Source organism: Melospiza melodia, chromosome 2 (genome assembly GCF_035770615.1).
Source record: "Melospiza melodia melodia isolate bMelMel2 chromosome 2, bMelMel2.pri, whole genome shotgun sequence".
Classification (NCBI taxonomy): domain Eukaryota; kingdom Metazoa; phylum Chordata; class Aves; order Passeriformes; family Passerellidae; genus Melospiza; species Melospiza melodia.
Window position 1 is genome coordinate 71,698,743 of NC_086195.1, and position 144,179 is coordinate 71,842,921.

At 39.0% G+C, this 144,179-nt stretch overlaps 3 protein-coding genes across 5 annotated transcripts; 2 read left to right on the forward strand and 1 right to left on the reverse strand.

Moving 5' to 3' along the window:
- Positions 1 to 7,026: 7,026 nt before the first annotated feature.
- On the forward strand, positions 7,027 to 32,699 carry LOC134414353 (glutamate carboxypeptidase 2-like). Of its 2 annotated transcripts, none has more exons than XM_063148833.1 (19): positions 7,027 to 7,138; positions 8,466 to 8,574; positions 11,521 to 11,707; positions 12,503 to 12,604; positions 14,148 to 14,273; positions 16,212 to 16,398; positions 17,549 to 17,642; positions 18,968 to 19,066; positions 20,798 to 20,883; positions 21,833 to 21,952; positions 23,341 to 23,423; positions 23,701 to 23,764; positions 24,287 to 24,354; positions 26,325 to 26,416; positions 27,234 to 27,324; positions 28,105 to 28,369; positions 29,209 to 29,290; positions 30,557 to 30,649; positions 31,347 to 32,699. In XM_063148833.1, exons 2-19 carry the CDS (start codon positions 8,519 to 8,521, stop codon positions 31,534 to 31,536), a joined length of 2,085 nt encoding a protein of 694 aa, XP_063004903.1. In that variant the 5' UTR covers positions 7,027 to 7,138; positions 8,466 to 8,518; the 3' UTR covers positions 31,537 to 32,699. The 2 variants fall into 2 exon arrangements, with proteins under 2 accessions (XP_063004903.1, XP_063004902.1); XM_063148832.1 differs by lacking the exon at positions 7,027 to 7,138 and adding an exon at positions 7,189 to 7,207.
- Positions 32,700 to 36,361: 3,662 nt separating this feature from the next.
- Positions 36,362 to 67,797, forward strand: LOC134414354 (N-acetylated-alpha-linked acidic dipeptidase 2-like). 2 transcript variants are annotated; one of them, XM_063148835.1, is made up of 19 exons: positions 36,362 to 36,389; positions 38,715 to 38,826; positions 41,744 to 41,930; positions 43,507 to 43,608; positions 44,410 to 44,535; positions 45,205 to 45,391; positions 46,441 to 46,534; positions 46,864 to 46,962; positions 48,636 to 48,721; positions 49,362 to 49,481; positions 49,886 to 49,968; positions 52,814 to 52,877; positions 54,806 to 54,873; positions 57,852 to 57,943; positions 59,364 to 59,454; positions 60,110 to 60,374; positions 63,567 to 63,648; positions 64,899 to 64,991; positions 66,562 to 67,797. In XM_063148835.1, the coding sequence occupies exons 1-19, from the start codon at positions 36,377 to 36,379 to the stop codon at positions 66,749 to 66,751; spliced, it is 2,154 nt and encodes a 717-aa protein (XP_063004905.1). In that variant the 5' UTR covers positions 36,362 to 36,376; the 3' UTR covers positions 66,752 to 67,797. The 2 variants fall into 2 exon arrangements, with proteins under 2 accessions (XP_063004905.1, XP_063004904.1); XM_063148834.1 differs by lacking the exon at positions 36,362 to 36,389 and adding an exon at positions 37,119 to 37,236.
- Positions 67,798 to 74,400: 6,603 nt separating this feature from the next.
- Positions 74,401 to 90,669, reverse strand: CHORDC1 (cysteine and histidine rich domain containing 1). The gene is made up of 11 exons (XM_063148836.1): positions 90,500 to 90,669; positions 87,067 to 87,116; positions 84,993 to 85,049; positions 84,355 to 84,515; positions 83,686 to 83,786; positions 82,716 to 82,774; positions 81,645 to 81,715; positions 81,268 to 81,373; positions 80,107 to 80,226; positions 79,419 to 79,481; positions 74,401 to 78,896 (listed from the first exon to the last, which is right to left on the reverse strand). The coding sequence occupies exons 1-11, from the start codon at positions 90,561 to 90,563 to the stop codon at positions 78,753 to 78,755; spliced, it is 996 nt and encodes a 331-aa protein (XP_063004906.1). The 5' UTR covers positions 90,564 to 90,669; the 3' UTR covers positions 74,401 to 78,752.
- Positions 90,670 to 144,179: the final 53,510 nt, after the last annotated feature.

Here is a 144,179-nt window from a genome sequence, read left to right on the forward strand (position 1 = left end):
GTACTAAGGCCAAGAATTCTAATTTCTCTGTATAATAAAAGGAATAAAAAGAAATAAAGGAGCATGAAACCTTAAACCGCAGAATTATCCCAAATAGGACAAAAATTGAAATAGACTCTGTAAACTTCTTGAGCAAGTACTTATTTCTTACATCTGGCCACAAAAATCCCACTGAGAATTATTAGCCTCTCATTTCTGAGAAAATAAAATTCACAACAGGAAACTGTTAAAAAAATAAGCTTCATATTTTGCATTACGATGTAATCACACAACAAACACAAATGTCCAAAACAGCAGTGCCTATTTTTAACTTGTTTTTAAAAGTTAAAGTCACTATGTCTTGTTCATCAACAGAACTGAAATGGTTTCCTGCTTCTGTCTACATATAGTAAATCTCTTCCAGCTGCAACAGAAAATCTTAAAGAATAAGCAGCTAGAAGCAGACAAATAGCTAAAATGCATACAACAGTGATAACCACAGCAACAAAACTCTTCTGTAAAATTCCAAGAATTCATGCTGGCTAACCAGGGCTCACCATAAGGAAGGAGGGTTATTTAATAGGCACTACAATTTAAGTCTGTGCAAATAAGCAGAAACAGGAAGAAAAAAAAAAAAACCAAAACAGGAAAAAGCCCTCTTTTCTTTTGCTCCTGTATCATGAAAAAGCTGGAGTATTTGTAGGCTTCAGAGCATTCCGGTGCAGTTTTGAGGAAAACAAAAATGGTCAGGATGCTCATCTTAAGGCAGCTGCAACATGACTAAACTGCAGTTTATTGATTTCTCAGAGAGGCACTTATTTTGATATTAGCAATGCTCTAACATCTGAGAGAATTTCCATACACCCATTATTCTGCTTCATTTTCCTTGTTTTCCACATTGGCACCCTAGTCTTCAGCACAAGAACAACAAGAAAATGTATTTGCCATTCTTCCAATATGGGAAAGATCAGTGTCTTGGGAAGACAAAAACTGAACACAGACACAGAAGAATTTCTGTATGTTTCTGCAAAAACTTGTTCTGAAGCTTTCAAATGATTCAAGGCAATTCAGCCATGGTGGAGTTAACTCTGCAGTAACAACAGGCCATTTCTCTTCTCATTATGCCATTAACACAGGGCTCCTTGAGCTGATTTAACATTCTGATGCCAGAAAAGGGGCAGATACTCCCTGCTTCACATTTGGTCACATATGAAACTTGTCTGACAACACCAAAATCCAGCAGTAAAGTGAAGTTGATAGCAATAAATACTCTTCTGTGCCATAGTGATGAAACCTAAAGAATTCATTCAAAAGCAGTCTAGTGAGTACAACAATCGGAAGAGAGCTAAGTTGTGAAGCCAAGAGCAGTAGTAACAGCAAAAGCTCTCCATTCAATATGAAAAGCTTTTAAATCAGCACAGCACCTTCCCTTGGCTTTATATTCCTGCATCTTGCAACACTGGGGTTCCTCTTACAACTGGTTACAATTGTGAATTTCATCGCCTCTTTCCATGTGTGGCACAGATCCTTATGGACCTTTACTCTAGCTCACAATACCTTCATAATCTTCCTTTCACAGTGTACTACCTCAAAATGTTGTACTATTTGAAAAACCACATTCCCTTCTGCAAATAGATGGATATTTACTTCCATGACCTCTGTAGAAGTTAGTGTTCCAGCATTTCATTAGGAAGCCCCAGAAGATGGAGCACAATTATTTCAGACACAGTAACAAGTATCACCATTCAAGACAGAAAGGAGCCAACAAAAGAGTGCACCTGGACAGGTAGTTACTATTGCAAATTAATTACCCTTTCCCTTAGGTTGTAAAAACTGATTCCCTTGGAGACCTTTAAGAGCTGGGAGAGGAGAAAAACAGGATACAAAAGGAACCCAGAAGAGGAAAGGAGGACAAAATCAGTGAGCCATTACAGTAGAAAAGCAGCCCTGCTCTGCTGCTTTTTTTGACAGTCACCAGAGTCACCGCAGAAGGAATCTTATCACAGCAAATACTTCACAGATCTCCAAGTTCATGGCATAGGGTCAAGGTACAAATCCAACACATCAGGTAATAAAGGTGACTACTACTACTTGAATTCAAATCAAGGAGGTAAGAGAAATAAGGACAGGCTTTTTAGTAGGGTCTGTTTTGATAGGACAAAAGGAAATTATTTTAAACTAAATGAGGGTAGATTCAGACTAGATATAAGGAAGAATTTCCTTATGATGAGGATGGTAAAACAGTGGAAGAGGTTGCTTAAGAAACATTGTGGATCTCCCATGCCTGAATAGATTAAATACAGGTTGGAAAGTGCTCTGAGCAACCTGGTCTAGTTGAAGATGTCACTGCCCATGGCAAGGGGGGTTGGATAAGGTGCACTTCAAAGGTCTCCTCCAGTCCAAACTACTCTGTGAACCTATGATTCTAGGATTACTTCATGCTTTAAGTAGGCACAGAAGCAGCATTCTGACTTCTTCATAAAAGGACCTGTCGGGAGAAAAATACTACACAAGCTTACATTTTCCTTCTAGAACACAGCCATATGTGACACCTTGCAGAATGGGATGTTTCAGAAGCACTGTAGTGACTTGTGAAAATCAAAAGCAGCATGGTTTCTAGGCACCCTCAAAGTTTTATCTATGTACTTTCTAATGCAAGTACAATGAGAAGAGTATATAGTATGGGAAAGGAAAACATGAGTTATAAACCTACTTATTATTTGCATGCCCTATGTGAATAAAAAGTGTGAAACTAATATTTTGAATTGTTTGAAAATACGAAGCTAGAATAAAGTTTAAGAAAAGGTTTCTATGTGAAAAGTCTTCTAGGTTTCATTTCATGCTCTTCTATTGACATTTTACAACAATATATGCAATTTCTTTCACTCATGAAGTATATAACAATAACTTCTATCCAAACCACTTGAAATTTAATTAGTGATTGTTCCTATAGAGACTTGAAACTCATAAATTCAGGTTTTTTGCTTTTCTTTCTTTTTTTTTTTTAAGGAAATTATTTAATCTTATAGAGCCCCTGGGAAAGAGGCAAGTGTTTTACTATCTGTTCCTCAAATTTTTAACAGAGAAACAAACAGAGGAACACAGAATTTAACATTTACAAAGCAGACCACATATTAATTTACAAGCAACTCTGTATTAGAATTACAGAGTCATAGGAAAATATTAGAAGGGCCCCAGAAAGTCGATTCAGACCAACTCCTGGTCAAAAGAGAGCTATGATCTAAGTTAGATCAGGTGGCACAGGGCTTTGTTCAGGTGTTTGGAGAAGTTCCAAGATTTTTTTATGCCACATTTTTGGGCAGCCTGTCTGAGAGCTCCCATGCTGAAGGCTCTGCAATCATGAAACTTCTTCTAGCTGTTTAAAAAAGTCTTGACCCATTTCTCAGCTTTATAGAGCAGTCAGTAGCAGGTGATCCCCACAATGTCTCCTTGCTAGCCTCCTCTTGAGCCCCAACATAATTCCACAGAAGAACTCCATGCATTTAAGCATCTTCTTTTCATCCACTCTCTCACAGTTAAAACTGTAACAAAGACTGGCAGCTACAAGCAAACACACCTTTATTTGGCAAGTTATAAAGGCTGGCCTCAGACACCATGGTAGTGTTACCACCACACTAAACTGGCTCTTTCTCCAGTGGGTTGTAAATGACACTGCCACTTCCACCTTTTTTGTTTTCTGCCCTAAACAAAAGAATTTGGAGCCTCCTAACTCAATCATCTGTCAAAATATCTTTGTAACTCAAAGTAATGAAAGGCTACTGCAAAACCCATCACAGGGACATCTTGTCCCCATCCTTTCCTATGTCCCAAATCTGAGTGTACTCAGAGAGTACATTTAGTAGGTATATGAAGAACCCTCCCCACAAATATTTCCAAGTGTTATGTGCAGTAAATTACTGTGACAACATTTTCACGTGCTGAAGGGCTAGCAAAGAATAGTTATTTGGTAGGAATATAAAAGGAAAGTAACACAGAAGTTGAACTTCCTGTATCTGTGTTTGAACAACACCTCTCATTCAAGCAGGCTCCTTAACACTTTCAAGTAAAGGTTCTACCATTGGTTGCAACTGGTCCTAACGAAAACTGTGTCAATATAAAAAAGTGGATAATCCTAACCAAAACATTGCCTAAAATTTGCATCACAAAACCCAGTTTGTTTCTTCAGGCAGATATATTGAAACACAAAAAATTTCATACATTCCTTGAATCTCAGAGATAAGAAAAATTATTTCTAGTACTTTCATTAGTAGAAGATTTTTCACAGAAACAGGAGAAACATTAACTTTTCCTAAATTTGGTTAAGTGAAATCTCTTTGCCTAAAAAGTGACCTATATGATCTTACAGAACAAGTATAACATTTATCACAATTGCCATTTACTCTTGAATAATTTTTTTCTATGACCTTTGGCTGCTGCTATTGTCTATTCAAAGTCCATAATGTGCTGCCCAAGCTGCAGGCACACTGAAAAAAAATATATAAAACATGTCAAAGCTGTAATTCAGAACTTCTAAGTGGTGTGGGTAGGTCAGTTATTTTTAGAGTACTAAACAACACCAAACTTTCAACAATATTCTCATGTCAAATTTCCTCACTGCTTCTTTCTATCTTGTTTCACTTGAAAAAGTGTGGCCATAAACCACTGGGATTGATTAAATCCCTCTAGAATATTAATCAAGAGTTAAGGTATGGTTTTGTTCAGTGCCTAGTCCCATGGTGCTTCATTAACCTAATTTTCAAGTGCTTCAAAAACCAATTAACTGATCCAAGGGCTCTCCCAAAGATGCCTTATGCCCAAAGGTGCCTTGGCCAAATTAATCTTTCTAAGAATACCAGAAGACATGTTCATTCTTCAGCTTAATTAACACTGCCTTGGTTTCATCATCCACAGGTGACCAGTGGAGGAGTAACAAATACAGGCACAATGCACAGGGACAGGATGAGGAAGGGAAGTAAACTGCAGGGCAGAAGTAAAACCTTCCACCCTGAGCATTTCCAAATTCATGTTCCCTATATACTATAGAGGAAATCTGGGGTTTCCAGAATGGTTTATACAACTGTCAATAAGCTGATGGCAACTTGTTATAAATCTGAGTTTGACTTGACAATGTGATGGAGTCACATTGCTCAGAGTATCATAAGCAGGGCTTCTGCACAGCAGGGTCAGACTGCATACAGTAATAAAAAGTAGGAGACAGGACCAGTATCACAAATATAGGCTTTTTTACTTTTTTTTTTCTTCTGGCTGGTAATTTCCAGGGGGTTTTTTTGTCTCTTAGAAAGTGTCAAAGTTGTATTATTGGTATATTGCTTTTTGAAGGCAACACTTCTCCTTTCCACAGTAGCCCTCTAGTGTTCTTGTATCAAGATTTCCTGGCAGGATAGGTTCTACAGATGAGGCAAGAGAAAGTCCAAAGTCTGGAATTCATCCTAGGTTCAGGTTTTATCTGCATCAGCAAGTAGCATGGCTCAATAGGAGCAGTCCTGTCGAGTGCACAGTCTTGTGCTGCTGCTGAGTACAGACTGCCTGTACTGTATGTGGACATGGGTGCAACACAACTTCAGACTTCTTGTGTTAAACACCAGCTGTGTCCCTAGCAGGCACACGAGTAAGGGTGCTGAGGATGAAAATCCATGCAGAGCTGGTGAAGTCACCTCTGCAGGCAAAGTTCCACTCTGTTCACATCCCTAAAGGTACAGTCTGATCCCAAATGCAATGATTGAACTGAATGAAAGAGGTTTATGAAAGAGGTTTTCCCAACATCATACAGTGGTAATTTTAAGAGGTGGAAAAAAAGACACCAGCAAAATCAAAAGTAGACAAAGTTTCAGCCCTGTCCTCAAAGTGGCAGCTGGGTGCACCCACTCTCTTTGGGGTTGTGCCTCCCTAAAATGGAAGGAAACACAGGGCATGGAGATACACGGTAATCAACCCACCTTCACAGGGGCACACATCTCTGAAGAGTCTTTATAGCCTGTCAGAGTGTGTTAGGTATTGGAGAAAAATGTTTCTTAAAATGTATCTTTCAAAACATTGGCTTTTACATTTCTTGCCCCTCAGCTTTGCCCTGCTGGTGTTCCCAGCTCTGGTGTGTGGGTTGTGGAGGATGGCATGGCACGGCACAGTGTGAGAAATCCATGGCAAACTGAGCGTGGAAGCCATCGCTCTGCGTTCTCACTGCCCTTTGTAGTAAATTAAAAGAACTGTGTGTCCAGGTGGCTAAAAAAGCCAATGGCACCCTGGCCTGTATCAGTAATAGCGTGGCCAGCAGGAGAGGGAAGTGATCATCTCCCTGTACTCAAACCTGGAAGATCAAACCTTGAATCCTTTGTCCACCTCTGTGCCACTCAATTCAAGAAGGACATTCCAGTATCCAGAGCAGGGCAATGAAGTTAGTGAAGACTCTGGAGTGCATGTCCTATGAGGAACAGCTGAGGGAGCTGGGGGTTCAGCCTGGAGAAAAGGAGGCTCAGGGGTGACCTTATCACTCTTTACAACTCCCTGAAAGGAGGCTGAAGCTAGGTGGGGATCAGCCTCTTCTCCCAGGCTACCAAGAACAGAACAAGAGGACATAACCTCAAGCTGTGTCTGAGGAGGTTCAGTGAGGACATTAAAATAAGTTTCTTTACAGAAAGGGTGATTAGACACTGGAATGGGCCCAAGGAGGTGGTGCAGTCACCATCCTTGGAAGTGTTAAAGGAAGGACTGGATGCGGCACTTGGTGCCATGGTCTTGTTCATGTGTTGCTGTTTGACCGTAGGTTGGACTCGATGACTCAGAGGTCTTTTCCAGCCTATTTGATTCTGTGGTTCTATGAAACACGGGGGACAGGACGCCCGGCAGAGGGGAGGTGGGCAGCCCGGAGCGGCCGCCTGCGCTCAGGAACAGCTCACCCCGGGCCTGCCGGCGGGAGGGCCTCACCCCGGGCGGGACGGGGCGGGACGGGGCGGGGAGAGCGGGGCCGGGCGGCCGGGCCCAGGCCTGGGCACTACGGGCGGCGAGGCGGCCGGGCCGGCAGCCATGTGGACGTCGCTCGGTGCCCGCTCGGAGTCGGCCGGCCCCAGGGCAGCCAGCGGCCGCCTCTGGGCTGTCGTCCTGGGAGCCGCGGCGGGTTTCTTCCTCCTCGGGTTCCTCATCGGTACAGTGCGGACTAACCCTCCTTCGCATCGGGGGCTCGTCCAGCCGGCGAACGCGGCTCGGAGCTGGGGTAGGGGGGGAGCGGGCGGGTTTGCAGCGCCCGGGAGTGTGTGACAAGGGTGGCCGAGGTGAGTCCGTGCTCAGCCGGGCGATGCCACCTGCCCTTCACAGCGGGCCGGTGCTGTCACTGAGCCTCTCTGGGATGTCCAACTCCTCCGCAGAAGGGGTTTTGTGTCTTTGGCTTGTTTTTCTATTTACTTTTTGTTCAAGTAAATAGGAGTAAAATAGTGGGCAAGAAAAAGGGGCGCTGGGTTTGTGACGGGGGGACAAAAGACGTACCCCTCGACCTTTCTGCTTTGAAACAGCACCAGCTGCAGGCAGAGAGGCAGGAAGGTAAACAGGGGGCTGGAGGGGCACGGACACGAAGGGAAAATAGTCTCAGTGTCTCACCTGCTCCTGGTCCCAAGCTGGCAGGACTGAGGGTTACTGCTGCAAGAGATTCCCCATCCCTACCTTCCTTTTGGTTCACATCTGAATCATGATGAGCTTACAAAAGGAAAGAAAACAAAGGAGCCACTTGTATTTTGCAATGCCATTTGGTATGTACTTGGGATTGCTGCCATTGGGAAGCCCCGACTGAATTCCTCTCTCATGTGGAGCCTTTCACTGTGCCAGTAACCAGTGCCTCACTGGTGCCAACTTGTTACCCTCTTGAACCCACAGGTTTGTCATTCACAGTACCTGTGTGGCTGCTGCTGCACATACACTGAATGTGTCCAGTCTGACTTTAAAACAGATGTCAGGAACACTTCTCTCTCTAGCCAGGTGTTCCTCTCATCACTTACTCTGGTAGTGCTTGCTCAGAAAAGGAAGGATTCCAGAAAGAAGCCAGACAGACCAGAGAGTGAGAAAGGAGTTACAAGACATCTGTTCCTTACAAAGTGTGCCTGTGTTTTTGTGCATTTTATGTAAAGCTGCTGCCTTATTATTGAGGTAACTGTATGACTGACAGCATGACGTTCTGGTGCTCAAGGATGATAGATAAATCTTCTTAGCATCTACAGGAGAATAACTGATGAATAAATGTAAGGTAGTATTTTATATCACTCAACATCTACCCAGACAAATATTCTCTTACCATTTATGGGACTAACACCACCATCACTTTGCAGCCTGCATTAGGTTGTAGCTACTTGTATGTGCTGAAAGGAAAACACTTCTGAAATGTAAAACAGTGAAAATCTTGTGGTGACACCAAAGAGAAGCAGTGTGTGTCATGAGAATATTGCTCTGATGTTTTTACTTTGGTATTTTCATGTGTTGTACAGGCTGGTTTGCAAAACCTACAGATAAGAAGACATCTCTGAGTACTCATGAGGACATGAAGACAGCATTTATGGCGGAAATGAAAGCGGAAAACATCAAGCAGTTTCTTTAGTAAGCAGTGTGTAGACTAATCAGTTCAGACAAGAAAAAAAAAATTAAGTGGGAGCCAGCCCAGTGACCACAGAATCATAGAATTGGTTGGAAGGGACATTAAAGCTCCTCTGGTTCTAAACACCTTTCACTAGACCAGGTTGCTCAGAGCTCTGTCCAACCTGGCATTGAGCACTTCCAGGGATGGGGCATCCACAGCTTCTCTGGACAACCTGTGTCAGTGCCTCATCACTCTCAAAGTAAAGAATTACTTTCTAATATCCAATCTAAAGCTGACCTCTTTCAGTTTAAAGCCATTGTCCTTTCTTATGTCACTACATGACCTTGAAAAAGGTCCTTCTCTGGCCTTCTTGTTAGCCCCCTTCAGATACTGGAAAATGCTATAGGGTCTCAGAGCCTGCTCCCGGCTGAATGGCCCCAAATCTCTCAGCCTTTTTTCTCAGGAGAGATGCTCCAGCCCTCTGATCATTTTCATGGCCTCCTCTGGGACTTGTTCATCAAGTTCTTGTCCTTTGTGTGTTGAGTCTCAGAGCTGAGCACAGCACTGCAGCTGGGGTCTCATGAAGCAGAGTAGAGGGACAGAATCACCTCTCCGACTTGTTGGTCACGCTTAAAACAATTCAAAACAATGGAACAGTACAATATCAATATTTTAAAGTTACTAAAATTTAATCTATGTTATAAATACTCCTGTTTTAGTAACTTAGAAACTTTAACTACAAGTACTTGTTACCTGATTTGTTTTAGGGATCTTGTAAATTGATTATTTTTCTCTTTGGAGAGTGTAGTATTTGTTAAAATCTTATATTTATTCCAGTCAATAATAGGCCACAAGTCATAGTTTATTGATGGGAATTTACTTTCAGTGTAAAGAAAGAGCATCAGCTATTGTAGGAATAATCAACAAATTTGGATTTGTCTCATACTCCCAGTCTGATTACATAGCATGGAGTTGTGCAAAACTAAATTACTAAAACGCTATTTTCAGTTTATAGGAAGTTTGTAGCAATCCCACTGCTTCCATTTTAGGTGTATTTGCCATGAATAAATAATTGTACATAAATTAGCTCAAAAGTATGGTCTCTACTAGGTCATGTACTGGGATATAATATACACATTCAAAACCAAAGATTTAGGAGTTTTTAGAGTCTTAACCTGTATTTTGGCTTTTGCAAAGTCACCTGTTGTTAAACAGCTCTGTGAAAGGACCTTCCTGCCCTTTGAGCTCCCTGTCTCCGTGTAAGCAGAAAGCATTGTACCTCATTTACTGTCATGTGGCCAGTCCTGCATTGAAATACAGCAGATGCTTAGTCACTGCTCAGATCTACCAGTACAGGCAGTCAGCTGAGAAGAGAAAATGAAGAAAACCACAATGTTCAGTTAAATGGGAGTGTAATACAGGAAAATGTTATTGCCTAAATCAACTTCTAATGAAAATGTGATACCTAAACATTTGTAACTCCTTTAGAAAACAACTATTCTCACAAATAGCATGTAAGTGTGCTCTTGGTTCAGTATATGTCATCCAGAAGATGATACTGTCACTGCAACAGTGACTTTTAGTACAGTATTAGATTTAAGCATGATCAGAGGAACATGGTTTTATCCAGCAGCACTTGGCTGCTAAGGATTTTGTCTAGTTTGGAGAAAAGGAGGTTGAGGGGCAGCCTCATTGCTTCCTACAGCTTCCTAAGCGGGGGGACATGGCAAAAGAGGTGAGCGTATTTTCTCCCTAGTATCCAGTGATAGGATGCAGAGGAATAGTTCAAAGCTGCACCAGAGAAAGTTCAGACTGGACATGAGGAAGAATTTCTTTACCAAGAGGATGTTCAGACTTGAAACAGACATTCTAGAGAGGTGGTCAGTGACCCAAGCTTGTCAGTGTTCAAGAGACATTTGGACAGTGCCCTTAATAACATGCTTTAACTTGGTCAGCCCTGAATTGGTCAGGCAGTGGGGCTAGATGATTTTTGTAGATCCCTTACAAGCAAACATATTTCTATCTATGTCTATTTCTATTCTATATGTATAGTTCTTTCAAAGTAGATTTCTTTGATGGATTTAGTCTTACTTGAACTCCAGAATTTAAGTTTTTCCTAATCTCACACCCCTTCATAATCAAAGATACAATTTCCTTCATTAACATTAGCTGGTGCCACACATGTTTCTTTGGCATGTTAATGGCATGGTCATATGATAGAATGAGGACATCATGATGACAGCCTCATTCAACTGAGGGTTTTTTCAGCTGGCTTCACAACTGGGCTTTCACAATGGTCTGGACTGGACAATTTTTTTTTTTTCCCAGACAATGGGCTGTTCATCATTTATGTTCTCTTTCACTGTTTGTTATTCATGCTGGCATGACTTTTAAGTCACAAATCGTTGAGTTTTTCTGTTCCTTGTTTAAACAGTACTCAAAACTCACTCTCTTTTACTTGCCAGCAAGACACACTAGGAGTGAACTTTCAGATAAACCAGTATTCGTGCCGAAATTAATTAAAATTGTGTGATTCAAGGAGAACATCTAGTTAATTACAAGTAAGGACCAGAGAAATTATGCATGTTTCTAAATTGAATACACAAAAATAATTGTACTCAGTTCTTTTATCACTTCACAATGATAAGGTCTTACTGTGCATAGGAGTGCATGACCTACTATAGCTTAGAAGACAAGGAGTAAAGAAAGGACAAGATCCCATAGCTGGTGTCATCACACCATTCTTGCTAAACCATGCTGCAAGCTGTGCTAAATCAGGACAGCCTGAAACCCTTAATCTCAGTTATGTGTACAACATAACAATACATAGATGCAGAGAAGTCTTGGTCCTAATTTAGCCTGAGTATATCTGATTATCCCTATGAGGTTGATTTCCTGCTAGGCTAAGAGGAGTTCTGATTATGACCTTCAGTGCCTGACCCTGCTTATTTCTCCCTTTTCTCTAGCAATTTTACACGGCTTCCTCACCTAGCAGGAACAAAGGAAAATATGCATCTGGCACAGCAAATCCAAGCTGAGTGGAAGAAATTTGGTTTGGATTCGGTTCAGTTGGTTCATTATGATGTCTTACTCTCTTACCCCAACGACACTAAGCCCAACTACATCTCAATAATCGATGAGCATGGCAATGAGGTACATGAACAACCAGTTTTTCCAACCAGGGAACAAAATCACTTTCATACACCTGGGAAGGCTGTGAGGGAAAGCTGTCCTCTGTTCACTTAATGGTACTGGGCCTGGTACAAAGCCCATGGGAATCAGGGATTCCAGTTTGCTTTTATATTTTGCATCTTTGTTTCATAATAAGTGAATTTCATGTGTTAGGAATACTAATATTTCCCCTGATTCATACAGCATCCTGACATATGAATTAAAAAAAAATTAGGTAAGAAAATTACTTGATGTTAGTCAATTGTTTGAAAATTACTGTATTATTTAAAAAGAGGAAAGAAATCCTGGTCAGCACCATTCTTTGCATTGATTCATTATACAGTACCAATGATTCAGCTAAATTCAGTTTCTAGAACATTAGAATTTAGGTCTCAAGATGTGCTATCACAAAGGGAATGTGTTCATTCTCTTTGTGATAGCACATAGAAGCTTCAGGGATGAACAGAATGCAAGCATTTTTACCACTGTGATCTAACCTGTTCTTATCTGCTGTACCCAGACCACTTCAGGGAACCCTGTATTCATTTATGCAGGATTCTCTGTGAAGAGTGGAGATGGGATTTGTAAATTCACACCTTGAGCATGCCTACTGAAAAGGATGCCCAGTGCCTGCTAAAATTTTGGCCACTTCTTAGGTAGAATTCTAAAACCAGAGTCTTCTAGATTGCAAATGCTTGTGAAATGTTCTTGTGAATAGAAAGTATTCCTTTTTCACATTGCCTTGTTTACCTTATTCCTTTTTTCTTTTCCTATTAGGTTTTCAACACATCATTGTCTGAGCCTCCTCCTCCAGGATATGAGGCTGTTGCAGATGTGGTGCCACCCTACAATGCCTTTTCAGCCCAAGGAGTGCCTGAGGTAAGATAGTAGAATGCTACATAGTAAAAGAAATAGAGGTATGAAAAGAAGCAGAGACAGAAATAGAAATAATAGAAATGGATAAGATGGAATACCACAGTGTACTGTACCATAGCAGAGAATATCAGAGAGCAATACAGAATAATTTGAACTTCCTTAGGCTTTAGTTCAAAACTCACCTTATCACTAGTAGGAAAGGTGACCTAGCTCCAGTGTTCTTGGGATTATTGTGACGGAGCAGCGTTCAAATTGAGCAGTCATATATATGTTTAATATTTTCCTCTAGTGTGAGTCTGAGCTGGATTTTTTTTTCTTTACCTTAAAAACTGTAGTAATAAATCTTTAATATCAGTTGCTGCTGTAAACCCCCCAGACATTTCTGTAACTATGCACCGTTGTCTCCCATCTTGGTGAACAAATAGACTGTTACATTTACCCCGCCAAATGAACAATCTCACTTTTCAAAATGCTGCTTGTCCAAGGCTCACACTGACAGGTATAGCTGCTCAGTGTTGACTATGCTTGAAAAGCTTTTACTGACATTTCTAGCTGGTGATAAAGGTGTTGCTGTGATCTGAATTTAACACTAACCCTTCCTGTCTTGTTATACAGATGGTATCAGCTGATGGGCTTTCTTTGATAAAGCTGGCCTGTGTAGCAGGAGTTTTCTGTTCTGTGATCATTAGGGTTTCAATTAATAGTTTGTAAGATTAGAATTTCTTGGTGTTGTTCTCAATATCTTTCCTTTCTATATGTAGAATAATTTAGGTTGACAGAACCCAGGTCCAGGCTCTGCTTTAAAGTTCCATCTAGAAAGATGCTAATGCTTCTACTCACACAGCTCAGTATTATATCAGTCATGTACTTTGTGATGTTTGTTAATAAGCTGTTCAAATCCAGAAAACAAAAGGAATACTGTGTGTATTTGCCTCAGACACTCAAAGAAAGCTGGAGAACCAGGCAGATAATCTGCACCCTAGGACATAAGAGCTTTGAGTGTTCCAAGAATTGCAGTGGGAATTTTGGAACATAGTGTAAGATAAAATTAATGGGTTTTGACCTTTTATCATAGCATATCACCCCAGAAAGATAGAACAACATTACTGCTTTGTTTGGTTTGATGAGATGTGAGAAATGATGAAAAGTTTAAAAAGCTTCTTCCTTCTTTAGGAAATTGTTTTATTTTAATTAAATATAAAACTTTGTTTCCAATGAAAACAATACCTAAAGACAAGATTGTAATTTCAAAATCTGATGCTTATTTTCACCTTATAACATAAGAGTTTGACAAGACTTCCAGGTACTTATCTAGTGCTTTTAGCAATAACATTCTCCAGCGAACTGTTTGCATCTGTACTGCGAACAGCACAGGAAGGAAGCATGTATAAAGCTCCTCAGTGGGCATACTCAGTAGGGCCAAAGCTCTTCTGGGTTCTTGATGGTCAAGAATTCTATGTTGAAAGCCATTATTATCTTATTAGATCACGCACTCCTTTCAGCATGCTCTTTGACATTATTGTTTCAAATCCTGCCTCTCTCTCAGGGTGAGTTGGTGTATGTGAATTATGGCCGCACCGAGGACTTCTTTACGTTAGAACGTGACATGGGAATTAACTGCACAGGAAAGATTGTTATTGCCAGATATGGGAAGATCTTCAGAGGAAACAAGGTAATCCTGTGCCCGTCTCAGTGTTACTCCAACTCTTCTGCCCTTCAGTGTTTTCAAGAGACTGAAACACTTCCCCAAGGTGTTCTGGAGATTTTAGAGTAACAGAGTTTCCATAGACCTGTGTTCAAAGATGATTCTTTAATATTTCTAGGATAAAAGTAAATCAGTTGGAAAATGTTCCATATTTTAAAAATTGTTCCAAAATATTACTAATAGAGTGTCACGCACTCCAGTTCTAAACTAGATTGTTCTTCCCTGTTGGATCAGTTGTTCTTTACTATGTGTATATTGTGTTTCTTTTTAATAGTTTCTGTATACCAGAAAGAGTATATCTCTATATGTAAGTTATTTTAAATTCTGTATTTGGTTATTCAATGTCTCTGTCATATCTATCGTATAAATTTATTTTTAAACTAGTTTTCACAGGCTTCCACAACATAACAGGAAAGGACATAATCCTGTACATACTTCAGGCATACACTCAAGTAATTTTCTTAGAAAAGATGTAAGAGCGTTTGGTTCTTGTTCAACAACTATTTTGACCCTAATTTGAGCAGGACTATAATTTGTATTTGTCAGTTACCTAAGGGTGTCAAGTACTGAATTCACTGGATGCCAGTTTTTATTATATGCTGTTGATTAATCTTGTTTAAAAGCTTGTTTAAAAGTTAAAATTAAAAGTAAAATTAAAAGCTTTAAAACTTTAAAGTTTTAAAGCTTGTTTAAAAGTTAAAATTTAAAAGCTTCTTGTGTGAAGCTTTTAAATAGATAACTCACTGGTTTACACACATATAATTTTCACCAGTGAGAAGTGGTATATAACTCATATTCTGGGTCAGATAATATTTTCACTAAATTGTTTACCACTCCTCAAGATACTATCTGAATGGAAAAAACTTAAAAATTGAAGAAAGTATTACTGTCTGTGAATCTTTCCTTAGAATGAAACACAAATATCTTAGAGTTACTAATATCTAGAGAGGCAGTTTTCCTGTGGTTTGGAAATTATATGCCCTCCCCTCATTTACACGAAGGGATATGCTCAGTCTTGCAATATTATTTCTAATGACTGCTTATATACTGAAGAATTTGGTAGCCTATATAAAATCTGGAGAAATGTACTGAAACTTTTTAAACTTCCTAATGGTGTGCAAAAATAGGGTAGAAGATGAAGGGAAGTACTGTATTTCCTAAAAAAAAAAAAAAAATGGAAAAAAAAGCTATGATATTTCTGAGTTAAAATGCCCAAATTTGAAACTGTTGAGGATTAGTTGTCACTCTGTCACTATCCATCACTGTCATATCTAGTAGCAAACCAGATTGGGATGTCAGAATGATATGTATTATGCAATAATAAAGTCACACAAGAACACTTTTAAAACAGCATGCGGGTCAGTCCTTCTGCCGTAATGAGCCTAAAATGTAGGCTCCCTGGAGTTAGTGTTGTTCACAGCCAAAGGCAGTTTCAAGCTCTCCAATTATAATTTTTCTGTATGGACCAGACCCTGATATCCATTCAGAGATCATTTAGGTAAATAAGGTAAATACAGGACTACCTGAAAGATACTGTTGCATTAATGTGATACAGTTTTTTATGTTCATGCTGTGTACATTTCAATAGTCAGCTGATTGTTCTGATCTGGATGACAGAATGCAAACTCAGGTTATGTAGCAGTAATGTGGAGAATGTTTTCCATGTTACTGGTGTTATCTGCTAACAAAAAGTCCAAGCAAGAGCAAACTTTTTACTTTCAAATGAAACCTGATATCTGTATATATGTTTCAGAAAATTAGGAGACAGTTATGGGCCCTTGACTTATCCCAAGCACTGTAAAAGATCCTGAGGAAAAATCGCTGTAATTTATACTTTGTTTTGCCCCTTGAACTCTGGAGTCAAGCTATAAATGATTGGATAGGGACTGGAGATGTGCTTTGCAGGTGAAGAATGCTGAATTGGCAGGTGCCAAGGGAATTATTCTGTACTCTGACCCTGCTGACTACTGTGCACCTGGAGTAGATCCTTATCCAAACGGCTGGGACCTTCCAGGTGGAGGAGCCCAGCGTGGGAATGTATTAAACCTGAATGGAGCAGGGGATCCTCTGACTCCAGGTTATCCTGCAAAAGGTGAGTGACTCTAGAGAAGGCATTCTCTGAGCGTCTGGTACCAAGAAAGGGCAGAGGATGTTTTCTCCCTTATAACAGCACACTTCCTTTCTTAGTCTTTGTTGCTAAAAGGCAGCTTTGGGTTTCACTGCAGTAGGCCACTTCTGTAAATGGCGCATGAGAGAAAGTGAGAGGATATTAGGGGAGCCCTAGAGTACTGATATGTATTAATCACCTTCACCTTATGCTTCTTCAGCTGCTTGAGTTGTGCCTGTTTCATTTAGCACTAAACCAGATCATTTTGATGGAAACTGATTAAGAACTATTTATGCCAGCACTTGGGCCAGCATATCTGAGAGAGGCAATCACCTCAAGAAAGGTAGTCCTTAAGTGATAGGCAGTGTTGTCTCTAGGCAGCAGAACTTGAGCTGGAAGGGGATACATGTTCAAAACAGCAGCATGGCAGAGCAGACCAGGAAGAAAATTTCTGGTTCCTCATGCCTAGATCACAGTGATCACACAGATGAATCCCTGGCTCCCTCAATCACAAAGGGTTCCCGTGAATATTGTATTAAGGAGGAAACTATTGTGTATATGCTTTTGTCCATGAAGATTAAGATTTGCAAAAAAAAATAATTATTTATATTTGAGCTTTGTCAGAACAAAACCTAGATTTTGATTTGTACACATAAACAGCAATCCAGAATATTCAGTAGTCCAGTGTATAAGCTTTTATCTGCATCTCTTTATCAACTGGCAAAGTTTTTTAGTTCCCAGCTGAATGTTCCAAGCATGACACTGTGGGCTCCTTCTTTGCTGTTGTTCTTCATGTGTAGCTTAGTCTGAACTTCTTTCCCATGAAGAGAAATATTTCTATGTGAAAGTATTTCAACTCAAAAAAAAGTTAAAAAAAAAAGAACAAATAATTTTAAAATTTCCAGCCATCTTCATATGCATGCCTGCAGACACTATGGGGGGAACCTTGATTAGTGTCTCTGAAAGTATGTTGGTAAAGCACAAAGAATGAAATTACTGGGAATATGTCAGCTCAGCTTCTGGGAAAGTGAAATGATTATTCCTGACTCCAGTGTTAAGACTGTGCTAAGAATTGTACAGCTTCCTTCTGAGACTTGTAAATATGAAAATATCTGTATTTGTCTTTTGCTTTCAGAATACATGTACCGATTAGACAAAAGCAGTGGTGTAGGTCTCCCAAAAATTCCAGTTCATCCTATTGGCTATCATGATGCAGAATCATTACTGCGGTAAGTGCATGGGAGACATGAGGTATTTTTAGAAGATTGTTTTTTGGAAGTTATGAGAGCATTTGAAAAGAGAGTAAAATTACTTTTGCGCTCTGCTTCTCCTGTAGCTGTTGAATTAATATGTTTGTTTCTTATTAGGACCTCTGTAGGAGGTAAGTGTGGTATCTGTTTTTACATATGAGGTATGTGCAGAGTTGTCTGGAAATGGTCATTTGTAATATGGACTAATATGTCTCCAAGTTTTCTTTTCTTTTAAACTTCATAGTTATCTCTGTTATCAGAATTACTGCTCATAATGATAAAAATATAGATAAAAAAAACTCTTTTATCCACTGCCAACTAGTAGTGATAGAGCAGATTACTATGTATAAATTTGATGTAGCCAGATATTTCTGTTCATTAAGTATTAAATAATACTAGAACTTGGTTTTAATAATTATGAATAAAACCTAAATCCTTTAAAAATACTGGGTCCTTGTTTTCACTTTTGTCTTGAGAAGTCATAGCATCTTGTTATTCCTGCTATCATATTTTTATATGATTTACAATTTACTCAGTGCCCGAACACATGTTGAAGTTGTTCTGTGGACTGAAGTATGTATTTACAGTAAAAGACATGCTTGCATTTACAAGAAATATATTTTGCTTCCCAAGAACCAGAACATTCAGCATACTTGCTTTGTATCTCAGAAGTTCATGTCAAAAATAAAAGTCCTTCAAGGGAATCAGTCTGGGTGATTGTGATCCACTGAATTACTGCATTTCCAGTTGTGTTAAGAGGAGAAGCATGACACTTCTGACAATGGAACAAGAATGGGTGACTTGGACTGATCATATTTCTCTACTTTAGCCATCTTTGAGATGCATCAACTGCCTATGCTATAAGATTAAGTAGTGTGCAGGGACATGCACCATAAAACTACTGCCTGTGCTGTTAAGTTAAGGAATGGCCCAAGTTGCCTTTTGCTAATTCAAATGCAAATGCAGTTCAAGGTATGAGAATGTTCCAGGGACTTTTTACAAGAGGCAGTTTATATGCAAAGCCTTTTGGCCAACACTTCCTTCCAGGATAGCTGTAGACCATTCCAAGCTGATCTCTATGCGGAGGATTATTGTTCTGTATTAATTTACTAGTATTCGTGTAGCTGTAGCTAAAACTCCAGATTGTTCTCCTGCCAAAGCTTGTAGTATAGATTGTCTAAAACAATGACCAACACTGGCTTACATGCATATGAGACCTAGCATAGTATGGTTTCTGGGTCCTCATTTGTTTGGTGCTGTTGTAAGAGCTCTGTAACTGATAATGATTTTTTTTTCCATAACAGTAATATGGGAGGACCTGCACCACCTCACAGCAGCTGGAAAGGAAATTTGAATGTATCTTACAACGTTGGTCCTGGATTTACAGAAGATCATTCTTCAAGGTCAGTTTTGTTTTCTAAGGAGAGTGTTCTTGGGATCAGGGGAAAAAACAGGTAGAGCAATAGAGTTTGACCAAAGATAGAGTAGCTGGGTTTATTTATATCATTCCTTTGATTTTGGCTGTTTCCATGGCTGAAATGTGCTCAGTGCAAAGCATTAGTACATTCTGTCTTGATTGGATGGATATGACTACCTTGCTTTAGTTTCTAGCTAGTCCTGAACCAGTTCCATTTGAAAAGCATCTAGTCTTTGATAAACTGTTTGTTGAGAGGTTTTGGGGTTTTTTTTTGGAGGTTTTTTTTTTTTGTTTGTTTGTTTGGGTTTTTTTGGGTTTTTTTGTTTTTTTTTTTTCCTGAGTACTTTTGTTTCCTTTTAAGTTCATGTGAGTCCAGCTTCTGGTCTTAGCTTTTTACTTATATAAAGCAGTAATTAACTGCTTCTTATAAGCAGTTTTTCTGCTCAGCTTTTCCAGAAAAAGAGGAGCTTAATCTCTCATATCAGTCAATTTTATTGCTTCAGATTGTTTTTAGCTGAATTAGTAATTACAGTTTAGGACTTAGGTCTATGTGTTTTAATGTTGTCAGAGTACAATGTATTGACTTCATATGAACTGTTTAACGTGGGGCTGAGTTTGTTGCACCTTCAGCTGTGGTACAGATAACTTTTGATGTTGTAGACAAAAAATCTCTTGATGCAACTCAGGTTGTCTTGTTTTCTGCTGCCTGAGATGCTGCAGTAATATGGACTGTGCTGGAATGTTCTTGTTTTGGCTAGGGTAGAGTTCATTTTCTTCGCAGTGGCTGGTATGAGGCTGTTTTTCATTTCTCATGAACACAGGGTTGATAATATAGAGATGTTTTTGTTATTGCCGACCAGGGCTCACACAGAGCCAAGGCCTTTTCTGCTCTTTGTGCTGCCACACTGATGAGAGAGAGGGGGGTACATGGGAGGCTGGGAGGAGGCAACCAGGACAGGTGAGCCCAGCTGAGCAAAGGGATACTCCAGACCATCTGGCATCATGCTCAGTACATAAAGGGGGGTACATGCTCAGTACATAAAGGGATGAAGAAGGAAAGGGGAGACATCTGGAGTGATGGTGTTTGTTTTCCTAAGTCACCATTACTTGTGATAGAGCTCTGCTCTTTTGGAGATTGTTGAACAGTTTTGCTTTGCTTGTTTCCATGGATTTTGCTTTGTGTATAAAATTTTCTTTATCTCAGCCCATGAGTTTTCTACCTTTTACCCTATAGATTCTCTCGCTGCTAGTGGGGGAGTGGGTGAGTGGCTGTGTGGGGCGTGGCTGCTGGCTGGGATTAAACTGTGACATGGAGTCAGTTCTGATTTGTAACAAACTGCAGAACATTAGAACTATTTACCTTTTGAACATTAGATGCTTTCCATTTTTCTTTCAATATTTCAAATTAAAAAAACTCGCTGCTAGCTAGTTTTTTAATTTGGTCTTTGGCGTTCTGATCCCATTATCTGTATAAATATTATTGACATCAGAAATGTTATATAGCTGTCAAGGGCTAAATGCTGTTCTCATTTGTGCAAGTATAAATCCAGAAAAAAATACACTGTAATATTTTCAGATTTACTTTGGTTTAATAGGAGATAAATTTGATCAAAATGCTTTCTTCGTCATTTATATTGTACACTTTTGAAAGATGTCAAGATGTTTGTTTATCTAATCTGGTGGATTTTCTCTTTGTGTTTTCTTCCTAATACACTAGAAAGGTGAAAATGCACATTCATAGCAACAATGAAGTAAGAAGGATTTACAATGTGATTGGTACCATCAGAGGCACAGTGGAACCAGGTAAAATCATTGTCTTCAGCACAATCTGAGAGAGCAGTGACCTCTGCATGTACTTGATGGTTACAAGGGGGAGATGAGGAATATACTTTTCTCTGAAATATTGTATTGCATTATCTTTGAAATGGTGTTTGCACTAGCTTTCATATGGTTCGGGGTATGTCAACACTTTCACTGTAAATGCTGATTTTCAAGGGGGAGTCATAACCAGGATGGAAATATTTGTCTTCAGGCAAATAATTTTGCAATTGAAAGAATATTTTGAAGCGGATGTTCTCCCCTAAGAAACATGGGAATGGATTTTGCGTTCCGTTGGAAGACACTATATCCACCATTATTGACTTTTTGTCTCTCTTACAGTCTCTTCCTAGAATGATGATAACATCATTTATCTTCTGACTGCAGCACTTTCCTTATGCCTAAAACACAACTGTTAACCATGTTATAGTAGCACAGAGACCTAGTCTGAATTTTATCTCAGCAATCATATCTCTGTCATGATTTAGACAACCCTTTTTGTGATTGGTTATATATATCCAGAGAAATACTGCATTCAGCACATGAATTCACAATGTTGTGAATTTCTGTGCTCTACAGATAAAACTACAGCATCTTCACCATGAAGCACACTATTGTGAAGTATGGAAAAACGCTTCTATCTTTAGAGGAAACCTGTAGTATATTCAGTAATAAAACTAATAACATGGAGTTTGAAGTTTTAAGTCTTGTGGATCCAGTTACTGGGTTTGACAAATTCTTCCACACTGACTGAAAATACAGAAAAATGTCTTCAGAAATTTAAAACACTTTTTTCCTTTCTATCATTTGTATTATAAACTATTAATCTCTATTGCTTGGTACGTACATGGAAAATTAGAAATTACTTCAAGTTAATGTCTCTATGTCAGGAAAAAAATATTCCTAAGTAAACCTCCAAAATGAATTTCTCTAGACAGATATGTCATCCTGGGAGGCCACCGTGACTCATGGGTATTTGGTGGCATTGATCCTCAGAGTGGGGCAGCTGTGGTTCACGAGATTGTGAGGAGCTTTGGAAAACTGAAAAATGAAGGTAATGTAATAAAAGAATAAGGCACATCAAAGTAGCTGCTCTCAGCAGTGCCCATTGATTTCGGTGAGATTTAAACATATGCTTGAAATTAAAAACCTGTATCTCTGATGCAAGAGATGTTGATTCAAGATGTTTATTCAAGACTGATGTTCTGAATAAACACGCTGTTGTTGAATAAACACCTTGGTGTATGTGAAGTACTTCTGCTCAAGAGAAAGTACACCTAGAGGGAAACAAAACAAATGGGGGATGGTGAAATAAACACTACATTTAGGTACAATTGACTATTCTGTATTTGAGGTTTGTCAGACTGGATATGTCAGTGGTGTTATAATACTGACACAGTGGTGAACTCATACAGGCTTCTTCAGGGCCACACTGAGAGCCCTCTCAGCACTTGACTGTGGCCTGGAGGCATATTCAGGAATAAGTGAAGGATGTCCGTGTAATGCTGAGAATGAGCTGTGCAAGCATAGTAGGAGGTAATGGTTAAAAATACCTCATGCCTGCTTGCATTAGAATAGGAACAAATGTCAGCTGCACCAGGTTTCTGTTGCTGTCAGAGCAAATGCTGTCTCCCTGTCTGACATCCCATGGAGAGAAGCTGTGACATAAATACCGTGCTAGAGAAATGTTCTTTGCCTGCTATTACACATAAAACCTATTGACATTTAGTTTTATTTCCATTTCTTCCCAGTAATATGAGGGGAATATCAGGGGAAGCTGTCTCTGGAATGCAAATGGGGAAAAATTAAGTTAAAAAAAAAGGAGTAAAAGATGAAAAGGTTCCAGTAGCTTCACAGAAAACTTTGGGCTGAGGTACAGCATCAGGGCAATAGATCCTGTTCTATTTAGTATGCTTTTAAATTGAATGGAGCACTTCAAGTGAAAGATTTTTCTTTTGAAGGTGATTTGTCAAAGTTATGGGGAATTGCTTAAGTTTTGAAATCATTGGAAAGACAGGTCAAAGAAGTTCTGTAATAGATATGAAAATATGTCTCTTTTCTCTCAGAGTAGACACTGATATACAATGTATACTAGACTGAACAGAGCAAGAGGATTAGAAAAGCTTTCTTTCAAGACTTTGTGCACAGCACATTTATTTCCTTAATCAGAGTTTTAGATTCTAGAAAATTTTCTTGCATTTAAAGGTGAGAGACGAAATACATTATTTGGCCCGATATTGAAGTAGAGGACAGATTGCTACAATAGCAAATCATTATTAGATAAGGTTACTGAAATTGGTGTTAAAGTTCCTTATGGATATCTCTTTCCCCACAGATCATGGTAAAAGCTCAGCCCCCCCAAAAATGCCATATGTTTTCACATTAGTCATGTAACAAGCAGCTTTTATTTTTGTAATAAATTTTCATTGTCTTTCATTTTAGGATGGAGACCAAGGAGAACAGTGATATTTGCAAGCTGGGATGCAGAGGAATTTGGCTTGTTAGGATCAACAGAGTGGGCTGAGGTAAACCAAGAGTGTTCAAAAAGAGATTTGCATGGTGGCTGCTCTTTGAGAAATCTGCACTAGAAAGAAGCACTTCTTCCCTCCCCCCGCTCTTTTCCTTACACACACAATCTCTCTCTCCCTTGAATTTCCTTTTGAACTACCAAAAATCTCTAGCTCCTTGCACTTTATGATACCCTTCTATGAAACAGCTGCTTCTTTTGTGAATGGGAAGATAGTTCTGAGGGACAAAAAGTTTATCAGCATTTTCTTCCATTTTTAATTTTCTTTCTTGTAGGAAAATGCCAAAGTATTGCAAGCACGGGGAGTGGCTTATATCAATGCAGATTCTTCTGTTGAAGGTATATGGATATGACTTGTGTTTTGCAGGAATAGTGGTGGTATGACTGGGAGGGATTTTGTCTTGATGATCCATGAGACCTTCAATGTGATAATTTTTGTTGTATTAATTCAAAAACCAATATGGGGAGAAACTGTGGCTTAGAATCATAAAGTATCCTTCAGATATTAATGTTTTTTCAGGGAAAAAGTCCTTTACAGTAGTGACCCACTGTTTGGGAGGTCATAAGAGAGACAAGAAGTGTTGTGCTCTGCATTCCATGGCAACTCTTTAGAGTCAGCTTCTTCTCTTATAATGTGCATATTAGTCATGGGGACATAAGAGAAGCTTTTAAGACTTGCTTCAAGAGCTGGGCTCTAATTCAACCTAACCAATACAGTGCACCTGGAGGATCATAAGAAAACTCTTCTCAGCTTGCTCCTCATAAAGAGTGTAGCTCCCTAGTCTCCTTCCTAATAAATAACAGCATGAAATTTCAGCTGAGGGAACTTCCTTCTTCAAATAGTTTGTCATGTTTTTTCAGGAAACTACACACTGCGAGTGGATTGCACACCACTGATGTACAGCCTGGTTTATAGTCTGACTAAAAAGGTAATATCACTTGAAATTTTTAGCTGGTATGTTCAGTGCTCACTTACTTGATGGGGCTCTGTCTGTAAAAACATGGTGTCAGATCTTTCTTTTCTGATTGCAGTACCCCTTCTAGGTCAATAGCTAAGGAACTGGAGTTTTTCCTAGGATAGATAAGGGGCTTCCAAGCTCATACTATTAAATTACTAACTATTTGGAATTAGGGGATTTTTTTACACTCCTCCTGTGAAAGTATTCCTTCTAAGAACAAAAGCATAAAATCATGCTGTGAACCAGAGGACAGAAACAAGCATATGCTTGGCTGCACAGATCAACTTCTGGAATGCCCATGGTAGTAGGAGACTCTGATCCCTCCTTGCAGGGGTAGAAATTAGCGTGGCTACCATGTTGTTTTTGTGTGATGTGACAGGTTTGGCCAATGTGCTCAGCTTCTGTGTACCCTGTTAGTTATTCTTTGTCTCTGACCATGATGCTGTCACACATTTGTGTGGCACACAAAACTGAAAGATAGGGACCTTTCTCAGGAAATAGCCACACCATCTTGAATGTAAGATGTTCCTTGCTTTGGGAGGTGGTTTTAGAGCCTGGCATTTTATTTCTGCATTTTTTTTCTGTTAACTGTATCAATCAGTGAACATTTAATTAGTTTTTGTATATATTTTAGATGCTGATGTGATGTATATTCAACTACTGTGTATATTCTGTGAATTTACTCTATCTGCCTTTATCTACTTTACGTATTCAGTCATTTGATAATTTATTATCTCTTGGAAGCTGGCATTAGACTGGTGCAAAAGTAAAGGAAAAGTTGTAAATCAGTATAATAATTTTCTGGCAATTAAAAGACAGCAAATAAAATGTAGCTCTGTTAAAAGTGGCTACCCAGATAAAGAGACTTCTGTCCCAAATTCAGAAAGGGTTGATCACCTGCAGTTCCCATGGTAACTTTTGCTAAATGAAGGTGTTCAGAAATGTCAGAAAACCAGGTCAGCAGAGTCTCAGTTTGGACACCAAGAGCCATCATTAAAATCTTGACCTAAATACCAGTAAAAATGCTTGTGTAACTATTCCTCAAGTTGAGAAGCAAAGGCTGATGAATGCATGTAACCACAGTTTGTTGGTAGCTGATGTCTGAAGAGAATGCTGATGAGGAAGCATGTCCCATGTGATCCCATCCGTAGTTAATCTGTGGTAAAAAGTTTTCATGCTGATAGTTCTGTTCTATGGGCAATTTCCTTCACAGGAATTAGTTTTAATTTGATTCCTATTGTGGAGTAATTCTTAGATAGAAAATAGTTAGATTAATAATAGAATATATATTAATAATCTTTAATGGATTCAAAATAATAAAACCTCAGCAGTCCACCAATATAAAGGAAAGATGAAGAAACATCCAGAGTGTTTCAGCTCCTCAGTTACCTGCAAATAAGTCAGTAGTAGGAATGAACTTTAGAATTATTGCAATTTGTATTACTCTCTAGCAGCTATGATCTCATAAGCACCAGGTACTGTTCACTTTTGCCTTCTAAGGTTTCTTTTGCATCCATAAACATATTTTTTGTGAACTGAAAGAAGGTAGAAACAGGTTTAAATTAAACTAAGAAGAAATTTAAATTTTCTGCCAAAGTAAAGTGAAATATTTTGGTTTTGTGAGGGATTTATCTTTTGAATATTTAAATTAAATGGCTGAAAATTTCATAAAGAAATATCATAATTTAAATATTGGCTTGAAGTGTTTTGCTTTCTTTGTTTTTTCTCCCATCTAAATTTACCTACTTTTTTGCAAATAAACTATTATTCTGGAAAATGCTATGCATTTGAAGTGTTAAAATGGAAATGCAAAAAGGTTGAGGGACTTAAGATGACTCACTCATAACCCTAAGCCATAGGCTTGATGTGATGACAGGTTGTTGACTTTTTGTTTGGTAACATTTAAACATTTAAAATTGAACCCTTTGTCTTTTTTCTAGATACCAAGTCCTGATAAGGGATTTGAAGGAAAATCTCTTTATGAGAGCTGGTATAAAAAAAATCCATCAAGTGAATATAAAGAGGTCCCCAGGTCAGTGACAAAAGAAAATTAATTACATACCAAACATTACATCACAAACACAAACTTGTAGAGAGTGGGTTTTAAAGAAATACTCATGAAAAGCTGAGTCCTGAAGAGAAATGGTGTGATTCTCAGCTGATATAAATTCCAGAATTTTAATGATTGCAGCTGATACACTACTGTACAACAGGTTTGTGAACCTGTCTTTGTAGGTAAGCAATAGATAAAACATGTTCTTTTAGCTTATAGAGGTTTAGGCAAATAAGGATAGTATGCACAAGCCAGTGGCAATTACACAAGATGTTAACTCAACAGCTTTCCCTTGGATTTTTTCCAGTCTTCTGAAGCCTCTGAGTTTGGGTGGCTGCAGAGCACACCCGGCAGGATTTTACAACATTTTACCAGGAGATTTCTACAGGATCTCAAAAACTGATTTTATTCCATGAAGCCATGCTTCATGTACTGCTGATTTCTTCTCTGAGTTGAGAGCTTGAGGTAGTGGAAGTTCATTGGAAGGAGGAAGGTCCCTGGTTCTTGTCAGTGATGAAAAGACAGTGAGGTACATTCTCCTCTTGAGAACTGGATATCTCTCACCCTAAAAAGGGTGACTTTGATCCTCAGAGAATGGAATTTATGAGGTGCAGGTAATTCAGGGGTCAGAGGCAGTTCATGGTATGTTGACAAAGAGCACACTGGGGAAAGACTATGTGGTGTGTAGTGACTGACTGCTGAATAAATAAATACCTGCCATGGTATACTTGGAAGCAAACTAAAATTATACCTTAAGTATTGTCACTCAAGGCATTTCCCTCTTTCTTGTTTAAAGAATAAATAAACTGGGTTCTGGCAATGACTTTGAAGCATTTTTTCAACGTCTTGGCATTGCTTCAGGCAGAGCACGTTACAGTAAAAATTGGGTAAGTCTGTGTCTTTGTAGTTTGGTCTTCCTTGTAAGTGCCTGAATAACATCATGTATAAAGGAGCCATTTAGACTTCCAGCTTTTTAGAATAGGACAGTTCAATCTGTCAGAGTGGTGTCTAATTCCTACAGCTCTATGTGCTCCCTCAAAACAAATACATAATAAATAAGAATGATCAACTTGTCACTTAGACAAAAGGACTCTTGCTCAGGGTAAATGGATGTGCTCAAAATTACCTATGGCTTATGAGGGCTTCTGAGTAGCTTATGGTGACTTTCCAATTATTTTTAACACTTTATGAAGCTTTGAATTCAAAATGGTTTGTGTTTTATTGAAAATATGGATTGGGCTCTGGATTATACTGTGAGAGAAGATGAACTGAGAAATGTTCAAGGAGCAAACTATTCAATGTGGTCATTTCCTCTGAAAAGGAAGGAATATCCATGGACACAAACAAATTATTATTGTATCCAAGCAAGAGAAGAAGTCCAATCTCACCTGGATTTAGCCAACTGAAAGTCATGTGTCTGTGCTTAGGTACCTTCTTTGGGCTGTGTACATGGTCAGTGGAGAGAGATTTCTCCAAATGACCATTCATCTCAGCATAGGTTAACGGCTCTCTCTAAGAGAGCTGCTGCTGACCAGATGTTCTCCTTAGACTGTTTATAGTGGCTGCATAGGATTAGCATGACCTGAACTCTTAAACTTTACCAAGCCACACCGAAATAGACATTGCTGAATAATGCTTTTGTTTTGGATTGGTTTCCTTTGTTTCAGAACGTGGAAAAATACAGCAGCTATCCAGTTTACCACAGTGTCTATGAAACCTATGAAATTGTGGAACAGTTTTATGATCCCACTTTCAAGAATCATCTGACAGTAGCTCAGGTACGGGGAGGGCTGGTGTTCGAATTGGCCAACTCTGTTGTGCTTCCCTTTGACTGTAGAGATTATGCATCAGCTGTGAGCAACTATGCTCGCATCATCTATAATTTGTCAAGGAATCATGAAGAGGAGCTGGCAACATACAGTGTATCCTTTGGTACGTACAGTCTTTCTTCACATTCCTCCTCTGTTAATGCTAACAGTGCTTTAGATTAATGGATGTCTTAGTCATGAGCTGGTATTTACCTTGTGCTGTATGAACAGTAAATAAAACAAGAGCAATACCCTCCTTTATTTGAAATGGGACTATTTTGTCCCTAGCATGCCTGTGTGGGGAGTATGCCACTTCCAAATAGAGCTAAGACTTACAGCTGCATTGCTTTGACCTATGTATGATTCGCCACTATTGACAACAATGTACCATTGTCTTGTTTCCTTAAATAAAATATCACACGGTTTTGCAGCTTATTGTGTTGGATAATGCTGTGCCTCAGAAACTTTTTTTAATTAGCAACATTATAGAATACTCAGTTTAGGATTTGGCTTCTAATGGCCAGTATCAGGTACACATGTATGTGTGTGTACACACACACACACACACACACACACACAGACATTGTCAGTCTTTCTCAAAACTCTGTGTGGAGGGATGTAACAGTAAAATGCAGGTTGCTGGGATTTATAAAATCTCAGACCTACCTGAACAGTCTGATTCTGGTTCCATGATCCAGTTTTTGATATTTCTGTACATTCTTCAAGCAGAAAATACTAAACAATATTCACAACAATACTTACAGCTATTGTGTCTAAGAGAGGTTTGCGCACAGAATTACTTACTTTTTAATGTAGGAATATGGGGTCATCTTCCTTCAGTGAGACTTATAATAATTCAGGATCATGATCACAGTGGAAGATAAAGCTTTAATTGAAGAATTTGATTTGGTAAATGACATCTGCAGAATATGAAGTTAAATAATTTGTTCCTGCTCCCTCCAGATGCTCTGTTTTCAGCTGTGAAGAATTTTACAGAAGTTGCTGCTAGCTTTCATGATAGACTGCAACAAATAGATTTCAATAAGTAAGTTCAGCTCTTTTTTTCTTTCTGTCATGTTCTCCGTGTAGTGCTCTGAGCTCAAGAGGACTTAGTCTTCATTTGCTGCCACTTAATGGAAAAAAATAAATAAACAAGATGTATTTGTGGCGTGCTTTATGATGAACTTTCAAGAAATTCTATGCACCACCTATGCCAAAAAGCCTAGGTTGCACTTGACTTAATTCTTAATTTATTCTTTTTAGGCCATGCCCAGAATGACAAGCCAGACTTCCTTTTGTATATACATATATGTATGTTCCATTTCTTGGGAAGAATCTAATTTAGCCATATGCTTACCCTTATGGAACACTAACTGAGAATAAAAGCCATCTTTTTAATGGCAGCAACTTTCAGATAAAGGAGCTAACAGTAATCTCTTATGCAAAAGATGACATTTATGACATATGACATGTATCTGACATTTTCAAAATGGCTTTATTGATGGATGGCCCAAATCTATGCTTTATCTCAACTAACCAGTTTCAGTTTCTGTTTACAAAACTGTAAAATTGAAAAAAATTCCTTAATGGTAGTAGAGTACTCCAGTTTTACTGTGATATAAATTTTAACATTTTTATTGGTGAATTGCCTTTGAAGGTCTACAAGTTTCTTTGGATGTAAACCACCAACCCCTCATATATTCTATATAACTTCATCACAGTTCTTTTATTTATTAAGCATCAATAGTATGTGCAGGGCTATTAAAAGCACACAGACACAGATGGTCTCTGCTCTAGGGAATTTAAAATCTACCATCAGAAATTCTCAGAAGGCTTAAAAGAGGATTTTAACATCACAGGGTTCCTTTTTCTGATATGTTGTGATTTTACATAAAAACAAATGCAATTTTATCGAAATAATTTGTTGGCTTTCTGGAAAAGAGGGTCCTTAGAAAACCTTTGTACAAAAGAAGAAAATGGTCTAAGCATCCTCATGAAAAGGAAATACGGGAATGAGAGAAAATGTGAGAGAAAGCACCTGAAACACTGTATTTTGATGTTATCATTTGGACTTTAAAAACAGCTTTAAGAGACTTTCCAGTTATGAACAAGACTCTGTCACAGCACAGATCAGCATAATTCTGTTATGCAGGTTAGCTGATAGCGTGGGCTATCTTTTGTGGCCTACACTTAAACTTCAACATCCCAGATTTACTGTCCTTTATAAATCCAGATGTGTATGCTGGTTTAAAAGTAGGTCAAATACACTGCTAACATATTTAACATATTCCCTTTTTTGCTTTTTCTTTAGTCTGCTTGCTGTCAGATCACTAAATGATCAGCTCATGTTTCTAGAAAGGGCTTTCATCGACCCTCTTGGATTACCTGGCAGGCCATTCTATAGGTGAGAAAGGCTTACTTTTCACTTTCCTCATGGAGTACCTATGAAAATTCCTTTAAGATTTACAAGTCTCTAAATGGAGTTATAATGATTTTATTCAACGCAGCAAAAGTACTTGGGACAGGAAGAATAAGATTAAAAGGAGAAACGACATTGGGGAAATCTTCAGTGTGATACACTATACAGAATGAGGAAGATTCTTGTTGGAAGCCTAAGATTCTTGTTGGAGGCCTATTCAGATAATTTCTCTTGGTTTGATTTGGCTTCTAAACAGATGTAAAAGTTTAGCCCTGGAGTAATTTTAAATAATTTTAATTGTAGGAAATTCAGGAAGCTGTTCCTATTAGTGGAAAGTGAAATAGTGTGAAGAACCTACAATTTGATCGATTTTAAGAGCACAGCCATGCAGGCAAATGTAGTGTGGAGGGCAGTACTGAAACAGCAGGGAAGGAATTCAGTGGTCCTCTCATCCAGGTAAAGAAGTAAGTCTTACTTAAGAGGCAGTGAATCAAGTCTAGTCTAGTTTTATATTGTAGCTTATGTTATTTTCTTGCTTCATGGACTTTAGCTACTATTGCTGCAATATTCCTATTTTTTTACATTTCAGTGTCAAGTGATTACAGCTGGTTTATAAAACATTAAAAGTATGTTTTATTTTCCTAATGCATAATAGTTATTTTTTCCCTCAACTTCCCTACAGACATGTTATCTTTGCTCCAAGCAGCCACAACAAATATGCAGGAGAATCCTTCCCAGGAATCTATGATGCCATGTTTGATATTGAAAGCAAAGCTGATCAACATGAAGCCTGGGAAGAAGTGAAGAGGCAGATTTCCATTGCAGCATTCACTGTGCAGGCAGCAGCAGACACACTGAAGGAAGTAGCATAAATATGAGCAATACAGTCATCAGCGAAGACTAAACGTGACAGTTTGCAGAAGTCTGAAAAATTGAGCACTTGAAAACACTAGGACGATTATGATAAAGAACAAAAAATCAAAAAAACTGGGTCTTTGCAAATAATATAACCAAGCTGAATACATTTAGTAATGTTAACAAGATAATGTCCTCCATTCTGAGAGGTCAGGATTTAGATGTCTTCTGAATTGAGACTGATAATGTTTCAGGTTTTCTCCCGGCTTTGTATTGTAAGAATTGCTAACCAGTCAATTTATTTTCGGAGTTTTGAATTTTTCTAGCTTGATTATTATAGTGATCTCCATAGTTCTTCAGGAAAACAGAATTCATTTCATGTTTCTATCAGTTACTAATGTTGTTGTTGCCTTTTTGTTACTTACTCTGGGATTGCATAATTATACCTCAAGACAGACCTCTCAGCTCTCCTTTTCCACAAAGATTGAGATGGACATGGAGATGGGAAAGCTGTCACATACCATGTGCAGGATCTATAATAATCATAAGAAGTTTTGGGCAGCCAGCCCAGAATACTCATCCATGACATTCTTTTCCTCACATGCTGAACCTTGCAGCTGTTTGCAAATAAATTTAAGCTAGAAGATTTTAGTTACTTGAATAAAAACAAGGCAGTACATCTTGTCAGACATGTAGTCATCTCACAAAATGTCTTTCAAGATGAAGACCCTATTGTTATTCTTTTAACCAAAATCTACCCTTGCTATGCCTTGTCTCTATAGAGGTGTTTTTAATGTGACGACAGAATCAAAGAAAACTCATCATGTCCTTAGTTTAAAAGGATACCAAATTATTTCCATTTTTGTAGCATCTGTATATCTGATGGTCATGTGCTGCTTACTCTTATGACAGACCACGAGACGACCAAGATCAGACAGAGAAGACTCAGAAAATCAGATCCCTTGATCTGAAATTTTGCCACTGGACTTTTACTAACCTCTTATACAGCTAATACTTTGTGTGATTTCATGTGTCATATTAGCTGAGACCTCTACCATGTCTAAAACTACTGGCCTGTGATCTGATGGTTTTCAGTACTATGGCATATTGATTTCTTTTCCATGAGGCTTCATTTAATCCTAAATATTTCTGCACTTCACATTAAAACCTTTTAGACAAATTGCTGTAATTAAGTCATTATTTTGCTTAACTGTTGGTCTTTCTGATAAAATAATCTAGTTTATCAGATAATGGGAAATGCACTTATACCCATAGTTATTGCCCAGTTATTTTCACATTTTTTATGAAACTGATTGGAATAAAATGATGGAGATGTCTTCCCACAAATCAGCGCTGATGGGAAACATTGCTGACTCTGTTTTTTCACTTCTGGCTGCTCCACTCCCCCACTTTTACCAGTGGGGAATTCATTATGACAGTCTATAATCCACCTCTGAAAAAAATTAGCCAGGTTAGTTTAGTTATCTTACCCTAGACGATTTTGTCTGCAGCAGTCAGGACAATGATAAGCCAAATCCACCATGCAGAGAGGAGCAGGAATAAACAGCTCCTGTTGAGCAGGAGTGGATGCAGTAACAGTATTTTTCTATTGCAGAGGAGGATGAACTGAAGTGCCAAACTCCAAAATTGTGGAGATCTTTCCGTATGTGACCTGTATGCTACTTCAGCAACTTTTTCTTTCAGTCCAGAAGACATAATTTTTTAATCTCTGGCCATAGCATTATTTCATTTAAGTTTAATTACAGCCCTTTTTAGAAATAGTTAGCAAATAATATACAATGTCCTGGCCCCAGATCACACAAAGGACAGAAGTAGTTACACTCTTTAACTACAGCAACGTCCATTAAAAAAAAAACCTGTTGCCTGTTCCCTAATCACTGCAGGGAACAGGATACAGGAAAAGAAATTTTCTCTCTCCTAATGACTAGAAGCTGGAGACACAGGCTTCTGTGAACCTCATGAAGTTCAACAGGGCTGAGTGCCAGGTGCTGCCCCTGGGTCAGGGAAATTGCAAGCACAAATCCAGGCTGGGCAGAGAATAGATGGAGACTAGCCCTAAGGAGAAAGACTTGGAGGTGTTTGTGGATGAGAAGCTCATCGTGACCTGGCAAAGCGCACTTGTGGTCCAGAAAGCCAGCTGCATCCTGGGCTTCGCCAAGAGAAGTGTGGCCATCAGCTTGAGGGAGGGGATTCTGGTCTGCCCCACCTGCAGTGCTGTGTCCAGCTCAGGGCCCCAGTGTAAGGAAGGCCTCTGCAAGGAATCTAGAGAAGGACCATTAAATCCAGGCCTGGAGCACCTCTGCTGTGGAGACAGGCTGAGAGAGCTGGGGCTGTTCAGCCTGGAGAAAAGAAAGCTCCGTGGAGACTTCACAGCACCTTCCAGTACCTAAAGCACCTAAAGAAGGCTGGAGGGGACTTTTTATAAGGACATGTGCAACAGGACAAGGAGGAATGGCCTTAAGGTGAAGTGCACAGTCCTTGTGTTCAGTGCACAATCCTTTACACTGTCAGCCTCACTGGGTACATTCTCTTGTGGAAGAAAGGGTCAAAGTTTGCAAGCTGCACTTGTCAGCTGCCAGAAATGTAAGCTTTTATTTGGAATCTGATAATGGTCCCCTGAAGCTCCAGATAAGAAAGACTCAGTCTCAAAGAATCAACATCTACTACCGTTGTAATCTGATAGAAAGACTGCAGAGGCCGTGAGAGAGTTCAGGGGACTGTGCAACTGGCAGAGTCAGAAGGAAACTACTGATGTGAAGTTTCAGTGAGCATTCCCCTGTTGCCATTTTTCCTGCCAGAGCTGTCTTTCCCACAGATCAGGGTCCCTTGATCTCTCAAGCCACAAGTTCAACCTTTAGCCAGGCAGTAGGTCAAACAAAACAACAGCAGTGTATCTTTGTTGCTGCAGATATTAACCTTTAGAGCCCAGTTACTGAGCAGCTACAACCTACAGTTTACAAGCCCTGGCATTCATTCTGTGTTTCATGTACCATGACTGGCTTTACTAATTGGCTGAATAGCAGAATTATGCATTCAATACACAAATGCATGCTAGTTTTGCATTTGGCATGTGTGTACTTGCCAAATATTTTTGAGCTTTTGTGTTTACCAGGGATTTATGTGTTTTTAGTGAGTAGAGTCTGTGTAGCTACCTGCAAGTGGTCCTAGCTTCAGCTGAACCTCACTCTTGTTTTCACTGTCAGAATGAACAATTCTCACTACTCCTGAACTCAGCATGAGGCATATGCAGTAACTAATAATTTTCATGATAATTCTAAAAGTGATACTAATTAAAAGAAGTACTGTGTGTTCAGTTTATGGTTTGGAACCTTTTCCTTACCTGCGCTAAGAAAATTAGTTCTTTTACCTTGTAATCTTTTCACAGTTTGTTTTGCATAATTTCTCTGACTTCTTTGGGTTGGTCTTATCTCCTTTTAGCCTCAAACTTTTGATTAAACTTACACTGAAGTGGGTGTTTTCAAATCAGCTATTATCAGCAATGCACTTGTAGAGGTATCTCACACTGGTAATATCTTAGTTCTAGCTGGAGAAGCCCCATGTGAAATAACAGGGCAATGAATGTGGCTTTGATATTGCCAGGAAACGACTCAAAGGAAGATGAGTATTTTGGGCTGCTGATCATCTCAAGAGCTCTAGGGTCTCTCCTTGGGTATGAAATGCTATGATCAGTAACAAGTAAGAGTGAGATGGTTGCAGTGTGGGAGGTGTCTTAATTTTTGGCTTTGTTTTTCACTAGCCAAGTCTCTTTTAATTTGTAATAAATTTCTTTTCCCTGAGTGGAATGTGTTTTGCTAATGATGTTAATCAGCAAGTGATTTGTGTTCATTTCAACACATGAGCTTTTTAATCTTATTTCCTGCCTCAGTCTTATTGAGGAGGGCATGTGATTGAAGGCAGATTTACACTGGATGTTATGCTTGCATTTAGTTGTAACATAATATACTCCACCTGTGGCTAATCCATGGCATGTAAGAACATGTCACAACTAATAACTAACAGCAATAGGGCTGTATTTTAAGTGGTAGAAGCCATTTAGCTGCTGTTTGTTGTTCAACCTCAGCATTGCTAATGCCCTTGTCACTTTAAAAAGACGTTCACATAGAAATAAATGCATTTCATACATTCTCACTGTTGCTATTCTTGCCTTCTTCCTCCACTGATGTTATTATCATGTGAGGTCTAATTTTGATAGCAATCTCCAAAAGCCCTTGTCACTTTACTGTCTATTATGTGCCAGTCCTACACCTGTGGTGCTATATAAATGCTAATAATACATCAATATGCTCATTCTTTGTGAGTTCTGTAGGTGGAGTTCCATCTGGTTTGTATATGTCAATTCAGATGCTGGTGTGAAATGTCATTGCTGTTCAGAATTTGTGATGGTTTATGAGCAGTTGGGAAATGACAGGAAAAAAATCACAGGACTGGACCTGCTTATGATTTGAAGACATCCAGCCCTGTGCTTAAGACAGTGGCTGTGACTGGTGTGGAATACCCAAGTGGAGTAATTTTCCTCTGAAAAGCCCTAGTTTAAGTAATTGACACATTAACCGGTCTTTCCTGCTTTTTCTGAATATTTTCAGCTCATCATAATGTATTTAGGAAAGTTTTGGTACTCAGAGTACGGACATTTCCTTCACAAACAGTACTTTGGGCTTTGGGAGTGTGTGGTAGGAATTTGGAGCATGCCCAGGCTCCCAAAAAAGCTTTCCTGCCTTCAGCCATACAACTGGTCTCAAATGGGCAGGTCCTCAGCTCCTGAAAGATCAGTCTTAGCTTCCACGTAGCCATGAAGGAACTCGGCAGCAGGGAGTGATGCAAGGCCAGAGTAAGTTTATGCAAAATGTGATGATTCTGTGAACATATCTTTTGACTATTCCCTGGGCTGCAGTTGTTTCCTTCCCCATGAGATACGGATGGATTTGACTAAATTAGATGAGGAAAACTTGATTTTAGGAACCTTGTAATCTTAAGTGCAAGTAGCTAAAGAATATAGGAAATAAATTTGCAACTTTTCCTAGTTGCAAATTGAATTATGTCTGGCCAATCTAAATTATATCCTCAGCTGCTCTAAGTATACACTCCTTGCGAAGGATTAATGTTACCATGGATTAAAAAGGGAAGCAACTCAGCGTTTTGTTGGTAAAGAGGAAATAAATTTTCCCTTAATTTCATCTCTTGGCCACTTCCACTGGAACAGGTTATGAACAAGCCTAAATCAGGAACTTTCAAAACCAGAAAGTCCTGATAAATAGTAGAAATTAAGATCTTAAATACGACATTGCTCGGCGCACAGCCGGGATACATATTTGTTACAGAGATACACACCCAGCTGCACAGGGGCTGTCTGGTGGGGTGAGACTAAGAAATGGAAGAGTTTAATTGCATTTGGAAAACCATTTCATCGCCATCACCCAGGGATTAAGGCTCCTTAGGCAGCACGAGAACAGAGAAGCAAAGAAGGCAGGGACAGCCCTGGGGCTGCGGCTGGGGGGGAGGAGGAAGAGGAGGAGGAGGAGGAAGAGGAGGAGGAAGGCAGCTGCTTGCCAGCCCCCAGAGCCTGCCAAGTGCCGGGCAGTGTGTCGGCATGGCCGGGAGCCGGAGCAAGGCCTCCCTCCGTGCGTGGCTGCTGTGCCCTGCGCTGCTCGGCTGTTTGCTGCTGGGCTTTCTTACAGGTGAGTGCAGAGAGCCAGGGCTGAGCCCCAGCTCCCCTCCCCTGCACGCACTTGTGTGTGCAACCCCTGGTGTGATTAACGCACCGGCAGGGAGCTTATGCTGCTCTTCAGAGGCGTGATAAAGTATTTGTCCCACTGCTTTTCTAAGCTTTTCTGTCCAGCAGTTTCAGTTTTCAGGGAGTGAGGAACAGAACAACTCTGTGCTTCAGCTCAGGACAAGCACTGGGGAGCTGACAGCTTCCCAAAAGAGGCAGCCAGGCATTCAAAGAGAAAAAATTAGTACAAGAGTTTGAGACTTCAGCGATTGCAAAATCTCCCAGATTTATTTTGTTTTAGTTTCCTGTTTTTTACTGAAGATATTTTAAATGCTCCTATTCTGTTGCTATTTTAGAAATTAAGGGTAGAATGTAGAGGAGGAGTTTGACTGACAGCCAAGTTACTGAAGTTTTCATTATGCGCAATGAACTTTACTAGAGATTATTCTCTGAAGTCACTTGCAGCATTTGATTTCAAATTAAAATTGAATGTCCTTTTTAAATTTGTGTTGTAACACAAACCTAACTCTAAAGCATGAAAGAAAAATCCATGAGGGCTATTAAATATATAAAATATTATTTTAATTTTGGAGATCCCTGAGCTGCTAATTTCTGCCACTTCGGCAATGTTTATACATTTCCCTGAACATCATCTTTTGGCCCAGCTCCAAAACAGGATACTGGGAAACATGGACTGTTAGTCTGATCAAGCATCCCTGTTCAGCTCAGAGCGTTACTACAATTGTATTTAAGTGTAACAGTTCACATATACTGTGCATGTGACAGCACATGTATTTATCTTCCTTATGAAAATGTTTCCACTTTGGGGTTGTCTAGCTACAATAATAAAACGATTTTTTTGTTGTTGTTTTTTTTTTCTTAAGAAAAACTCATACATTTATATACCTCTCCTACTACTGTTTATGGCTACTGAATAAACATTTTAAAACTGGCTTGGGTGACAGTTAACTTTATTCTTTCAATTATTAAATAGAATAACCCAAGTCTGTAACTATTACAATGCTGGCAGGGTGGCTGTTGTGTCCTAGACCTTCACTTTAAATGTACTTACACATCTATTTCAATATACATGCATAAACTAAATAAAGTAATTTCATCATGAGTATCGGGAGTTCGAACCTCACACTACAAACAGTTAATTGAGAATTTCAACTATATTTTAAAATTAATGAGAGATGAGTCTACCTTGAAAAGGGGATTTACCAGGGATTTAGGGTTTGCTCTTTTCATTATGTCACTTATAGGCATTTCAGTCAATGAAATATATTTTACTTTTCTGCTTAAGCCCTCAGACACTGGCAGAGGGTGCTCTAAGCCCTGTTCGTCCTTGTTGTTTTAACTGATTAATACCACAGGTTGCACCTGTGCTCAAACACGTGAGGAAATTCTTGCTATGTGGGAAACTTTTCAAATGTGTTTCAGGATGGTTTACAAAACTGACGGAAAAAAACCCCAACTCCTCAGATGTGCATCAAAACGTGAGACAGAAACTTGTGGCTGAAATGAAAGCAGAGAACATCAAGAAATTTCTTCGGTAAGCCTTGTGCATTGTTTTTTGAACAATTTTATCAGTCAAAACCACCAAAAAAGTGATAACATCAGCTCCGAGGAAGGGCCTCTGAAAGCAGAGCTTTTAAGATGCTTTAGAATTGTTTAGTTTATACAAAATGTCTTACAACTCTCCTGTTTCCCCCCTCCCCATTTTTGAAGTTCTGTTTTTGAAGTGGTTGTGCAGTCAAGTGTGCTTCCCTCAGCTGCATTACTGCCAGTGCTTGCCAGTCTTCATGATTTCCCTTCATCATGATTTAATGAATGAATTTTTTTTTCTTCACAAATATCTCAGATATCTCAGATAACTGCTTTCTTTCAGACTGAGATGATTTTACTCTGTTTGGGATACAATGACTGACATGAATTTCATCTGACTGATCATCTGCTCAGTGTCTCTTTAAACTTTCAGTTTGAGTAGCTAGTCTAAGTAGAAAATTAATCTATTAAAAACCAATGCTACAAATTTGCATGGCACTGAGTTGCATGTGTACTTACAATTTATAATTTCTTTAGTGTGGCCATACTGGATAATGTGCTGTTGATTGGGAGCTCTGACATCCCATTATACCATGTCTTCTCTTTCTCAGATAAAGTGCTGTGTCCGTGGTCAGTTGCATGTATGGTTGGTTAAAGCTTGCATGACGTTAGTAAATATAATTTTTTGCATCGTAGTGCATCCATGCAGTTCTTTAAAAACATCTAAAGTACTGGGGATATAAAAATACCCTTTTTTTTTTCTTCATTCCACGAAAATTTAAAAAACCCACATTATTTGATATATTTATATTTTCTATAGAGGAACTAATATATTCACATGAAAAAATAAATAAATACTCTGGCTAGTAAAATGTTTGTGTTCAGCATGTAAGTTCAGCAGCTGCATCAAGAACATCAGAGGATTACTGACAAATTTGATTTCTATACATTTATTCTAAACCGAAAAGGTTTCTTACCTAACATCAATAATTTTTTTAAGTCTACAGGCTTAATCTTATTTTGTATTCATTACTTTCTGTAGATTGGAGTGTTCCTGAAAATTATGTTTGAGTAAGAATCTAGGCAACATAGCATGGCATAGCTCTGTAATTAGGCCAATGTCTCTTGGATATTAATGGTTTCTCATTTGTCTGCTTGCTTTGGTGATGGGCCAAATGCTTCATGCTGGTTGGGGTTTTTTTTTTTGCTTGAATTCAAATAAAAATCAGGAAATGCAGAGAAATTGTATTAATATACTATCCAAAAAGTTTGTCAAAGACATAAGAAAATGTGAACTTGAGAATTTTGATCTATATTCTTCATTTTTCAGACTACTACATCTGCTTTTATCACCTGGGGAAAAAAAACTATGAGACTCAGAAAATGCAGATGTTTTGGTCTTAGTATTTTATCAGAGCTCTGGAAAGGATTAAACTGTTTAGAAGGGAAAATTTGGAAAAAAATCACACGTGTTTTTCCTGATGGCATATATTTAGTATATTTAAAGAATTAAAAGTACTTAGAATACTAGTGGGAATTAAAGTGCAAGAGGCAAACAAGCAACGGGTTTGGCAAAGGTTGCTGCCAGACTTTGGTGCATACCTTCACAGTTTAAAGAGAGGGACTGACAACAGCAGAGAGCAAAAGGTTGTTGTCTACTTAGAGAATCTGGATGCATTCCAATCCTGGGGCCAGGGGGGACTCATGTGAAAGACCTTTATGTTATGATTGCAATGTTGCTGTAGATGAGAAATTCTGATGATTGCAAGAGGCCCCAGGTGGCTGAAAAAGGCTGGTGTTGTGCCCCTCTTTTAATAAGGACAACCTGGAGGACTCTGAGCTGGTCAGATTCAGGTCTGGAGGGGTGACAAAACATCCTTCTGGAATCTGTTTTCAAACACACGAAGGACAGAAATATAGTTTGGAGGAGTCAGCAATAATTTACTATTTGTTTGTATGGTCAGCATATTGCCTCCTGTAAGGAAATGACAGGCTACGTGCATGAGGGGAGACATTATAGTGGCTGTAACAATCTTGACTTTAACAAGGCTTTGGACATTATTCTTTTGAAGCTGAGGGAGTGCACACTGCAGAACAAGGGTTGAAAACAGTCTGAAGTGACAGGCTGAAGTGATATTAATCATGGTATTTGCTACCACTAATTAATGGTAATTGCTGGTATCTGCCATCTGTGGGGCAGCCATTGATAAGTAGCCTGTTGGGAATTGGAAGCTGATGCAGAGTACCTGGCTGACTGATGAGCTTTCACCATTCCTTACTTGTTCACTGGGCCAAACAAATTGTACACAGATTGCTGTAGGACAGCCCAGAGGGATGGATTCTGTTTGTTTGTAACTGTTTATCAACCTTGTGTGTTGTATCTGATATGGAAGTAAATATTGTTAAGAAGGTTTTGTTATTCAGGCTTTTGATTAAGAAAAAATATCAAATCTGTGCAGATAATTTAATGTAATGATTTTCAGGTTAAACTTCTTAGGGCATTAGGACACACTGTGACAATGGTACAAATCCAGGATCAGATACCAGAATTATCTGGAAGGCTTCTTTCTGAATACATAGCTTTCCTATATTTATTCCTGCTTTTTGCATACTGCTAATATTCTTTTGCTGAATCTTTGGCATTGATTTTCATTGCTTGTGTATAGATGTGGCTATTCCTGTTATGCAAAGAAGAAATTCAGTTGACTTATCTTAAGCCCTCAGGAAAGATCCTCTGCTCTGAGTATATTTTTTACATGTTCTGATGCAGATTCTGATAAGCAGTCATGTTTTACTGCTCACACTCTAAGACCTTACTGTCCATGCAATGTGTCTCAAAGATTAGCTTTATAAACACTGATCCTATTTCACTTTTGTGTATCTCTGCCTTTGCTGCTTACCAGTGGTTTTCTGTTTTGTTCTAGTTCATTTACCAAGTTGCCTCACCTCGCAGGAACTGAAGAGAATCTTCTTCTTGCCAAAAAAATTCAAGGCCAGTGGAAGGAATTTGGATTGGATTCAGCAGAACTTGTTAATTATGATGTGCTTCTTTCATACCCAAATGAAGAGCAGCCAAACTACATTTCACTAATTGATGAGCAAGGGAATGAGGTGATCTTTTCAATGACAAAACTTTGTTAATGTAAAACCTAAAAATCCTCCAGTGATTTCGTGTTAAAAAAGTGTCATCCTCTTCATTCTCACATACTCAGCTCAGCATGTGCTTTATATTATTAAAAAATAGTCCAGTGCAAAGGGAGTTCATATTTAGAAATGGTTTTCCAGGCTATGCAGAAAACACAGCAAAGGGCCTGAGATCTCAGTGCCTCCTATGGAAGAGTGAGGATGTGTGGAGAAGCTGCAGCTAACACCTGTAGACCATAAGGTGTTAGAAGGGTCTAGCTCGAGGATACATCTAGGCTAATATCCTGTTTCCATAAACAGCTTTAAGTGGATGCACAGGGATGTTTAAGAACAAAGAAATGTATTTCAGACATGCAGTTCTTCCAGTGTCTAGCTGTTTTCAGCTCAGGGCTTCTCTGAATGTGCTGAAATTAGTCTCTTGAAAAATCCTCATTAGACCTTTTCCAAGTATTTATCCAGTCAGTGACCCTCATTACATCTCTGTTCCAAGTACCTATCCAAACCCTGCTTGAACATCTGTACAATATTTGCTCCCACTACATGCTGAGGTAAGGAATTGTGGAGATACTATCAATTTTATGCAGTATTGCCTTGTTTCCCTTGCTCTGAACCTGATCTCACTGGCTTCCTATGGTGTCTCCTAAGTTAGTGTTAGAAGTACTAATGAACTAGTCAGCCTAGAGACATCTTCTCTCTTTTGAAAACCTGGGGAAATGAAGAAGTAGGTGTAAATTCTGACAAGGATCCTGAGCAAGGAGAGGAGGTGGGACTGCTAGAGAAGCATCATAGCACATAAATAAGGATGAAGAGCCAGGGGAGAAAGTAAGGAATGCGTGCTCAGGGACGACGCAAGCTTAGAGGTGAAAGAATGAAGAAGTTCTTCCAGAAACCCTGTGACAGTGTCTCAGCTGTAGTCTCACAAGGTGACAGAAGGTGGATGTGCACCTTAAAGCAACATGAGTGTTACAATGCATAGTGATGAAAGGCAGCACTGGAGTTTAACTGGAGCATCACTAGATAAGAGATAAAGATAACAATAATGCAGGTAGGAGAAACCACAAAAAGACACCTGGGATGGCATGGATGAACCAGATGTCTTTTTTGGTCACCACCGCTTGGCAATTTTAAGCTACTTCTTTCCTTAAGTTCAGGGAGTGACAGATGAGCATCTTCTGGCACGTGATCTGTCTCTTTGTATTCATATCTGCATTCTGTTACAAAGTTTCACCTCTGGATCCCTACCTGTGTCTTTGTTTGAACTTATGTGTACTAGTTAGAACTGTATTTTTTGCTATCAATTCATGGAAACTATAATTTAAACTGATGACAAAGCTAACTAACTTGGCAAAAGCCAAGGCTTTTGATACTTTTCATCCGTAGGACTGCAATATTTTGAAATAGTAATTATTTGACAAGGAGCCTGATGCACAGAAACTGAATAACTGTCTTCTGACTTTAGTTTAAACTATAATTAATGTTTTTTTAATGTGTGAATTTGTGCCTAGAATGTTTGACCAAAAACTACTGTTATTTTATTTTATAGGTTTTCAATACATCATTGTTTGAACCACCTCCACAGGGGTATGAGAACGTTACTGATATACTACCACCATATAATGCATTTTCAGCACAGGGAGTGCCAGAGGTAAGGAAAGAAATTATGTAATGGTACTATTACCTATTTTTTGAAACACTTTCTGGGACAGATTGCTCCAACTTCTCAATAATTTGTTGCAGTAGTTTTAATTACCATTTGTCTTAATTAAAGAACACTTAGGCACAGATAGACATCATATTATACAAAGGTTGAGCTTTCTCAAATCGTTCAAACTCTGAATCACATAATAAGTGAAAAATTTTTATCTTGATGGAAAATTTTGGATACATCTCAGATTGTTCCATATTATTCAGTCATATGTAGAGGACTTGCTTAAGGCACAGGTAGAAGTAGCCTTTAGTAGAATAACACTAGAATATTTATATCAAGTTGAAAGACATTTTAGATTAAATTAATGCCTTCAAAGGCCACAAAAGGTCCTCACTTAATCTGCTAATTCATTATGGAACAGGTCAGGGACAACATTGCATTGCATGAATGAATGAAATTTTATAATAGTGAGTGTTTGTGTGTGTAAGTCATATCACTGCTTTGTCACAGTCAGAGAAGTTTGTCAGTTTACCAAAGTACTCTGGTTTATTTTCCAGCCTGTTTTTAGGCCTGTTAAGTGCAGGATAATAGCCAATCAGAATTTTGAGCCAAAGCTTCCTATCGAATATTGTGGATCTTTTGCTGTTGTTTTTATGGGCACTGGGTCTCAGTTTTAGAAATGAAAAAATAGTTAAAAATTCTCTGTCATAGATAGTGACTGAAACTTTATTTCTGATAATGAGTATTTTGTTTGTTGACTGACCAGTGGCCACGACACTGCTTTTCTTTTCTGCCCAGGCAGATCTGGTGTATGTGAATTATGGCCGTACAGAAGATTTTTTTAAGCTGGAACGTGAAATGGGAATTAACTGTACAGGAAAGATTGTCATTGCCAGATATGGGAAGATCTTCAGAGGAAACAAAGTAAGGGTTGAGTTTTAATTTTTTTTCTGTGGGTCAGACACGGTTGATGGTAGAGCTTGAGGGAATTAATAAGGGCTGCTCATTGGAACGTACAAGCAGAAGGAAGCCTGCAGTGTATCCATTGTGACTGCAGTCTACGAAAAACTTCCAAAACAATAAAAACAGATGAATGTATTAAAGTCTTGAGACAGAGATGACTGCAAACTCCCCAGGCAGTTCTTGCAAGAGAATCATTCAGGGAACTGAGTAGTTTGTAGAGCCAAGTCTGTTGATACATGCCATCCATAGAACTGCAGTACTTTGAAATAATAGCAATTTGACAAGGAGTCTGATGCACAGAAACTGAGTAACTATCTCTCCTGATTTTAGACAAGAAATCTGGCAAAACTGGTGATAGTGGGGCAGTGGGGATGGTAGTCAGGTTTTGTGCCTCATTTTTATGTTCTGTTCTTCATTTCATAGCCTTGAGCAATGAAAAAAGGTTTGACATAAATAATGAACATACTGTGTTCCACTATGCTTGATTCTTCTGCTAAATCTGGGGTAATTTTCAACTCTTTCACGTATTTGTCTTCTAAAAACATGCCTGCATGGAAGCAAATCTCAATGTTCATACTTACCACTGCATTAAAAAAAAAAGCTGCATCTTAAAGCCAAATAATTTCACAGGTTAAAAATGCCATATTAGCAGGAGCCCAAGGGATCATACTTTACTCTGACCCTGCTGACTACTGTGCACCTGGAGTAGATCCTTATCCAAATGGATGGAACCTGCCAGGTGGAGGAGTCCAGCGTGGGAATGTATTAAACCTGAATGGAGCAGGGGATCCTCTGACTCCAGGTTATCCTGCAAAAGGTGAGTGCAGGTTCTGTAGCCTGGACCATCAAGTACTTCATAAACTGCTGCTGAAAGTGTGGCACTATAAGTTAATTAATTTTCAGTACAGATGCACAGAAGAGAGCTGCTTGAAATTCTTATTGACAATAGTTAATTTTCTATTGCACACTAAGTTCTGTCTCTGTCATTCTGACTGCTTTCAGTTAGGCAGCGGAATAAAGTTTCTAGGAAACTCTTTATATGGTCCCACCCTTGTGACACTTAGAAAAGCAGGATGTGTAAGTTTACAGACTCTGAAGCAGCAGAAAATGACTGAGAATTTATAGCCATTTTAAAATATTTGTGTTTCTCAAGAGGACCACTTTAGGTTATACTTTGCCATCAAAGAGGACTAATAGCTTTACTTGGAGGTGTGTTTCCTTGCTAATGATAAGTTCCAGGAAAAAACAGTTTAAAATCCTTTTTAAGGGGAATAAAATTTCCTGTAGCAAAAATAAGAGCAGTCTGGAGTCTTTCAAAAGTTGGCACCATGTACTTCTCTTGTCCTTCTTGGCATCCTAAACTTGATCTGGACTAAGATGCCTGCCAGTGCTGGGTGCTGGTGGGATGGCTGTACAGGGATGCTTCTGGAAAGCTCATGGGCTTGTGTGGCCCCTGCTGGGGACGTAGGACAGTCTAAACCAGGAGAGGTTGTGTATGCCAGGCCCAGCAGACTAAGAGAGACACTGGCGGTCTTCGACCCAGGTAAATGCATCTGTGCGTGTCCTCTGCAGCTTGTCAAGCAGCTGCACAGGTGCCATTTTCACCTCACATGCCAGCTTGGAGGAAGTGTTATGACATGGTTGGACAGCAAATCTAGCCTTGCATCAAGCATGGGGACATCTTTTGCATGGCTGTGCAGATGGTTCTCTCATTACAGTTTGGTTTTCTAGAAGCAGTATGTGAGAAATGATGTAAGAATTAAAAGGAATCATGCACGCTGGTGGCTGCTCTGCTCAAAAGTGTTTCCAGTTTGGTTAAAGTTGCTAAGAATGCCATAAACTTTACATTTTGTTCTGTTTTCTCAGAGTACACTTTCAGGTACAAGGTTAATGAAGGTGTAGGGATTCCCAAAATCCCAGTTCATCCTATTGGATATCATGATGCAGAAGTGTTACTGCGGTGAGTATACATCAGCCCTCCTCTCCAGAAGTCAGGGTTGACAAATGTGCAGACAAATTTTTCTTATTAAGATGGCAAAGTCTATGTTGTTACTTGCATTTGCTACTCTTTTGTAGTAATTGAAGTAATTCAGAAGTAATAATGTAGTAATTAATGTAGTAGTAATGTAGTTATTCCAGAAAATGTGGAAAATTCGAAGCATTCTGTTTTTGCAATAATGCTTTTAAGAATTTTGTAAAACCACCTAGGTTTTGCTGCAATAATTATTAAGAGAATTTAGGGTTTCATCCAAACGGTCAACTGCATTTGTCTTGGTTTTCGCTTCACAGTGCAATGGGAGGACCTGCAGCTCCAGACAGCAGCTGGAAGGGAAGTCTCAATGTGCCTTATAATATAGGGCCAGGATTCGCAGGCAACTCTTCTGCAAGGTCTGTTTTAATACTTTCCTGTTCATACAATTTTGCAAAAAAAAAAAATCTTTCTGAGGAAAAGTCTCTGAATCAACACATCTAGGGATACTCAGGAGATACTTACTTCCTTCTGCTAGGGAATATTTGGAGATAATTATTAGAATTTGAAAATAAATTCCATTACAAAAAGATAATAAATTAGCAGATCAAGCCACATGACAATGACATTTGTCAATAAATTGCAATAAAGCTAAAGCTCACTTTTCTCTGACTTTTCCACATACATATAGTTTCAGTTTACAGAAGGTATTATTCAGTAGGACTGTTATAGGACCCCAATGAACAGTGTGTAAAAATGGTATATCATTATCACTACTCTGTCTCCTGGATAACAAGAGTATGTCTGAATATATATATATAATTTTATAAAGACTTCATTTATCATTATTCTTTTCTGTTCTGCTTTAACACTAGCTAGCTGAAAATAAATAAAGTAGGAATAACTACATAAGAAAGCATAGTTGACATAATTACAGTGCTGTTTGGAGTATCTAGAAGAGCAACAGTGAGAAAACAGTATGATTCATCCACAAAACTTGTATTTTTGAGTAGAATTTTTAATATCTTCCTACTTGATAGAGTAACATTTTTGTTGTAAATATGAATTAATTCTACACATCTTTCTCGGAGCAGTTCCATATCAAAATGAACCTTTTGATTCTAGGTAGAAAGTCACTTGCACACGGGAAGTGTGCACATACATGCACGTTCAAGGCCCTGGTGTCTGTTACTTTCTGGGCAAAGATCCAGTGGCTGTCCTGAAGTGGGTTTTGATTTTGACAGCTATGCAGATTTGCTGCTGAAAAGATAACTTCAAATGTGGATCTCCTGAGGTTTTTGCCAGGCACACAACCCCCCATTGTTTGGTGCTTTGTTTCTCCCACAGCTTAAGCGGGCCGAACACGTGTTAGTTTTATCTCTCTGAATACCTGGATTCCCTTGGTTGTTATAACATTTCATAAGTGGATTTTACTGGTGAGGGACAGGGAAGAAAAATCTGTGCTTCTAGCAGAAGGTTTTCTGCCTCTAATGGAGGATTCCCTGCCCATGACAGGGAGGTCGGAACTAGATGACCTTTAAGGTCCCTGCCAACCCAAACCATTCTGTGATTCTGTGACTGACAAATCTTAATCGCTTAGATCCACTGTCCTAAACACAGATTTCAGTTTATTCCTGGATGAATATTCCTAATCTTTTTGTCTTCCAAGTTCTGTATTATTGTAAGGCCTAAGCTAGGAAACCAAGGTTTATTCTCTATAAACATCTGCACATCCACAATTATAATTTTGGTAATAATTTTTTATGACTGTGCATGTTTTTCAGTTTATTCGTTTAGCACACAATTATCTGATTGGTTGCCATTAAAAAAAGTTCTATAAATTCTATAAATCTTTGCAAATGTATAGACTAGCCCAGCACATAGGCTTTTTTCTAAGGCATCAGCAGCAGGCTTAACTGAAATAAAAAATGGGTCTCTGAGACAGCATGACAGTGCTGAACACACATTGGATCAGTGCTGAAAACTCAAAGCAGGACAGAAGCACAAACTCTCTGGTTTATGTGTTATTGGCATTGGCTTTTTATTGTCTTATTAATCAGAAATGGTTACTACACACTCCCTTTCATTTCAGAAAAGTCAGAATGCATGTTCATACAAGCAACAAAATCACACGAATTTACAATGTCATTGGCATCCTCAGAGGAGCTCTGGAACCAGGTGAGCATCAGTTGCTTGATGATTTTTTTCCTTCTTTCTTTTGTATTTGTGTTGTACTTGTTTTGTATTTCTATTGTACTTGTGTTGTAGGAAAATTAGTGTTTTAGATAACCGTACAATACAGAGTCTTGAGAAATTCTTAGTAGTTTTTCTGTCTTTCCCATCATACTGTATGTCATTGGCATTCCCAAGAATAGCATTCCCTATAAAATACAGTGATAGACATCAGAGAATGTTTTTTTATAATGCCTGTCACTTTACAGTAGGCTTCACCTTACATCAGTCATACATTTTGCCTTTGCAAAAATTAACATAATTCAAATTACAGAAACCTAGTGATGATTTGGAACATTAACATTATACTATTGATATAATATATATTGATACATTATACTATTGTAGCAGGTCATACAGAACAAAGACTTTTAGATGGAAAAATATTTATTAAATATTTATTGTCTTTAGTTGCAGACCTTAGTAGAATAAGTGAATGATTGCAGATTCCCTTAAGAAATAAACTTGTAGCACTGGTATTGAACTTCATATTTGATTTCATACAAGTAAAGATGCAATCAAAGGAAATCACAGGTAATCCTAGTGCATTTTTAATTATTAATTGATATTGTGTGTTTGTTTCCAGACAGATATATTATTTTAGGTGGTCATAGAGACTCTTGGGTGTTTGGTGGTATTGATCCAACCACTGGTGCTGCAGTTCTGCAAGAAATTGTACGGAGTTTTGGTAAAATGAAGATGGAAGGTAACTTACTGCAGATGTAAAATGATGGATATGGAAAACAGCAGCTTTGAGGATCAGTGCTTCCCTAAGCTGTTGTATTGATTTAACTTTTCACCTCTACAGAAAGTTTTATCTCTCATTATGAAAGTTGTAGATTCATTGAGGAGATACATATGTGGCATTGCGTGGTAGTTGGCTGAATTTATCCCCTTGTGATTGTAATAGTACCCTCTTAGCTGTGCAGATTGAAAATATTGCATTAAGAAGAAATGCCTCTGCAGTAATATGTTCCTCTAAGGATTTTAGAGAGGATTTTTTTACTGTTACATCAGTTAAGTGCTGTTTTTAAAGCAATTGCAATTAACTGTGGTCAGTAGACTTTTAAAGTATAAGTTGAACTTTCAAATTTAATAATGTAATTACAGGTTGGAGACCTAGGCGAACTGTTCTTTTTGCTAGCTGGGATGCAGAAGAATTTGGATTATTGGGTTCCACAGAGTGGGCTGAGGTAAATAAAAAAACCTGTGTAAAGTAAAGCAGAACTTGAAAGTGTGTTGCAGGTGACTGCAGTGCCCAGGATCTATTCCTAAACTGCAATCAAAACTCTGTGCTAAAATTGGAGTACAACAGGCTCCTTCAGGTGTTGTGAGGCACTCATGTATTTATATAAATTACCTACCTACCTAGCTTCTTACAACATTAGTGCACTAACTCTTCTAAGATTCAAAAATCTACTTTGATTCAAAGATAATATCCCACAGTGGTCTCTAAGTGGATATCTGTCTCATAATTTAACAGAATTATAGCATTTTATTTAATCCAGATTGGTCTAACTTTCTATTTGAGAAATTCCTTAGTTTCTATAAATTCAAGTCCAGATCCTGAACTTCTGATGTGTAAGCATGCCAAGCCTTTGGTACAAAAATCAGTCCTACTGTGCAAATGAAAGAATAGATAATTTATGAGTGAATAGAGTCAAAATTCATGTGAATTCCAGCATTGTAGATTCTCAGGGGCAGGACAGCCAATTAGTTCTGCAGGAGGATCCCTGACTATATACCTGCCTGAAACAAGAATGTTGGCAAATTCAGAAATGAGGTTATGGGTATTTCTATCTTCCTTTTCCTATTGGACATGCTATTTTTATCTTCCTTTTCCTGCCTGAGGGAGGAATGTTGGGAAATTCAGAAGTGAGGTTCTGAATACTTATATATTCCTTTTCCTATTGGGCATATTCAGTTCTTATTAGATTTGTTCAACTCCAATAAGAAATATAGGTCTTACAAGAGTTTTCATTGCTTTGTCTGTAAAATCCAAATTAGAAATGGAGCAGGAAGAAAACTGCCTAATAAAACACATTTCTGCTGAACTATGTCAATTTATTAGTACTGAATAGCTTAACAGAAATGTGTTGTCTTATTCTTCTATTAGAATTTTATTTACAAGTTAATATTTAGCTGTGTGGATAGAGCTTTCAGAATCTATAAAATAAAAAATCTTTTAGTTTAGATTATTGGCATGTATTTCAGCAAATCACAAAATTACATAGCAAAACGGCACATGTCAGAGGAGATAACAAACCCAGAAATATGCTTCCAAACACCAAGGGGATTCCATCACTCTTCTGTTAACAAAGCTGAGATTTCTGTTCCTTCAGATTTGCACTATTTTTTTCACTCAAAAACTGTTTGGCTTCCAGCTTTAACAATGTCTTCATCTTACTGCTGATTTATGAAACATGAGGAAAAAGTAATTTAAATTATTTTAAATAATTTACTGAGATATTTTAAATAGTTGGCATTAAATTTTCATCTCACCTGAACTCCTGAACTCCACTGGTGGCAAAAATATCTGTATGTAAAACTTTATTTGTGATTTCTTTGTCTGTGTACCTTTGCATACATATAGGTGCTGTCAAGAAAAAAAGCCACACAATTATTTTCATTATGAGGAATATGAAACAATGATGTTTAAGAAACCAATTTCTCTTGAACAAGTCATTAATAAATTAGGGAGTTTTCCTATGTTCTATTTGTTAAATATTGCTACTCCTGTTCTGTAATGGGTTTTGTGTAATAATTTGGCATCTAGTAGTCTATCATTAATTATTTCATGAAATGGCAGCTGTAAAAGGTTAGAAAACTGTAGGCACAGTTTGTATTTGAACGTGTCTTTTATTTTTCCTTACTTCATCTTGGTGGTGTGCATTACTACTTTTTTAGACCTAAATTAGATTCAGTTTCTCTAGAGACATTCCTCACAGCTTACATTCCTCTTCTCTGCAGCTGCCAGATCTGTCACGTATTAAATCTCGAGGAAAATTAACCCATGATGTTCACCATCTTCTGTGTAACAGAAAGAATTCAGCTGTGGCAACACTCTTTTCATACACAGATGATCTCCATAGCTCATAAACAAAGATATTTATTTATACTGCAAATATGATTTTGAGTATATGCAAGGCCCCATATAGGCAAGCACAATCTTGCTCCCTCCCATCACATTCTTTTCATGATCTCCTCTCCTTGTTTTTTTTTTTTGGTTTTTTTTTTTTTTTACATTATGTATTTATTAATTACCAATTAAATTTTTAGTTCATGTGACTTACGAATTATTAGTTGGGTTATAAATTGAATTACTCAAGTAACAATTGCTAACCTAATTAAAATATCTGTCACAAAGCCAAAATCTCATGAAATACCACTTGCTAATTAGAATATCAATTTCAAATATAATTACCAGTTTGAAAAAAAATAAACAAGATGTCAGCATATATTTAGCATGAAAGCAATGCTTAGTGAACTCAAAATAGTCAGTCAACTGCATTTAAGAAGAAAATTTCAGTGCTTTGACTTTCCCTTTTGAAAAGGAAGATTATAGATGTGTCAGGAGTGCTTGGTTTATCAGTGTTAAAATTGAGTTCAGTGCTGGGAGCACATATGGAAAATGATGGGATGAAAAGCATGGAGGAATTCTGGCTGAGCTCACAGTCACATGTTGCATGTTCAGAAAGTCCAGAAGTGCAGAGCTGAAATGCATGTAATAACCTAATTTTACTGTGCTACAATTCTCTCCAGTAATTTTTTTCTGCTCCATTTTGCTCTTGTGTGATGCAGCAGGCAGCACCTACACTTTATGGATGTTTTCCACAGCAAATTAAGTCCCAGAAAGGAGTAATGAATTTCATATGCCCAGAACCTTTACCCATCCTCAAACAATATAATTAGTAAGGTACACAGTAGTAATTATCCTGACTGAGATCTTAATGGTAATGCTCTAAAAAACAATGCATTGACCTGCTCTTGACTAAATGCCACTAATTGGAAGTAAGAATTGTACATTTACAACCCTAGGAAAATGCCAAAGTCCTTCAGGAACGGGCAGTTGCTTACATCAACGCAGATTCTTCTATAGAAGGTGGGTCTTTTCTTTTAAACTTTACCTGCCTTTACAGCTGTAATTTTTATTAGTTCTCTGTCAATTATTTACTGCATGAGATAACTATTGTGGTATACAGAGTAAGTGTAGCAAATATGGAGTTAAGAGGAGAGAGAGGACAATTTAAGTTTTCACATTGCTTTCTTTTGCAAGTAGTGCCATCCATGAGCTGCAGTCCACGTGTCTGAGTCCAGAATATCTCCTCTGGAGGAGTTTATTATTCTGTGCTAAGGAACTGAGCATTCTGTATGGTAAACTGTCTCTTAGCTGCATTAACTTTAATTTACAATTGCAGTTTTAATATATGACAGTCTGCTCCTTGTTCTGGTCACAGCTCCAGCTCCTTTCCCTCTGGAATTATAATGTTTTGAGACAATAAATTATCATGATGGTAAGACCTCAGGCTTACACTTTGTCGGGGTGGGAGATGCTTTGGTGCTTTGAGCTAGTGCACTCACCTTTGTTGATTGCCAGGAGCAGGGAGTATGTATTTATTACAGCAGGACTTTTTTAAAATATAGACCCTGAAAAGTGTTTCACAAAAAAACCTTATCCACCATTATCCAATTTACTGTGTCCTTCAGATTATGAGAAGAATATGCCATTTAGGAATGCTCTTAGAAACTGGCCTTTGTTTTTTTGAGAGGGTCCAACACTATGATCTATGTTATGAAGTCTTTCTGAAATTGTGCTGTACTTTATTACAGAAAGACCTTTTTTACTGTTTTCTGTGCTGAAATAATAGTCAGAAGGGTCCTGTGAAGCTGCTCTGAATCATAACCTCTGTTACTTAGGGCATTACTCTTCCCATGTCAAATCCAACTTATTTGGGCTTCCTGTGTGTGAATAAAATTGATATCTACAGGCATATTTGGGAACTCTTTTTATTCCTGAAAGCTAAAAATTTTGTCTATCACAAGATGATTGGAAAGAAAGAAAAGCCAAACCCAGTTTCTAAATGCTCAGTTGGAGTTGGGAAATAAGGAGGGTTAGAGCTGTTCCTTCATTTATGCTGCCTAGATGCTGTGTTAAAAGTAGAGCAGAATTTCACACCTAGGAAATCTCACAAATGAAATAATAGTTTACAACTTCTTCATATTCTCACCATGGATTGTAACGCATATTTTTTAGTTGGTTTGCAGCCAACATGCTGCTGCCTTAACAATTTTCTTCTGAATCTTGATTATTCAAACATGTCTCTTGCTTTACGCATTAAAGGAAATGCGAAAGCAAAACAACTGGAAAAGAAGTGTGTAATAAGGAAAAGAACACCATGTTCAGTGCACTGGCTTAAATACCTTGGACATCTCTCACCTGAGCAGTGAAATCCCCTGGGGACTCATAGCATTCATCTGCTCTGAAAATTATTTTGTTTATCATCATGTATTCTCCTCAACACTTCTTATACCATTTTTTGGACAGTGAATTATTTCTATTTATTGTCCTGTAGCAATGAAAAGAAGCAAAGCAAGTCATTGCTTTAAGCAGTTTTGTGGCTTGAATTTCCAGTTTTCACATACAGACTCTCCTTAGAAACATCATTAACATTATCTGGTATTTTTTCCATCATCTCACTGTCTGCCTTCTGTTCAACAAAAGCTTTGGGAAGTGTATGAGTGACAAGGGATTGTAGCTAATGAGGGATAATTAGGCCTACTTCAGAGCTGTGGGAAGGTTTAATTACATTACTGTGGATGTACTATAACCAATACTTTATTGCCTTGTAGTGGCAGTAGCTTACAAAGTGAGACCATTAAGTTTATTGCTGTATATATCTGAGGCAAGATCGAAATTTTTGCCTTAGTCAAAAAGTTTTTCTAAGAAAGGACTGCAGGGTTTAATCCATTAAGAAGATAAAGCCACTAGTACATGAAGGGAAAAATTCCATGTTTTTGTTTTATTTTCAGGTAACTACACATTAAGAGTTGACTGTACCCCTCTTCTCTACAAACTGGTGTATAATTTGACAAAAGAGGTATAGAATCAATCTACTTTTCTGCCTTTTTAACAATAAGTAAGACTCTAAGTTTATTTGATAAAATTGGGCTATCGAATAATACCAGACTCTTTTTATTGCTGTGCTAGAATATTCCACCAAAATCAATAGCAAAATATCCCATCAGCAGTACACACAGTTCCTCAGTATTCTTAGAAGGATGGAAATGTGTCACTGACGTAAGTGGAATCTTATTTGCAATATACAGTAAAAAAAAATAATAAAAGCAAAATGCTTGAGCAAGATCAATTCTCTAAATTTATAAACATTGAAGGGAAATATTTTTGACATTGACTGGTGACCATTTTCTCTCTGTCTGTTCCCCTGAATCTCCTCCATATCTCACTCAGCCTCTGAAATATGTGATAAATATTGAAGGATTAAGAAGGTGTTTTAGCAGGTCTGATGTGTGGATTTGCTTTGTTTCAAGTGGTCTAACCATGACTCCTTTACTTTCACCTCCGGGATATGTTATCATAATGCTGAAAGATTGTGATTCATTAAAGCATGGAACTTTATTTTCCATATGAGTTAACCAGATTAGACTTCTGAGCTATTGCCACGACCCTACCTCAGATGTGGATTCATCTCAGCTAACAAAAGACAGAACAACAGCAACACAGGCTCCCTGTAAAGGCATTGGGTAGAAATTGGTGCCTTTAGGATGAGATTTGTTTGACCAAATGTGGTTGCCTACCTTTGTATGTACTGAACTCAAACTATTCCCCCCCTAATCTTAAGGGACCTCAGGTCACTTGGTCCAGTGTTAAAATCTGCCCTGCAATGGCACTTAGCAGGGGGACTCCAGCTACCAATCTCCCATTGTGCTAGATGCATTCATCCCAAGTTATTTTCAAACACAGCACACTTCTACCACCTGAAATGCCATGGTTTAGATCTGGGAAAGTTTATCTGTGCTATTCCCATGATTTTCTTTTCTTTTCTATGTTTTATTTTCCTGTCAATTCTGTCTTAATCTTTCATCCTTGCAGAGGGAAGAAGCTGTGCTGTTCAAATATTAGCTCTGACACTTGGCACACTGAAGAGCATTCTCTTTTGTCTAAAAAAATTGTCGTGTCCTTAGTGCTGCAGGGCCCTTGATAAAATAATTTACTTTCTGTCTGCACTAAGCCACTAACTCAGGAAGACATTTCACTGTAAAAGATAAACAAAGTTACAAAAAAGTGCTCAATGCTAAAATTAGCACCTAGATCTGATCTTAAGTCAACTATTCAGCTATTGCCGGTTTGAGTAGAATACTTCCATTAAAGTACCGTGCAAAGTACTTCAGACTGACTTGTAAAAATAAATGTCACATTCACTGTTATTTTAGCTTTTAACAGTAGAAGTATGATGTTAACAATAGAAAACCTTTAAGCCTGATTGTGCCTGTCCAAAGAAAAGTTATTTCTGTTCATGTTAAGGTGTCCAACATCCAGTTATCCAACATCCAAAGATCTCTTTGCTCTTCTTGTTTTTTAGTGGGCCAGTCCTCACCAGAAATAAGTCTAGTGTACACATGAAGTGTTTTCTTTCAGGGAGTTCTGCATTTAATTGTGGTCCAGCTACAGTTGGGACATTGAGCTGTTGACTGTCTTCTGGGCCCTGCTTTACTGCCAGGGTTTAGACATTTGGTCACCACCAAATAGTGTCTGCAATAGTTCAACTCCAATCCTCCTGTGATTATCGCTGCTTCTTTTGCATTTACACTTAGAGAACTCTTCATCTTCTCTTGAGTTAGCAGGAAGCTTATGCTGATCCTAGATTGGGATCTAAGTCAGGGCAAATATGTTTTACTGTGCTCTCAGTGTTTTATGAAAAAGCTGACTGATGTTTTTACATGACCAAAGCTGTTAGAATAACATCTTTGCCAGAGCATAGAGTGCTTTTCCTCCCACATGTCAGAGTTCAGCTTGCTCTTATTAATGTGCAGTTTTCACTTTAGCCCTAGGACTTGACCAGAGTACCCAGAAAATGACAGCAGCCAAGCAGTTATTTCACAAAGTTGTTATTTTCCTGCTAGCTGCTGACAGAATCTCAGCGGTCAGAACTCTATGCAATTTCAGTTTGGAGTCTGAATGTTTTTCAAGGTCGAATTTAAGTCTCAACAACATGGTGGGACCATGTAAGTGTCCATGAACATTTATGCTTTGTATTTTGGAAAAAAAAATTCCAATCCTCTGCCCATAATAGCCAATCTTACACTTAAAGAACCATGTCTATTAAAGGTTGTTTAAGTGTAGGTGGAGACCAGGGTTGGAGTCTTGACTTATTTCTACTCTGCCACAGATTTTCTAAGAGCTTTCGTCAACTTATTTTATACCCTTTCATAGTTCTGCTGGCAGCATGATGACAACACTAATACTTACCTTTTACATCCTGGTTACAGAGTTTTTGGGGGTTTTTTTGAGGTGCAGGTGTGAGACCTACATTTGTACATACAGTGTCTTGCACAGTGATTCTCCAGGCTTGGTTGAGTTCCCTTGGAACTGCTATAATTATTTTGTACCTTTCCTGCAGAACAAGCAGTCGAATTTTAGGTTTAGCCTTGTTGAGAGAATATTGCTGCTGTGCAGGGGAAACCTCAGCACAAACAGGTTGTGATTTTCATCTCCCCATGCCTGCTGAAAGGAAAACAGGTTCCAGTATACTGAGGAGTCCCACAGGATTACATTTGCTGTTGTGTGTGTCCATGCACATTTCCCCTGTAGTAGATGAGCTCCAGGTCACATCCTTTTACCCTGTTCTTTCCTACTGTCTGTGGTTGGTTCCAAGTGCCTGTGAGATGCTTTCCTTGTTTGGGAATGCATAAATGTGAGTAACAAATGTCAATATTCACTTCCCTGCAAGCAGCAGCACTGCTGGTTAAGAATAAAGTTGGGAGCTGCAAAGATCTCCTTTGATAATGAATCGAGTTAGAGGTATTTCCAATGAGATTATCATATTTCCCTCTCCAGATTTTAAGCCCTGATGAGGGTTATGAAAATAAATCTCTTTATGAGAGCTGGCTGGAGAAAGATCCCTCATCTGAAAATAATAACTTTCCCAGGTAAGTTAATATGTTTCGGGGTTTAATACCCCAATATTTTAATCATATCATGGCATGGCTACTCACTAGAATTTTTTGAGATGTGCTATTTATGGCAGCAATAAAAAACCTTTTAGTGCAAGGTGACCCTCTAGCAATAATATTTTTAATAGTAAAATAAAATAGTATTATTTTTATTTAATGATGGTGACATTATTCCTGTGATGAAATGAAGCCTCACACTTTCTAAAGTCCTTTATATTAGTAGAAAAGCAATTTGAAAAGCATTCAAAAAAAAGCAGGGTGGGGAAAGGGTTCAAAACATAGTTTAGTCACCTACTAGATAAGATAAAATCAAAATTGTTAGGATAAGCTAACAGTTGAAAGAAGCTGACTAGAGCAGTAGTTAAAAAGCAGTAATTAAAAATCTTGAAATAATTATTTCTTGTTTATTCAATGAATGTAAATGTATTACATTACAAATCTATATATGAGTGTGGTAGCATTTCATATTTCAAGGTGTTGCAACTCCAGAACACTCTTTCCACCTGTGACTGAGAAAGGCTCAATCTTATTCCCAGTGTGGCGTTACTGACGTAAGGCAGACAGATCTGCCCCCTTTTGTGATGTGACAAAATCTGCGTGTTTCTGGCTCTGCTAAGATGAGTTTCTGGGTTCATTAGACCCACTGAGATTTCTTCCTTTTGAAAAAGCAGCCACATTTGATCTTTCTTAGTTGATGCACATCATTCCTTATGTACACTAACTTCAGCTGGAAACAGAGGAAACTTTTTTTTTCTTTTTTTGGCTGATAAACACTAATTATTCATCCGGCCAGACACATAGACCTGAAAGTTAACTTCAGATGTAAATATTTGCAAATGCTTGTGGTGCTGTGTCTGCCTTGTGCCGCCTGCTCGCCCCTGCCACGCCGCAGCTCCCCATCAGATGGCAGCGGCGGCCCGCGGGTGCCGAGTGCGGGAATGCCGAAATTCCAGCGGGAATTATTTATCGGCCTCGGGTTCTGCTGCGGAATGTGCCAAGCACACAAACACATCTGTCTTTACACATACTGCTGCCCGATTCGTATTAGTTTGGAAATAGATGATTGATGTTTTAAGACGGCAGGGACGTGGCTGATACAGTTTTATGGCTCCTGTGCATAAATTGTTTGTATTTTTAATGTCAGCGCTGCCATAATTAGGATTGCTGCAATTAAAAGATCTTCCTAGCAATATTGGATACTGAATCAGAGTGCTGGACTAAAATCAGTTAAGTGATTAAGCTTGCCATTCATCTGGCCTTTGATTTTGCTAGTGTCCCTGATGTGCCCTTCAGAAGAACTGACCTCAATTTCTCTGAAAAATCTGCATTTTGCATAAATTACTACCACACTGTTCAGCAAGTGCCCTTACTAAGATGTTGTCTTTTCTGCTTGCAGAATAAATAAACTGGGGTCAGGCAGTGATTTTGAAGCTTACTTCCAGCGACTGGGAATTGCATCAGGCAGAGCTCGTTACACCAAGAACAGGGTGAGTCCGACAGACTGTGTGAACAAGTTTGATAGTGCTGAGCAGTCATCCTGTTAAAAGCATTTATTCATAATTAATAAAAAAGCTTCAAAGCATCTTTGACTGGTTTGTATACAGTGATGTTTCTTAATTTAGCAAGAAACCTAAATGTTTGGAGAATAAAACATGTTACAGCGGTGTGTATATTCTATGGGATGTCAAGTTCACAGAGAGGTATTTATAGAGTCTGATTGAAGGTGGACAGTTTGTTCCACCATGCTATTAATAGTCCCCTTAATATACAAATCTGCCATAGCTGTGTTCAGAAACAGCTACAGAAGGTAAAAAGGGGCTGTGATTGAAGACTTTTGCTATCCAAACTCCAAACTGTTTTCACTCTTGGAGAAGGCATCCTCCATGCAGTGGAACTGAAGGCAGGTCTGTGTGGGTAGAGAGAAGGAAGCCTGCTCACTTAATCCTGTGCAACAATCCATGAAATCAGATTGGTTTAATTTTTTAATACAAACACAAATGAAGGATATTAAATTCTGTTTTGTAACAAATAGCTTTTTTTATTTGGAAACCAAACAAAGCATCAGAGTCATAAAGGGATCAATATATCTTTTAACTCCAGTCAGAATGCAGGGCATTGACAAATTTGCTTGCTCTTTTCCAGAAAGCAGACAAATTCAGCAATTATCCTGTTTATCACACTGTGTATGAGACATTTGAGCTAGTGGAAAAATTTTATGACCCCACCTTCAAGAAACAGCTAACAATTGCCCAGTTACGAGGAAAACTGGTTTATGACCTGGCAGATTCCCAGGTCATTCCATTTGACTCTAGAGACTATGGAGAAGCCTTAAAAGGATACAGCAACAGAATTTATAAATTAGCCAAGAAGCATGAGGAACAGCTGAAACTTTACAAAGTATCATTTGGTGAGTAACAGCCACAAGTCTGGGCATTAATTAGAATCGTGCAGGGACATGTTACATCTGTCACAGCTCTGCAAATTAATTCCTTTCTTTCCTGTTTGAAATTTGTCCTCATGGTAAAGAGCCTCAATTTTTTTTTTTTTTTTTTCCCTAAACACAACACAGGTTTAGCTCATTATTGTCTTGATAAGAGGGTGTGGTGGGTTCACTGCTGGTTAATTACTAAGGGTTATAAGAATTTTCATGCATATTATTAATTACAGGCCTTATTACAGAGCTGACAGGCAGTCAAGGACCTCAAATGTAGGACAAAGAGGTATCTCAGCCTGGTCCTCACTTCCTTGCTTAAAAAAGAAGTCAGGTGTTTATGGCAACTGCTTGAAATTGAGGGACATAGGTGTCCATTCCTCTTCATCCAAAACTTCATCTGACCCCAGGGAGCTCCACCATCTCCCTCAGTGCCTGGCTGCCATTTTTAAGCCACAGGAGCACCTTTCCAGCTCTCCTGCATGAATACATCTGTTTGCTGAGCACATTGTTCTGGAGCCCATAAAACAGGTCTAAAGCAGCACACTGCTCAGGATCCCAGGCTGGGATAGCTTCCACAGTCATTTTCAGTCTCCTCTTTTTTTCTTCTTTTTTCCTTCTTGCCTTGATCTCTCCTTGTGGTTCTGCACCAAGGAGATATTTCAGTCAGTCCGAATTCACTTGCTATCTGATGAACCCATGATTTAGAGACACAAATCACCTTTTGAAGATGCAGTCCTCATTTGAGGCATGTGAAACATTGTAAGAAACTCAAATTGAACCCCCATTTGGGGGAAATTAAAAATTATGCTTGAAATGTCATTAATGGTTTAGGTGAAAAATTGTTGACTGTTTTGAGAAGACACCCTTTTTTGTAAAAAGGCCTCTTGAGACAGAGGAAGCATCTTGTTCGATGGATCATCTGGTCTGAGATTCTGTAAAACACCAAGAGTTACTTCAATATATTCTAATGTTCACTGCAGCATGTCTTGTAAGATCAAATATTTTCCTTTTTTTTTGTAGTAGTAGTACATCTATCAAAATATCTGCAAAATAATTTATTTTCATTGTTTTTTATCTATTTTCAGATTAAAAGTTACACAGAGTACCTCCTGACCAATACATCTATTCTCGTTCCCAGAATTTAGAAGCAATCTTCTACTTTTAGCTTTTTTTTTCACCCAAATAACACTGAGACCTCTCCATAACAACTTTATAAATCTGTTATTTTGACTGTTTTTACAAGGCATGTTTTTCAGTCTCATCATTATTTTCATGGTTCTTCTCTGATGCCTGATGAATTTTAAATTATTTCTTGAATGAAGCTAAATTTTCTAATTTTCTATTTATTGTATTGCACCAGAGTACATTAAATAACATAGGTAGGTTTTACAATACTGTGAAAATTAAAGTTTGTTTCACTCAGCATTTTCATAGAATTGCTTATTGTCAGCACTGAATGTCAGAAAATTGTTGATTATGCCTAACTAAATCATATAATTGTCCTTTAAAATAATAGATTAAGGTTCTTATTTGCATTTGGATTCACATTTTAGCTGTTCATCTGCAACAATGAAGGCTGGAATGTTTTTTTCATAAAATTTGTGCATGTAGTCATATGCTATCAGAAAATAATGTTTTCAAGCGGGGAATAAAGAAATGTGATGTTTTCTAAAATAACCAACATTGACAACACTGAAGAGCTAGTGAACATGAGCACCAAGTTTCTTACATTATTTTTCAGATGGTCTTTTTTTTTTCTCTCTCTTAAATCCCCTCCTACTGCTTCTGAAATATAATCTGTTGTTGTGATATGGCCATGATGTCAGCAGGGCAGGACTCTGCCCCTGGCAAACTGAGAGCTCTTGCCACAGGGTTGTGGACAAGTGTGAATTCTCACCCTCACAAGGTGACATGTCCCTCTGGGCTGCAGTCTGTAAACAGCTCGCATACATAAGATCTGTGCCTCCAATTGCACCAACTAAACAACAGCAGTAAGACAAAAATGAAGCGAGTGTAGGCTTGTGATGAACAAATAAGTTTGCTAGAAATAGAGCAAATGAGTCTGAGGAACAGCTTTCAATAGCAGCCCTTGGAACAGAAAGCCTGTCACGTGAAATTGGATGATAAAGCTATAAACAGTGAAGGGATAATAGTTGGCCAGCAGAGGACTGGATTTAGGGGATGATCTAATCCTATGTCCCATCTTCCTGCACAGTTGAAGAGAGGATACTCTGGTTTAGCCAAAGTCTTCTGAAACTTGTGGGCAAAATTTACAAGTTTTAAACTGTCTTCCTTTCTAGTTGAGTTGATTGTTGATGGGGCCAGAATTTGGTGTCATAACCTCCACCTGTGATTTATTCTGATAACTTGCATAAATCAATACTTTTTCCAGGTCTGTATTAAATAGAGCCTTCCACATCACAGCTGCTACTGCTGTTAAAAGGAAGGCCTGCTGCTTCTCTAAGTTGTTCCACATGTGTTGGATGTACTGGGCAGGGAAAAGCAGCAGCCATTCCTGCCCACCTGCCTGCACACAGTCAGGCAATCCCCTGGGGGCTGAGTGGCACTGCTGGGGACAGCACGGGGGAACCTGGCACAGGCACCTCCTGTGCTGCAACTCCAGCGTGCAGCCAGCACAGCACTTGTAACCTGCTGTGCCTGTCCCTGTGTGCCACGACAGCTGTGCCTCACCTCACGCTGCCCGGAGCACGAATCACACTCTCCTGTTGTGCTGTGAATGGCACATCGTTCTCCTCAGCAACATCCTGCTGCTCTTCCACAGCCTTCTGGAACAGCTGGGGTTTCTGATGGAAGTCAGGCTTTTTATACCTGAACACGGCAGTGCATTTGTTTAACAGGAAACTGCAGAGCTCTCAGTTTGCAACGACAGCCAGTTTTTTGCTTGCAGGGCAAAGGGAAGATGTATGGTTGTGAAAGCTTTCCCAAGCACTCTGCTTTACTGCTGCTCTCATTGCACAAGGTATTTGCTAGTAGTGCAGCTCTTTAAAGTCTGCACTAGGGAAAGTAATCAATTATGTAGAAATTACAAAATTATTGCTATTATATCAGCAAGACAAATATAGTTCTTCTCCCACTGGGCAACTGAAAGGTGTATTTGACTTAGTGAATACCATGAAGTTGTTCACGTAGTCCTTCCATTTCTAGATCCTCTTATTTCTGCTGTGGTGAACTTCTCAAAGGCTGCTTCTGAATTTCACAGGAGACTTGAACAAGTTGACAAGAAGGAGTAAGTCAGAAAAAAAATATTATTTACATATATGTATATATGAATATATTTATGTCCTGGTTTGCCTTAGGGAGCCAGAGTGGCAGTTCTTTATTTCTTCTGCTACACAAGGATTCTCTCTGATGAGTGTAGAGCAGAGCTCTGAGCCCTGAGACAGGCAGTATCTCTTAAGATGAATTAGCAGATACAGGAATGTTTGCTGTGATTGATAGTGTGAGATGTAGAGCTTATTACTAGTATCAGGTTGTCATTAAAATTACTGTAATACGTGGAAAGGCAGGTAGCAATGAAAGTTAGAGTTGGACTGAGAGCTGTTTAGACTATACATGAGTGTTGTAGGTGATGCCATTTGCAGGGATAGAATGTAAGAGAATAGTGCAGAAGGTAGTCTCACCCCTGAGGAGTTGCAGCTGTACTAATCACCAAAGATTAGGAACAGGCCTGCCCTTAATAGGCCACGGCTGTGTCCGATAAGAAGAAGAGTGCCACAAAAGAGTGGGTTAGCTGGGTGAGGAGAGAGTTGGAGTTTGTTGGTTGTGCTGTGAAGAGAGCTGCAGTTTGTTGTCTGTGTTGTGAAGAAGGAGTCAGTGCTGCAAGGAGATGCCCTTGAGAAATCACTGAGAAGGTGTGGGACTTTTGCAATATGATGACAACAATGCCAGAATTTTTCCTTTCAGCACACTTCAAAGACAGAGGATGATGACTCAGAATATCTGAGATATCCATATGATGCTTGACAGCCTAAGGCCCCTTGCAGGACTCCTATGCTCTCTGAGTGCAGTCACTGCAAGCCACATATGATACCAGTTGTGTTTAGGCAGCTGAATCCCATCCCTACTATGTTACTGTATAGACTGGAACAGGACTATGGACATTTGGTTTATGGGTAGACACTAAACTTTAGCTATCTTCATCTGTGTAAATCTTAGTCTTCTCCATTCTCTTAAGTGCCATCTTTCCAGTGCCATTTAATAATAAACAAGTATCTGACACTCTCAGAAAGTTTCCCATTTTATTTTTGCATAGTGTAAAATGCTGTTTTCTAACACAGAAATATCAATTCATTAATATAACATGGATTTAGAATCTCCATTTGCAAAACCTCATATTTTTTTGTAAACTGTAAACCACGCTTGTCTTTTTTTCTTTTTCTGTCAAAAAAAAAAAAAAGAGAAGGAAAGTGTTTTAAATTAAACTGGGAGATCATGTTTCCCTGATGTGTGATGTTTCTCTGTCTCCCTCTCCTGCAGTTCAATTGCAGTGCGCATCATGAATGATCAGCTGATGTTGGTAGAAAGAGCTTTCACTGATCCTCTGGGCTTGCCAGGAAGGAAGTTTTACAGGTGAGGCTGAAAGTTTCTTGACCTGCTGTCTAAGGCACCCTATTTTTGCAGCTGACCGGTCAGTTGAATTGCTGTATGGGTCTCACAGCAATTACAGCTCAACACATTGCTTTAAGTACAATTCAGCAAGTAGTGGGCTTTTTTTATAATCCTTAAGGAGAACTCCTTGGCTACACCAGTCTTGTGGAGCCAAATTCCTCATTTGGTTCTTTTTATTAGCTGTGGTTAAACCACAACAGCATTGTACTCTGACTTTTACTTGTAGGTGTGCAGTACTACTGCTGTTACAACTTGCTCATGTGATTGTCTGCAAAGTGAGGATTGAGTGAAGAATGAATGAACTGTATTGAAAAATAAAGTGAAAAGAGTTTAGAGTAAATGAGAACAGATGTGTAATGAGGGTCAATTGAAGAGAGAAGCCAAGAAAGGCGAGCTTGGAGGGTTTGGAGAGAGAGGGACCCTTCAGCACAGGATAAAGGCCTGTGAGCTGTGCTGCACAGCCTCATCTGTCCCAGTTTTGGCTGCTTCTGTAGGTGCTCCAAAAGGTTAAACCACTAACTACTATATCCTTTGTAGAAACCCAGGGGTTTTGTTAGGAATACCTGTCAAGATGCCAGCTTTCAGTGTCAGGGGTGTAAGTACCTCACTTTGCTTTCAGTATCCCCCTTTTCCTAACAATTGGATATGTCTGACTCACTGATGGATGGCTTTCATGCCATGCCAGAAGTCTTTCAGGCAGCTAGAACTGGAATCACACTTCCATCCTCCTAGGATAAACTGTCATTAACACTTCGAGAAGAATGAAGTAATTTCTTTCTAGAAATTTTCTGTTGGGTGTTGGGTATCATTTGGAGCTGTATGAGTTTTGTTTTTATTATTAGTTCTTACTTGCTTGCATTTATTAATGAAATTTTAATGTTTCTTTTCATTTGGGAGGACTTTTTCGCATGGTGTAAATGTGCTTCGATACTTCATAGTTATAATAAATTTAAATGCAGATCTACAGCTATTAATTATTTAGGAAAAAAAAACTATACCAAAAAATAAGATTGATATTTTGTGCAATTCTGATTCATTATGATCACATCTCTTCTCAAAAATTCATGCTTTTCTCAAGAATTCGCCCACAGATTTTTTTTCTCCCTCCTTTTAAATTCCTTTCCCAGGTAAGTAATCTGCTGACCATCATGCAGCTACTTAGTTGTTTTTGAGGTTTCTACTCCATTTCTCACAATACACCTGTAACTAGTTTTACTCCCTGTTCTCGACTGGCAAAATTCTTAGACAGGTTTGTTGAGCTCCCATTTTCAAAAAGCGTAACATGATTTTGTTCCTAATTAGACAAATGCGTCATCTCTTCCCAAGGAGAAGGTCTAAATCTATGCCCTTTCCAACAGATTTTAAACTTGGGATTGTTCCTGTCCTTTGAAAGATCAATTTCCTATGTGTTTAGTGAGTTCTGATCTTCCTGGGATTCATAGCTGTTTATATAGTACACATACAATGAACCCACACCCTATTAATAGTTTATTTTATGCAGGATAATTGCCTTTTTCTTCTTTTCCCACAGACACGTTATCTTTGCTCCAAGCAGCCACAACAAATATGCAGGAGAATCCTTCCCAGGAATCTATGATGCCATGTTTGATATCGAAAGCAAAGCTGATCAACGTGAAGCCTGGGAAGAAGTGAAGAGGCAGATTTCCATTGCAGCATTCACTGTGCAGGCAGCAGCAGACACACTGAAGGAAGTAGCATAGGATGAGGGCTTTGAAAACTCCCACAGCAGAGTGTGGCACACAGAGCTGTCGGGCTGCTGCAGTGTCCCAGTGTCCCTGACTGCCTGAGTCTCCAGCCTCCCAAACCACATGGCAGGCGAGCAGAGCTCTGTGTGCCAGAGAGCTCCTGAGCTAGGAATTGCTGCATCTCTGCTACTGACAGAACGGCAGCTTCGTGAACAACCCTGGGTGGAAGCAAATTGGATGTGGGGAGAAGTGAAAAGGGGGGGAAGCAGGATCTTCCAGCTTTGAGGACCCAATGTTTTGGATGTATAGTTATGAAAACAATTATTTGCCAACCTACATGCAAATTTTGTCCACAGCAGTGATCAACATCACACATTTTGATGGAAAAAATGCAATACTCACCCTCTACATTTTTCTTGTTCTGATAACTACTTTTATAACAGAAGACACCAAAGGCATCTCTGCCTTTCAGAATCTATTTTGCAGGACTGGTGAATGCTCTTTACACTGATTTGCTTTCTTTTCCTTGAAAAAAATAAGTGACTCTCCTACTGGTTGCCAAAGCAGTACTGGCCATTCTTGATAATCAAGGAAAACAGCTGCCTATGTGCAGAAACCCAAAAGCACACTTTCAGTGGAGTGCACATTCATCCCTCTGATAGTCTCCATGCATCTCCCTCCTTTGAAAAAGTGCAAATCTCTCTCCCTGCTCTTCTTGGCACCTTTTCTAGTTCTGAACCCATGGCAGCTTTTGTTCCTATTTTCTCCCAGGCAATCTCTTTCATATTTTTTCATCTGAAGGAGCTGGAGGACACTTACTATCAGCATGGAGCTTGAGATAATTCTGTCTTCAAGTAAGACCTGAACAACATTTCCCAGTAGGAGCTGATTTGACATTCAAAGAGGAACTGAAATGCTTGAGAAGGCCAGTTGTACAAAACTGTTTAGTTTGTATAAAAAGAAAAAAAAATTAAAATTTCTTGCTTCATTTGCCCTTTAGGCATAATTCTCATCTACTTGCTTTAAAACTAATCAAATTGCTAGAATTTTACTGAATCATATTCCAGCTTGTGGAAACTGACATTAGCCAATTTCATCTCTTAGGTAAAATATACTGCACTTTTTCTCACTACCATAAATTGCACCACGTTGTAGGAATAAAATCTTAGTTTTATGGGGAATAGAACAGATGTGGCCTTAAAAAGGAGAGAGTTAGAAAAGCAGGACAGGGTTAATGTTCTCATCTCAGATGCCTTGAATTCAAACACGGGAACCAGAAATAATTTGTGGGAAGCTGTTTTGGGGGATATATGCCAGCAAGAAGAGAGGGTTTCACTGGCATTGCCTCCAATACACCTCCATGAAGGATGAAGGATTGTGTGCTTGTGGATGTTTTTCTCATACCTTACTAGTAGCTCAGTTGCTTTTTGCAGATCAAACCTTAGGCACATGACGAGGAAATTACACTTCTACAGTCCATTCTGTTGGGAAATGGAGTGCAAAACTGACTTTGCTAGCACGCACATAAGAGACAGGAGTAGCTGATGCTGGGGCACAGAACAGGTGATTCTTTTCCTCTGCTCTGGCAAGGCTCCACCTGGAGTGCTGCTTCCAGCCCTCAGGCCCCAACATAACAGCCATGTGGGACTATTGGAGCAAGTCCAGAGGAGGCTGTGAAGATGATCAAAGGGCTGGAGAATCTCTCATGAGCACAAGACTGAGATGGCTACGGTTGTTCAGCCATCTGGAAAGGGCAGGCTCTGGAAAGACATTATTCACAGCCTTTGAGTAGCTAAAGAAGGCTGAAGAGGGATTATTTACATGTGTGTAGTGATAGGACAAGGAGGGGATGGCTTCAAACTGGAAGAAGGTGGGTTTAGAGAAGAAAAAATTCTTTACTGTGAGGGTGATGAGGCACTGGGACAGGTTGCCCAAAGAAGTTGATGCCCCATCCCTGGAGGTGTTCAAGACCAGGCTGGAAGGAGCTCTGAGCAACCTGAGGTCTAGTGGAAGGCATCCCTGCCCATGGCTGGAACTAGAGGATCTTTAGGGTCCCTTCCAACCTCAAGCATTCTATGATCCTATGAACAGTGGATACATTTTTGTTGTTTTCTTTACTTTTACCTAACTGGGGACACTCACACTTTTCATCTCATCTGTAGCTGAACTTACTGCTTAAGAATATCTTGCAAAGATGTGACTGGTACATAACTGCACTGGGTTTTTCTTCCCTTTCTCTGAATCGTGTGCCCTTCCTGCTCCATCATAACTTTACATTAACTGCAGTGGGCATTTCTGAATGTGCCACCAAGGGAGGGTTAGGATATCTGGATGGTGGAAAAAAGCCATTAGTACCTCTTCCTCACGAGCAGCAGCCAACTTGGGATCTGTCAGTGGTTGCTGCTGAAGGATCGTCAGAGTATAAGGCAAACAAGGAGCTTCCACATTGTAAGGAAATATTTGTTGAAGTTTTCTTCTTCTTTCATTTACAGAAATGTATAAACCAGTGAACAAATGTTTCACCAGTAAACACAACTCTTTCAGTGGCAGCTAGCCTTAGAGGTTCTGTACTATTACCTTGCTGCTGCAAAAGAGCATACAATCTCTCCTTGCTTCCCTGTGCAGTTTGAAGCTGTAAGAATAAATTACAGCTCACAGCAGGCTGAATGCACAGCTGGCATTGATTGCTTTGTTCCTCTTGTCAACTTAATTGATAACTGTGTGAATGTGAGATTCATCATGACCAGCTACATCCTGAGAAGTACACAAAATATATTAAATCTATTTCCATTCCTGTCTATAAAGTTCTACTGAGGCAGTGATATACAAACTCTTATAAATAAGGAAACCAAACCACTTATAAATTGCTTATACTAACTAAATTCCACAAAATCCCTTATTCTTGGTATTTTAAGGATCAGTTACTCAGACCTCCAATTGTCTTTCCTTCCTCAATGAGTAGAATCTTAAGTTTTATAGATAAGCAAATAAGACTCTTATCTTGTTGCTCTTCCCCAGTGCAAAGTGTAGCTCTGCCTTCCCATAATTTTAAAGTATGGGAAGAGAATTTTTCATAATAATCTTTACAGATGAGTAACACTGTCCTTCCCCAATTCCAGTTGCCCAGTTATTTCACTCAGCCTGGCTGAAACAATCAGTGAATCCTACAAAGGGGAGAAACTGACCCTTCATCCTAGTAGACTGGAGCTGCGAAACAATCTGGCAAAATTAAACTTGGATGGATCAAGTATCACTTGGATATCTGGGTTGTCAGTTGCCTCTTTAGAAAATCAGTTCTAAAGGGACAGTGCCTGGAAGTTTATTTCAGCTTGGAAATAAACTTTTTAGTAGGACCTGTTGCGTTAGTACATAAGGTAATAGTTTTGAACTAGAGAAGGGTCAATTTAGATTGGATACAAGTAGGATTTTTACAATGCAGGTGAGGAAACACCAGAACAAGTTGCCCAGATTGATGGTAGACACCCCATCCCTGGAAACATCCAGGATCAGAGCTCTGACTAACCTGATCTAGCTGAAAATGGCAATGGGATTGGACTGGATAGCCTTTAAAGATCCCTTTCAACCCAAACCTTTGATGCGATGATTGAGCTTCTCTTACGGTTGAAATACCTTTGCCTTGACTTTGGAAAGAAATCTATAACCCTAGGTGCTTCAGACTCACCTGGGGACCCCTCTCGGCAGCTGGTAGAAATTGGACATGCATGACCTGTTTTTTCCTCTCTAAATTCCCCTAGTTTTATTCATAGGATTTCAGTGTACAGTTAATAGTGCTACTGAAAAAGCTGACTGATGATGAACATCAGGAACTTCCCTGTGGCAGAGCAGAGAAGACAACACTAATTAAATGAAATACAGAAATCTTGCTTCTGCTCTTCAGAGCAGAACCAAAGTGTTCTGTTCCTCAAAGACTACCACCTGCCCATATAAAGTGTCCTTAAGAGAAACCAGCAGGAGCTGAATTTAGCAAGCAGTCTTTGTTAAGGTAAAAGATTGTTCCCATTACACCACTGAGACTTGTGCCAGTTAGAATCTATAAGGTCAAGGATGCTTCTGTCAGCATCAACAGTGCTTCTCCTGATGGATGCTGCACCCTTAAACATCTTCAGCTCGGGGAATCTAGGAGGAGGATAAGAGTGCTTTGTTAGGCACCTCATGCAGGAGGGGCTGGACCTGGTTCAATTGAACTCCAAACATGTTCCAACCTTTCATTAAGGGAAAGAACAGGAGAGGCAATAATAGAAAAGCATTTCACAGCAGGGATCGGATAAGAATAGACTTGCTAAGTTTACATGGCACCTTCCCCAGATGTGCTTTGCTAGCCTGCTGACAGTGCAGCTGACATGTTCCTGATGCTGCCATCCACACTACTTCCAAACTTGGCTGTACTTTTAGAAGGAAACCCAAGTCACAGTTGCTGGACACAGTGACGGTTGTGACAATGCACCCTTATGTAACCCTAAGAAGCAGGAGTCCAGGCAGAGGAACATGGCCGGCTGTGAACACTGAGCACTGAAAGATTTAGATCTGAGGTCGCTCATCCCTTCAGATATTTCTGCAACCACCACCCCCCTACTGAAGCATTGCTTTTGTTTTCTCAGCTCTGTCTCCTAAGCCATATTTCCATACTCTCCACCAGAACCTGCATGCCTAGACACCACCTGCCTGCACTAAAACTCTCTTCAGTCTGCAGCACACACCATATTATCCTGGCACTACCCTTACAGGAGTGTGGGTACTGACAGCAGTGATAGTGCTGTCCACTGCCACGGCAGAGGAGTCACATATAAGCACCCTGCCAGTCTTATTACAGGCAGAAAAGAAATACACTTTGTAACTAAAGACAGGTTCATTGTTGGAATGCTCAAAATCTTAACTGTGTGTTTGAAGAATGATTAGTCTCTACTATTAAAGAAAAAAAAGAGAAGAAATTATAGTCCAAACCTTTCAATGGAAAAGAAGTTATAATATTTATGAGCTGTTTCTCTTCCTGGGATCTCTGTTATCCAGCAATGCCCCTTCTCCAATCATCCCATATCAGTAGTCCTCTACACCACATCCCATGCCTCAGTTTTCAAGGCCTCTGCATGCATCCCTCTGCAACAGGGCACTAGAGTCAGCAGTAGGTTGCTCTACATAGTAAACCTGCTTTAGTTTTAGTAGTTATGTAAAAAATAATGTCTATAACAAGCAACTACAGAATGAGAAACAAGCTAAACCAAGTAAGGCAAGAGCCACCCGGACATGGGAAAAGTTTTAACAGCCAAACAAGCCAGAACAAAGCTGCAGGCAGGTTAAAAGATTAGACAAAGCAAGCCTGGCAGGTTCTGGGACCCTGCAGAGCTGGAACGAAGCTTCTGCCACACTACCAGCCACAGGAATCCTGTGTTCATTGGACTGTCAGCAGAGATCGGCATCTGGGTACTACGTGGGGGAGGGTCCCAAGTTTTCTGAAGAAAAATCATTAAGCACAGCTATTTATCCATAGTCATATGCACACTTAAGTGTCCAGTCCTGGTAACCTGAGAAATGGATGAAATTAACCCAGCTTTTCTTTCTGTATTTTCAAACCACCTCTGCTCACCCAATTCAGCCAGACAGGATTTTGGTTTTGCAAACACCATTCTTGTCATCTGCATTCTGATGAAAGACAACCTGCCTGAGGACCAGATACTTGTATAGGATTCAGAATGCGACTGCAGGACTTGGCACTTGCCTCTCAGGCAGCATTACACTGTTTTGTACTAAAACACAATTACCAGAATATGGAGAACCTCTAGCAAAATCTATCAGCTCTCTAACAGTTACTGCTCAGTCTGCACAAAACTATACTTCAAACTTCAGTGAAGAACACCTGCAATGCATGGAGTAAAAGGGAGGACGTACAATGCCACAGGTTGCAATACACTCCTGAATAGTTATGCTTACTGAAATACCCTTATGGGGCAGTTTAAGGTAAAACATATGTGCATTATATAATGCAATTGTGAAAAGCAAAAACTCATTAAAATTACACATGGTTTAGCTTAAGAATTATGTGCTCAGCATTTGGGTATTATCACTAAACCACACTGAACTTTTGGCCACTTTTCACTGTACAACTCCCAACTGTACTCAGGCAATGTGAGTCAATACAGCTGTTTAATTATAAATGCACATGTTGAGCTTGTTATTGAGCAAAACAAGCACTGACTCTGTGCTCACACAGCAAGGAGGTAAACCCTTACAAAGGTATGTGAGAAAAGTATAAAACACTGTTAAGTTCAGCTGTTGGGAGTTTTCATTTGCATCACCCTTAGCACATCTTCTCTGAATTATTTTTCAACAACAAGCATGTGACAATCTTTTTCTTAAAAGCTTATTTTCAACTACTTATTTCACCATCCTCCATTCATCTTACCAACCTTCTCTTTACAGCTGTTAATTGCTCATGGAAAGCACAAGCATCCCACTTAAGTTATCCAGTAAAGTAAAATTCTGGTAACAGAAGAGCCAACAAGCTTCCAGTTCACAAAGCTGCAGTTAAAGAACTTAAACTACCTCTTTACTGTAGGTTTTGAACGTGAGTTGACACTCCAAATGTTAACTGCTTTCACTATGAGCAGAACGTTTAAAATTTGGGTTGTTTATATACATAATGATATAACCTGATTACAAGGCATTCCCTTAAAAAAACCCCTAAATTAAGTCCCTTGGGGTATAGAAGCACACTGCATCAACTCTGCCTTGTTATACACAAGCCTGATTTCCAATTAAGGAGGAACAAATTAGGTTAAGCACATTAGCCTAGAAGTGTATTAGGTTAGTTTTTTTCCCAATCATGGAATTCAGCAATAATATTGCAGTATCAGTATTTCTCATAGGTTTAAATCACATTTCTGAGAACAAGGTTTCTGGACTACAAATATTTCACAGATCATTGTAATGTAAAAGATCTGCCTCTAGGTAGCTTTAAATGAATTTTGTTGCAATGCAGCTTTAAAATTTAACAATTAACTAATTCTTCAAATACTTGTTTCTAGCAGGTAACAAAAATATTTTATTCAAAAGGATGCTTCATTTTCTGATTAACACTCATTTGACTGTGGATTAGTTTGTAATGTCTGTGACAATACATTGGTTACCCTCTGGTCAAAACATCTACACAAACTTTGGGAAAAGCCCAAGTATTTATTACCATAGAAGATATCAGGCTTCAAGAGGTGAACCTTTTTCTACACTGAGTGAATGCCAGAGGTCTTGGAAAGTTATCTTCTTCTTCTAAGAAACCAGGAAAAAAAATTAAAGCAACAGTACCATCAGCAACTTTAGAAACAGCCACTGTATCTGGAATTATTCCACTTCTGTTCCGTTAAGTTTGTGACAGCTCAAAAGTCTTGGACTGAACTATTTCTGTGAATGTGACAGGCCTCCATCTCAGCAACTACACTCAGATTTCTGCAAAACTCATATCCTGACTGGGCTGTAGCTTTAGAAAGCAACAAGCAAAGAAATGAACAACAGGTGGGAAAAACCCCTTGGCGATGCAGTTTCACTCCTATATAGACCTACATGTGGAAAATGTCCACTGACATTTTACTTCAACAACCATGCTGCAAACTAACAGGGAAGTTCACACCCATAACAAAAGGAGTCAAACACAAACCTCAAATGCAACCAGCACGTAATAAGAATTTTATTGGATACATTTAGAAAAAAACTAGAGCATGAAGACACGAGATTAATTTCTGTGTGTACGTTTTGTGAATGTGCAGAATCAAACAGCCATGCGAAAAGTCATCTCCTCTTCAACTGTAATTCAAGACTCTTATAATGCCAAAATGATTACCACCCTTAAACAGTGTTCCAGACATGTAACTCATTACTTTAAAAAGGATCTCCTTCCTGAACAGAAGTAAAAAAAATTTAGTAGCAAATTGGGAAAGACCAATCATTAACAGATATAGTATTTAATCAATACTCATGCCATGTTTAAAGAATGCAAGCCAAAAATGCATCATTATGTAGAATAGGTATATTTTTTTCTGAAGGCAAAATTCCTAGTAAAACTAATTCCTAAACTACTGAAATGGTGACTTGATAATGTACACAATCCAGAATATACCATCCAATGGAAGATTATTCTGTCAAGTTGTATCAGCACCTTAGAGTCAATATAGCTGATCAGCCCTGTGCTTAGCAATGTATTAACATTTCACATAAATTCCAATTCCTCCAAGAAATGTTCTTACAGATACAAGAACACAGAATTGTTAAGACTGGAAAAGCCTCTAAGGTCACCAGCCACCAAGGCAGCACCACCACCATGTTCACCATTAACCCATGTCCTCAAGTGCCGTACCCGTATTTTTTTTAAACACCTCCAGGCACGGTGACTGCACTCTCCCCTGGGCAGCTTGTTCTAATCCCTGACAACCCCTTCCATAAAAACTGTTTTTCCTAACAATCTAAACCTCCCCTGGTGCAACTTGAGGCCCTTTCCTCTCATCCTCTATCACTTTTTACCTGAGATGTAATGTTAGGTGTGAAATCTGTTAGACAGGAAAATGGGCTTATACATGAGGGAAAATATTAAGATTTCTGTCATAAACTTGTATACCCATGCAATTTTTTGTATTATAAAGGGATCATGAAGGTGAAGTTTTATATGCACCTGGACAGCCAGCTCTAACTCACGTGACATGCTTGTCTACATGTGTAACACATAAACCCATACTGAAACACACTACAGCTCTTAAACACTCATTTATAAAAATATAGTCAGACTGTATCAACTTATTTTGATAAGTACAGCACAAGATCTGAGAGCATGAAAAAAGGATGAATTCAACACTGAATACTCCTGCCCATACTGGTTTGCAATATAGTGTCATATTATTAGACAGGTGAATGCCTGTGATCACATATCACTTTGCTTCCTTGACAGATCTTGCTTTTGGGAAAGTAGCCATCATGATTGGTTTAGTACACCACAGTTGGCCTCCCTTCTCTCCATACTTACTAATAAAAGTTACAGCCAAGCCAATATTCCATCAAAGTGTTTGCTACCACTACGCATGTCAGGATGTCATTGCATGAAACACCACGAACAACCCTTGGTGTGTTGAAGCCTGTTGTGAGCAACTGCTCAAATACAGTGAGTGATACAGCTCTTGGAGTTTCAGGATAGATGCAGACATACGGTTACAAAAAACTGCTAAGAATTGCTGCAGTTAAACAGACAGCTTATGGCAGTCAAGGCCATCTGAAGGGTTTTATACTTTTATTTTGAAAAGCATCCCAGGGCACAGAAACTACGCTGTTATTGTACGATCTATACTTTCTTGCCTGACCAAAGCTGGTGGGGTTTTCATGGGTTCTTTAATTTGTTTCCTTGCTTTTTTAACAGGTAAGCTTTAAAAGTGGTTGTTTTGCCACTGATGGGGGGGGAGTCATTTTAGAACACCTGAAGTATCTTTAGCTTTGTTCTGAAAGTATGAACAATAAGAGAAGAACAGGAGGAAAAAAAAGCAAAAGCAAAACTGGGGACTGTGTTCACAGGAGCTTTCTCCCACTTATGGCCAAGGTGACTAAGCTACCAACAGAACATAGTTTGGAAGAGTGTAACAAGTAGTTAAAGGATCCCAAAGTCTGCAGCATTCACATGAGACGGCCCATTCATCCACATTTCTCTCTATTTGTTAATGCACTAAGGCAGAATACAACTTACTGAAAAACAGAAATTGTTTTCCCAAGGAATTCCATTTTCCATGTAGTTCTTTAAAATAGGTTTTACATTACACAAACCTAATGCACATGAGGATGCAAATTAAGAGAAAATATGTTTTCCATATTTTTTAACATATTTAGGATATTTATATATCCATATGCATAGACACATTTGAACTTGCTTGTTAAACAAGAACTTTATCCTGGCATTTAAGCACTACTAATTTTGCTGTCCAAGTTCAGATTTCTGCACCCACCAACACAGATGGCATGCTAGTAGCTACAGCTATCTAGAATTTTTCATCCACTGATGTTCTCAGTGTCACACTAACTAATAAGTACTCTACTTGTTGGTTCAGAACACATCAAGGAACATCTGTTCAATTTTCAGAGGACCACCTGGCAGGCACGTATTTTATAAGCTTGTACCCCATCACTTTGCAGTACCTGACATTTTCAGATTTAAAAAAAAAAAGAGGAAAAAAAGGCATTATTAGAGGTTAACAGAATCTATACAGCAGAACTTAGAGCTGAAATTTTTTAAAAGGGCCCAAAGGAGCATACAGCCATGGTCAAACTAAGTAGTTGAAGACAAAGGATCTTGAGATTAAGGTAGAGAAAAGCACCAAAACAATTTTACGCATGTGTACATATATATTTGTATCACCAGTGTCACCTTCTTGGTGTTCAGGGATGGTTTCTTTGGTAATGTATTTCCTACTACTTTAAGCATGAAGTAGGATTTCAAGTACTGTTAGAGACAGAAATCTGAGTCAAATCATACCTAATGGAAAACAGCAAGATTCTCAGAAATCTGCATTTCACTTCAGAATGCCTTTACTACACCTTCTGTTTCTCCTGACACTATTCCAGGTCTGCCAAGGCTGATAGATGAGCATCCACGCATTTAACAATCCACAAACCCTCTTGTTTACGTATACAGGATTAGGCACAATAAACGGTGTGCATTTTTTATTACTTTAATAGGAAAACATCTTTATTTCAGCTGCAAGCCAAATTTAAGAAACTATTCCAACCAGAAATAGAAAGTAATGTTACTGAGTATGTTGCTGCCTGAATTAAAAAAAAAATCAAAAAAAATCACATCTTTACAGCTATCCTGTTTTCAGCCATACACCTTTACTGATGAACTGAAAACAAAACTAAGGTCTTGATTTCTAATTACAGTCTGCTCAAAAGATACAGTATTCTTCTGAAGTGTTGAGTCAAAGGTACAATTACAATATGAGACAGATTGTAAAGCATGTTGTTTTCCTAAGTTTTGCCCTGTATAGAACTGCAGTTCTTAGATGACCATCCTCAGAGTCACGAGATACACATATCTATTTGGAAATTGTTTTACCAAGACACCTACAGCGTGTCCTGGCTTCTCCTACTACACATATCCATCTACTTTGAGAAGAATCTTGAGATTTTCAATGCTGTAAAATAGGACAGACTATACATTCTAAAGGCTGCCAAATATATACAGCACTTTGGTAATTTTACAATAGTTTGCTGTTTGCATACTCTTCACAGCTGAAATGCTAAGTTATACAGCCATTTCACTGTCCATTTGCTTTTATATTTAACTACTGAAATAGCAAATGTAAAAGAGTAAAAATAATCCCTTCTTGCCACCTTTTTTAAAATTTTAACCTGATCTGCTTTGATACATGAAAGACAGCAGGAGTCAGCAGTACTGAAATCCTTGGAATAACACCATTCATTTTATTCCTACATAAGCCAACAGGTACTGAAAGAAAACTTCGTTTCAGAACACGAAAGTCTACAAGTGTACAACTTCCTATTTCTGTTTATGTAACCTTGTACTCTAGATGTAGAATTACATGCCAATCAGTTCAGTCTCAGATTTTTGTATCTGAATTACTGTAAGCTTCATAACAGTGTTGAATTTAACACAGGCTACCAAATGCATTCAGACTAAACAGAACAGCTGAAAAACAAAGACACTCACTGCGAACAGAGAGCACATCTACTGGGATAGTCAGTGCATGGAAGGGAAGGCTGCAAGCAAAGGGCAATAGCTGTTTTACTCCAAATTCCCATGGAGACATCACATCTAGCATAAACATACCCATGGGAGCAAGAGCAGAAATAACTGTTACCCTTTCAAGTTTACACCCCCATTTGCTGTGCGTCAAATTTCTTTCTAGAAGGGAACAGATGAACTAGCATTAAAAAAAAAAAATCTATATAAAAGTTAAATATTTGATTACAGTAGCAAGTCACCACTTCATTATGGAAAATAACTTGTCTTTTGGAATTGTTATTGATCCGAACTCTCCTGTTTTGGTTGTGTGTTGGAGACTGGTAACTCCAGACTTGCCCATAGCAGGGGCTCTGCTTTTCTCATGGTGAGCTCAATCTTTGTAGCGGTCATGTTCACGTAACTCCTCTTTACATCGATCACCTAGAACAGTAAAGGTGTTTCATGCTTTAATTTAACAGATACTGGGGATTTAAGTTAGGGAGTACCTCATCACTAAATTTCAGTAGATGTTTAGGTAGATGAAGAACCCTCTAGTATCTTGAAAAATCAAGACTTTTTCCCATTCCCAAGCTATGGAATGCTTATGGCATAAACATATGCCGATGCATATCTAACATACATTGGCTAACATACATAACCAAGGGTTTTCTGCAATACCACTACCATGGTGCTGGATCAGAAAGGACCTTGGAGGGCCACCTTCTGTACAAAGCAATGCCCATTATGATGTCACACTTTATCTCCAGGGTCATTTTATTCAGATTTAAATGTAATTACTCAATGTCATGCAACAGAAATTATTTCAAAAAACAGAGTAATGAGGAAAACCACACCATTTTGAAAGAGAAAAAGCTAATGGCTTATGCTTCGGTTTCCTTTTGGGGTTTTTTGTTAGATTTTTTGTTTGTTTCTTTTTAATAGAAAACATATTTTTATACTTACTCCCCATAACTTCACAGTACGGTGAAACTCCTTTTCTCCTTCAAATACAATATGGATATTTACCTTAACAGGAAAAAAACCAAAAAAAATAGAGAAGTTTATCATGTTAATAAAACATCTGACACCCCGAGCATGTTTAAACAGAATAGAACTTTAGGACTTGGATCCTACAATGCCCAAAGTGATAAAATTATCCCTCTGAAATAGAGATGAGTATCTATTTTAATAGATTATGATACAGTTGCAATCAACAGTGACCACTGGTATCTTATAATTTTAGATTAAGAAATAAGAGAGGCATTTAAACAGCTGTTTAATATTAGTAGCTGTGAAACAGCATACAATGAAGAATGGTATCAAATTACATTAAGTCAAATACAAGTAAATGATGACTCTATAATTATTTATACATATGGTGATGCAAACCCATCATGCTTGAGTTTTAATTATGGAAGTCAAATCAAAGATTTTTTTTTTTGCATACTTCATTGCAGCTTTAAAAAAACCCCACACATTAAAGTGCAGATGTCCAAACAGAAGGGAGAAAAAAGCTATACATACTTGAACAAACACAAATGCCAAGAAAAAGCAGTTACTCAAAAAAGAGTCTTATGCTATCTCTGCCTTGTAAATAAAACTGAGCAGATTTTCCTAGGTTCAAGTTGCTGAACTTAAAGTAGAGGCTCACCATTGTGCTATTAGCTTCCACGTAGCTCAGATCAGGGACAGAGTTTTTAGCATATACAGAAACAGTCACTTCTCCTCCAGTCTGGTGCCAATCATGCCTGCATGGAACTACTTTAGTACCCTATATAAGGAAAAAAGACTTAGAATTACATTTGAATATGTTTTTACAAGCTTAACAGCATAAATGCCCAGGACTTTTTTTAATAGCTAATTAGCACAGCTAATAAAGGACTGTATTTCATCTTCACAGAAGACTCAAGACTCCACTTCCAATTCTTTTTACTAAGAATTTCAGTATCTCCCTCTCAAACAAACTACAACAAAAAAAAATGTTGTACTTGGTGGATCAACTTCCTTTCCAAGAGTTAGCCAGCAGGTTATAAAAAAGAATTGAACACAGAGAAAGAATGCTGTGACTCCAACAATGCTTCATAGTCCTGCAAAAAAAAAGTATTACTCTCTGTTCTCCGATGCAGAAAAAGCAAGTAAACTGTGAAAAAAACCCTCAAAATAAAAGCAAAAAGCTAAGGTAAAAAACCCCTTGCTGGATAGAAGCAGATTATCTCAATACACATACAATTAATATTCTCATGGTTTCTTTAAATGTGGATAAACTCTTTAGTCTTTTTCTACACTCTCCTGCTTTAGACTCACCACTTCAACTTTTTTTTAATCCCTACTTTTTGCACTTGCAAATAGTTCTTGAACAAAAATATAAATATTCAAAGCAAGCAGCAATTATAAAATTTAAAAGAAGTAAAGGATTTATGAAGTAATTGCTCTGGAATGAAGTAATGAAACTACACTTTTTATAACTTATTTTTCTTTTCTTTTGTTAAATATTCATGATGTTTGCAGTGTCAAACCCTTTTTGCCTCAGCAACAGACAACACATTCATAACAAGAACTTTTTGTTCACCTGTATCCATCGTGTGACCAAATACAATATTCTTAAAGAATCAGTTACTCCTGTACCCCACACTACTTCACACTCCATTTCTCAGTTTTCCTGCTATGTACATTATGTAGCTTCCACATTATGTCAAAGGTGGTGATCTGTAATAGGTCAGCTACAATAATAACTCAATCAAGCTACAAACTACATTTCAGTATTCAAAATTCAGAATAGCCAGTTACAGAATGCAATCTTAATGCTACTTACTGCATCCTTTTTAGTCCACACGTGTGTTCCTCTTGTGCAGCCTTCTTGAGCTAAAAATGTATTGAAGTCAGAAGTTTTTCTTTTACAACAGCTCCAATACTTCATCCTTGAAAGTTTGCAAAGTAATTAACAAACAATATTTAGGACACTGTTTACAGTGAACATTTAAGCTCTTTTATGCAGGATTACTGTTACTTCCGTATACTCTTTTCAAGCATTGTCATTTTTGATAGAAGAGGGAATAGACAATAAATCAAGGCAACATTTACAAAGAAAGTAAGAATACACAATAAACTAGTTATAAAGACCTGAAGTTAACTGAATACTAACCCTTCACAGAACAGAGGTACAAAAATGGAAGTTAGCTGAATACTAACCCTTCATGGAAAATAGGTACACCAGAATGGTATATACATACTTCTTCTGTGCTGTGCGGTCCTTCGTATGTCTGGTGGGACAAAACATTTAAAGAGTATTACTGCTAAGGATGTGGAGCAAGGAATAAATTAAAACACAACAAAACCCAGAAATAATGACCAAAGTACGACAAAGCTTTTGGGTAAATACTCTAGATTTAATGGCTTGTTCTAGCTTTTCAAAGTCAGTGTTCAACCTTCCTTCACAGAAGGTTCTCTGGCACTGCTAAGAAGCTGTACTTTATATTAGTTCAATGGCATACATCAATGGTGACACCACCTATGCTCATAAAGGTTACTGCAGATCCTCATAGAGATTTTTGTCTTTAGAATACTCTGAGTATTCAGAGAAAACAAGAACTTAACTTGAAAATAAATCTGTCATTCATAAAACACATGGATTCTCTACAGAAAGTAAAAATAAACAATATACAACTTAGCCACTGAATATCAGGTCAGTTCTTCCCAACACAAAGACTGCCAAAGTTCTCCTCCCACCAGAGCTTCAGTAGATAATGCAAAATCTGCCAGGTAAAATAGCTATTTAAATTTTACTGTCCCATTTTGTACAAAACAAGCCTGTCAGTGTAATTTTCACTTAAAATGACTACATAATATAATGACTAATTTTGGTACCAGATGTGTTAAAACACTGACTTTTTAATTCTTCTTGAAGGAAGCATTAACTGTTAAGATCTGTAGATACTTCTGATCTATACACATTATCAAGAGCAACTCAAGTGTTATCAGTAAGCCACCTCTCACCAACACTATATGTTAAGTTGAAACACCTCAGTACCATGGATTTGACAAGCTTACTAATTAGAAGTTCATGACAGGCTTAGGAAAAAAAATCTTCAACTTTCTGCAAACAACTCACATTTGTTCATACTAAAGCATGTTATCAAATATGCATAAGTTAAACCCAATGGACTTTGTGCCTTTTCCAAATTAACTTGTAGCACATAAAAACCCAAAACTGCTCACTTAATAGCTGAGCAGCTGCATTTAGAGTACAACTAAACCACTTACTTTTGAACAGCCTGCATTTTTACATGCCGTCCCAATCTTGATTTCATCACTATCTTCCTCTGTAAACAGATTATTACAGAAAATAGCAAATGAATTATGTAATCGACTGAACACTTTGCTTTATTAACAACTAAAATGAGCTGAGGAGGAGATTAGAAAAACCTTCCTCTTCAAGATTCTATTTTTTGCCTGACAGTGAAATCTGCTAGAGAGGTAGAGAGAAACATTCCAAAAGCTGTGTTACCTATGCATCAAATTCTAGGCTCCGTATCTTTACACATTTTAAGTGGGGTAAATAAAAAAAGATGAAGAGGATCATTACAATCACAGGGGAAGTGAACACTCATTCACCTAGTTCAGTTTTGTAAAACCAAGAATGTAAAAGGCTTCAACTGCTGTCTATAAATGCACACAAGGAAATAATTTGGATACCATGGAGAAAGAAGAGCTAAATTAGCTTGGCACAAGAACAAAAGAGCATAAAATAGCCACAAGCGTAGGCTGAAATTATAAAGTTACTTAAGGAGCAGTGTGGTTCTGAAACCAAATTCCAAATGAAATGTGGGAAGAAGGAAGAGGAAAAACAGACAAGGGAGAACCGACTAGTCTTCCAAGGAATTCCACCAATTTATGAAGGCTTTATATGATACTGTCTCTGCAATAATAGGAAGTAAAGCTCATTTCTTGGTAACTCTGTCAGTCACATATTCAGAAATGGATGTTCCCATTACAGACATTCTAAACAAAATCTTAGAAAAGACACAGTTCAAATAATGCTAATGACAATGAACTGCTCCTGACAACCAAGTTTCCATGTTACCCACATCTGAACTTCAACCATCATTTCCTGGACTGGAAGGTATTTCAGATTATTAAGGAAACTATCACTTCAGAAATGACAAGATCAGCATTTCATTTATTTTTGTGACACTTAGCTTCACACACCTACTTAATCTCCCTGTCTCCTTACCTTTTCTCCCTTCATTTTCTGATGACAGTTTCAGTTTATCGAGAGCTTGTTTCAAGGAAGCTGACACTTTCAGCTGCAAATTTGTCATTGGCTCATCTGGGCTAAAAAAATCCATGTATTAGTGTCAACTTACTTCATCAGAAAGAATTTATAGAAGACAAAGTAGTAACTTTTAATCTTCCTACAAGGCTCTTCCTTTCAAACCTCCCTTCAACAAACAAACTACAGTTGTAAATGCCAATCTGTACTGTTCATGAAAAAACAGACTAGAAACTTAGAAGGCAGTCAACTGGAAATCCTAAATATTCTACAAAAATAAAAATAAATCAGAGATACTAAGGAATCTAAATAGTAGCATCCCAAAATTATTTTCATTACTGTTTAAAACACTTAACACAGTTTCTAGTGACATTTTAAGCTATGAGGTTATAGACTTCAATATTCGCTTATTGTGTTGAAAGATCAAGCACTTCTTTTTCATAACCAGAATTCTTTTCTCATATTTTGAAGCTCAGGATAGCAACATCACTTCTACCAAAACCAAGGTCTTCTAAGGTTAATTTTAGAATTTCTAGACTTCATGAAATGTACAACACTGAATAACCAAGCAAGCTTTAACTTGACCAACTGACTACAAATTAGGAAAACCTTAAGTTGCATATACCGTACCTTGGTCTCTTAATTGTTTCCAATGGTTTTGGTGCCTGAATTATGTGTTCTTGAAATTTGGGTTTCAGTTCAGCTAGCTCCTTTCGCTCAGAGGTAGTTTTGACTTCTGGTTTAACAGGCTCAGGAGGTTTCTCACTGTTATGGAAACCCTTTGTACAGCCCTATTGTGGAAAGCATATGTTTTAATTTATATACAAATGCAGTTTAGTGCACATACATTACAATCAACAAAAACTGCAACAAGTCTTCTTGACTCATTTCTTCAGCTCCATCTTTTCCTGTAGCCCACTCTTAACACTGGCTGCAAAGGAAACCCTACCACTAAAGTGGAAAATATTCTCATTTTCCATGTAAGTTAAAAGAAAAACACATACTTTCTGTAGTCAAGAAAGAGGCAATAGATGCTGACCATTCTTCTTAACTAGCAAGCAGTTCTATCCAAACCTATTTTGATCATTTTAACAAAGCTTGAAAATGAGCTTTGACTTCAGCATTATATGAAAAAAATAGAGCATATAAGAATTAAGACAGTTTCAACAGAATTAGGCTAATTTAAAACATGTAAGCACATGCACCATTTAATATTAATCACTGTCACTTGACAAGTATAGAAATTGTAAAGAATCATAAGTACATACCACAATGCTTAAGAAGTCAGAAAAGTCTGTTGTTCTCCTCTTACAACATGACCAGCCCTACAAACATTTTGGAAGAGAAACAACATAGGCATGACCACAGAACTTAACAACAGCTTTAAAAATGCAAAATATTTATTATTTTTCTTTAAAAGATGTGGCATATCAAAATTAGCAACTGTTTTCTTCCCTACTGTGGACAATAGTATCATCTGCATTTTTAAAAGTCAGAGAAGTCTTATAGTTTGCTGGTGCTGCCTTAATCAAAAAGTTCAGTAAATGTGAGGCAATACTTCCATGACAAGTTAGGTGCCAACTCTGTGCAACCGAGAACAGAAATGTTACTTCATCTGATTAAGTAACATGTAAGCAAAACAAACAAAGACTACACCTGAGACCAGGCTCACCTGTGGCTCAATGCTCAAGGCCCTCTTCCAAAAATGAGAGGGATTTGTTTTTTTCCTTGAGCACCACTCAGATATTTCAATTTCTTATCTTCCACCAACAGAGTTGGATATGTGCATTGCACAGCTATCCAACTACATCAATCAAGAGCACTTTTTATTATATAAACCAGAAATTCAACTTTAGAGAAAATTGCCTTGCCACTGTGAATAATATATCTTAGAACTCAAAGAAGCTTATTAGAGGCAACAGATTGACTAATGCACCACTGCTTTGAAAGCTTAAGTGGTGCAACACAATGGGTTTTAGGTAGGTGGTTCTAAAATACCCTCAAAATATAAACTATTTCCACAATTGAGGAGACAAAAGGTTCATCCTGCCCACCTAGATTATCTAGAACTCATAGCATGAAGAAAACTGCACACTTGCAATAATGATAAATTTTTAATTAAGAGGCAAGAGGCAGGATAAGGAGAAGGAGGAAAGTGGTACTTGTTTGTAAACAGTGAGTATGTAAGAGAAAAAGGGAGTAAACATAAATTTTTTAGCTAACTGAATAATTTCTTTCTTCATAATTATGTAGAAGATTTTTGTACTGTGCTCTGAGTACAGCTGTAATTTTGTACAAAAAATTTACCATTGTCTATGCAACTGTACATTATTTGATCTAAGAGTGTTTGCCCCAATTTGCCAGTGAAACACGATGGTTAATTCCAGAGTCAGGTATTGCAATATAAGCAACAGCTCAGAGCAAACACACTGCCCAGCACAAATGCAGAAGCCTTCACAAGGCCAAAAGACCATTGTTGAGAGGAGATGCACTTCCAGCAGAAGTAGTTCCTAAGTACTAAGAAAAAAAACAACCCACTCACTCCCTCAAAGCTCATCTAAACAGCAGTTTAGCGCTCTAAGAAAAGCCACTTATGCTACATCAGTATTAATAAAGAGCCAGGCTCCATTTTTGGACGCCAGAATTTTGACTACATACAATTAAATTATTAGAATGATTTCCAGCACTGTTTCAGCAGTTATGTCTGAAATGATCCCCTGTAAGCACTTTGTATGCATCGAGTAGATCCTTGAAGAGGGAAAACAGTTTAGCAGAAAACCAAGGATGGGCTGTGCAGTTGGGCTAAGCACTGGAGACCCATCACAGGTACATTTAATTCTTCACTGAAGATGGAGCCCAAGAATCCTGGACAGTTGCATAAGAGGCAGGGGTGACCAGTCCCAATTCAACCAACATTCTCATTTGGCTGATTAATGAACATGACTGTGTTTTACAGCAGACAAATGTCACATACACATTAGTGCCCTGGCCACATTACACCACAAGCATCTGCTCTGAATTCCAAGCAGGTTAATTAATTTAAAGAGTATGAAACCTCTCAATGGCTCCACAGTCCTATTTAGAGGACCTAATTACACTGCTGAGAGACCTAAAGTCAGTTAATCAACAGGAAACAGTCATCTAGACTTGCATGGCATTTAGACCATATGAGCGGAGTTTTAAATTTCTTTTTCAGGAATTAGTAACTGTGCTTTTCTAATTTCATGGGGTTGTTCATGATAGGCTGAACATCAGTTTCTCAACACTGAAAGATATGAAATTAAAAAGATGAAAAACCAAGCAGATAATAGAAAATATTTAAAAGGACAGATGCATACTTACTTTGAGAGCATCATGAAAAACGGGCACACCTGGATGGTATGTGCATGAACCTAGAAGACAATGATTATTATTAATATTGAGGCACACCAAGAATATTTATTCATATGATTACAAACCCAGCAAAAATGCCACACTCACAATTAATGTATGCCATGAGCTGTCCCATTTCCCTGAGGGCACATCATTACTCAGAAAAGTCCAGATTCCTCCAAAAAAGCAATCTGAGTGCATATAATAAACATAAATAATGAGGTCTTCTTTCTTCTTAAGGATTACACAACACAAACTAGAAAGCAGGTATCTAAGACAAACTACTACTTCCATGAGGAACAAGGAAACTCTCTATGGATCATCCCGGCCTCCATCAGTAATCAGGCCTTACTGGTAATTTTGCAGAAGTAAGAAGGTGACCCTATGGCTACCTGACAGACAGAAAACACTGATTTATGGCTTCAAATACATCTTTTTGAACCTGATCACAGCTTTGTCGAGAAGTATTCTGTTAAAAAAGTCTCTTGATACAAATCATGATTTGAACAGTAACTACTTTGTTTTCTTTCAATGTTTGTAGAATCCTAAGCCACCTAAGGATTTGAACCTAAGGGTTAGTCTTCCACATGTAGGCAATTTTGATGTATCAATACTATTTATTACTAATAGATTCTGTACAAACACTACACTGTTTTTATGGGTATAATGTACAATCTCCATTAATCAAAGTGTTTGTATTCACAAATGTTTATCAACATTACACAGCTGTTCTCTTTTACTTGTATTCCTTTAACATGTAATAAAACTGCTGTGATTATATAACTTCTCACTGACAGTTACTGCATGGACAGTATTTTACTGACTTGACTAAGCACTATCTTTTAGCCTTTAAAGCAAAATTAGAAACACTTAAAAGTGACACAGTTACAAAGCACATAATAGGAAGCAAAAGAAAAAAGTGATAAATAACTCCATTAGCAATCTGCCTACAGATATTTAATAGGAAAAAACCCAACCCAAATGGTTTTATCTTTTTTATAAATATGTAGATTTTTAAAGAAACCTAATTTTGTACAATTTCCTTTGATTTTATATTCAGTGCCTGTGTTTAAAACACTTATACAGTCTGAGGGATATCAGTTCCCATCTAAACTCAAAATGCACATATTTTAGGACATTAGTCCTCCAGCAAGACTTACAAATATATCCATAAACCTCTACCAATTCCTTCAGTTTCAGCATGAAAAGCTAACACTGGCAAACTTCACAGGAAAATCAAAAAGGAAAAAGGTGGTTATTTTGCATAATGACCAGGACTTCATTGTTAAATCAAATAAAAGCAGAGGTTATTCTTTTCCAAAAGTATGTCATTGTAAGTACCATGAGAGTAAAAATAAACTCTGTTTTGTAGCAAAGATTATTTCTGAGTCAGAAGACTTAAATGAATATTTCTAATTATTCACTAGAGAGATGCTGCTAATAACAGCTACCGTTTTAGAGACCAGAACCATCACAAAATCAACTAACTCAGGGGCGGCTATGCTCCAGCTCAAGGCAGACACAGACAAGTGCTGGTGGTCCATCTGGCCAAGCGCAATCCATTCTCCTCACTCCCTGGAGCTGCCCTGCAGCAGGTACCAGGTGGAGCCAATGACAGCCTGCTCGGCTGCTGCCTCCTGAGGGCCCTGCGTGCTCCAGGAGAGAAGGTGCCAGGACAAGGAGCGCTGCAGAGCCTCAGCAGAGCCAGCGGGTTCTGACCACTGAGCACTCTGACCACTGAGCCTGCTAGAGCACAGTAAAGCACCGCCTGTCTGTGCTCACACCGAGCCCAACAGAAAATTAGGATACAAGCAGATAAAAGCTTATCCTAGTTCTGATTTGTATGAGATTAGATTGCTGCAGCTTTTGGTTGCTATTCTACATTTTCACTGAAAAAAAAAACAAACAAACAAGTTACCTCTCCACTGCTGTTAACATCTTCCCTTTACCAGGAAGACCAAAGTATTTCCAAGCCATTTTCTCTAACTCTCAGAGACACAAGTACTATAATTTATCAGGTTTTTGTCTGTTTGGAGCTTTTTTTATGTCAATTTCATAGTCAAACTGATCCTACCATGCACACACTACTATCACCTTACTGCTGCATCCTTAAAGCACTTTATTAGTCCTTTCATTAAAATATCAAAATAGATATTTGCAGGGGTCACCCATTTGCAAAACCTGGTTGTCTGCAGAGATCTGTAAATAATTGCATTTGCCTTCAGAAACGCTTAGTCTAGGGCACAGTGATTCCACTACACGTTCCAGCCACTTACTGAAACAAACTGCATGCCATGAAATTGTTTCCCCAACCCAAGCACCACAGAGCTAGCATATGGCCATGCCAACCTGACCTAGTTTACTAGAGCTTGATCACAAACTCTAAAGAAGTGTTACTTTTATAAGGAGCACAAGTCACAAAGTCCTAATAGGATTTTTTTTTTTTTTAAACAATAAATATCTGGTTTGCCTTTTGGGGCAAAGGGGTGTAGGGGACGGTGGTGGAATAGATCCCTAAATGTAAGCATTCCACAACTGTGCCCACTTCTGCTGTTACTAACATTAGCAAATCCTACTCAATATGTTGCCCCTGTCTATGCAAAACCACGTAGCTCAGAAAAATAAACACTCTTTATTGCCACGGTTCTAAACCACGAAAAATGTACAAGCTAGAACATGTTAGCCTACTTCTAGCCCTGGGGGTCACTAAAACTTAAATTACTACAAAGAGAACACTCTAGAAATTCAACCAACACAGTTACTTTATAAACCAGGTAAGGGCGAGCCTTCTGAAAGAAAACTCAACTCACCCTTCTGCACCTCTGCGGAATTATGGAACCCCAAACGACAGAGGGGTTTAAATACGTTTAAACATGCTTCACTAGCATTCTCAGCAAGCACAGAAGCACTGCAAGCGCTCAAGGCACTTGGAAGAACAGGCACATGTGTGCAATTCAGGCACATTTAATTACCTGCTGCAAATCCACACACCTTAAACTAAAAAACAAAACAAAACAAAACAAAAAAAAACAAACAAAAAAACCCCCAAAAACAAAAACCAAACCAACCAGCCAACCAAACTAAAAACCAAAAACCCGCTGGTAACTGCGATGAATGCAACACCCACAGAGGCCCTCAGCAGAGAAGCCAGAGAAGCAGAGAAGCAAAGGCATTAAGCGCCTTTGGCACACATGACAGCGCCGTGCAGCGCCGGGCCCGCCCCGGCCCCACACGCGTGTCCCCGGGCAGCCGCACCCGGGGCCGGCTGAGAGCCCCGCAGCGCCGCGGGGCCCGGGCCCGGCCGGGACGGGCTCACACCGCCCCGCAGAGCCCCGGGGCCGCCCCCGCTCCCCGCGTTGGCAGCCAGGGAGGCACCGCGCCCCGGCCCCTCCGCCGCCCTCACCCTCCGTGTTGTTCTCGGGGTCGAAGCGCTGCCCGCAGCCCCGGTTGTAGCAGAGCAGCGACATGGCCACGGCACCTCCTGCCCCGCCGCCCGGGAGAGCCCGCTGGAACACGGCGGAAGGAAGAGGGGAGGAAGGAAGGAAGCCGGGCAGCAGCACCGGGGGCGGGGCAGCTCCGGCGGCGGAAAGAGCCGGCCGGAGCCTTCCGGAATCTTCACGAAGCTTCGGGGGCCGGCGAGAGCGGGCGCGCGGCCGCGCAGGCGCTGCTGCGGGGCCGCGGAACCGCCGGGCGCTGGGCCCCGCAGTGAGTGGGGCCGCGGCTGTGGGCGAATGCTCGGCCTCCGGAGAACTTCTGCCGCTTTTGAGTTTGATTTGAAATAAATGTTTGTGTGTACGTATTAAAAGGCTGCCTCATCTGCACAGAAGCACAGATGCCAGCGTCAGAAGCCTATTATGAAAAACACTAATTTATGTTCTGTTAGTTCCCTGAAAGTTTACCCGGCGGCTCCTGACAGCTGGCCAACTTACACATGCTCTGTGTAGTGTGCATTATAGAGGTTGCATTTAAAATCATAGAATAGTTTGCAGTGGAAGGGACCTTCGAGATTATCTAATTCCAACTCCACCACGATAGGGAAGGACACTTCACTAGACCACTGTGCTCCGAGCTCCATCCAACCTGGCCTGGAACACCAGGGATCAGGCATCCACTGTCCCACTGCCTCAGCACCCTCAAAATAAATGTTTTCCTACTACTGAGTCTAAAATTTTCAGTTTGAAGCCATTCCTTCTCTTGTCACTACATGCTGTTCTAAATACATAACTACAGACATCTGCATTACTGTGAGCAATTACAAACTGATTCCTCCTAGTTAAACACCTACAGCACAGCTTTTAAAATAGAATTGCCCAGGTGTTTGTACAGACTATGAGAAATTCTGCATGCCTGCACAGAATGAACAAAAAAAGTGCCTCTTACAAAGGAGTTTCAGGATGCAAAAGGATCATCAGGAGACTGCTTCTGATGTAGCTCTGATCTTCTGCAGACTTGTGAGTTGATGCCTGATGTCTGCTGGCATCTTTTTATGTGTGTGTCACATAAAGATACACATTTGTTTGAGCCATTGAATACCGAGTGCTTCTTTCTGATCTGCATTTCCTACTGAGGCATCTTGTAGTTTAAAGAAAAAAAACTCCATTCTCTTGCTATTTACCAGAAGCCTTTTAGTATATAAATGCAGGTGGTAATAAGAGTTTGGAAAGAAAGGGGATACATAAGAATGCTTCTCTTTCTATATAAAAGCATTATTTCTTTTTTGTTAGCTGCCTTGTAAAATAAGTAGAAGGTGGACAAAAATGTTGCATATGGGTGGACGTGCATCATTACATCATTACATCATTACGTTATCAATTCTTCATAAGGTGAAAAATTGATCTTAAAACATACAATTCATGTTTCCTTGCCAGTGAAAGTGCCACATGAAAATAAAATGAGATTTATATCCATAAAATAAGTTTTGTGGTATTTCTGTGACCATGGTTGCATTTCAGCCATAGCGTGCAAGCATACATCCATTTTAGAAGGAGCCAACATTTTGCAAAAATGCAAAAAAGTTATGCTTCTGCAGAGGCAGCTTCAATTTCTGTTCAAAGAATATTTTTTAAAAATTCAGGAGGAGTTATTTTAGCAGTGTGGTATTTACTGGATTAAACAGTAGCATTCCTATGACATTAGTAATGGAGTTTGCTTCTAACACTCAGAGGAGACTTGTGAAAATAAAAATACAATCCATGTGTTCCCAAAAAGTATCATGTATAGATTCCCCACCTAATTGCTGTCTCACTGATATGGAGACCTGCCTTTATATCTTCCAGACAGAAATCAAAAAAGAATGCATTTGCTTCATAATTCAAAATTCTACAGTGTATGGCATTAAAGAAAACTCACCTGAAGATTCAGTTTGTTGTTAATTTTAACACACACAGTCAGATCTCTGAAAGTGACCAAGCTGTATCCATTGTCTTTGTATGTGACACTGAATAGAATGAGGTGTTTTGTTTCCCAGAACACTATAGAAGCAAATAATGGTTTGTAATAAGCTCTTGAAATCGTGTGTATTTGGCACAAAACAATACTAATTGACAGTACGTAATCCTCATCTCACAGAAGTCTGCACAGCTTCAAAAAGGCATTTTTTTGTGCTTGATAGGAAGGCATGAGAGGCTTTCAACACAGTTTTGGAAAGGTAGAAAGGTGGAAAGTAACTTGTTCAAATAAGATTTAGATTATCATCTTGTGGGCATGACAGACTTTAATTTATTCATATTTATTTTGTGTAGAATCTTTTCATTTGAGATTCAGAGTGATAAGGAATAATAGTGTAATGGATGATCACTGGATTTTGGTTCCGTAGAACTTAAAATATGAAAAGTACGTAGATAATTTTTGTGTTTTGCCCTTTATTTTCAGTTTCAAAGTCTTCCAAAGTGTTGGATTCCAGAGTGTTAGACAAGCTTTTATGGTGCCTTTAGTGATTGGATCTTGTATTAGGTGTTATAAGATATCTTATCTGAGAAATAGTGAAAGATTTGTGGGTGCATGCTTTTTATTTTAAATACATCTGCTCTATTTTTCTCATGTCAGAAATGTTACAGTTAAAAAATTTTGAGAGCAGTGTTCTACCTTGAACAGACATATATATAACAGACAGAACACAGGGGAATATACAGTCTAGATTTTAGGTTTGTGTGATAGCAGAGGTATTAATATCCCCCCAACCCCCTTTTCTTCCCCCTTTTTTTTTTAAAATTTTATTTTTCATTGAGCTAGATTCTGTGCAAAGATTTCCCTAAAAAAAGCCACCTTGAATTTCTGCCAGTTAAAATTCATTCCATCTCATCCACGGTTAATGGGACTTAGGTGTATTTCCAATGCATTGGAAATGGCATAGCTTCCTGTAGAACTGGAATCTGTAAAGAAACAGAATGTTTCACTTCTCAAAATGCAGAATCTTTGTAAATTGGATTTCCTTTCCAGTTTGTTGACTGAGGAGTGTTTCATCCTGGAGTCTTCAAATCAGGAAATGTCCTGATTTTGTGCAGAACTGCTGAATATGGGATTGCAAAAATGCCCCAAACTAAACCAGTTTGCAGTAAATCTGAAGAAGGGAGAGAAGGTTTTCAATACTTAAGCTTCAGGTGAGAGCTCTGTTGCATCACACCAGAATATTTTTGTTTCTAACCAGAGGCAGAGGGCATTTTGGGCTCCTTCAATTTTCTTGGAACAGAGGGTGAGTCCTTGAAATTTAAATGGATTCTAAGAACTCATTTAAAATCAAGGCAGGTAGCTCTGTTTCAGATCTGAAAATATCAAAATGTGAAATAATTAAACAAATCCTTTCTTTAGGAAGCTTAGCAGACATTTAAAATACAAATGTAAATCCTTGTAAAGCTAAAAGCCAAAAGCCTGCAGAGTTTGCAAGAAACTGTCCTGTTCATCCAAATATGTTCAGATTTGATGGGCAGAACATCTTAAAATGTCACGTTTCATGGCAAGGCAGAACAACTGACTTTTTGGGAGAGAACACTTTTCTCCCCCTTCTGTAATTTTTTAAATGCCAGGTTTTCCCAGGAGGCAAGAGAGATTAAACAGCATCCGCTTCTAATAATCCGCCAGAGTGCTTGCTGCTAAAGCACGACCTGAATTTAAGTAGATGCTTCATTAAGGCTCACCACCTCCTTTGATACCAGACTTTAGCACAGGCTTGCTGTGCAATTGTTGGAATTCATTTAAGGCAGAATTTTCAAAGGTAATTTTCTAAGTAACCTAGGAGCTTGCAATATCTAGAAAACACTATAATGTTTTAGGCAGTTTTCAGAAGTCTGCTGTCAGGTGCTGCTAAGGAGACTGAAAATTTCATTACTGAGTTCAGTAGGATATGGGATAATATGTCGATGCTTCCCCGTTTAAATTTTTCTAAGCCTTTGACCTCGCTGCAGAAAGTAAAACCCGTTTGATGCAATATGTACAGCCATTCTCCATAGTGCTGCTTTGTCATAACTTGTAGCAATGCATGTATTATAATGACCTTTTTCATCCTTCCTGCAGCTGAAACAAGATTGAAATGCTACACAATCTGTAAATTATTAAACATAAATGCTATGTTGAAATTTAAAGAATTCAACTCCTTAGAAGACAGAAAATAGTGAGATAATTCGTGTAGCTACATACAGCACACTAATGCTGTGACCCAAAGCAGTTCAAACACAAAGTTGATGGATTACAGGAATACTGGTGGAAGAAGAACTGAAACTAAATATGCCATCCAGAGGGACTTTAGCAGACTTGAGAGGTGAGCCTGCATAAACCTTATGAAATTCAACAAGGCCAAGTGTAAAGTCCTGCACATGGATCAAGGCAATCCCAAGCACAGGTCCAGGCTGGGCCGAGAGTGGAATAAGAGCAGCCCTGAGGACTGGGGTGTGTTGGTGGCTAAGAAGCTCAACACAGCCTGGCACTCACAGCTCAGAAAGCCAGCCATGTCCTGGGCTGAATCAAATCAGCGTGGCCTGGGCGAAGAAGAGGATTCTGTCCCGCTGTTCTACTCTGATGAGATCTCACCTGCTGTATTCAGCTCTGGGGCCCTCAGCACAAAAAAGATGTTGCCTGTTGGAGCAAGTCCAGAGGAAAGCCCTGAAGATGCCAGAGGGCTGGAACACCTCTCTTTTGAAGAAAGGCTGAAAGAGCTGGGGTTGTTCAGCCTGGAGAAGAGAAAGCTGCAGGGAGACCTTAGAGCATCTTTCCAGTACACAAGCAGGGCTGCAAGAGAGCTGGAGAGGGATTTTATACACAGACACATAGTGATGGGACAAGGGATAATGGCTTTAAAGGCAAAGAGGTCAGGTTTAGATTAGGTATTAGGGAGTTCTTTTCTGTGAGGGTGGTGAGGCACTGGAACAGGTTGCTTGGAGAAAGGAAGTGTGAGAGGCCAGGTTGGATGGGGCTTTGAGCAGCTTTATCTAGTGGGTAGCATCACTTCTCATGGCAGGATACTAGGTGATGTTTGGGGTTCCTCATCCAACTTAATGGTTCTATGAGTCTCTTGATCAGATATTTAGAAGTTACAGTATAGTAACGTGTTCACTTTAACTTGGTGGATATTTTCATGGAGTGTTTGAGTTTCTATCTCCAGCTTTTTGTCCTTTTTTCTTCTTTTCCCTTGGAGGTGGTTGAAATCTGGTTGAAGTTCTGAGCACCAGTTTCAGCAACAGAAATGGCTTACATTACGAGTGACCTGGCCTTAGTTCTGGTAAATGATCTTTACTTTGCTCTTCTACACTTTCCTCATGAGTACTCTCACTTGGTCAGTATTACCAAACTCATTCAAGGTGCTCTCTTGGACAGTTCCCCACATCTGAGGTTGTTTTCAAAAGAAGGGTATTGTAAATGCCTAAATACACAGTGTAAATTTGTTTGTCATAAGGATTCTGAAACTTGAGTCTGACAGCTTCAGGCTTTTCTGGAGCTAATGTCTGGCTACTTACTGAAGAGCAAAAGAAAAAAAGGGCTGATTTTGTTTGGGAGCTACAGAAGTTTTAAGAATAAATTGTGGCAACGGAAGAAAAGGTGTAACAGCTAAGGAGGCTATGATCTGATTATGCTCTTTTTTTTCATTCATTTTACTGCAAACAAGTATATTCAAGTAAAAACAGCTATCTGGCATACTGATTGCATTTGTTTCTGATGCTGTGAAGTTAGTGGGACTAATTGAACATGCAGTGGGAGAAGTTTGCAAAAGAATTTACAAGACCACTTTGTGTGAAGTGTTTTTCATAGTAGTGTTAACAATGGATTTCTCTGTTCATTGATAATGAAATAAATTGGATTGAATCACAACACTTTTTTGAGAGGAATCAGATGTGGAAAAAGCCCACTTAGATTTATGCCAAGAAGTTTAATTTTGGTTATGAAAAATACAAAACAGAAGGGTTTGCAAAATGACAGTTTGAGTTTTTGTGTGTAACTCCTATTTATGTATTAAAGAAGATGGGGCAGTAACATGTGAAGAGTGCAGACTGAAAAACAGCAAACGCATTATGAACTCAGTGTGTGCTGGTTAAATAAGTGCTAAGAATTTCTGTCAGCCAGAAGGTGGTAGCAGAATTCTCCTGTAACAGCTCTGGATTGTGTTCCAGAAGGCATTCTCAATACAAAATGATTTTGAAATGCAGTTCAGAAAACATATTTTTTTTAGTAGCAGGAACAAATAGCACTGACATTTTTTTTTCATTTGGCAGCATCTTTGAGTAGAAAAGTGTCTGCACTTATGCCTGAGATGTCATGCATTGGGAATGCATGTAGGATCTGTTACTTGAGTTTTGTCTCTGTTTTTTTTTTGCAATTGTAATTATGGCTTTTACAGACTTTTTAATGCCAAAGGGAGCCATTTATGGGCTGGAATGACAAGAGATTTATTTTCCTCATAGTATCACAAGACTAGAAGATGTCAGTACCATGAGAAGCCCAGATAACACATTATTTCCATCCAGAGGAACTCTGTCATTCTTTCACAGATGTAAACACAAATGCAAAGAGTGATATCCATCGGCTGGGACTGATGCAACACCCCAGTCATACTCTTACCAAGTGTAACAACTTGAAGATGCAAAGGGATAGGTTTTTATTACTCTGTTTTATTGTTCTGTGATGGACTTTTGTCCATCACAATGGCTCTGTGCACATAGCCATTCCTATTTCAACAGAGACGCTCTTCATCACTGCAAGAAACTTGTGGGAAATTCAGGCTCTGGAGCACAGCTTGTCCCTCATTTTTTCTTAACCATTGTGTCACAGCTCTGATGATACACAGTACTCCTCTGCAGACTTCTTTAAGAAATTGTTCTGTACCTAAGAGATAGTTTCTATGGTAACTATGATTTTTGTGGTTTCTTGGGGTTTTTGGGTTTTTTAATTTTTTTTTTTTTAACTTACTGGATAGTTTGGAAATAGAGGAAGCAAGGCTTTAGTGTGACATTGGGAAGAGTCAGCGCAATAAAATAACCCAGAAAAATAAAACATTCTGTGCTTGATCTAGCTACCTGTAACCTGAAACAGCAGTTCAAAAGAGCATCAGTCTCTTACTTATAAGCTGACTGGTTTATAAGCAAGCAGGCTGGAGCTGCTGGAGCTGTGCAGGAAAAAAAAAAAGAAAAGGAGGAAGCCCAGAGCAAGCTCTGCCACTCTTACAATTTTGCACCTGATGGTCTTTTAAAAATTGGCTTTTTATAGTGACTGCAGCAGTCTCCTCTTACTGAAGTTTTGATTTAGAAAAACATTCACCTAGAAGATTACTACAGACTGTTTTATCATATGTGCTTCTCTCCCCTTTTGCTGTTTTTATAGTATAAATATGAAGTTGTTTGGGACACTGTGTGCAGAATTTGTAGTGGAGCCTCAACAATGACAGTGATGAAGATATGAAATGAACTGGTTTAAAACACAGGAGAAAATATCAGGAAATACAAATTATAAGTAGGCATGGATATCAATAGATATATAAATATTAGAATACAGATATACAAAACATGGCAAAAACCAGGGGATATATACTGTGTGAAGAAAATGCCAAGATACTGAGATAGTCACAAAATTCAAACATCCATTTTGCACATATGCTGGGAAAGCATATTCGTAGGAAAGGTCTCTTTTAGGCAAACATGTAATAAAGATGCCAGAGGTAAGATTGTAGAATACATTTCAACAGCTGGCATTTGAAAAACCCAAGTTTTGCCAACAGCCCTGTTTTCTTTTTAGGCAGAAGCTAGGAGAGAGTTAATTCAAAATGAACTTATCCAATGAAAATTCAAATATTTATGTAATAAATTTCCTAAGATTGCATTTAGAGATCATTGCTGTAATGCTTACCAGTTCTTTGTCTGTATTTAACTGTTTCATCTCAAGAAAAAAGGAGACAAAATGTTTATTTTGTGGAACAAAAATAGTGACATGAAATCAAAGGGAGCTGATGAAGAAGAAGATGCTTTTAGTGGAAACCTTTGATATTTTGTCAGTACTGTTTAAAAAAAGCATTATCCTTCTGTTTTGTTGAAAAATGGGGGGAAAAGGACCACATTATTCAGAAATTATTTGCAGATACGGAGTTCAGTTCAGCACAGTTCTGAAGTGCACAGTGACTGCAATTTCAAATGCGCAGGGTAAAAAAAGTGTAATTTCTAGATAGGCACAAGTGAATCTTTTAGAAATAATATATGATTTTTTAATCTCAAAGTCTGAGAAGCTTTAATGAAACCCAAAGATGTTCCCATTTACTTTAAATTGGTATTTGGCATCTCCTTTGAGATTATTGAATGTTATTTTATCTTCATATAATGCTGAATGACTATCTGCTGAAAAATTGAGGTTCTTTTAAGGTGCCTTAGGTTGGACACTAAATTAATTGGGTTATCTGAACTCTATTAGTCATCTGAAACAACTTGGTCTCCATTTCCTGCTCCTAGTGACTTATTAATGTGGCTGTGACATGAGAGGAAAAGAGCAAAGGAGAAAATGTCAGTGCAGTTATTTGTGGGTAATGCTTCCATCTGGAGAGCGATTGCCTCCACAGTTCTTGCAAAGAGCCTGAATTCTACAAAACTTCTGGAGAGTCACTTTCCTAGAACTGAAATTAAAACCCTATAGCAGTAAAAAGAGGAAAAGCTCACATTCTGTAGGGTGTCCTATGTTGACCCCTTTGAAATTTTCCATTGAGACCAAGTGAGGAATAAGGACACCCAACTGCCACATGTTCTTCACACAGCTTGTATTTCCCTTTATCCTATTGCAATGATGTAAGTGAAGCCTGCAGCCTGTCTATTAAGCTGTAAATAAATGGACCTGTCAGTCAGTAAGAAATTTTAAAAATAGGAAAACTGTGCATCATATATAACCACCAGGAGAAACTTAAGTGCTGAAACTGCTGACGCTGATCATGTTCTCAGGAATGAGTAATTAGAAGTAGGACCAGCAAAACCAGGGTATGCATTTGTCATTTCAGCTGCTGGGCTGGTCTCAGAACTCTCCAAAGTAGCCTGTAAATAGTCATGTGACCAGCTATTTTAGCCTAAATCCATGATAAAACTAAGTTATTTCAAAATATATGCGAGCAGGCACTTAGTTACTAGTGGTCTTAACAAAAAAATCCATATTAGTTGTGCAAGGGAAGCTGGAGGTCTTTGTATCCAGACTTCTGTGGTTGTAGACTAGATCCCAGTGGATGCACGTCCTTTTCATGCTGAACTTGTGCTGGCAGTAGAAGAGCACAGAGTCTTTGGAGCAGCTCTTCTGAGAGGATGCTCAGCTGCAGAACAAGTGATGTGATGGCCAGGTCTGCCTTAGGTCAGAACCTCCACAGGAACAGTGCCTTGCAGTAATACCTAGTGGCAGATAAGTGTATGGGCAATGGGGATATGTAAACTACACAATGTGGTTTCAGCTCAACAGCACCTGCCAGAGGATGGGTTCTTGGTCTAGAAAGGCCGACACTCTCAATGAAAATAGCGTGACATTATGTGATACTAGACTGACCACAGATTTTACTAATTTTGAGCTTATTTGGCGAAATTGTCTGCTTTGGTTTTTTTGTTGGGTTCTTCCCCCAGGTTGTTGCTCACATCTCTACAGTTGATAGCAGTTTCCTTTCTATGTAATTTTGCCTTTATTACAGGGTGCCATAATCCTTGTTTAACATCTCCATAGAAAACTGTATTAGCAAGCAAAATATTTATCTGCACGCTAGAGTGATGAGATGGGTATTTTCATTATGATCTTCTAGGTATTTGCATTGCTGTTCCACATTGGAAAAAACAATCTCATCAGTAAGAACTGTGAGATTTCTCTGTTTTCATAGTTACGTGAATGCCACCCTTCCTCAAGTAATAATCACTCACTAACCTTGCATTTGTTGCTCTTTCAGATTTCACAGCCAGAGCTGACTCTGCCGACAGCTTGATAAACTGTTTGCCACTTATGATGGCTTTGCCTCTTCCAGGAACATTCTTTCCTGTGTATACTCACTTTGAAGAACCATCCCGATTTTTATCTGAAGCCTCTGCACAAATTAGGCAGGGTAAAAAATTGAGTTGTGGCACAAGGAAACAGTGCCTATAATAAAATAACAGGTTCATGTGGAAGAAGAGTTCTGTGGCACTAATAATGCAGGTACCCGTTGATGAGGATCCTAGTTTTACATGGATCTTGGCAGTAAGGATGATACAGTTGAAGATAAAGTTTGCAGGTTATAACTTGCAATTCATTTCATGATCTGCTTTGGTAATTTTCTATTTGCTTTTTAGGTAATTTGGTGACAAATTTACCGATAGGTGGTGCTGCCGCTCTAAATCCTCTCTGTTCAGTCTTGAGAAAGGAATGCTGGCACTTGTGTTTCAACATTCCAGTGATTTCTCAGGCTCTGAAGAAAAATACTATGAAATATTACTCAGGTATAATCTTTTCTATGTATTCCTGGGAAGATAATTACAATAATCAATCAGGCTCTTTTATTGCAACCGTGTTATTGTGCTTGTATATAACATCTCTCAAAACAATTAGACTCATCCCACATGTGCAAGATCTTGGGCCGTCTGACTCTGCTTGCCATAGTGTCAAGTAATATGCAATGAACATTTTCTTAATACACACTGAAGTAATTATTTTCATACATAATGCTTGGGAACATAGAGAGAGATATTAAGAATGACCTGTCTGAGTCCTGTGGGAAGTCTTTATCATGAAAAGGAATAAAATTCAGGTAACTTGTGTCATACCTAATTTACTTGCTGTTGGTCAGCTGCTCCTTCCTTAGCAAATAATTTGAGAAAGGATGTCTGTCTTGTCTGGCACTGACAGAAAAGTCACTGTAACATCAGAACAAGCAGGAATGTGGTTATGCTACATCTCTTTTCTAGAAGCAATGAGGCATAGCTATTTTATTACGTTTGTTGTCATTAGTCAGGGCTACTGCGTGTTTGTCTGAGGCTACCAATAAACACAGTGTGATTCATGTAGAACTGCTTGAGGGATGGCTTGACTCCAAAAGCACAGTTTAGCCTTTATTTGTCAGTTGTTTGCTTAATGCAGAAAAATGTGTTTGAAAGCTATGAAAAATGAATTTGTGCTTTAACACCCAGCTTGTAAAATCCACTTGATTTATCCTGCAGAAGATGTTGCAATATAAAGGAATAATGAATACAATGCCTGCCTTCATTTTCTCTTATTTTTTGGTTATGCTGTCATCTTCAATATTATTGCAATGGATTCAGGCCTATATGGAGTCATCATGACTAATAAAATGTCTTTAAAATCAAAGATGATCTGTGACGCTGAGCTTTGAAAGGGCATTTTTTAAATCTAATTGTAACATATGTGGAATTTTCTTTCCCTTGTATGATTACTCTGATTTAATCATGAACTGTAAGGGAGATATGCAGTGGAACAGAGCAGTAGAGCATTTGAAGAGGCATTGTTGCCTCTCCAGAAGTAGGTCATCCTAGATAAGTTCTGTGCTACTGTTGTAGGCTGATTATTGCCTCTGTCCTTTCCTCTGTAAAACAATGTTTTCCCTCTTTTGGCCTTTGAATCTCTGGAAATCTTTGGGCCACTTCCTTTGGGTCCTTGGTCTTAGAGAAGGTGTGGGAAAAACAAAGCATATTTCTTAAATGTGATCTACAGGGACTGCCATTTCCAATGAGAAAAATAAATATATCATGGACAAAGTAGGAAAAAGACAAAATAGTCATCAATATAAATGATGCAGAAACTGGCACATGAGGGTGAGGAATGCAAAAGTAAAAATGCAGAAACAAAAGAGATTTATGCTGAGAATAAAGCCCAGATTTTTCTACAGCCAGGTGAAGAGGGCTAAGAAGGCAATTGCCTGGAAACTCTGAGTGGTTGGATTAATCTCCATTAGCATTTAAATTTGGATCAAGAGTGGACTTTTGAACTGAAATCCCACCATCCACATTTTCTCTGCTTTCACTCAGAGTGGTCTCAGAGCACCTAAACTAGAAACATCCCAGGTGAAATCAGGATGGAAGAGGGATTCCAGGAGCACACCTGCTCCATTTTAGTTGTTGGCAATGAGCGTGCAGGAGACAGGAATAGATTAGATGTAGTCTAGTCCAGTAATCTGAAAGAAACCTCCTGAAATTGTGTAGTGCAGGCATCATATGATAAGGCTCATATGAAAGCCCTTGATGACAGGGCTTTTGTTCTGCTGATGCTAAGGACAGTGCAGCTTGGTGGTTGGTGTGCAGTGGGGCTCCACCAGTGACCATGGTGAGCCTGTGGGCCAGGCTTCACATGGAGATGCTTCACAGTCTTCATGCTTTCAAAGCAGCCTTCTCTGGCTGGCCAAGGTGATTTTTGTGAGTGGAGAGTGGACACCCCACGGAGAGAGGGGACCGCTGTCTGGGCCAGAGGGCCTACCTGGCTGCCCAGCAAGGGAGCAAAGGTTTTAAGAAACTTGAAAAATGTGGCAGTCTCCCTGCTGGAGTCCTCATTATGCAGTACTGTTCCCCTAAAATGTTCATATTGTCTTGATGAAATAGTTTTTTATAGGTTTGTTTTTTTTTTTTTTTTTAATTTGCAGGTCCTGTTAAACACAAATTGGTTTAGCTGTACTACACAGTGTGAATAACTCTTTACATTCCTTGATATTGCTTCCTTCAGGGTATTTAAACTGTGTTATCATCTCTCTTCAGGCTCTTTTTATCTGACAATATATATTAGACTCCTGTTTTCTCTAATTTTTACATCACAGTCTCAAATCTTGTCTTCATTTATTTGCCTGTTTCTGTCCTTAATATGGTGGATAAGCTAGCATACTGAATAGAAAATTTCTTATAATTGTAGTTAGATCATTACTGCATTATACAAAGCTTCTCAGGATTTGAACTTAGACTTTTAAACATATCTACTGTTTGAGCTTCTTTTATATACATAAATGAGGGATGTTAAACTAAATCTAACAGAAGGGATTTTAGGGGGTTGATTACACTTTGTTGTTGTTGGGGGTTTTTGTTGTGGTTTTTCTTGTTTGTTTGTTTTATTGTTTTGTTGTTGATGATTTTGGTGTTTGGATTTAGTTTTGCTTAGCAAATGAGATCTTCAGTAAATGTGTTTGTTTAAAAGACAACTTGAAATTCTATGAAATATTTTTTTTAACATGATATTTGTTCTCCTTTGCTTGCATAGGAGAGTCTGCAGTCCTGCCCCAGGAACGGATGCCTTTGCACTTGGGCATTATCTTATTAGTATCACCAGGACTTTCTACAGGCAGTAAGGGACACCAATATAAATCCAGTTTAGGGATTAAAACATAGCTATGACAACACACAAACCAAAAGAAAAGCCTTAGCTAAGGAAGTGATGCATGGTTGGAGGATAAGGGACAGTGGGAATACATGGATACAGCAGATTCACAACCTGCACAGAGGCATTGTGCAGCTTCTGTGTCTGGAGGTTTCCAGGAGCAGACTGGATAAAGCTGGACACAATGCAGGGTGATCTCAGATGTGGCCCTTCTTTGGGCAGAAGATTGAACTAGAGACCTCCCAAAGTTCCTTCCAACCTGAATTTCCCTGTGATCCTATGGAAAAGAATGATGATGTATGAGAAAATATTAACAACCCACAGGAGTAAATCAGTGTTTACTGATCTTCCTTCTATAGTTCTTACTATATTAGATTTGAACAACCTCAAGAAAGAACATATTTTCATTTCTTTAACAGTTGGGATCAGCCAATTGCTCCCAAAATACACACTATAGAATATTTTCTGGTCATATCTTCAAGGTGGCAGAATCAAGTTTATAAACATCTGTAGATGTTTATGTTTGACAATAGAGCCTGATTTTGGAACCACAGTGTATTTTATAAGCAGTTTGCTGAAGCAAATAGCCTTTTATGTGGCCATTTTAATCAATCATGATTTGTCACTGTGAAAGGGTCAGGACCTTAAAATTTAAGTGTATAGACTCCCTATTAAAGAATCTTCCAATCTGCTTTAAAGTCTTATAACCTTTTATAATCTATATATATAGATTATATCTTATATAAGCTATAACCTTTTATAGCATCTTTCTGTAAATGTTCAGAATGCCTACTCACAGAACCTTGTGTTCTGAACTACCAAAATGGGGATTTTTTATTATTATTTTTGTAGATATATTCTTCAGAAGGTTTTGCATGTAAGTATAAATTTAGTCCAAGGTTGCTTGGCATATGAAGTCAGAGGAGATCATGACACTAGACAGCACAGGTCAGGTTTGTGACATAATTCTAAATGTGCTTTAAATTAAGGAGAGGTCAAGTATTTACCCACATTGGGTATTACACCATGGCTGAATGAGATGAAGGATATTGGTATATTTAGTATGAAGCCACTGGAAAAAATAAACATGTTAAATAAACACAAATAAGGCATATTTATCAGAGAAAAAAATGTAGATATAAACATGGTTGTTTTGCACAAGTGCTTCCACAGAGATCTGACTGAAGAAAACACCTCATGACTTGTTCTTTGACCTCAAGAATTCACGCAGCATATCTCAATGTAATCACATGTTGATTCCTGTTGCCATGGGGTAGCTGCCCATTTTCCTCCCTTCCTCCCTCTCTTACCAGCTTCTGCCTCTCAATTTTCTTCTACTTCACTCCTGCTTTTTCTCTCTCTGTTCCCCTTCCTTTCCCCATGTCTCTCACACATCTTACAGCCTATAGCCATTTTCCTAAATATCCAGTATGTTACTGCTATAATAATAGAGAAGGAAAGGGAATGAACCATAAAATCATTGGCAGATCAAGGAAAATCCTGGTCTGTATCACAGGGGAGCACAGGACTCAGAATAATGTGGGGATTTTTATTTCTAAGGAAGAATTGTAATGATATGTAAATTAAAGGCAGAAGAATGGAGGCCCAGACTGCTGCATGAATAATACTTCTGTAGTTCTGAACAAGGAGGAGAAGAGTTTTTCAGGTGGCTCATACAGGCACCTTTACACTGGTTACATAGAAAACCACATCCAGTTTTGTCCAGACATTTAAAGTGTCCATTTGGGGATTTCTGTTCAGGAGGTGTTCCTGATGACCTAACTCCTTGGTAGAAGGAAAAACAGAAAACTGAACACAAGCAACTGAACACAAGTGTAGGACATGTAGCTACTCACTTTTCAAGACAAGTCAACTGTGAACATCAAGTCTAATGTTCTTCAAATTATGAAAAGAATTATTAATTGTCTTATGGCTAAAGAAAATTTATTGGCATATTCAGTGGCAGGGCTTTTTGTTTTCTTTTTATGTATAGTGTTAAAATAATTGAGGAGTGAAAAATTCTTTTTAGGACTGTAATAATTAATCAAAATTGAGCACATTATAAAATATAGCTTGGATGTTCATCTGATGCAAATAAGTTCTTGTTTGAAATCAATATTGAGCTGTGGCAGTTTATGCCAGCAAAGGGCTTGGCTCTTTTTCTTTTGAATGAATAATATACCCAAGCAATAATTTTTCTTTCTTATAGTTAAGTGCCAGATATCAACCTGTTCATTCACAAAGCTGTGGAGCATAATCAGTTGTAAACTACCCTGTCTCCCATAATTCAGTGCTTTTGAGGACAGGGTTTGTCACTGTACATTTTTCTCTTTAGTGTCAGCCAGGTGAAATAATGTGAGTTTAGTCATGCTTCTAGTCTGAAATTAATAGTTGAACAGGACTGTAACTTCTTCTTAACTGTGCCTCCAAAAATCTGGTGTAATACTCATGGAGTCGTCAGTGTTACAGTAATGTCAAATATTTCCTGCCCTTGGATATTTACTGACAGGAAAGAAAACAGTGGGTCTGGGCTGATGAGGAGCTGGTTTTTGACAGAGATGCAGAGGTACTTTGTCAGAGACAATGCTGCAGCATTGTAGCAACAGCGTAGGAGATCTCAGCAGGAGATTTTAGAGAGGCAAGAGCGATTAAATTTTGAAACAGAGCTGATTTCATTCATTAATTCACACATTTTCACAAGCACACACAGTACCAAATCATGTATGTTCAATTATTCTGTCTTCCCTTGCAGCACCATGTGCAGGCAGGCAGACTGAGATTCCCAGTGGTGCCACAGGGACAGAGTTGTATATCACTCCCTCAGGTAACAGACAAAAGGACAAGCAGAAATGGGCTCAAGTTGTGCTAGGAGAGGTTTAGATTCAACATTAGGAAAAATTCCTTCACTGAAAGTGTGGTCAAGCATTGCAACAGGCTGCCCAGGGAAGTGCTGGAGTCACAGTCTCTAAAAGTATTCAAAAAAAGATGAAGATGTGGTTCTTATAGACATGGTTTATTGGTGGACTCAGCAGTGCTGGGTTACTGGTTAGACTCATTGATCTTAGAGGTCTTTTCCAACCGTAATCAGTCTATAATTCTATTACACAGAGGATGAGAGAAATAGGCCAGGTTCTCTTCAAGTCTTTTGGATTCGGCTTAGGTTGATGATTTTGGATATGGCTTTTTTGTTCCACATATAAACTGGGGATTGCTCTGCATCCTGTTCCACCTGTGGCCCGTCACGATTTTTACACTGTCTTTTCTTTCACTGTCTTTGGGTATCCTGAGAAGAAACATGGAGATGTGCTGGGATCTTGATGACCTCCTGATCTAAGTGCCATCATTCTTCTAGCCCTCCTCCTGCCACGTGATCCTTCGTGGTGCTTCCACACTTGCACATTTTTGTCTATTCCAGTTTAAACACCTCTGCTTCCAATTCTCTATGCAAGACAGATGCTGTTCTCCTAATATTTAATGTAGAAATTCATTATGAACTGTGATGCTGAAAAATATGTTAATAGGTGCATTACAGAACTGATAGTGAACTCTTGTCATATTAAATAGCAGTATATCATCACTGGTGCATTACTTCCCACTAGAAGGAAGGTTGCAGTAGCAGGAGTATTGTGGGCTTGAAAGCAAAGGAACATTAAGCTTGTTTTTCATTTAATCCACAGCTGAGAATACCTCATAATACAGGTAATTGCTGTTAAGAGTTGTTAACATAATCTGCATATTTTATTCTTGGAACTGAATTAATCTCATCTAACTATCTGCAGTGCTGGCATTTACTTCTGAGATACCCTAAGTTCTGGGTTACTGGTGAAGAGAAATGTACACTTCTAACTAAGATGCAGTTTTTTTAATCTATTTTAGATACCTAGTTTAGCATAACAAAAATAACAGCTACATATGCTTATTTTCCCCTCTCTTCCCAATTTTGAAGGAAGCCTATAGAGGGTAGCTCAAATATAGAAATCTGCATTTAGTTAGTAAATACCACTCCAGATGTCTACTTTCTGTAATAATGGCCCCTTAACTATTATTGTGACCATATGTGGACAAAATAAAATTTGCCTGCTGCCCCCCAAAGAATCAAATCAGTGATGGAAATACTTTTGGAATATAAAGAATTTGAATTAAAATATCTTTTCGATGTGTATAGAATGGAGGGATTGACTTCTTTTGTGATGCAATTGAATGTATTTTCATTTATTGAGTGGGGACAAAATATATTTTTATACAAGGGGAGAATCTGATCCAGAATCACAGTTTTTCACCTGGCACATGATAAAAGTCAATCAAATGTCTCCTGCACATGACAGCATTTTGGATTCCATTGTCTTCTTACTGATAATTGAGTTGATAACCTATTTAGCTTCTCTGGTAGGTAAAGATCAGCACCCAACCCAACCATCTAAGGCAACTGCCTTCAGGCTGCTGTATCTTTAATATTTTGGTTTTCAGTGGTTTTGACCTACTGCTGTTCTTGCTAGTTTAAAGCCTCAGGTTTCAACTTTTCCACATGTCCAATGACTCTCTGTTATCACTTCTGGTAAGTTGCAATGTCAGTGCAACTGCTGTTCTACCATTATAGTCAAGGGTTACAAATGTGGCTACTAATTTTCAGCACTCCCTCAGGAATACTTGAATCCAGCCAGAGTGGCATGGGTCTTCCTGATGACATGGCTGACAGCTCCACACTGATGTTTGAATATCCCAGTGGATCCAAAATAGTGCTATATGCTTAGGTTTAGGCATTTGAACCCTGCTCCATCTGGTTTTGAAATTCTTGGGCTAAAATGCTGGACAGGGGTTTTTTTGAGCCGCATTTCAGTAAGGTAAAGGAAAAAGTAAATAATTTGTCCTGAATGGGATTCCCTTTGAATGACTCAAGGCTCGTTCGTCTACTGAAAGCCACCTTTCCTGCCCTCTCAAAGCCCCAAACCCCAAGCTCTTTTCAACATGTGTAATTGCTATTAAATCTGATCCAGATGTTAAGAAATAACAAACTGCTATTAAAAGCTAGTGGAAACATTTCCATAATGGAAGATGGTCACAAATGTGAAGTGTCCAACACTGCATTGCAAGTGCTGAAGCATTTTTCAGTTTCTGACTGCAGCCCACATTAGCAAACCAAGACCGATTCTTTCTTTTTTTGATTTCTTATATTTTTAATGTTAATTTCTTTGTACAAAAGACCTTAGGAAGTCATGCGCTTGTGATGTTCAAAGAGCTTTCATACAGGGAAGACTTGAGTTCTTTGAAAAAGCATGGAGGATCAAGAACATTGCTATATTTACTGCCTTACAACTGTAGATAATAGTAAAATAATAACGTTCTAAACTAAATAATAATTAGTTGCGCAGCAACATGAAAATCAGAGTATTTCACAGAACTACAGTAAGTCATTGAGCCTTTCCTCTGTTCTACCAGGTCCTGTCAAAGCAGATAAATAAGAGACAGGTTCAGAAGCAAGTGCTCCTTTAAAATAAGAGTTGACCACAAAAGGAGTGACTGTACCATGGAAATGGATTTTGCTATTGGAAATGGAGAGAAAAGATGTAAGAAGAGTTAAGATTATCCCTAAGACAAAGCTTCTGGAAGCAGGCTCAGACACAGAACTCTGCTGCAGAATCCACCCCTATGAAGTGACAATGGACAACAGAACAGATGTTGAAGTGCAATGCCCTGAGTTGGTGGCAGTGTGAACAGTGTATTTGAAAGGGAAGCCCAGCAAGGACTACTCAGTTACTGGGGAAAGCTGTTTGGAGGAAGAGCTACTAATGCCACTGCCTCACAGAGGTTTGATGATGGCTTGCAGCCTTTCTGTAAAAGGATGAGAATATGCTATGGCTCTGCTCCTCTTATGACCCAGCATTACAAATGAGTAACACATCTCTGTGTGTAGATGAAAAAACATGCTTTAACTTTCTTGTCAGGAAGGCCTACTGGCACTCTTCACTCATCTCTCTTTACAGCAAAAAAAATTGCTGTATTTGCTGAGTGAAAGCCTTGACAAAAAATGAGATACAAGAATGGGGAAGAAGGAGGTCCTTGAAGTAATATTCTCAATAATGCTTCCCATCATGTTGAGTCTCTTCTTCTAATTTGAACTAAAATTGATGGACTTTTTTTTTTGTGCTGATTTAGGCCTCTGTTCAGCATGATTACAAAGTTGAAAACTACAGCTTTAACTGCACTGGAGAGTGCTGATTGCAGGCTCTGTTACATTATGTCAATACTCTCATGTCATTAGTGCTGTGCTTTCATATTGCTTATTGTAGTTATCCCCCTCCTGTAGTCTATGCTGAAACTTTGCACACAGATGATCTGGCCTTGCTCTCCTTATGTACACAGTGCATTAGAGCCAATGGGTCAATAGCAGGTGGCTGAAAGATCAAGCCCTGAATTTTGAAATAACCTTTGCCAAATCTGTAGTCTATGAAATCAACATTATTATTCTTAAAATACCTTCCATCTATAACCAAAACTCTGAAGTGCACATTTGGGATAATGCAATGCTTTAAGAAGTAATTTTATATGTGATGGATACTGTCCCAGAATGAAGGAGGAAGAAATTATTCAGTATTTTTAAGCAGAACATGTCATTGCTACCAAAGACAAACCTTCCTTGACTTCAAGATTTATTTTGTAGAAGTTGTATGATAATATCCCTTCCAAAAACCTATCATTCTTGACTGGATTACAGTGAATATTGATAGAGAATGGAATGCATGTCCACATGGTAGTTCTTTCCTAGGACCTTTCTGGATCTCTGCCTTCATTATTTTTTTAGTTTTGCATGGTGAAATATGTAGAAAGAAAATTAGTTGCTGTTGTGCTGCAGGTTTCATGTCAGAAATGCTGGGAAAATATGCAGGAGTTGAGGAGGGGAAATTCTTCTTTCTGCAAATAGCCAATATAAGCTACCACCATGACTTAAATAACTGAAGGTCATCTCCTATCTGTCTTCATAAAGTAACAAATTTTACCAGCATTGTTAAAGTGAGTGTTTTAAAGTATGAATAGGCATTTAAAAGATGGCAGTGGAGTTCTTACACTGCAGTTTTTCACAAACCCCTGTGTAAAAAGCGAAGGGAGTCGACCCATCCTAATTGATCAGCATCGAACTCCAATTTATTGATCTCACTTACACACTTTTATAGTGGTGTTAATTAAGCTCATGCATATTGCAAAATCCGAGCTCATCATAGGTCACAGATTACACATTAACCCCTCCTTTTGTTTTCAATACCTGTGGTTTGTTATTGAATCCAAGATTTATTTTCTCACCCTGTTATGAAAGTTCTCAAGGCCTCCATGTTTGTCAACTTTTGCTTTCCCAAAGCAGCCAAGGACAAGATATTTACTTGTTATTAAAAACAACCTGAGAACCTCTGCTGTTTACATAAACGTGCCTGAGAACTTCTGTTGTTTACAGAAACAGGCTGTGAGAATTTGCTCCTCACAGCTGCCTTTTACTTTTCCATCAGCTGTATATGATTATGGCATGTCTGAACAAAACTCTGTAAGCCATTTCTGAGCAAAATTCTCCAACACCCCCGAATCTGTGGAAGTAATTGAATGGTAGGGGTGGAAATGGGGTAATTCCCTTGTCCTAACTCAAGCAGCTATGAAGACCAAATCTGAATGAATCATCGCAAGCTCTTTGTGTAGCTGGGGTGTTACTCATCTCATGCTAGCACAGAGACTTGTAAACTTACCTCCCAGGACTCAAAGTTTCCAAATTCACCTGTTTGCAACATTCAGCTCTGCATATTTATAGTAGCCTATTATTACATCCATTAATAGGTTTTTAAAAATTTTTTTTGAGTGCTTGAAGATAGCTATTCCATAATGTTAATGAGCAAACATTCTCTGCTTACAGATGAGGTATGATTCAAAGTTATTGTCAAAACTTCTGAAAGCTCAAGATAGTAGTCACTTGAAGAAAAGGTATTTATATATATGAACTAACACAAATGAGTAACTTACAGAAAGGCATTAGAGGATATAAGAAGGAAGCAGTCTAAGTCCAATGATGCTCTTTCATTCAAATCAGTGATTTTGCACCTCTTACAACTTGGTGTCAATAGCAAGAGCCAGGGCCCTTGTTTACCACACACTTCACTTTTCACAGAGATTTTCAGTGGTGATTACAACAATTTTTTATTGCCAAATATCAGAAAGGTGTCTTAGGGCTGTACTTTGCCTCTTTCCTGCTTTCCTAAGCAATATGTTGCAAGTTAAGTCTTGCATTGGGTGCTTTGCCTCAAAGGCTCTTTTCTGTCATCACTGTGTATGGAGCCAGGATCTGCATACTGTGGAAAATAGCATAGGTTAACTCCTTGTTAGGGTACCACCTGATTTTTTTTGAGCTCAACTGCCTCAGTTAACTGCCTCAACTGCCTAGTTAAGATGATGAAGTTCAGCACCTCTGTTAGGTGTGTTTAAAGCCGTCTGCAGTGCTTTTTTGCTTGAAAATCAGTTGACAAAAGTAGAACCCAAAAGTAGAACTTCCTCTTAATATTAAACTCTCTTGCTTTAGAAAACTGTTTTAATGGTTTAGTTTTATTAGTAATTATTACTCTTTTTTCCTTGTAATGTGGTTTAGCTTGGTATTTCATTTCACAGTACCAAAGTGAGCGAAAGCTGTTGTGCAACAAAGCCTTCCCATACAATAACAGTACTACCAACTGCTTTTTTGGGGGAACAAATAACTGAGAAAAGTGTACACGATAAGTGAACAAACATTAGAGTTATATATTATTTCTGGTAAACAGAGACATAGAACCTCATAACACTATAAGTTGATTTCTTAATAGTAAATAAACCAATTTCTGCCTTTGTGAGTCAGCAATGCAGTCTAGTATTCTCTGCACTCCAACTCTGATAATTTTGTTCATTATATATCTCAAAGGCTGTATCCATGCTGATCTTACAAGCATTAATATCAACCAATCTACTTGGTAAATATCTCTGAGATGCTTTATTGCTTAGCATCCTGGTAGTTTAATTTACTTATGTGCTAACATTGGCCTCTTTTCACTTTCTCCTGACAGAGTAAGTCATGGAAAGTCTCTTTCTCAAACAATGGCATGCTGTTTTCATTTATTTCTTTTGGAGAGAAATTTGATGCCCAGAAGTGGTGGTTTTGGAAGCAAAGGGGATGCCCTGGCTTGTACCAGCCAGTGTGATAGCCCAGAGCTCGGGGAACAGGGATGTGCTGCTGGGATGTACTCCCAGCCTTACTCTCAGTTCAACTCAGTGCTGGTGGCAGCAACTGTCAGGAAAAGAAAACAGCTCCCTCCCATCTTCTTATTTCATGCTCTCATTGCTAAGATCATGCACAGAAAAAAAAAATAAAAATTGGTTTTCCAGTCTGCAGTTTGAATAATAGGGTTTGCAGAGTGAATCCTTGTTCCAGAGCACATTTCCCAAGGCATTAGGGAAATGCCCTCCACCTCCCGCACATTGGCTGTGCTGAATGGAAAAATGCTCCGTGTCAGCAGAAGGGAAAACTATGCCAAGGTGTCGTGGCAGGTTAGGAGGAAGACAGAAACCTAATCTAAAGGCAGATGGAGGCTTATGGATAGAAAAAGGATAGAAAATGTCTGAATAAGGCTGGATGACTAAACCAATGCTGACACATTCCTTTTATGCGGGGAGAAAGGAAACAAAAACATGCCTCTTTGAACTATCATAGCGTGAATTTTTATAGCAATAGAAAACGAAACCTTGGCCTCAGTGAGGCCTGAGCTAAAACTCTAATCTGTGCTAAGAACCATTTCTATAGGGACACAGAGGGAAAGAGCCTTAATATCAGAGCACATGTCTTTGCTCAGGACCCCTCTGTGATGCGGGAAGAGATCAGCATCATTCCTTTTGCTGCTGGCTGTCATTCCTTTAGTTCTGCTTTTGTGAAATAATTGCCTTTAAGCAAAAGTATATGGATTATAATAATTACTGTTTTATCCATAATCCAAATAGTGCTACTGTGAATGAAATTGAAAACTGCCATGTAAACCTCTCAAGTGGTGGATGGAGAGAACAACATCCAGCTGGTGTGTGGTGACATGCACCTGAGGTAGCATCATCCATAAGGCAGCTTGTCTGCTCTTGGCTTTGAGAGTCAATGAAATTTAGCGATTAGCCACAAAATACCTACACCATGGTGGAAAGGCTGGTAGAGGGGACAGCTGACTAAAACCATGAAAGATTTGTGTTGGTGGTCTCTGTCTCTTCTCTCATGTTGTTTTTGGGCCTCCTTCCTGGTCCTTTTCTCTGATGTAACCTCTCCTCTTCCAGCCTATCAGGAAATGTCTTTATGCCTTCAAATCCTTAAATTAATTTTCTTTTCCACTTCCTTTCTCTGAGTTTTTCTGTAAAAAGAGTAATCTGTTGTGTCTTCCCAAGATATCTAAAATTCCTCTGCTAAAATGAGCTATTATGAACAAGACCTTTGCTTTTTGATTTTTTATAATTTCTTTTCCAGATCTAGGATATGGCTTGTAAGGCCTCTATGAACAATAGCAGAATACAAAGACAATCCCTGAAACCTATTGACTGTATTCAAAACTGGCCTGACTGGAGAATTCAGGTATATTGTTTGGGGGAGAAAAAGAGGGAAATCTGTTTTTTTCTAAATAGGTAATTTAATTTGCTGTAGGCATGTGGTAGACAGCATCTAATATGTTTAAGCAAGTGCTATATATAGAAATTGAGTACCTTTAGATTTTTAGAAATCTGGGACTTGGGTTGTATTTGACCAGGGTATTTTCACTCACAGAATTTCTTGGTCACACCAATAGATGGCAATCTGTCTTCACGTCCCTTCATGTCTTCAAAAGTGAGCTAAAAGGTGGGGAGGAAAGAGAGAAAACAGTTTTCCTCAAATGCTTTTTTTCCTTTTTATGTGTCAGATTTTCAAAGCTAAATGTTCAAATGCCCTGGAAATGAGAAATTATCTGAAAACTAGTACACTGCATGCTACCACAGCACAAATTACCCCATGCTGTCCTGTCAGATTTAATCTGCCTGAATCATTTTTGGAAGTGATGATATGGGATTTAGTTTCCATGTGAGCTAGTAAATTGAGATTAACACTGTTGCATATTTTAATCTAAGATTCAATTTCTTGCCCAAGTTGTACATTGTGAAATCTTCAATAGATATCAAAAAGATAGGAAAAATAAAACAATAAGATAAAGAAATCTCAAGTCATATGGAAGATACTTGATCTTCCAATCTGACTGTGTTTTGTGCTGCAGCGCTGTAATTCAGAAATAACTGCAAATGAAATATCTCAGTGTCAGATTAGCAAATGTGATGGTAAAATTAAAACCAAGTCTTATTTGCTCTGCTGTCATTGTGGGAGTATTTGAGGACTTCAGAGATAGCTTTTCCAGAAAAACTGTTTTGATTAGAGAATCTGATTTTTGAATTAATTTAACCTTTTTACTCCCTTTATTTACTCATATACTACCACTACTGCCACAGAGCCCATGGGCATACGAGATAGTTTTAGGAGATATTTCCTACAAAAACTGATTTAATTGTTGCCAATTTGTTTAAAAACTGAAAAACACAAGGAAAGGAATACTTTTGCCCTGGCTGTGCAGTTCTCTGCACCCAGGAGTGCTCTGGGACCAGCAAGTTCAGTTCATTTGGCAAATACTTATTTCAGCTGCATTGTCTTGGTGATCCAGGGTGTACCTGGATAAGGCTTTATGTGGAAAGTGGCTAAGCAGTTGCTCCCTCCATCCTGATAGCTGGGACAAAGCTCCCTGGGTCCCAGGAGGCACTGGGATAAACAATATCCCACTGGACAAGCAGAGCAGCATCAGGGAGCCATGCAGCCCTGCCAGAGCCACAGAGGCCTGGGGCTGCAGCGGCAGAGCCCAGTGCTCACTCCCTGCCCTGCACCAAAGGCTGCCCTGAGCTCAGCATCCGCTGCCCTGTGCTTCACCCCAGCCCTTGTCCTGGCCTCCCTCCTGCAGCGCTCGCACCAGGCTTTGGGAAGATGTCTGTGCCATCTCTCATTCTGCCTGGCACCATCTGAAAGCCCCACGCTGTTTGGGAAGAAGCAGTGCGCTTCTGCAGTACAGAATTCTCCCTGAATTCTTGGCATCCTGTAATTTATTCTGTCCTTTCTTGCGTTAGCAAAGAAAACACTGTAAGTCAGTAAACAGGCCTTAATCTAGAGTTATTGTTAACTGAAGAATGCAGGTAGTGCTGAAAATAAATTGCATCTACTAACAGTGCACATCATGAAACCAGGCATTTCTTATGGGATCCTCCCCTTTACCAAAATTAGTGCCTTGCATATAAAGAATAACTCTCTTCTTTTTGTTGGGTGTGCTCATGGCTGATGAATCAAGCTGAGGCTCAAGAAGTTGTTGTGGATGCTAAGGACAGCAATAGGGCAGCTAGAGCAGCAAGCTAAAAGAAAATGAAGTTTTACTCATTAATTACCCATTCTTCTGGTTTCCAAGTGTAAACATGCTGTGCTTCCACAAGCCTGCAGGAACAGAAAAGGGCATAAAGTGCCTTGCACTGTTCTCACCTTTCATAACATTTCTGCCCTGATCATATGCTCACATTTTATGTAGGATTTTATGTATTTTATGTGTTTCAGAGGTTGGGATTTTTTGTAATAGGACATCCATTTACTTCCAGAGGGAGTATTATTCTGCCTCTTTGTATTTTATGAAGCCTTTTCCTTTAAAAAAAGAAAAAAAAATGCCCCAGACACAGCCTAGGATTATGTGATATGGGTAGAGAATACACAAAACCCAGCCTTCAGCCTCAGGGATGAATCTCCATAATCTGAAGCCAACACCAGATGAACTGCTGAAGGGTTGCTGTTTAAGCCTTGATACCATTACCTCTCCTCTTTGACCCGAAGGGATTGATTGTCTGCTCCTGGAGTATTAATGAGTTTGCTGAGCTTCTCTGCAGCAAACCTGTGGGCATGAACTTTCTCTTGCCTGAAGGAATGGAGGATAAATCTCTGAGCTTGTTTTCATGGCCTCAGTTTAATTGCTGATACAGGGGATTTTGTAATTTCTCCAATGAACAGCATCAGGATCTATGAATTTTATATTTCCTCAAAAAAAAAAAAAAATGTAGGGGAGTCAGGTAAATGTAAGGAAGGAATGGGAAAGAGGGGAAAACACACTAGCATTACTTTTCTGGTCTCAGAAATGTATTTACTAACATAGTGAATAAATTTTAACAAGGCACAAGCCTCTGGGCAGCCCTGGCCAGTTCCCCAGTAGATCCAGAGCACTCTGATCCTAGTGAAAGGGTGTCAACTTCATTAATGGCAGCATTCTCCAGATACACAGAAATTAATCAAGCATGTATGAGAAGTTAATGAGTGCAAAATTAATGAGGTATTTTTGATGCCTTTTGTAGATATTTCTAAGTAAACAAGGATGCTTATTTCCAGAGCTAGAGAGCAAAGTTAGAAAGCCACTAAGTCAATAGTCTTTTTAGGCATTTTCAGTGAGCTTCTGAGCAGCATCTGGTAGTATAAGCACTGCAGAAAGATGAGGCCCTGGGTACAGCATCAGGCTAAAAGCTACAACACTCTGCTTTAAAAGTTAGAGTGGTAATCTACTGCAACTTTATAGGTCACTTTACTCCTTGTGCCTCAGTGTCCCTCCAAAAGCTGCTGTTTTTCTTCAGGGTGGAATTTACTCTTCTTGTTGAGCCCCAGTTGTGGGAAGGACATGGACTTTCTGGGAGATCACTGTGGTACAGTAATACAGAATATCTGATCTGTAATCACAGGATAGGAAATTCCTGGGCATCAATAGAAGCCCAGGGGGCACTGCTGACGTCCATGTGCTCTGTACTGTGTCACTGGAGGCCTTTGGCATTTCCTCTGTTTGGGTTCTGGATCCTTTCTGAGCGTGGATTGTCAATTTCACCAAACAAGGGCAAAAGGACTAAATACAAGCAATTTTCAAAATAAATGCTGAACATATCAGTTCACGCTACATTAAGTTCACTATTATGTGGATGTTCTTTCAGCCACTCTGTGTGTCCTGTTTATTTCACAGCATGCTTGCACATTTAATGTATGAGTTTGAAAGGGAGAAGGAATGTAATTTCACCTGTCACCTGGGGAAAGTTACCTTGTTAATTTTCTATTGTTTGGCATTCTGAGCTCTTGAGGAAAAGCATCACAAGGTTTATCCCTGCCAAAGGATATGACCTTTAGTGAGCTGAGAAACACAGCATGCAGTCTCTGTCTCAAACCAACTGTTGCATTGCTTTTCATATTTATTTAAATGTCCTCCGGCATAACGCGAGAAACCAGGAAGGATCACATGAAAACTCCCCAGGATTATGTTGGTTCATTCCCTAAAGAAATACATACTTTCACACAAGCACAGCTTTTCTCATAATGGAAAAATAGGAGGAACTTTGGTATGCTATTGGAAAGACTGTTAAATGGAAGCTACATCTTCCACTGACAGGAGCAATGGGGCCATGTTTGGCCCCACAAGTAGAAGCTGGATTTATTCTGAACCATCACTCCTTTTGAAACATTTCTGTTTAGCCAAGGGCCTGTATATGGGAAGAGGAATGATAGATAGTCATATTAATTCTATCTTTAGTCTAAGCTGAGACCACCAACATTAAAATGCCACAGCATTTTTTTTTCTGTAGCATTTCCCTAGGCTAAGTTTCTGCACAAGCCCTAAATGTAGATTTCCATAATATAGTATATTGTGATGTCTTTAGCATGTTGCCTTGGCACTGATCACTGAATTTTCTGGGTTTATTATGTTGCTGGGCTTAAGGAAAAAGTCCCCTTAAGGAAGAAAACTCTGTAAAGAAAAGTAAAATAATGATTCCTTAAGAACCAAAAGGGCAATACAGGCTCCATTACAATCCCTAGAAAGAGATTATGCAAATCAAGGGAATGAGAAAGGGAGCATTGCAAGAGAGATGGCAAAATAACTTATGAGAAAGGAAAATTATTTCTATCATACCAAGACCAATCACCTTTCCTTCATACTATCCCCTCAATGCTTTTTCCAGCTTCCTTCCTTATATCTCTTGTGTCAGCAATAGGTCAAAATTTATGGAGGATTTGGATACAGTGAGTATCCCTTCATTTTCCCTAGTGTTTTCATGATTCAGTATAGTACATTCTTCCCCCTCAGCCTTTAAATTCTGCTCCCCTTTAGGAAAACCTCTGCTGCTTTCAGAGAATCTCTGGAGGGTTTTCCCAGTCTTCTTTGGCTGTTTTTCTCAAAAAGACTGTCTCTTGCATGAATATCTCTGTCCCCAAGCTCCAGTGAGCAAACTTAAGGTGGCAGTTTATGTCCAAATGATTTTACTAATGGGTCTTATTTATTTGAATTTCTTCTGCCTAAGCATCAGGACTTTAAAGCATCCAGCAAGGGTGGAAATTTTTCAGTAATGGGGATGTGCCCCACAATTTGTTGTTGCATGTTTTTATTTTGCCAAGAATATCTTATACTTTCGTTAATAAGACTTTTCCTGGCTGTTTGGGCATAAGGTGCACAGAGTCCCAGGCATGAAAATAGTGAGTCCCTCCTGAACTCTTTCTAATGGCCTTGTACCTTAGCAGCCTCCAGCTTCCAGCAGACCTGGATTGTGATATGGAGAATGAACAGAGAAGGGAGCAGAATTACTGAACCTGGGCAAAGAAACTACAGGGAATGAGTGAAAACATGACCTGAACGATGTGGATTGGAATTAGGGCAAGGAGCAGGTCAGTGGTGCACTGAAGGTGAGATGGGCATGTCTTAGGCAAGAATCCAAGCTGGGAGGGAGCTGGGACTAACTGGGCAAGGAGTCTGGTGCAGGAGAAAGAGCAGGGAGTTGAGAACTGAATGTGCTTGATGTCTGATGGCTGGGATTGGGGTGAGAAACTTGGCTGGAAACTGGTGTAGCAAGGATTAGGAGAAGCAGTGATGATGAGCCATGTCGAGTGGGAGGGAGAGCAAGAGGAGAGCAGGGTAATGTTGGAGTGAATACAGCTGGGGCAGGTGAAGGGAAGGGCAGACACTTCATTCACTCACTGCTTGCCTTCCTGCACCAGGCTGGGGTTCCCATACCATGTTTCCTTGCTCTCTGCACATATGAAAGCTTCCATCTCCCCTATGAGACAAACATATTCCCCACCCTCCATGCTGATTCACATCAAAGATGACAATCAGCACTTGCTTTCAATTACTTCATTAGTTTGAACTAGTTGAAAGCTATTTTTGCATCCTTCAGGGATTCAGCCTGGCCTGAGCTCTATGACTGACACCACATAATAAAAAAGCTTCTGCCTTTTTCTGTTTTGCAGTTTGTCTGCATATTGCAGCAAGAAATACTTTCCCCAAATTCCACTCTCTTTTGCACATTTCAAATTAATCTCCTGGCCATTCTTACAAGCTGACTCTGGTCTGTTTATTTAGCTGGATAAATGTCTGATATAAAATCTCATTAGCCCAACAATTACCTTTGACACCATAGATGAATAAAGTCTCTTTGCCATGTAAATTAGGAAATCATACTAAGTCCCTTCCAGCTCTGAGAAGGCACACTTTTGAAAGACATTCAAAATACAGAAAATCAGTTAGAGTTATTAATATTTCTGCAGTGGGTACAGTTCATATCAGACATCCTAGATACCACCAGACACGGGATTTTATTATTACTCTTCATGATAAAGCTGTCCCTCTGCATCATATGCAGACCAAAAGCCTAGTTGCCACATTAATCATTCCACTGGATGATTCTGTCAGTTCTTCCTGTGTGGCATTTCTTTGGAAAATTGCAAAAAGAATGAGACAAGAACAGGTCTACAAAGGAAAGCAAAATCAGAAGGTGAGTCCATTCTTTTCAGTGCTTATATTATCAATAATAACTTTAATAACTAGTATTGAGCACTATTAACGCAAAAAATTATTTACAGTATTAATGCAAAAATATTTAAAGTGCAGGAAATTTGGATTTCTGTTTAATTTTCTCCTCCATTTCTCAGGTATTCTCTCTGATGTGGTGAAAAGACTCTCAGTGAATGTGGAAGATGCTCAAGATTTGGGTAGTGAGGGAGCTGGCAGAATTGCTCACTGAGCCACTTCCATCGTTAGATTCAATATTAGGAAAAATTTATTCATGGAAAGGATTGTCGAGGATTGGAAAAAGCTCCCCAGGGAAGTGGTTGGGTCACCTTCCCTGGAAGGATTTAAAAGAAATGTAGATATGGCACAAGGGGGCATGGTTTGGTGGTAACTTGGCAATACTGGGTTAACTGGTGAACTCAATATTAAAAATATTTTCCAACCTAAATTTGATTCTAGGATTCTATTATTTCAAAGAAGCCCAAATCCCATTCAAAGCCAATGCCTTTCAAGTGGCTGTGAGACTTTCAGAAATTTAGTTGAAATACTTCTGAAGTGACAGGCACTGGAATCTTCATTGTTTGGTTTCCCATCATTGTTTGGTTTCCCAGTCCCTCAGGTCCTTTTGCAAATATTATCCAAGCAGAGTTCTGCTTGGAAATGGGAGCTTATAATGGGCTATATTTGTTCAGAGAACCTGTAAAAATGAACATGAAAGTGTGTGTGCACAGAACAAAAAGATCTTTGTATGAAGTTTTCCATTCATCTAGCTGTGTTGTGTCATTCTTTCATAATAAATGGAGCTGTGTAGGTTTTCCTACATGGTGGAAAAATAATTGGATTTCAAGTAGACATGCTAGAGCCTTGTTTACTCAGATGTCATTCCTTTATGGTACAGCACCTCTAATTCTGTAGGGCTGTTGTGGCCATCCAGGTCACCAGCAGCCTCATTATTGTGTACAGGTGTGGTATGCCCAGAGTGAAAAGTGACTGGCAAAAAGAACACATTGTAATTAACCCTAGCATGGTTCTCTACCTAGGATGATGGTTTTTAATATTGAAATTACATTTAACCACTCCAGTAGAGATGAGCAGAAAAGCAGGAGATGTAGAAATAAGCAAAATAATGAAGTGATTAATATTCACAGTATAAAGAATTCACTCTTCTCATCTGTTAGAGATCACTATGCATTCCACTTATCTGTCTGTAAATTAAAAGCAGACTGGTGATTTAAAAAAAAAATAGTCATTTTTTCAGAGAACTGCGCCTCTCTTGATGTTTTAGCTGATTGCCCGTTATCTGGATTTTACAAATGTGGTTAATTGTCCATAAATATACTGAATTTTTTGTGAATATATTTTCATGTTTGGTCAGAAAGTGTTGTGCAAGATTATCCTAATTATTATAGTAGAGCTTGACTGTTAAGTGCACCTCTAATTTCTGCTGAAGACAGTGGGATTTACAGCAATGAGCTTTAAAGAGGGTTCTCCTGCTTGGCCTGGATCACTTGCTTAAGCTCTACAAGCTATATGGCATTTACTAGAGTAATTTCTTTGATCACTAACCCCTGGCCTAAGCCATTAGTATTTGGGAACTGGCCAGGTTAATGGTTCCATTAAGAGGAGAAATTGATGACAGAAATCAGACAGGTATTTTTGGAACTGTCCTGCTTATTTACAATGCATATTCACAAAGTTATGCTTCCCCGAACCTGGCAGAAACCCCTAGAGGCACCTCCTGAACACAGTTTGAAAATCTAATGCCTCAAATACCTTTAACTTTGTCCCCTTTTCAGGACTGCTAGTGCAAAAGTGTTTTTCTTTGATTCACTACTTTCTTTTGTCTTGCCCCTCTGTGTTTCATGTTCCACCTGAGCATGAGGTACTGTGCAGGTGACTGCGCACTGGAACGTGCTGCCCAGAGAGGCTGTGCAGTCTCCTTTCCTGGAGATACTGCAGGAAAAAGCCATTTAGACTAAAATCTGAGTAACCTGCTCTAGGGGATCCTGTTTGAGCAGGGATGTAGGACTAGATTACCTCCAATGGTCCCTTCCAGCCTTACCCATTCTGTGATTCCATGATTCTGTCCTTGCTAACCCTGCCTTGCTGCCTTTGGGGCCAGACTCTCAGCCTACATGTGCAGGTTGAGCCAAGGTCCACTCTGGCTCATCTTGACCATCAGCTACCATGGCCAGTAGGTACCATCTTCCATAAAAGAATGTAATTTTTTCCCCTGTGGGTGAAAGATTAGTATTTAACCAATGCTGTATTAAATGGCAGCTGCTGAGACCTTTTTTCCACATAATACAAATTTTTTATCACTCACCCAAAGTTATTATATGTATAAAAACTGGTGGGAAAGGAAAACAAAGCCATGAATCAAGACTGATGATCTTTTAGAATTTTCAGAAACTGGGGATTGAAATTTTTTTTAGATGAAAAATGCTGTTTATATAATGTCAAAATACTATGCCTTTTCTTAAAATCTGTTTAAATTCTCTTTCCTTAGCAACAGTATAGTAGGATTGCTTTAGTTTGGGTTGGTTCAGCACAGTTAAAATTGTTTTATTCTGTTGAGTGGCCTCAGAAGTTTTGGCTTTCTCTGTTTAGTAAATTTTTATACTGCATTTCCAGTTCATGCATGAGATGGCAGTTTGAGATGTTATCACTCCTGATGCTCTGGAGGCCTCCAAAGAATGGTTTCCTTCTTTCACAAGACAAAATGGATTTCTTTCCAGGTTTGCTCTATGTTTCAAGGTAGAAATCATCTGACTCCAGTGCATAATAGCTGCCAAAATAATCCAGCTTGTTAGAGGAAGTATGGTCATCACTCTCCTGAGGTAGAAGGCCTGTGCAGTGAGGTGGTACAATGAAAAAGCCCTATGGGTTTATTAAGCTAGTTCCAACCAGATCATGTGAGACCATATCAGTAAGTCAATAGTGAAACTGTTAAACTGAACTTTGTCAAAGTATTTTATTCCAGATAACAATGTCAAAAAACCCACCTGATTTTTATTAAAATATTCTCACTTTTTTTTTGGTCAGGCTGCAGCACGGAAGACCACTGGCATGCCTGTTTTTTTTCCTTCAAGATGAATTTCAAACTTTATTAACATCTGAGTGTAATCCCTTGTTTGCAGATATAACCCCAGTGACTGTCTATATTGCAGTTTATTTTTATAATAAATGTTGATGTGAGATGTCAGTAAAATATAGGTTTCAGATGAATCTCTGAGCTGTTACCTTTTTTTTTTCCTTAGCCTTTGAGCTTGCTGTTCCTTGTGGGTCCTTCCAGCTCAGGATATTCTGTGACTCTATGATTCTCATATTAGAAGTCATCTTTCAGAAAATGTGCATTTGCACTAGTTTTTCTCTAAGGCTTTTGGATATTAACAATTTTATAACTTATATTATCAGCCATTCTGTCTCTCTTTCAAATGCCTTTCCACTCCTGTGGCTTTCAAATTCTTTCAGTTTCAAACTCTTACAAGTTTTTCTGTGGAAGTAGACCTCTGTATACCATATTCTAGCCTACTGACAAAAGCCTTTTATTTCTTAGTTACCCTTTTCAGATTCCTTAGAAATTTTCTGTGGGCTGCCAGACTGGAAAACCACAAATCTGCTGTCAACCCACATCAGCTGGACTGTCCTTTCCCTTTTCCCTACTACATATGCATGCTTTTACTTGGAGTAGATATATTCTTGGCAAATGCACAGTTTGTCTCTGGCCAAGGGATTCCAAAAGAAAAGCCTTTACCACGATTACCCTTTTCAGCTTGTATTGATTTTGAGTCTTGAGAGATTTCCTGCTGAAGACTACTGAGGTCCTGTGCTAGCTTGAAAAAGAAAGAAAGCAAGCAAGCTTTTTAAAAAAAAAGTCGAAAGGAAAACCAAACTTGAAACAGTCAAACATCAGTATTTTCAAGGCAGTCTTGGCACCAGGAGACTTGACATTGCTCAGAACTAGTAGATTCAGTTTTCGGTTCTTCTTTACGCTATAGTCTTCAGCCCAAATACTGCTGTGCTACCACAGTTGTTTTCTACATCATTGCAAGGTCTTGTATGCTTTCATAAATATTAACATGGATTCTCAGATTCTGAAAACCTGTGTCTTACTGTGAGCACCCTGCCTAGACACCTGTCTGAGCCAAGGCTGCATTGAAAAAATATTGACATCTCTTTTGTGCCCAGTTCAGGTGTGTCATCAGTAATATTGACATCTCCTCTGTGCCCAGTTCAGGAGTGTCATCAGTAATATTGACATCTCCTCTGTGCCCAGTTCAGCTGTGTCATCAGTAATATTGACATCTCCTCTGTGCCCAGTTCAGGTGTGTCATCAGTAATATTGACATCTGTTTTGTGTCCAGTTCAGGTGTGTCATCAGTAGAACTTCAAAGCTCTTGTGAGACTTCTAATGGTGCACATGGAGCTATAAATATTACAGAAATAACCAGAAATAAGACAAGAGAGATTGAAAGTATATTGCTAGGAATGGCACGTTTGTGTATTTGTTGTAAAAAGTTATGAGCTATGACTATGCCCTTGTGTCTCCTTTGCCTTGAATTTTTACTGTGCAAACAGCAAAAGAACACAAATAACCTGCCTTTTGTGCACCTGTTTTATGAAGAATCCTTAAAAATGATGCAGTATATGGTCTGTGGGATGGTTTTGTGGGCTCATAGGGATTTCTGTTCTCTCCTTGGGGTCTCTCCTTACAAAAGGGTACTACCATATTGGCTAACAAGGAAAGTGCTTGAAACAAACTGCATATACCCACTCCTCCTATTTTAGTGTAACAGAGGGGATACTCCTGGCTGCAGTTCCAGGCTCTGCCTGAACCCTCTTTATCCAGCATTAAGTCTTTTGAAGTCCTCCACAGCATGAGCTTATTGGTGATTTCAATGCTCTTTATTTCTGAATATAAGAAAGTTGCTAACCATAAACTGGCTTCCCAAACAATATCAGGAAGCTTCAAAGCAATGTGTGCAGTTCACTGTAGCTGTTGGGAGTGGCCAAACTGGTCCAAAGAGGAATTTGGAAAAGTGTGCTCTCCCCAGCATGCTGAGAGTGTCTCAGAAGGCACTGCAGGAGCTCTGCTGATTATTCACCCTGTCCAAACTTAGAGGGGGAATTTGAGACAAGATGGTGTTTTTAGCTTTTTAACAAGCTGGCATAATTGTAGTTCAGATATACATGATTATGGTGATTGTGAGTCCTTGACACAGATCTTTGAACAGGGCAAGCTGCATGGAGCACTCATTGTACCGCATGACAGTGGCTATGAGGCAAATTCCAGTCAAGGGGAGTACAGACTCAGGGATCTTCAATTTTGCAAAATAGAAATATGAAAATTTGAATGGGAAGAAATCCAGTTTTGAAGCTCTGAGAAGGGAATTGCAAAAGAACGGATCTGTTTTTAAAAACCTTAAATCCCCTGAAGCTTCTGATTAATTTATTGAAAAAGTGTTCATAAAAGATGTAACCAAACCCAAATCTGTTGCTTCAGTAAAGAACACATTCAGGATGAAAAGCCCAGGGCTTCCCTTACCAGCACAGAGAAAGCATTTCAGCTGTCATCCAAGTAGGCACCTGTCACTCCCATCACAGCAGGAACAGGATGATTTCTGGCCTAATTTCTAGAGCATCACTGGTGTTGAATGGAGATCTCAGACACTCTGCAAACCAGGACCCAAAACTACAAATGCTTCTCTTTTTTTTTTCTTTTTTTTTTTGCTTTTTCTCTTCCCTTATGAAAGCCTCAAGGAATATGAAGTCATCCTTAAGTCTGTTTCTGTTCCCCAGGCTTTTCTTTCCACAGAGGTGGGCTGATCCTCATATATTTGCATGATGGTGTGACCCACTTTGAACAGTTATATGCGGATCAGTGAAAAACAGAATATGCTTTCCTGGCCTTTGGATTATTATTCAAAAGGAAAGGAGACCCAAAGCAGCATGCCATGTTCACTGTTGCATTACAACACATCTGAGTAGCCAAGCTTTAGTAAAACAGACCCGTGGAGGAACAGGAGTCTGCCTTAATAGTACAAAAACTTTCTGCAGGTATCCAGCTTAGTACCATCCAGAACAACTCTGTGGCACGGGCTGTGGGATGCAAGTTCTCTGTAGGAAAATGAAGTTTGCTCTTTGGTTTAACTGTGGTTAGCTGTGTGTCAGGGCTGTGAAATCACAATGCACACATTAATTCCAGGGGTAGTCCAGCAGCTCATCCTGGTTTGTCACCTTCACAGACAGCATTGACAGCATTGTTCTGCACTGAAGGTCTCTTTCTAGTGATCTTGTCCATACCTGCTGCTTGTACAGTCGAGTCATGCTGTCATGTGGTGTTGTTCATGCACACTTGGAATTCTGTCTTGGAATTTACTAATCTATTTTCTCTACCGAATCTGTAAGAATTAAAGGAGAATTTAATTGCTAAGAAGCATTTTGCTCTATCCTAAATTTGATTTAACTGCAAAGCAGATATTTTTTGTGAATGTTTTTGGTTTGTTATTTTTTCCCCGTGAACAGTGATTAATATAGATTTAAAAGCAATATTTATAAATTACTCAGCTCTCTTATGTTTCATGCCAATGATTTTATGTTATGTTTACATCACTGCTCTTGTGGCTGTATTAATTGCAGGGATTATACAACATCCGGGGCTGAACAAATATACATATCATGGATCTGCAGTTCACCAGATCCAGTGGAAAGGCTCCTCTTATTTTAAAGCAGAAGCAGAGGTGCTGCATGTCATGTACAAAAAAAGGACACAATCAGCTCCATCTGAAAGGTCCAGCCCTTCAAGAATTTGCCTCCCAAAGGCTTTCTGTGTTGAAGGTTCCACATTTTCTAGCATTCCTAACAGAGGTCTTTGCAGAAACTCATATAATTTTTGCCTTTATGAGGCCTAGTCATAAAAATAATAATAAAAGCATGGGTTTATGACAATTGTAATGTGACAAACATTTGGCAGATCTCTTGGAAAACTGTCTGTATTTTTGCCTTATATAGACCAGCACTCCTAAGTAAGAGCAGAAAACCCCAGCAGAGATGACTGAAAATAAAATTTTAGAGATTTTCTAAGCTAGTTTGACTTGCTAGAGGTATCTGAGTATTTTTGAGGCAATCCTATGTATGTTATGATTCTGTTAATGAAAAATATAATGAAGGATTACCAGGACCAGATGAAATATTTCTTCCAATTATGCAACATAAATACATTAGGGTCAGTCCCACATGCCCTAATATAGCAAACCCCTTAAACATTTGCATGCATTTTAGTCGAAGTATATTTTTGCAACTGTTATTTGGTACAGAGTAGAATAATTGAAAAATTACTCACAGATAAAATGCATTTGGCAAATTACAGATGGATGTACATAACCAAGCTACTGGATTTCTGGTTTGGATCATGATGTTCAAAATCCCTTAACACATTGTTTTAGACTGCAGTGTACCTGCATTATTTAGATAATAAGGAGAGTTAAGAAAGACTTCCTTTTATATTTACATTTATCCTGCAATGTAAAGTTTGCAGTCAGTGCTAGTGATGAGAAATGGACTTGTGGCAGTTGTATTACATTCCTGCGTGGACACAAAATATTGGAGCCAGATAGGGAAGCCGGCAAGAGGCACAAGGAGCCTCCTTGTGCCTTTCTCTACCTTTTGAGTACAATCTTAGATTTTACCAGCTCTAACTCTTACCAGGTGTGCATTTTGAACCTAAATTTGACACGTTTTTGAGATGCCACCAGCTAAATGGTTTGAAATGGCACTTAATCTTCTAGCTGTGCTTTTGAGGAAAAGTATGATGGTTGCCATGTTTCATGATGAAGTCAGGGCTGCTAGCAAATGTGCATGTGATCTCAGCCGGAGATCAGACCTCTCAGACACCTGCCGGATCAGACCTCTCAGGTAATTTTACACAAAAAGGCACCCAGATTTTGAATCCCAGATAGCCTGCAGCAGGTGGTTTTCTTGAACCTGGGCCGGGATGCTGTAGTCCAAGGTGTGCAGCATCACAGCTTCAGGCGCTTGTCTGTAGGAGGGAGAGGCAGGGCTGTGGGTGCTCAGCTGAAATAACACGTCAATAGCCAGCCTGACTGGTTCTTGGACTCCTGCTCCACATGCCCTCCTGCTCTTGTTCCGCAGAAATGAGGAGTTCTTGGTGTTTTTACAAGGTGGCATTTAGCCCTGTGTCTGGCCTTCTCTGGCAGTGTTTCCTGGCCAAGCATCAGTGACAACAGCTTCTTGTCATTGGTATTCAAGGTATGTCTTGAGTGTTCAGGGTGTCACATTTGTGCACATTCTGTATATTTTCTACTTAAATGTATCAAAATTAACCCCTTCTTCAGGAATGATCACTTAAGATGATCACTGAGTAGAAGTGAAAATACCTAAGCATTGTTTATGTTAGTCATTAATTCATACGAATGGCATAGCTAAATAAATTAATAAATAAATACCATGGCAAAAACAAATAGGGCGACAATAAATTGATTTTTGTTGTAGTTTGTACAAAGAGTAGGTACTCATTTGATATCAGCACTGCAGCTATGACACAGGCAACTATTTATAGCCTAATTTATCATGTGCAATATGTAGTGCAGAGATGACGAGTTCTTTACCAAGGTCAAGGATTAAGTAGGGAAGGAAGCTGCATGTAGGGCCAGACATCTTGACACCTGTAGGTGAGCACCCATGACTTCCTTATGATTTGGTTAGTGTCTCTGTTAAGTAAATTAAGAGTGAGATTTTTCAAGCCTCCATAAGACATTAGTTGCAATTAAAACTATGCCTAGATTTCCTTTTGTCCACTTAGGAAATCCAAGGCATTTTATTTTTATTGGCTTTGCAGTATCTCCAGCTATAGACTGAGGGCAACTAGTGAAAAAACAAAATGAAAAACAAACTAGCAAAACCAAAGCAAACAAACTAACAGAAAAAGACAATTCCTGCTTCCAACAGCAGCACAGAGCTAATCCCTGCAGTGGACGTTTGTAACTGCCAAAGCAATAAAGGCTTCCACATATTTTGAAACTATTTCACAACCTTTACTGATTTCTAATGAGGCTGAATTAGCAGATTCTTTATTTTCTAGGGGCTGCAACTTAGCATCAAGGTTGTTGGAGAGGTGAGTATGAAATCATGTAGCTGTGCATAGAGAAAGAGCAGCCTCTGAAACTGCTCATGCTTGGCTGGAGTTCACAGAGCATAAGCCAATTTTTGCGCCGACAGAGCAGTTCATTTCTTGGCAGCTGAATCGAAATAAAGCTCCAAGGCTACAGCGGCCCACAGCCTGCTGTGACTCGGTGACCACAGAGCCTAATTTGTGCTGGATAAAGCCCTAAAGAGATTAACTGACTCATAACATATGCTACTTTACCTTCTACAAATGAACCTCAAATGCAGTGCCGTGTTTCTGATCCCTCTCTAAATTTTGCAAATATCCCACCGCTTAGTCACAGATATAGGGGAACCTGAAGAAGAAAAAAAAATTATCATTTATACATTTTTTTTTACAAACACTTCAAAAAGCTATATGCTTTCTCTGCCAAGAGTGTGACATTTCACATTAAGGAATCCATAAAAAATGCATACATTCATTTTAGGAAACCACCTGCAGCAGCAGTGCAGGTGTCTTACCTGCGGCACAGCCGCGTAGGAGAGGCAGCTGTTGAAAGCGAAGGGAGACAACCGATCTTGTTGTTGATCAGCATCGACTCCGATTTATTGATCAAATCAGTCACCCTTTATAATAGTGTTAATTAACTTTATTCATATTGCAAAATCTGAGCTCACGATAGGTTACAGAGAAGACTCTAACCCCTCCTTTTGTTTACAATACCTGTGGTTGTTTATTGAAACCAAAATTAGTGTTCTCACTGTGATATGAAAAGTTCTCAAAACTTTCATATCTGTTCCCAGAGAGCCCAAGGACAGAATGTTTTGCCTGTTATGGGAAGACTGTCTGAGAATCCTGCTGTTTATAGAAAAGGTGTCTGAGAACCTAGTTATTTACAAAATCAAGCCTGGGAACTGCTGCTTTACAGCTGCCTTTTACTTTCCCATCAGCTGTATACCTTCATGGCCTCTTTCTTTAAGCCATGCTTGAACCAGGCTCTCCACAGGCAGCTACATCCAGTGTTGAGTTTAGCAAGGGATGGCCACATATAAGTCTGTAAAAGTCACTGAATCTCTTCAGTCTCCTGAGGCCCATAGAGAGCTCCTTGGAGATGGTCAGCAGCATAAAAGACAGACCAGCAGGAGCAGGAGTGCCAGTCAGCAGTGTCAGGGAGTTTTTAACCAGACTGGTGAGCGTTTGCACTGTGAAGCAAATACACTCTGTGGTGCAGCACTTCCTGACTCCACACCATGCAGCTGGCTGGGATGAGTTATTGTCCCCTGGCAGCCCACACACAACAATATTGCACTGGGGACAAGGATGCTGTTATTCCAACATGGATTTGAATGTGGGTCTGGGGACAAGCAGTTCATATAGCATACAAGACTGTGAGACTCAATTAATTTCCATGTCATGAAAGACTATCTTCCCAAAGGATTTAGATGAGAGCAGCTGGGATGGTCACATGTACATCATCTTCTACAGAAGCAGTGGTCTCACGTCATTGGTCTAACATTTCATAAATTCTTTTGAAAATCCAACCCTACTGCAGAGAAAGGTGTTTATTATCAATGATTTCAAATAGAGCTAACTTCATTAAATTCAAAGTATTTCATCCTATTGAAATAGCAATAAATATCAGTTTAAACAGCCATTTTAAATGAGCTAATAAATACTGGATCAAATAAATGAGTTGCTGATTAACAGCTCTACATTTTTAGCCTGCTTTATTATCATATCTTAAAGCCTAATATATCTGCAGACTTTAGGAACAGTGTCCAGAGGAGGGTTAAATAGGAATGAATCTGTATTTAATGGCACCTTAGAAAGGTTTTGGGTCTTTTAAGATAGTTCAGATCTCCTACACTAAAAGCTCTGTGTGTCTCCTCAAAACTGGAAATGTCATGGTTTTGAAGTTAGCAGTTAAGATTCTTCCTGGTGTCCTTTTTACCTGAAATTTTCTGGATGCCCTTAAAAATCACATCATCCAAATCCAAGTGAGAACTGAAAACATACCACCTTTAGTGCCTTTTTAGAAGCATAGTCCTTCACTGCTGCTCTCAGCAGATGTATGTGAAGAAATTGAATTACTGTCTTTTACCTCCTAGGCATTCACTCCAAAGACTGAGCGAAGCGTGTCAACTTCCATGAAGCAATTGCACTCACTTTGGGGTTGTGATCATGGTCAGTGGCTGTGGGCGAGCTGATGAGCAGGAATTCATGCTCAAGTAGAGAATTTGCCAGTTATTGTGTGAATACAGTCTAAATGTAGTGAAGTTCCCAGTAATGATATAATATTGTGGTGAAGTTCCCAGTATCAATGGATTTAAGGGGGCAAGTTCAACACCATATTCTACCAGTGTGCCTCCAGGATAATCCAAACCCACAATTAATGTTCTGTCATGGGTCAGACTTGTTTCCAGCTCAGACAACCAGTCTGCAGAGGCTGTACATTTTTACACTAGCAAAACTGATTTTTATGTCTGGAATCTTGATTTTGGTATTCATTCCTCTCCTAAAATGCGTAATGGTCTCGGCAGATCAAGTCCGTACCATAACTGATTAACTGGTGATCTTCTTTCTCTCCCTTTTCTTTCCAAACTTCTCCTGAAAATGAAACTAGATCTTGCAGCCACCAGAAAAACAAAGCTCAGAAGGTGTCAAGTTGGTAAGATGTATAAAATTGAATTATTTGTGCAAATGAATGAAGCTCAGAATTCCCCCCCCCCCCCAAACAAGCAAAGACCCTGTGCTCCCCAATGTGTTACATATTGAGCCTAGGCACAAGTGAATAAGTAAATTCCTCCAAGACCATAAAATTGGCACAGGCCCATTGGACTCAGTAGAACCACGCAGCCAAGGATGCTTATTTAGTGCAAGGGGCAATGATATGATTTTAATCTAGGAAGATTTGAGTGTTATAACTTCTCCAGTAAAAAAAGGAAAAGAAAAAGGAAGGAAAGGAAGGAAAGGAAGGAAAGGAAGGAAGGAAGGAAGGAAGTGGCGGAAGGAAGGAAGTGGTGGAAGGAAGTGGTGGAAGGAAGTGGCGGAAGGAAGGAAGTGGCGGAAGGAAGGAAGTGGCGGAAGTGGCGGAAGGCAGGAAGGCAGGAAGGCAGGAAGGAAGGAAGGAAGGAAGGAAGGCAGGAAGGCAGGAAGGAAGGAAGGAAGTGGCAGAAGGAAGTGGCGGAAGGAAGTGGCGGAAGTGGCGGAAGTGGCGGAAGGAAGGAAGGAAGTGGCGGAAGGAAGGAAGTGGCGGAAGGAAGTGGCGGAAGGAAGGAAGTGGCGGAAGGAAGGAAGTGGCGGAAGGAAGTGGCGGAAGGAAGTGGCGGAAGGAAGGAAGTGGCGGAAGGAAGTGGCGGAAGGAAGGAAGTGGCGGAAGGAAGTGGCGGAAGGAAGGAAGTGGCGGAAGGAAGTGGCGGAAGGAAGTGGCGGAAGGAAGTGGCGGAAGGAAGGAAGGAAGGAAGGAAGGAAGGAAGGAAGGAAGGAAGGAAGGAAGGAAGGAAGGAAGGAAGGAAGGAAGGAAGGAAGGAAGGAAGGAAGGAAGGAAGGAAGGAAGGAAGGAAGGAAGGAAGGAAGGAAGGAAGGAAGGAAGTGGCGGAAGGAAGTGGCGGAAGGAAGTGGCGGAAGGAAGTGGCGGAAGGAAGTGGCGGAAGGAAGTGGCGGAAGGAAGGAAGGAAGGAAGGAAGGAAGGAAGGAAGGAAGGAAGGAAGGAAGGAAGGAAGGAAGGAAGGAAGGAAGGAAGGAAGGAAGGAAGGAAGGAAGGAAGGAAGGAAGGAAGGAAGGAAGGAAGGAAGGAAGGAAGGAAGGAAGGAAGGAAGGAAGGAAGGAAGGAAGGAAGGAAGGAAGGAAGGAAATATTATCATCAAGAAGACTAGAAGAAGCTGTCTCAGGCAGGCATGTTTCATTCCATCAAACAGAGACCTGTGGATACTGGATATTTGGAAATAACCCACACTTAATATGTATTTAACTACAAGTTTTCCATTTGTTTGGAGGCAATCAGGGATTTATGCTCAAACAAGAACTTTTCTCATCTAGGCTTTGTTTAGAAGGCACCATTTTCCTGTGGCACCAGCATGTGAATGCCAGGGTGCCACATGGAATATAGTCAAACAATGTTGCAGGGAGGGTTCCTGATTTCACAGCTTTTGGTCACACAGTCCTGGCAGTAAAAGATGTTTTCAGAATGTGCCTTTCTCCAAGAACCCAAAGTTTTCATTAACCAGGCTGAAGTGGAGATGACCTTGCACTTTGGAAGTGGTAGTTGTTAAACCATGGCACCCAACAGCTGTTCCCACTGATAACTCAGAACTCCTGCACAAAGTATTCCTGAGGGGGACTTCACCATCTGCCATAAACTCACAGGGGATACCAATCAGGCCAGGGACTCAGACTCCTGTGTCCTCCTTAATAAGAACACTGAAAGGCTGTAATTTTTGCTTTACTAACTCTGTCACATTTCCTCCCTATTTGATTGATTTCTTTTCTTTTCAGCTCTTCCCTCTGTTCCCTATGTAAATGCCTTTTTCCTTTTCCTTTTCATATAGTACACATGCACTGTAGCATTTTAATTCCAGTGTTTAGGGCCTTAAATAATATAGTACTGCTGCTGTGTACTTGCAAGACTGTCCATGGTCTCTCATTGTGTCACAGCTGTAAATATCAATTGCAAGGAGAATGTAGCATGATAGAATGTAATCATGTCTTGGAACCTTGCTCAGATTGCCAGCACCTGCATTCCCAAAGGGGAAAAAAAAAAAAAAAAACCAGTCTAAAAAAATGGTGTGGACAGCACTTTTTGCTAGTCTTCAACCTGCCTCAGAGCTTTCCTTTGCAAGTCTTAGGCTGCTTCAGGAGTGTTCAAAGTCAGGTTGGACAAGGGCTCTGATGTAGCTGGAGATGTCCCTGCTCACTGCAGGGGGCTCACAGTGAATGAGCTTCAGAGGTCCCTCCCCAGCATGCCATGACCATGGTGCTGTGTGCCTGCTAGTCCCAGCCTGGCTGGAAGGAGGCTGTGCGCACTTTGCAGAGCTGCTGTGCCACAGATACAGCTGTCTGTGAGGTCTCACGGTGAGATTAGGAGAAAACTGCAAATCTCTATGATTATGAATGCAGGAAAATGGTTTGATTTTAGGGTTAACAGAGGGTTAATAGATATTGTTTTAGTACAAAAGCTGTGGAAGGTGTTTGCTTTGCAAAATAGATCATTTCACTGATCTGTATTACTGTGCATCTCCATCAGAATACAAGGGACAGGCAACCAGGAATAGGGAAAGACAAACATCTTTTATGTTGGTTTTGCCTTATAGGGATAGCTCAGCATAAAATTATGCCCTGAGATACCATAATGTGAAACTGCACTGTCAGGCTCCTGAAGATCACCTCACGATAATATGAGACAGATTTCTCAAAATGGGTTGAAAAAATTCCCTCAGCAAAAACCACTCTTGTTTTTAAATTACTCAACTGAAAGACTGGTTCCTCAAATGATTACACACATCAGAAAACCATGTTCCTATTAAAAAATCACAATTTTGTTTCTCATTCCAAAAAATAAATTCATATTGGCCTGCTATTTCTGTGTGTAAGCACCATGATAAATCCCCATGGTGCATCCACAGATGAAAATAGCCCTTCAGAATTTGCTAAAACACTGTGGTACTGTAGAACACTTTCTGCAGTGTGGATTTGTTTCCATCGTTTTACCCAGTAATAAATGTTAGACTCAGCAGTAAGGGCTTAAAACACAGCCACACTAGTACTGTAAAGTGGAGGATTTATTACCTAGATCTGCAGAAGATAAATTTTATAAGGGCTGTAATTGTATAAAATGCTACATGAATCCAGCAATGTGAAGAAATATATTTTTAGGGCAAAAATTTTTCAGTTATCAGGGTCCCAACCTTTGGCTGGTAATTAAAAACACTACAGGACTGAGGTGCTCTACAGCTTGTTGGAACTGGCATGTCTTTTGTTAACCAAATACAAATCCCTCTCAAATGCTGGGAAGACTGGGAAAACCTCTCCCATTGCCTGAACTCATCAGTTCTGGGATGTCTCTGGTGCCAGCACTGGTGTCAGCAGAATAGACTCCACCTTAGGGGTAAGTAAAAATATTAGACCTCATGGAGGGAAGCAGTGGTTCATAGGAAAGAAGTGGCCTGCCTGAAACATTTTCATATCCTAATGGTTCTCAAGTGTTATCAAGTCCACACACATGGCTTCACAGCACCTGAATAGCTCCAAGTTGTGCTCCTCAAGCAGATAGCTGTTTAGCTTAAAACAAAGTCATACTTTCCAGATCAGCTTCAAGAAAATGCCAACAATTCCTATTGAATTCATCTCAGTTGAGAAAACTCTTCATGAATTGCTGTTCCTCCCTTTCCATGCAACTGGCTCTGTGCTGACTTTGCAAGGAACAAGCAGATTTTATTGTTCTTCTCTCATCTTGGATCATTAGTGCCAGTTGTTGTGATTATTAATATTGTGCTGTATAATCCACTGGAAATAACCCCAGAACTGCAGGTAGTCAGTGGTTTCTCCAGGTCAGTGTTGAATCTTCCTAGGAAAACCCAATTACAGTTTTAAAAGTTCACCACCTGTGTTCATCGAGTGTGTGAACATCTTGTGAAATATCTCAAAAAACCTACCCCTCCTCCCCCCCCACCTCCACCAGAATCATCATGGCCATCATGAGGAGTTTGGTGTAGTTGTGTAGTAATCTCTTTTTGTAAGACTGATTTACGTATCTGAAAAAAGATGTTTCAGGTCGCCACTCTGTGACATCTATATTTTTGGCTCTGACATGTGCTTCTCTAGGTCACACTGGAGACAAATGCATAAAGAAAGCAAAAGATGGTTGTGATCATGTTCAACAATGTATACCTAATTTTAAAGAAAAACCTAAAATAAATCTTAAGAGGAAGTGGCCGTAAGCCATGCATTCAGCTTCCATTGTGTGCTTTCAGCTCTTTCTCTTTGATTCCTCAAAATACTGAGTGCAGGATTGTCCCACCTCACACACTGGTCTTGGTAATAAATGCACTAAGGTGTAAGATGTGGATGAAGCAGCAAAACAGATAACATTTTTCATACCTGCATACATGAATTATTTCACACTTACAGTTTGTAGACAAACATAAAATAAAAACTCCAAAATTCTTACTCTTTAAAGTGACTCTTTTTCTTTTTTTTTATTCCAATTTCATACTTTTCTGAAGCCGAGTTCATGAGATTTAGAAGTGATTGCTCTGTGGTTTGAATCAATCTTCAGATATCCAGATATCCCCCAAGAGTTCTTTACACCAGACAACCATCTAGTGGAATCTCCCCTCTGAACTTTCAAAGGATATTAAAATCTGCTTTTGTGTTCCTGCTCTTTTTTTTTTATAATTTTATTCTACCATTTGCCATTTGCACATTTGTGATTCTAAAAAGGCCTATTTGGTACTTTCCCCTTAGAAGCTGTGATTTTTTTGCCCTTCATAGATACTATTTGCAAAGCTTCTATTTGTCACTCTAACAAAGCAGAGCTGAAGGAGCTATTTAGCCATATAATAAATGAATGAAGCAAGAGGACCAATTGAATTGGTGCTATTATTTCAACAAAATCCTTTCAGCAATTGTCTTTCTCTTCATAGAGGCCTTCATGGCATTATTTCACTAAGTGACACCATGAATGTAATTACTTTGATTCAGAGTGTTGGAATCACACAGGTAACAAATTACACTGCCCCCTGATGAGTAATAATTCAATTATTCAGTGGCCTTATAACAGCTTGAAATAGCCTATTCTCATTTCACAAACAACATATTTACTGCTGGAAATAAACGATTTCTCCAAAATGAAATATTAGATCTATATATCTTAGCACATGTGAACTCCCAAATGGATCACTGCGAAACTGCATATCTTTGGTGTTTTTTAAAATTAAAGGGTCTGCAGAGAAGCTGAGCCTCTTGGGTTACTCTGCCTCAGTAGATGTGTACATATATTTTGTCTATTTACTACCTGGTGAATCAAGAGTTGATTCTATAAATATTGAGCAGCAATTGTGCGCAGAGTGAGGTTTGAGAGATCTCAGTGACACCAGCACTGCTGGCATTCATCCCAAACTGAGAGCAGAAGCTAAATGTGCATCCAAAGAGACATTCCTTGGACATGACTCTTCTCTTCTGTGCTCCAGCACAAATGAAGCATACAACACTGCTAATGACAGTATAAAGCATCAGTGAAGAGGGGAAGAAACAACCCTGCTTGCTGAAAGGTCAGTTAAAAGCTGTTTTTGGGGTAAAATGTGTAAAGCCCAGTGATATTTTCAAATACACTAAGTGCAAAACTCCTAGTTATGCAATCTTCAAATCGTATTTAGATATATAGGGGCCTGTGAAGATCCCACAGACATGTCTATCTTCATCTTTATGTGCCTAGATATTTTTAAAAACTGTGTTTTCATCTACTGTGATTTATAGAACTGGTATTCAGCTCAGAAGTGCAGCATTCCCTCAGGCTGTCTGCAGGAGGCATCAGTAAGGAATTTCCAAACCATAATTGCTGGGTTTGGTCCTAAAAAAAAGCAGCAGCAGATGTGCAGCCCCTTTTTCATCTGATGCTTGGCAGCTTGGGTTTTTTCTACAGGATATGGCAGACACATATTCCATTTCTGAATTTTCTTGGAGATGTCCAAACTTCCGCTTCCTTGGGGACAGCCTTGACACCCAGCTTATCAGCAAATTGGTGGGATAGCTTTCAGTCTTTCCCATGGAAGCTGTGCCATTATACATGAAATATTTAGAGATGTGTTAATATTTAAGAGCAAGATGTGCTCCACAAGTTCTCAGTTTGATTCTTCAGACAGCATACACCACTGAGAGTGGAGGGGCCAGAGGGCTGTCTGCCAGTCACTTCTATTAAACTAATTTTACAAGAAGGAGGTGATTTTCCACCCAGGTGAGGACTTAGTCCCTAGACAATGGAATCATTCTGTCGCTGTCAAACAATTTTCTCAACCAGAACTAAAGTCTGGTATTGTAGTATATTTTTTCCAGCTTAGTTTCAAAGCAATGGTCAGTCAGATGGCTTTGTAAAAGTCAGTGTCACAATGTGGGTGTAAAAACATCAGTTTACAACTTGAAATAACTGAATTCTACTAAGGAAATCTACCAAAACTTTGCAATAAATTGCCACAAAGTTATAATAAGATGAGGGATGAATCCCTCAAGCGAAACTAGGAAAATTAAAACAGATGAAGAAGAAAATTAAGCTGATTTTCTACCAAGACTCAATGCTGCTCACCAGTGCTCAAACACACATCTCTATAAACATTAAAAAAAAATCTTCAAGATTGTGAACATGCATAAGCAATATATCTGACTGTCTACATATAGAAATGCAAATCCATGTGCAAGGAGTGGTAATCAAAGACCTAAACTTTTTAATGTATTTTTCAGATGAAGAGAATTTCTGGTGGCCTCATGTTTTGAGTGCTAATGCCAATCATCTCTAGAAGTCCTGTCATGTACTTTAATATTTAAAACTCTGAAAACCCTTTCTTATAAATCATCTTATATGATGATTTGCAGGCCAAGATCTCAGTACAAGTTTATCCTGAAATGAAATTTAGTTACCCTGATAAAACAGCTGTGAAGTTCATAAATTCAGTTGACATTTTATAAAGAGCAAACTGAATAATGAAGATTTCAAGACACCAGATTATTGCAATTAGCAGCATGGAGGAGAATGGAAAACTCTGTCCAAAGTGAGCAGCACCTCTGTAATGCTTCACATCCTTATATTTAAGCATATTATATGTCTTTATAGGATTAGAAACTAAACTTCAACTGTGATCTACCATGCCAAGAGCTCTGTTTAACATAGAGGTTTTTAAGTAGCACCCCTCTTATTAGAGAGGTAGAAACTAAGTCACTCCTCTAAAAGTAAGCCCAAGGTTTAATCACTCCTTGAAAGCCAATAGCAAAACTGAGTTAGTGAAGCTGTGAATTCATTGAATCACTGAATAATCAGAGTTGGAAGGGCACCTACAGTGTGCAGCAAACCCAACTCCTGGGCCTGCACGGGACCATCTCCAAGAGTCACATCACATGCCTGAGAGCATTATTCAAACACTTCTTGAACTCTTATCAGGTTTGGTGCAGTGAGTACTTCCCTGGGGAGCTGTTCCAATGCCCAGCCACTCTCTGGGAGAAGAACCTTTTCCTGATATCCCACCTAAACCTGCACTGACACAGCTTCAGGCCATTCCCTTGGGTCCTGTCACTGGTCACCAGAGAGAAGAGATCAGTGCTTGCTCCTCCTCTTCCTCTCACGAAGAAGTTGCAATGAGCTCTCCCCTCAGTGTCCTTTGCTCCAGGCTGAACAGACAAAGTGCCCTCAGCCACTCCTCATATGGCTTCTCCTTAAGGCCCCTCACTATCCTCATTGTCCTCCTTGGGATTCTCTCTAATAGTTTAATGTCTTTTTTCTGTTCTAGCACCCAAAACTGCCCCCAGCCCTCAAGATGAGGCTGCCCCAGTGCAGAGCACAGCAGGGCAATCCCCTCCCTTTCCCAGCTGGCCATGCTGTGCCTGATGCACCACAGGCCCGGGCTGGCCCTCCTGGCCAGGGCACTGCTGACTCGTATTCACCTTGCCATTAACCAGGACCCCCAGGTCCCTTTCTGCAGCATTGCTTTCCAACCTCTTGTTCCCCAGTTTGTACATCCACCAACAGTTGCTCTGTTCCAGGCGCAGATTTGGTAATTTCTTCTTGTTAAACTTCATACAGTTGGTATTGCCCTGTCATCTAATTTATCAATGTCCCTTTGCAGGGCCTCCCTGTCTTCAAGGGAGTCAACAACTCCTCCTTTTGTGTCATCTGCAAACTTGATTAGTATCCTGCATCCAAGTCATCAATGAAGATGTTGAAGAGAGCTGGTCCCATCTATGCCCACAAAACAGAGTAGACTTTTCCCAAACATGTAACATCTAGAACAGCTATTTCAGCTCTCAAAAGCTGAAAAGTTGACTTCTGTAAGATAAACATTTCAATTGATCAGAATCCAGAAAAGTCACGGTTGTGTATCTGCTGTCATCTGTCCTCTCGTGATTACAGGTTAAGGATCTGTGTCCATTCCTGAAGTAGGTTTGAAATAGAATTCAACCCCAAAACTAGTACTGTTGCCACCCAATTCTTAATGTGAGCAACCCCAGCATCTGTCACAGTTTTTTAACTTTGATGTACCTCAGACAGTGGCAGGGCAGCTTGACCTCTCTGCATTTCTTAAGTTTGACTGTGATCCCGAGACCAGATAGTCCCTTACATGAAGGATTTTCTCAGGAATCAAAGTCTGCCACATTTCTGTAAGAATAGTTCTCATTCATGGAGGAATTATGTTTGCTGCTGTCCTCTAAAAGTAATTTGAAAAGGAGTATTTGATTGCTTTTAAACAAGAGCAATTTGAAGCATTGGCTTCCTACTTGCCATTACTCTTTACCTATGCAAGTGTGCATAGGAGTTGGAGAGAAATCAGGAAGAGGATTCAATTGTTCTTCTCATTGCTTTGTCGAAAAATGCAAGACTCATTGCCTTTGTGAAGCAAACTATACTGAATATGTCTATGTCATTTATTAAGTAGGGCAGATTTTCAGAGTAGGAGAAATTTGGAAACTCTCCAATAATCATTCTAACATTTTCCCAAGTTTTTGTGCAGTGTTAAATTCCACTCTAGAGCCAAGCACATAAAATTGAGATGTCTGAATAGTCATTGACTAAGTTTATTTTGAGAGCTAGCACTAAATAAAATGTTTTTGAAACCTTTTTTTAGCTAATTGAAGACATTTATGTACAATAATACATAAATGCATTTGAAAACACAGAGTTTTGTGGGAGGGAATTGTCCCACTGAATACCTTTTCCTGCTAGGTGAGACTGCCTGCCACCAATTCTACTAGGTCTGCCAGGATGCATTTGACAGTCTTCCTTATCAGCTTTTCCTCCTGATCAAATAAAATCGTGCCCTGACTGGAATGGCACTGGTCACCTATATCCCAGTTCTAGTGAGAGTTGGTGAAACTGAGGGAAATGGATTGAAGAATGAGAGCTAAGTGTTTGCAAAGAGACATAGCCTAGCAGCTCAAAATACATTTTAAATATTTCCCATATTTCTTTATGGGGAATCATTTGAGGGTTGCTCATCCATATTCCAAGTGGAAAATAAAATGACAATAAACAGGACTGTTATATAACAAAATAAAAAAGAGTCTTGCTAGACTTTTTCAAAACAGAAATCTCAGCTTTTTCTCATGCATTATGCACTTTTAGTATCTTTTAGATCAATATTTTATATGTAAGTGTAATAGCCCTCCTTTTTCTTTAAACAGAGTTGATTGGAGAAAGAAAGGCAGAAAGGTTTCACTGTTGTCTAACTGGTATTGATTTTGTAACTGCTGAATTTAGAGTAAAAGAGGCTCCAGTAAAGAAATGCATTTTTATTTCATGTGACATATATTCCCTAAGGAGAACACAGCAAAAAGAGGGCAAAGAAGGATTTGGGAAGCTAATTAACACAGATCATAAAAATCAAAGAAATCAAAGGGAGAGAATTTAGGAAGGCTGGCATGGCCACTTCAGAGGAAGGATCAACCATATCTCTCTTTCCTGACAGATGATTCTCTGAGCTGCTTTTGAAAATCTCCAATGACAGAGAGACTAAAATCTCCCTAGGTGATCTGTCCTCATGTTTACATAACCTTATAGTAAAAAAGATTCCAGAATCATAGAATATCCTGAGTTGTGCCTGAGACCATTGTCCAAATGCTTCTTGAACTCTGTCAGGTTGGTGCTGTGACCATTTCTCTGAGGAGCTTCCAGTTCCCAACCACCCTCTGGGTGAAGAACCTTTTCCTGATATCCAACCTAAACCTCCCCTGACACAGCTTCAGGCCATTCCCTTGGGTCCTGCCACTGGACACCAGAGAAGAGATCAGTGCCTGCCTCTCCTCTTCCCCTCATGAGGAAGTTTTAGAATGTGATGAGAATTTATCTCAGTCTCCTCCAAAACTGAATGGACCAAATGACCTCAGCCGCTCCTCATATGGCTTCTCCTCGAGTCCCCTCACTATCCTTGTTCCTCTTCTTTGGCTATTCTCTAATGTCTTCTGTTGTGGCATCCAAAACTGCCCCCAGCACTGGATGTGAGGCTGCCCCAGTGCAGAGCAGAGCAGGACAATCCCCTCCCTTGCCCGGCTGTCCATGCTGTGCCTGATGCAGCTCAGGACACCATCAGCCCTCAATGACACCTAACCTAAATATCTGTGGCTTTGGTTCTTCCACTGTAGACTCTGACATATTTTCTACAGTTATGAATTGAGTTTGTTATTTTCTTGAGGTCCATTGTCTCTATTCCTCTTCCTTTATTTCCTGAGACAAGAATGCCATTGTTCAATGGTCAGTGCCACTTTTCCCTTCCTCCAGCTTTCACACCATCAATTCCCGGGTTTTGTAGTACACTATAGAAGACTATTCCGTCAGCTTCCCATCTCCAGTTTATTTAAAGTACGAGATAGTCTGTGTTCTGCTGTATTAGCTGACATCTCCATTACACCCAGCTCTGATAGTTGTTCTGTTTGCTCTAACTAAACCTTTGTTCTTGATCTTTCTGGCTTGGTAGTCTAAAGTGTATTGAAAGACTAAGACACTGTGGGATACAGTCATATAATTAAATTTCTCTTCTCATCCTTATTCAGACCATTTCAGTCAGTTTATTCTCTTTATCTGCTGAATACAGAACAAGTAAAAATATCTTTTATAAAGAAAAACTCTTCAGATTTTTGTGGTTTATTCCTCTTGAGAGGTAATTTCCATATTAATAGTTTTAGCTACATCAGTAATTCCACTGTTTATACCAGTAAAGTTGTAATTTTTATTATGCTTGGTACTTTTATTCCATGTAGCTTGTTCTCAATACATCTTCCATTGCAATGTAGGAAAAAAATATGGTCATCAAATATGTAATTTTAAGCCCTTATTTTGATATTGACAATGGATTTGGACCTCAGTTCTTGGGTGAAATGTGCACATGTGTCTCCATGTACCATGTAGGTACTTGGCAGGATAGTGAAAGGTAGGGAGATGCATATCACCTGCTTCAGTTTCTGTGAAAAATCACCTTTTTAAAATCCAAATAGACCATACTCAAATATCATAATGTCAATAGCAGTTATAATAATATTCCCCTGTACTCGGCACTGGTGAGGCCACACCTTGAGTATTGTGTCCAATTCTGGGCCCTTAGTTTAAGAGGGAC

Bases quoted from the DNA above. Each gene is read 5' to 3' on its own strand.
- LOC134414353 (XM_063148833.1), top strand. From the start codon at position 8,519: ATGAAGACAGCATTTATGGCGGAAATGAAAGCGGAAAACATCAAGCAG. The intron at 8,575-11,520 runs GTAAGCAGTGTG...CCTTTTCTCTAG, and splicing joins AACATCAAGCAGTTTCTTTA to CAATTTTACACGGCTTCCTC. The intron at 23,424-23,700 runs GTAAACCAAGAG...TCTTTCTTGTAG, and splicing joins GATCAACAGAGTGGGCTGAG to GAAAATGCCAAAGTATTGCA.
- LOC134414354 (XM_063148834.1), top strand. From the start codon at position 37,149: ATGGCCGGGAGCCGGAGCAAGGCCTCCCTCCGTGCGTGGCTGCTGTGC. The intron at 38,827-41,743 runs GTAAGCCTTGTG...GTTTTGTTCTAG, and splicing joins AACATCAAGAAATTTCTTCG to TTCATTTACCAAGTTGCCTC. The intron at 64,992-66,561 runs GTGAGGCTGAAA...CTTTTCCCACAG, and splicing joins CCAGGAAGGAAGTTTTACAG to ACACGTTATCTTTGCTCCAA.
- CHORDC1 (XM_063148836.1), bottom strand. From the start codon at position 90,563: ATGTCGCTGCTCTGCTACAACCGGGGCTGCGGGCAGCGCTTCGACCCC. The intron at 83,787-84,354 runs GTACGGTATATG...GGATTTTTTTAG, and splicing joins GAAACAATTAAGAGACCAAG to CCCAGATGAGCCAATGACAA. The intron at 80,227-81,267 runs GTAAGTAGCATT...TTCCTTATATAG, and splicing joins TGTGGACTAAAAAGGATGCA to GGTACTAAAGTAGTTCCATG.